General features: G+C 40.2%; 4 protein-coding genes and 1 long non-coding RNA gene across 9 annotated transcripts; 4 read left to right on the plus strand and 1 right to left on the minus strand.

Annotated features, from left to right (window-relative positions):
* Window positions 1-1208: 1208 nt before the first annotated feature.
* On the minus strand, window positions 1209-6462 carry LOC116224750 (ubiquitin carboxyl-terminal hydrolase 37-like). Of its 5 annotated transcripts, XM_042710418.1 has the most exons (12): window positions 6388-6462; window positions 6225-6280; window positions 5813-5996; window positions 5224-5348; window positions 4995-5129; window positions 4675-4806; window positions 3907-4380; window positions 3694-3793; window positions 3202-3306; window positions 3057-3094; window positions 2510-2573; window positions 2284-2407 (listed from the first exon to the last, which is right to left on the minus strand). In XM_042710418.1, the coding sequence occupies exons 1-7, from the start codon at window positions 6418-6420 to the stop codon at window positions 4245-4247; spliced, it is 801 nt and encodes a 266-aa protein (XP_042566352.1). In that variant the 5' UTR covers window positions 6421-6462; the 3' UTR covers window positions 2284-2407; window positions 2510-2573; window positions 3057-3094; window positions 3202-3306; window positions 3694-3793; window positions 3907-4244. The 5 variants fall into 5 exon arrangements, with proteins under 5 accessions (XP_042566353.1, XP_042566356.1, XP_042566354.1 ...); XM_042710419.1 differs by lacking the exons at window positions 4675-4806; window positions 4995-5129; window positions 5224-5348; ... (1 more) ...; window positions 6225-6280; window positions 6388-6462 and adding exons at window positions 1209-1324; window positions 1589-1726; window positions 2766-2803; window positions 3533-3612 and having other exon boundaries at window positions 1829-2407; window positions 3907-4221; XM_042710422.1 differs by lacking the exons at window positions 4675-4806; window positions 4995-5129; window positions 5224-5348; ... (1 more) ...; window positions 6225-6280; window positions 6388-6462 and adding exons at window positions 1332-1726; window positions 1829-1892; window positions 2766-2803; window positions 3533-3612 and having other exon boundaries at window positions 2141-2407; window positions 3907-4221.
* Window positions 6463-33959: 27497 nt separating this feature from the next.
* Window positions 33960-48794, plus strand: LOC105904538 (NACHT, LRR and PYD domains-containing protein 12-like). The gene is made up of 13 exons (XM_031584837.2): window positions 33960-34238; window positions 34973-35223; window positions 35966-36182; window positions 40501-40585; window positions 41971-42166; window positions 42276-44028; window positions 44230-44403; window positions 45088-45261; window positions 45814-45987; window positions 46499-46672; window positions 46915-47088; window positions 47924-47974; window positions 48740-48794. The coding sequence occupies exons 4-13, from the start codon at window positions 40508-40510 to the stop codon at window positions 48792-48794; spliced, it is 3003 nt and encodes a 1000-aa protein (XP_031440697.2). The 5' UTR covers window positions 33960-34238; window positions 34973-35223; window positions 35966-36182; window positions 40501-40507.
* Window positions 48795-49143: 349 nt separating this feature from the next.
* On the plus strand, window positions 49144-50173 carry LOC122133712. Its single transcript, XR_006152941.1, has 3 exons — window positions 49144-49193; window positions 49463-49636; window positions 49876-50173. It is a non-coding gene; the product is annotated as an uncharacterized LOC122133712 (long non-coding RNA).
* A 14670-nt stretch (window positions 50174-64843) lies between these two features.
* Window positions 64844-107598, plus strand: LOC116224596 (ribonuclease inhibitor-like). Its single transcript, XM_042710380.1, has 6 exons — window positions 64844-64878; window positions 65460-65633; window positions 66195-66368; window positions 104662-104835; window positions 107013-107186; window positions 107421-107598. The coding sequence occupies exons 2-6, from the start codon at window positions 65533-65535 to the stop codon at window positions 107596-107598; spliced, it is 801 nt and encodes a 266-aa protein (XP_042566314.1). The 5' UTR covers window positions 64844-64878; window positions 65460-65532.
* On the plus strand, window positions 86278-92659 carry LOC122133711 (ribonuclease inhibitor-like). Its single transcript, XM_042710381.1, has 4 exons — window positions 86278-86894; window positions 87861-88034; window positions 90877-91050; window positions 91760-92659. The coding sequence occupies exons 2-4, from the start codon at window positions 87934-87936 to the stop codon at window positions 91935-91937; spliced, it is 453 nt and encodes a 150-aa protein (XP_042566315.1). The 5' UTR covers window positions 86278-86894; window positions 87861-87933; the 3' UTR covers window positions 91938-92659.
* Window positions 107599-144179: the final 36581 nt, after the last annotated feature.

Consider the following 144179-nt stretch of genomic DNA (forward strand, 5'->3'; position numbering starts at 1 on the left):
CTAGACTACTATCTCTTATCAGTATGTCACTAATTGCTCTCCATTCTTTTTCAGAGGCAGTTAACAAGAGTGGAGCAGGCTGTTGAGGTAAAAAGAACACATAGCCAAAATGGCAAAAAAACTGTGTAGTTAATCTGAGAAAAAAAAGTGTTTCTCTTTTTACTATTGTACTTGGATCCACCATTGAATGTTTCATCAAACTAGCAAATTACATTTTCATCAAATTAAGCTTAGTCATGAATCACTACAAAGTTGCTATAGTTGATATAACTTTTACCTCAACAATTTGGCAGCGAAATTAATGCTACTCAGATTTCACGGAGTTGGACATAGGGAACGCCCCTCCGAACACAGGGAACGCCTCTCCGACATTAACCGCTCTCTCCGAACCCTCTCCGAGCACCTCGGAGAGGCTGTCGTGCACCTACTAACTTCCCGTACCAGATTCCTGTACGAGTTTTGTTGGAGAGGGCTCGGAGAAGCATAAATTAAGTGTTGCTGCTAAGTTGTCCTTGTGCGTAATGTAATGTCATGTCCGGTGAGTATATTTAAGCAACTAAAGCTGGTCTTTAACCCCTCTTGGTGGCAGGCTGTAGTACAACATCTCTATGTATGACATCATGGGCCACTAATCTTCTCAAACGAAATTTAAACAATTGTTAGGGTTTTTGTTAAATCAATTTATCAATTACCCTTCCTAGATAAACCGTGATGTGACCGTCTCTCACATTCCTATGTGCTCAGGAATGTCATTTTGTTTTCACGTGAAGAGCACTCATGCTGATCCTGCTGCAATGCCCTTCAGCACCTTCTATTTATTACATTTACATTTAGTCATTTAGCAGACGCTTTTATCCAAAGCGACTTACAAGGATGTATACACATTTTTACATTTACACTGATGGCACACTGCACATCAGGAGCAATTAGGGGTTCAGTGCCTTGCTCAAGGACGCTTCGACAGGGAATTGAATTAACAACCTTCTGATTACTAAACGTCTTCTCTACCTCCTGTACCACTGTCGCCCCCATATTTATCTGAGAATATAAGAAACCTCAGGCTATAGGTGGGGATGTTTTGGTAAAACTTTCCATGTTGCGTTTAAATCTAGCCTTATAAATCTGTCGCTTAAGATGCCAATGATGTGCTCAATACAGTGAAGGCATTCTCCAGTAGACATTGATGTTGGTTTAATACAATTTTATTTGCCCTTTATGAATAGGTCACCCATTGCTTGCTGGAGTGGTGCTGACAGCTTTTACCCGTGATGATGATGGGGAGGGCAGAAGGCAGACGGGGTGGGGAGGGGGGTAATCCGCATCACTAAAAATAAAAAAACACAACAGTGAAAAACGACAGAAACAGTTTTCTTCACACTCTTTTCACTAAGTTACCAAGTGTCTCTTCTGTAGGAACCATTATACAGGAAGACAGGTGTTAGGTAGAGGCTTAATATACATTAAAGTGTGTGAGGGACTACTGAAAACCGACATGGGAGGGCAATGTTTGAAATATTATTCATTAATAAGATATTGGAGAAGTTGTGTGTACAGATGTAAGTGTTAAGCTGTGGCTGGTGTAAATTACCTTTTTGATGTAAAAAAAGAATGTAGGCCATCCTCTCCCTGTCTTTGAGGATGGCCTCCTCAGCTCTCACTGAGACACAGTGGTCACTGTATGTGACCCACTGGCCTGGCTGTTCCTCAAAGTCGGCCATGTAGTGGCCTGCCATCGTCCAATCATAAGGAACAGGGAGGTCAGACATTCCTGCCTTTCTTTAACATTTACATACTCAATATTCTCTCTCTGCATGTGTGTGTGTCTTACCGCTGGTGGTATCTGAGCCAATGTGGCTGAGAACATTATTCCTTAATTAATGTCCCTTTCCTTCCTGAAAGGACAATTTGCAGTTTCTTATTAATACACGATGCAAACACGCCCCACTATTACACCAACTCCTACATAAGTTACTTGTACATTTAGAAAAGGCACACATTCACATAGCATTCATTCCCACAAGATCAAACAGCTTTTATGTTCTTATGCATGTCAATCATTTTCCACATTAAACAAACTGTCCACTGAGTGCCTGAGTCTCCCTCCCCATCTCTCACCAGGGTCTCTGTCCCGGTCTCTCACCAGGGTCTCTGTCCCGGTCTCTCCACCTATGCTGGACACTACTGAGCAAAGAGTCGAAGGATGAGCTTCATCTACACAGCAGCCAGCGCTCAAACTACTCAGTGTGACACTGTACTCCAGCATGTGTCACCTTTTTGATGTAAAAAAGTATGTAGGCCATCCTCTCCCTGTCTTTGAGGACGGCCTCCTCAGCTTTCACTGAGACACAGTGGTCACTGTATGTGACCCACTGGCCTGGCTGTTCCTCACAGTCGGCCATGTAGTGGCCTGCCATCGTCCAATCACAAGGAACAGGGAGGTCAGACATGCCTGCCTTTCTTAACATTTACATACTCTCTCTCTCTGCACGTGTGTGGGTGTGTGTCTTACCGCTGGTGGTATCTGAGCCAATGTGGCTAAGGACATTTATTAAGGTATAATGTCCCTCTCCTTCCTGAAAGGACAATTTGAAGTTTCTAATTAATACATGATGCAAACACACACACTATTACACCTAAGTTACTTGTACATTTAGAAAACACACACATTCACATAGCATTCATTTCCACAAGATCAAACAGCCTTTATGCAGGTCAATAATTTGCCATGTCAATTCAGTGCCTGTGTCTCCCTCCCTGTCTCTCACCAGGGTCTCTGTCCCTGTCTCTCCACCTATGCTGGACACTGCTGAGCAAAAAGTTGAAGGATGAGCTTCATCTACACAGCAGCCAGCGCTCAAACTACTCAATGTGGCACTGTACTCAACTAGCATGTGTCACAGAATAATCAGAGACATGAAATGCTTGTCAAAAGGTATGAAAACTGCTAATACTTTGTCTATTCAGTGCTGCAAGTGTCAACTACTGAGGTTATAATGTGTCTACTGAGACCATGAAAGCTTTGATGAGCAGGATGGGACTGAAGTGAAATGACGTACCTCTGGTTGGAGGAGGCGTCCTAAGGACATCTTCAATCCTGTTAAAACACAATAATTAGTGTCTTGGTGTTTCTGTGTGTGTGTGTGTTTGTGTGTACTCCTGTCTGTGTTTGCATGCGTGCGTCTACATTATATGTTTTTTCACCTTTCCCCTAGTGTCCTCAGGTCCAGAATGGGGTCCAGTGTGACCGCCTGGTGTTGTTTGGTGAGGGTCAGGGGACAGAACCTCTTGAGGTGGAGGATCAACACCCTACAGATAGACACATAGGAAAGGGAACAGAAGGGGAGAAAACATGACATGAAAAAATTAATAAAGTTGGTGTGAAATCGTATTGGTTAATGAATGTGTAAAACCGCCTTAAGAGGTCTGGGTTAAACAGTGAAGGTTCTGATGAAGACCTAAGAAGGTCGGAACTGTCCTGTATCAAAAAATAAACATTCATAAGGGAGTGACACAGTGAAGGTCTCAGACTCACTGAGGCAGAGTGTGGAAATGACACCTCAAGGTTGACACCCGACCCTCACAGCACTCACACCGGAACTCCACATTTGATTCCTGTGGATACAAAAAACAAGTGTGAGGTGTGTGTGTGTGTGTGTGTGAGTTTGTTTGTAAGACGTGTGTGGTAATACATACAGTGAAAAAGAGCTGGAGGCTGTCTCTTATCGATCCCTGTACAACCAGGTCGAGGGAGAGCATGGTGTTAACCTCATCCCTCATGCTCTCAACTCCACAGCTGCTCAACATACACACACATTGCAGATAAGATGAGCAAAGTATCACTGAGGAACACAATTCTCTGGGAACTTGTATTTATGCGTCAGCTCTTTCTTTATAAACAGCACTGACCTCTGGCAAGTTCTTATATACCGGAGCTGGAAGGAGAGCAGAGTGTCCACTGGGCACTGGTAGGCCATGTCGCCCATGGCCAGTGCCTGGCCGATGACCCTCAGCCGCAGTAGACACTCTGAGAGGAACTCATGGGCGTCCTACTCATAAATGCAGATATAAAACACACAAACAGATGAATATCCATACATGTCACACAAGCCTAATAATAAAAGAGGCAGCATTGCTCCTCAACCACAGCTGGCATAACCACACCATGATCCCGGGTTTGATAAACGAATAACTGTAGCGTGCACATATGTATGGTATGTGCATGTGTGTACATTGCTAAGTCATCGCTAGGTTCTCCCGTTCTGCGAGTTCCCCTCAAACTCCTGGTTGTGCAGGGAGATTTGGTCCTTGAGCTCCAGTAGTACAGCTGCCTTCATGTCCATTTCAAAGGACCCTCTGAGGAGTACCAGTCCTACAAACGAACTACAAGAGGAAGATAAAGACACAGAGGTGAGGAGAGGGAGAGGGATAAATGGGGATAGAAAAGGTGGAAAAAGAGGAGAGTGAAGAAAAGAGGTAGGTGAGGTAAGTAAAGGACAGAGAGGAAGTGAGTCGTTTTTCATCCTACTCACCATCATGTTTAGGGCTATTTCACAAAGTGAGTTTTGAGCAGGACGTGGAGCAGTCTGAATGTTGAATGTGTGATTGTGTGTGTGCAAGAGAGAGAAAGAAATGGAGAAAGAAAGAAAGAAAATAGAGAGAGAGAGCTGTTCCTACCCGAGCAGCAGTGCCTTTGGCTCCATCCTCCACACCTCCTCCTGCACCAGCAGCTGAGTGCAGAGAGGCTGCAGGTGGAGCAGACACTGCAGTGTGGCGTTCAGGTAGCAGGTATGCCCCAGGTTGGGCAGCCTGCAGGGAGAAGGAGATGAAGTCAGGTCACCCATGTTCAACTCGGCATGATAGAATGATAAAATCTCATGACTTATACTGTACATGTACTCAGTCAGTATGTCAAACAAACATGGCCAAAGATAGATGTGCATGTGTATGTAATGCATGGGCAAAGCTGTGGTGATGTGGTGGTCCAGGTGACGTACCCTCTGCACTTCAGCTGCTGAGGTTGGAGGAGGGCAACACTATTGTCTGGGGCAGTTAATGCAGCAGAGGGGCTTCTGCCCCTTGATGATCTTTCCCTCTTGGCAACGTCTTGCCCCATCAGCTGGGTCACACAGCTGTGAAAAGACAGTTCAGCCAACTAAAATGTTGACATATTGTATCCTTGTGTGCAGTATCCTTAAGTGTGCAGTACTCTTAACCAGCACCAACCGTTCCAAGGAGCTGGAGGAGGGCCCAAGCACTGCAGGCACAAGGGACGAGTTGGTCTCCTCCTCTCCCTCGAGGTCCTCCATTTTAACAGGGTCCTCATGAAGGATGGCCTTGATCACCTTAGTCTTCAATGAGTGAGTGTGTGCAAGTAGAGAGTAGAGATGTATTTTGTTTTAGCAATAAGTCATTATTTCAAGACCAGTTACCAGCTGACTCCTGTCACCATAACAATTGTAAAGAAATAATGCAATGGAATTCCGCAATATAACAAATAATAATAATTATAATAATGTGATGTATAATGTGAAAAATGTGATGTACTATATTATTATAACTGCAACTAGATGAGTCTTAACTAGAGCCAGAACATGCCGTTTTTGCAGACATAAGCTCAGTAAGCTCAATAAGCATCACATCAGTAGAATCAAACTAAAAGCACCATCATCCCAGAGACAGGCAACAGCATGCCTGAAATACAAGTCTTATTAAAAATGTTCTGATGACTTCACGCTCAGGACTAGTAACTGGGAACAGGGGCTTAGCTAGAGTGAGGTTTTGCAGTGGAAAAGACAACAGAACAACAGTCTACCTCCTCCTTCTCGGTCTCTTGAAGGGCATTTGGACTAGGTGTGATCGGAATGGCCGAGACCTCTGAGGGGATGTGAGGGGTGACCTCTGACCCTGTTGTCTGGGGCTCCCGTACAGAGCCCTCTGCCACAAGGGCTTGTTCCTTTTTCAGGAACTTCCTCAGCCTCCTGAGGATCGGGCGGACCCTGTGTGAGATATCAGAGAGGGGATTGGATGGGATAGGAGGCAGCAGTTAACAAGCGTGTACTCAGGTAGACAGCACTAGCTAGAATAAACAGAACCGTAATTTGTCCTGTTAACCTCACTTATTTTAGAAATATGGTCATACTAGATTGTATGGCCATATTATTAACTTTACGCTAAGCCTTACACTGGTTACTGTCCCTTGTGTAGCCTTATATACATGACAGTACCTCTGAGGTCTGGGAATCGCCACCTCTGGCACTGGCTCTAGACGGACTTTCTTGCGCTGGAATACATCAATACATCAATCAATGTAATTCATTTTAGCTCACCTACATATTTTTATGCTCATATTTATAGTAATATTCCTATGCATATTGTTCATATTATTACCTTCCTAAAGGGGAAACAAGGGCAACACAACATTTCGCTCGCTCGTAGCTCCAGTAACAATTAACTCGACTGATCCTTGGCTACTAATGAAAACAATTCCAATTATGGTCCCCTTTTATACTCACCATTGCGTCACATATGACATAACAATGGCCGCAGTGTGCCCAGATAGACCGTTGCATCAACGTCATAAAGTAGGGTTTACTGGTGCGTATCAGAGTTGCTTCATCAACATTTTATTTTATATTTAATAGCTAACTTCCCAGCAGTTCCTAATAATTAAGTCAACCATCTCCATCTATCAACCTTAGCACAAAACCTAAACTGAAATTGAGAAACTGTGTGAACGTTACCTGTGGATACAACTTGCTAGAATGTAAATGGTTCTTCTCGTGTTCATGTCGCAGAAAAAGATTTTATAACCTACTTTTAAAATGCAAGTACATAAAGTGCATGTTCATGTCATATGACTCATATGATATGAGAATGAAAATCGTGAAAAAGATCATAAACCAACTTGTGTTTAATTAAGCAACATAGGCGCCACCAGGTTCTCCCGCACACCAGACGTGGGAAAATTAGTTTGCACAATGCACAACGATCACCAAAAACAGACATTATCGAGGCCACAGGCTGAACGGTTTAGTCAAATGTCGTCACAATTTAACAACAGATACCTTTCAGGTCCATTTGGCACTGTATAGTCTGTATGGTGCAATGTCCTGTGTACAAAACGCTCGACATTTTCACACAACTAATATCCCAATTATGTTGAATACGGTAAAGAGATACTCAGGGTTAACACAAATTAGCTTTGCTTTTCTTCTGAATGCTGGGAAGGCTGCAGGGATGGAAATTATATTTCCTTCCACCAGCCACTCATTATTCATCACCCACTATTTTGTAATTGCACTTTTGTGTAACCAACTTTTGTATAACGTTTGTCTCGCTTAAAAAACAACACACACTTAAAATGCACAGAAACAGAACTTTAACAGTCTTCTTGAACAAACGCGGAATTTAACAATTACACCCAACCTTCACTTGAAAATCCCTCCTCATGTCAAATTATGTTTTTTCGCCGATTTACCTTGTATGCTGCAGATCACCTCATGGCATCTGGAGGGTTCATGGTCCTTGATAGTCTCCATCAGTGGGCCCAAAACACTAGCTGATAAGCCTCTCCTCATCGAAAACTAGCCAGTCGCACAATTGTCCAAGGTCGGCTCTTCTTCACTTGTCATTTTGGGGGGGGTCACCTTTTAACCTTTGATTCGTGAACTCGAGTGGTCTCCTGAGCACGCCGGAACGATTCCACTGCCTAAATTATGTTTAAGAAACAAGGACAGTCTGTGAAGTCGCAGGAAACCCGTTTTGTGGATGCAGAGAAGGGGTATCCTAAAAAGACACGACTTGCTCCTGCAAAAGATCCATACGGCTAATGGCTGTGTCTAAAAGTGATGGATACAAATGGTAAAAACCACAATGTACGGTCAGTGGGGGCTCGTTAAGCTGGGTTTGCTCCCCTCCTCTCTCTGGTATTTACCGTACTCCTCTGCATACAATAATGCCACTTCAAGTTATATTCCTTCAACACGGCAAACTTCTCTTTGCAGATGAAGCCATTGCGCCTGAACTCAACAAAACAATAATCCATCTCCCACTTCTCCTGGAATTGTCTGTGCTGATCATCTACCTTTCTTTTGGCTTTCGACAAGGACATTTTGACCTCTCAACAAAAGATGACGCTAGCTTGTCACATGTCAATCAGTCTGTGATTAGCCACATTGACACCTGTGAATTGGCCACTTAGCTTTCCAATACAGTGACAACATCGCGACCAAGTGACCGGGAGGGTGAACTGCGACTCGCTTGCATGAATAGAAAGCACTGCACACCAGCAGCTCCGCCTCAGCCGTGCGCAGTGTGTTTTTACAAGAAAGCGAGGTTGCAAGTCAGGGTTCACTAAGTTAATATCAAGTGGCGGACTGCGTAGTACATCAGTGCATCGGTTAGCAAGCTGGCTAGTTTATCAGAATCAATTGTGGTTTTGTTGATGTTTAAAGATTTGTTCCTGAGTTAAAGACACTACTCCTCACTTTGATTTTCTATCCCCAGAAGCCAAATGGAGGAATGTAAACAAGATGCTATAAGTGACCTGTCCACCCAGAGTCAACATAAGGGATCTGAAGCACATATTCCAGGTTTGATGCAGACATTTAATGCAGTGATGTGGCTATAGTCATATTAGGTAATATACACTACTATCCAAAACAATGGAATTACTCTGAAAAGTACTTGCTTTTTAAATAAATAAAATAAATCAGTTAAAATAACCTCAGATTGACCATGATTATTTTTATAGTTATATAGTTTGATAATTAGGCCTGCTATGGCATGTTTATGACATTGGTATGACAGCTTGACATTAACCAAGACAACATAACCTGACATACCAAACATTCAAATAAAATTACCAAGTGAAAAATGACCAAATTAGTCTTAATAACAACAGTCATGTTCATGACAGGTGTCATGGTATGGTTATGAAGTGTTACTGATTGTTCTGTGAAATTAAAGTTATTACATGCAATAAATTGGCAGGTGACCTCATCCCAAGGTGTGCACCACACCCTTCACAGAACAGTGCAAACTGGTGGTAACAGGAGATAAAGAGAGGCAGGAGGCACAAATCTGCAGATGGATAAAAACATCAGAATCGTTCTGATTGAGGCAGAACATTGCTGCCTCAATCAGAAATCATTATTTCTAACCTCATCACTGTCTTCACAATATTTTCTTTTCATTTTGCACATTATTTGATGGATACAAATAAATACATTCCTGGGAAATGTGTAATTTTCTGGGTGATCGCAAACTTTTGAATGGTAGTGTATAATTCATTTTTTTTATAATATTGACCTCTTTTTTAATCCACTGTAAAAAATTGCAATCTATTAGGGAGGGAGTGGAAGATTAGGTACATAGTTTTTAGTTAACATGAAAGGAGAAAACTGCACACAAGAGAACAGCCAGCGATGGCTTGCTCTTGGGAGGTTAGCCTATAATCAGTTAGAGAAGGGCAGGCTGATCTTTTTTGAAGAAGACCTGACTGGCATTGATGTCAGAGAAGCTTTACACGTTGGCATTTTCGCCCAGGTATTTAGAGGAGGATCAGTACTTCACCAGGAAAAGAGGATACAGTTCATGTACAACAAATATATGTAAGGGATAAAGTAGGCTGCTGTGAGTTAATAATTAATATTTTGGATTGACAAGCGTTCAGATAATGTATGAATTGTAAACCAGCGAAAATGGCAATCCACCCGTCCATACATATACACATACATCTGACAAGGGGGTAGACAGGACAGGAAGACAAGGTTGAGGGAAGAATTGCAGCATAACATGAGGAAAGGGAGGAGAGAAAAAAAGGCGACCCCCAGACTATGCTCCTAGAGGAGTACAGTGTGGGAACAGGAAAAAAACACCTCAGCACATAAGCACATACATTTCACAACATGACAGAACTCAAGAATCTTGGTGAGCTCCCGCCTTGACTACTGCAATGCCCTCCTAACGGGCCTGCCGGCTTGCGTGGTGAAACCACTACAGATGATCCAGAACGCGGCCAAAGCCACTACTTCCTCTAAACTCAGAAACACAGGGCAAGCTGGTGTGGAATTTAGATGATAGGGGGCTTTAGTCAGCATACACCTAGTTGAAAGTTCCTCTGTCAGCCTTCAATGTGTGTGTGTGTGTGTGTGTGTGTGTGTGTGTGTGTGCATAACATGATGTGCCTTAAAGGCACAGACCCCCAGGTAGCAGGAGCATACAGTGGCTGATATTTTACATTCACAAAAGTATTTTGACAGCACTTCACAGTAAATTGCCATGATCTTTAGAGCCAGTAAGCTCTGAGAAGGGCGTTCACCTGATATACAGTGCCCTCCACAATTATTGGCACCCTTAGTGAATATGAGCAAAACAGGCTATGAAAAAATATGTCTTTGCTGTTTATCTTCTTGGTCTTTCACTCAAAATATTCACAAAAATCTTACTTTTTCATTGAAGTAAAATTATTGAAAGAAAAAAAAATGTTGACATTAAATAAATATTTTTCTCCAAAACATGTGTGCCACAATTATTGGCACCCCTAGAAAATCTTCTAATTAAAATCTAACTGAAATATATTTCCAATCATGTTTTACATTTATAAGATCACCTGTTTGATTAGGAACTCTTAAGTGGTCAACCATGACTTCCTGTTTCACTGGGGTATAAATATGAGTGTCACACAGGCCAAATTCCCTTAGTCACTCATCACTATGGGAAAGACCCAAGGACACAGTGACAATGTGCGACGAAAAGTTGTTGTGCTGCACAAATCAGGAAATGGATATAAGAAAACCTCTAAACAGTTGATAATACCTATTTCCACTATCATGGCAATAATTAAGAAGTTTAAAGATACAGAGACATGTAAGGAATCAGCCTGGAAGAGGACCTGTCTGTAAATTGACCCCACACACCGTGAGGAGGATGGTTCGACTGGCAAAAGAATCTCTAAGGATCACAGCTGGAGAATTGCAGAGGTTAGTTGAGTCTTGGGGTCAGAAAGTCTCCAAAACTACTATCAGACGCCACCTACATCACCACAAGTTGTTTTTGAGGGTTGCCAGAAAAAAAGCCTCTGCTGTCAATCAACAACAAATTAAAGCGCCTACAGTTTGCCAAATGTAAGTCAGACTTTCAATGGGAACGAGTTATATGGTCAGATGAGACCAAATAAAGCTTTTTGGCAACAAACATCAAAGGTGGGTTTGGCGTAGACAGAAAGATAATCATACAGAAAAGCACCTCATACCCACTGTAAAGTATGGTGGCGGATCTTTGATGTTATGGGGCTGTTTTTCTTCCAAAGGCCCTGGACATCTTGTTTGGATACATGGTATCTTGTACTCCATCAAATGCCAGCAGATATTAAATGAAAACCTAACAGCCCCCTCCAGTAAGCTTAAAATGGGCCGTGGTTGGACCTTCCAGCAGGACAATGATCTGAAGCACACCTCAAAATCAACACAAAAATGGTTCACCGACCGCAGAATAAAGGTTTTGCCATGGCCATCACAGTCCCCCGACCTAAACCCCATAGAAAATCTGTGGGATGAGCCGAAGCCGAGTCTACAAACGTTGACCTCAGAATCTGAAGGATCTGGAGAGATACTGTATGTAGGAATGGTCTCAGATCCCGTACCATGTGTTCACCAACCTCATCGCGCATTATAGGAGAAGACTCAGAGCTGTTATCTTGGCAAAGGGAGGCTGCACAAAACATTAACTTAAGGGGTGCCAATAATTGTGGCACACATGTTTTGGGGAAAAATATTTATTTAATGTCAACTGTTTTTTTCTCTTTCAATAATTTTACTTCAATGAGAAGGCAAGATTTTTGTGAATATTTTGAGTGAAAGACCAAGAGGATAAACAGCAAAGACATATTTTTTCATAGCCTGTTTTTCTCATATTCACTAAGGGTGCCAATAATTGTGGAGGGCACTGTAAATGTTAATGAGGTGTTCCTGTATGGCTACATTTTGTATGTTATATGTCATTAAACTGCCTAAACTGCCAGTTGATAAACCAGCTTCTCATGACAGAGACTTTGCTCTTTGCATCGATCGGGTGCTGTTCACAGGAGGCGGAGAAGAAGCTAACTAATGTGAGTAACACAGAATATATACAGGAGTCTCTGTTGGGGGTGATGGTGGAGTAATGATGTCTGCAAGAGTCTCATTTTCTGTTGGTGTTCCCGGTGATTCTGAGCAGGAGGTAGTTAATAGGTACTCTTTATTGCATGTGGAGAGAGAATTAACCTATGCTAGGTGTAATAGTGTGCCCCATTTGCTGAATTATTTTAGAGTCAAATGTGTAGCTAAGTAACAGCCAGATAACACAAGTAAATAACTGAAGAGGGGCTTCAATATATTGAGAGTAAAGCTTATAAAAAGAAAGGGATTCTATATAATCTAAAATGTGACCTGGGTTCTCTTGTGGTAGAGGAGCATTTAAGCTAATTTGATGACGCAAATGTATCAACTGTATTTATTTCAAGAATTTTTAAGTTCCTATAACTCTGTAGAGGTGATCAAACCTGTTAAGCAAGTTATCCTGTGGAAAATTCACTGTTTGTACTGGAACAATGCCAACCTCAAACCCACATCTAGTTTCATCCTGAGTAGTCTTCTTAGAAGGGTCCATGTTTATCTCCTCTCCACTCTCCCACCTAAGCCATGTTTTCAGCCTTTTACATTTGACTGGTCACATAACCATGCTGCTCTTGGCTGGGATAAGGTGTGTCGAGTGTGAGGCAAATTAAACCTCATGACCTAACTAAAAAACAGAAAGTGCAGAAAAAGTGGGGGTTCACTAAACAGATTTAGTCTCATAGAAATAGAGGCAGGAAACTTGAACTAATAGATGTAAAACCATGAGTGAGACTGATTGATGGAGATGTTAATTGTTTATAGACACTGAAGAGCACTATTGTATGAGGTACTGTGAACATGCTTCACTGATGATTCTACAATTGTGTTTAATGATGTCAGGTATTGCATATGGCCAGGGGTCTCCGAAGTCAGGGAATGGAGTTGCATCAATGTTGATTGAAAAATAATGTTGTAAAGGATTAAAGAGGACAGCAGAGAATATATGGAATGGCATGGGGTCATCTATAATTATGGCAGAGAAAGACATGGAGTTTGTCAGAAAGCTAGGAAGGAAAAGCAGGGCTGAACCAAGTCAAGAAGACAGGTGGAAATAGAAAGGCTAATTGAAGAGAGGACGCAGCTAAAGAAGCAATGGAAATTAGCTGATGATGAACAAAGAGAAGGTATTAGTGTTCTGCAGGCTGCAGTAAGAGGTTGTGCATTGTGCAAGGGCTGTATCGTCTCCCAGCCCTAGTGGGGTACCTTATCATGTCTATAAAGGTGTTTTGAAGTATCTATGGAAGCTCATGGTGAGTGTATGGAAAAATGGAACAGTTCCCGAGGATGTGGGTAAGTGTACTGAGCAGGCCTTAACGGGGCCAGTGTGGTTAGTAACAACCTTAGTGACTGAGGAGGCCCGTACGGTTTAAAGATGTTGTGAGCTGTGGTGAATGGGCCTTGTTGTTGAGTATTGTCCATAGTGAGAGGTTTGGCTTCTGTGGGAAGTCCCCAACCAGTGGCACAAGGAATTTAACATCCTTTCCTGTGTACAACTGGAATTCAAATGGGATGAGATATGATCAATAGCTGTGTAATAATCTGCTGGGTGTCTCTTGGGCTAATCAGGAGCCACACCCACTCTTGCTCATTAAAAGCACTAGAGTTGGGGTTGCACAGGTGGTGAGATGAGAGCAATGTGCAGTATTTTTACTGTCCTAAACCTCTTTACTTTTCCAAATTCAATTTTAAAAAGTCTTATTTAACCGGGTCCTGATATGGGAGTCTTTTAACAAATATGAAGATTTGGCCACTTTTCCCCATAAACATAGTACATGAATACATGTGGAAGTTATAAGAATGCTTATGTATTAAAACATGCTGCTGGATAGAGAAAGATCAAAATCTCACCAAACGTCTTACTCTGACACCTTCTACTTTACTTACGCTTAATCTGAGATTTGATGATCAATGGCACTGCACTCTGTTGATTACACCTGTTACTTCACACACGCTTACAGGCTCCAGGGAATATGCAAGCAAATCAACTTTGTTTGATTATTAATCCATCACTTGGAGGAGTACGTAGAGTTTGGACTCTAGCTGCCTGTGTTGTAGTTGATTGGCATACTTCTGCTCAGCACTTACTTTCTTGTTTCAGAGTACGACAGACATGTTCATTAGTTCTAATGTGTTGGATCTTTATAGCTTTAACATGAACCACAGTGCTGTTCCTTTAGCACACTCACCTTAGGCATTATACCCACCACGGTTACCACACTTTCTCCTGCCGCGACAAACTGCAGCAACATGACCAATTTTCTGACAATTGTAGCAGCAAAGTGGAGTCCTAACCTACTGTTTCACCTGAAAGGTCAGGTAGCCCGAACCAGCTCTCTGAGGGATTGTGTCTGCATTGAATGTAAATAAAACACTATGGCTATCACCTTTCTTACCCATTTCTCCATTACATTTTTATAGTTTGTATATTACCTTATATTCTCCATTGCCAATTATTTTTCTTTTATGTGCTTATACTCTTGGGGCTGTTTCACTCTCACAGAAGGCAGAGATAAAGCAAACTAATGTCTTTAGGAAAAACATGGTGAGCAATTTGACGATGTAAATGTATTAACTGCATTCATTTCAAGAAACAGTTGAATTCTGAACAAATACAATCAATGCCAAGTTCCTCTAACTCTGTCAAGGTGATCAAACCTGTTATCATGTCAAGTTATCTTGTGGAGAATTAATTGTTTGTACTGGAACAATGCCAACCTCAAACCCACACCTAGTTTCATCTTGAGTAGTCTACTTAGTATAAGTATTAAAGGGTCACCTGAATAAAACCCTTTGGCTTTGGCTATATTACATTTGTTCAGTTTATATATTACCTTATGTTCTCCATTGCCAATTATTTTTCATTTATATGCTTAGACTCTTCTTCACTGCCTGTGCTTTGTTCCTCTCCTTCTTTAGATTTAACTGGCTAAAATCCTTCTCCTCTACTCTCCTCCACTACTGTCAGCATACCCTCATCATCCCAACTAAAAATCATCCGACATGTGCTACGATAAATCTTTAGTGGCACCAGCACTTGCGACCAGATTGGTGTGACCTCTCAGTAGACTACTCGCTCCAACCCCTCAGCCCCGTAAACTGACCCAGTCCTATAATCTGACCCAGGGTCTCCTCTTACCCTGGAGGTAATGAGGGCAGATGGACTGCAGGTGACTCAGCATATGAGCTTCAGCTACTGCCTCATTATCCTGGCCATGCCCCCAAATCAGGTTGGTGTTAGCTGCCCGACCCTTTATCAGTGTGGCACTGGTTATAATATAACATCACCTGGCCCTGCCTTAGATCCATGGGGCATCATCACCACAGGATGGAACACTTCAGCTGCTCTCTGAGGTCCCCTGCAGAGCACAAGCACAGCACTGACATGGTTGGTGCACGCATGGCATCACTCAGGCAGTATTTTAAATTAAATTTCATTTTGATGAAATCTTAAAATTCAGCTACAGTCAGTATCTTATGACAATTGTTGACTGAGATTGATACGGATGAAAGGCTTGCAGTGTGAGAAATTGGATTATTTAAAATCATTGCTGCACAATGACACTTTTGGTAAACACTCCCCAGGGTAGGACACTGCCTCACATGTTGTTGCTTCTCAGAGAGAGAGAAGGTGAGAGAGAGAGTGTGTGAAAGAGAAAGAGAGAGACAGAACCCTGTGACTGAAACCCCAAGTGGTTGATTTAATTACATGATGTGCCTTAAAGGCACAGATTCCCAGGTAGCAGGTGCAAACAGTGACTGATATTTTGTATACAAGTTAACTAAATTCCCCAAAGCATTTTGACAGCATTTCAAAGTAATCTGCCATGATCTTAACTTCCAGTTTTTGCCAGTAAGCGCTGAGTAAGGAATACACCTGATATAAATGTATGTACGGTGTGTACGTCTGTATGGCTACATTCTACATGTTGTACGTCATGAAACTAAATAGAGAGTGAATGAACCTATGCTTGGTGAAATAGTGTGCCCCATTTGCTGAATTTTCTTAGAGTTAAATTTGTAGCTAAGTAACAGCCAATTAACACAAGTAAACTAGAATCTGCATTTCCTGAAGGAAATACCAGTGCATGAAATGCAAAAGTTTAGAAAGGAGGAAGAAGGGAAAGAAGAGTGAACAAGAGTGAAAAAAGAAAGGAAATAAGAGTGAACAAGTGTGGCTATGGATAAAGTCAGTAAAGGAGAGAAAATGGACTGAAGAGAGGTATAAAGAGAGAATGGAGAGAAAAAAGTACAGTATGGAAGGTGTCTCCTAATATTCCTAGTCATACAGTTGAATTGAGAGGGACAGAGAGAAGAGTCGCCTTGGAATTGGCGCAGTTTTCACTGAAGCAGAGGTGCAAGCCAGTTTAATGACCCAATTATGATGTCACAATGGCCCAATGTAAGTCAATGGGAGAAATTTGATTCGTTTTTCTTTAATATCTTAAAAAGTATAAAGTTTAGAAAAATGAATTGGTGAAGTGTCCTTTACAAGACCTACGCAACAAAGTTTGAACAAAGTTTCTACGTTCAGCGGTTCGAGCTGAATTAATTGCAGAAATGGGTACAAAGAATAAGAAGCCTAGGAATAACACAACAGGGCATTTCATGCACTGTAACAAGAGTGGCTATGGATTATGAGATAAAGAGAGAGTGAAGAGGGAAAATATTGAAAGGAGAGAAAATGGAGTGAAGCAGTGAGATGGAGTGTGAGAGAAAGTATAATGAGAGGGATAGAGAGAAGGATGGAGAGATGGAGAGAAAAAAAAGGAAGGTGTGTCTTAATATTCCTAGTTATACAGTTGAATTGAGAGGGACAGAGAGAAGAGTCACCTTGGAATTGGCGCAGGTGTCAGTAAAGTACAGGTGCAAGCCAGTTTAATGACCCTATTATGATGTCACAATGGCCCAATGTAAATCAATGGGAGAAATTTGATTAGTTTTTCTTACTAGTATATCTTAAAAAGTGTATCTTAAAAAGTATAAAGTTTAGAAAAATAAATGAAATTCATAGCTGAAGTGACCTTTACAAGACCTACGCAACAATTAAGCGCAGAAGTTGGTAAAAAGAATAATACGAATAAGAAGCCTAGGAATAACAATACAGGGCATTTCATGCACTGTAATAAGAAGCCACTGAATAACAATACAGGGCATGTCATGCACTGTAATTAACCATTATTTTCTTGGGGTTGCTACGGGGGTGCTATGACTAATCCAGGAGGAGCTCTAGCGCCTCCCTGGCGCCCCCTGACGCCCCCCAGGCGCCGCCCCTGGGTAGAGGAAGCTAGGCAACGAGGTTGGCAAGTACACACAAGACCAGTTAGATAGAGATAGATGTAAGAGGCTTTGTAGCTAAATCAACTACAACACTTCGGTTGCATTTTGGTTTTCGAGGACGGTGACTCAAAGGAGCTTTATAAAGGAGCTGTAAGGGGTAATCATTATCATCTCTTTGGCTGCCGTTTCCAGGGACGCATAGCTCTTACACAGATGAGTGGTTTACGCTTATGTTCAATGAAGTGCTAAATTTAAGTTTCTTTTTCTGGGAACTTGAGCGGGAGGCGTTGCTGGTTGATCTGGTTCAAGATCTCAAGTTTGGAATATTTGGAATATAGAATGTTATTTACATCTAAGCTAATACCCGATGCCATAGCCTGAGTACTTAATTTCGTCGTCACATGAACAAGGTGAACTTTAATGCGTTTGGATATTCCAAAGCAAACTTTCTATCAGACAAATTAGATATTTTTCTTCCAAGGGGTGGATGGTCGACCGTACTCCGCTCTGAACAAAACGTGTGTAGGTAATATTAAAGAGGTACTAACCCCCTGTCGGGGTCAAAGGTTGTCTGTAGGAACTTACCTGCAAGCATAATCAAAATCCTCTACGAATTACACTCTCAAAATCATCTAGTAGGGACTTGAGTCTAGGATACCCTAGATTAGTAGTCTAGTAGTCGGAATTAGTAGCATGCACTCCGCTGTGGATCAGACATTACAATAATTGATTTATTACAGTGCATGAAATGCCCTGTATTGTTATTCACATCTCACCTGTACTTGCCTCTCTGCATTGGCTCCCTGTCAAAAGTAGAATTGATTTCAAAGTACTCCTGCTAACATACAAAGCCCTAAATGACCTGGCTCCAAACTACCTTAAGGAACTAGTTGTCCCCTACTGCCCTCTAAGACCGCTCCGTTCCCAGAGTGCAGGCCTTCTCGTAGTTCCAAGAATATCAAAAACCACAGTAGGAGGCAGAGCCTTTAGCTACCGAGCCCCCTTTCTCTGGAACAATCTCCCTGCCTCCATTCGAGATGCAGACACCCTACCGAAATTCAAATCGAGACTAAAGACATTCCTCTTCAGTACATCCTATAGCCATAAGTAATTGCGTCAACTAAGCCTAACCTTAACTAAAAATACGTAGCACATACACACGTAGGGTACACACCCGCTCTGCCCCTGATCGTCTTGGGTGGGCCTAGGGGCTGAGCAGGGGGGAGAGACAACAAGGCCAATCCCGGCATGGAGGTTGCCCTGCCCATTCTGGTGGCGCGCCTCTCATCTCTCACTCCTGTGATGCTTTTCCATAGGGCCACTTGGTGGATCCCCCACCAAGTCAACGGGAAGGTAAATACAAGGTAAATTACAAGGTAAAACAGTTCACCAAACTGTTAGGAAAGGCAAATTAGCCACAGATTAGCCAACCGAAAATTGAATTTCGCCCGAAATAGCAACCGCTAGCAGACTCAAAAAACATATGCAACTAAATATTTTACCCTATTACATAAACCAAACAAATCTAAACAGATGTAATACCCCCCCAATCAACTAAACTGGACTAAAAAAAAAAAAAAAAATATATACTAAATAATATTCCCTTACACCTAGCCAGGCAGCCTCTCTCCCTCTCTCTCTTGCTCGCTCCCTCTCTCTCTCTCCCTCTCCCTCTCCTCTCATATCACATTGCTAATGCTTATAATAATACTGATAAAATGGCCATATTGCCTACTGTAAATCTACTACCCAAAGGTATCTCCTTATCTGTCTCTGAAATAAATGTCTACTAACAAAAATGTTCTCTCTCCCTTGTAGCATGTTCCAATTGCTGATGGAAGTGGAAACATTGCTCCTCACCCCCACTACTCCTCAACTACGCATATGGACAGCCAAACTCTACCCACTCACTCTGTTCTTTTTCTTTCTCTCCTAATCCAGACTATCTTCGCTATGGGACGCTGCTGTAGTCTCTCCACCCGGTCTACCCGTAGAAACCCTCGGCCAATTGCACCCACCGCCACCGCACTACCGTACACTTACCCTACCTCATACCCTATGCTAGCATTTATATACAATATATATTATTGCCACCATCAACCTGTTTCTCTGCTCCTACTCCCCTTACCCCTGTAACAGTAAACCTTTGAGCACAGTGTATACCCACTAAACTGGTCTTGTTTGTATCATGTATTTACCACTGGATGTCTGTATATATTTTATGTACATCTATCAAATGCAGGCTATGTACAACACCTGTTGTTTCCCTTCCCCTTCTGCCACACAACCCTCCCCCTTCCCCCCTTCCTATCTCCACCCGGCCGACCTCAAGCAGATGGGTTCCCCCTTATGTGCCGTGGTTCTGCTTAAGGTTCCTTCCTGACTAACAGGGAGTTTTTTCTTGCCCGTGTTGCCATTGTGCTTGCACTAAGGGGGTTTCAGGCTCTGGGCTCTGTAAAGCGCCTAGAGACAATTGTATTGTTATGGCGCTATATAAATAAAATTGAATTGAGTTGAATTGAATTACTAGGCTTCTTATTACAGTGCATGAAATGCCCATTACTGTTATCCGATGGCTTCTTATACTTATTACAGTGCATGAAATGCCCCTGTATTATTATTCCTTGGCTTGTTATTCTTCTTCATCTTATTACAGTGCATGAAATGCCCTGTATTGTTATTCGAACTTTTCTTACTCCTCCCACTTCTTCTTATTAGAGTGCATGAAATGCCCTGTATTGTTATTCCTAGGCTTCTTATTACAGTGCATGAAATGCCCTGTATTGTTATTCCTAGGCTTCTTATTACAGTGCATGAAATGCCCTGTATTGTTATTCCTAAGCTTCTTATAATTATTCTTCTTATTATTATTACAGTGATTGAAATGCCCTGTATTGTTATTCCTAGGCTTCTTATACTTCTTATTATTCTTTGTACCAAACTTCTGCGCTTAATTCAGCTTGAACCCCTTAATGTAGAAACTTCGTTTGGCACGTAGGTCTTGTAAAGGACATTTATGCTATGTATTTTTGTTTTTCTGAACTTTATACTTTTTAAGATATTAAAGAAAAAACTAGAATATGCATTTCCTGAAGAAAATACCAGTGCATGAAATGCAAAAGTTAAGAAAGGAAGAAGAATGGAAAGAAGAGTGAACAAGAGTGAAAGAAGAAAGGAAAGAAGAGCGAACAAGAGTGGCTATGGATACAGACAGTAAAGAGAGTAAAGAGTGAGGAGGGAAAATATTGAAAGAAGGATAGAAAATGGAGTGAAACAGACAGATGGAGTGTAAGGGAGGATAGAGGACTGTAGAATCAAAGAAGGCTGACAAAAAAGTTGAAAAGTAGGAATTGATGGACAGAGTAACTGAAAGAAGAAAGGAAAGAAGATAGAACATGAGTGGCTATTGTTTTATTACAAGAAGCAGACCACTGAAGCATGTTAAAATGTCTTTATTTTAGAAATTGTTGCGAAGAAAAGAGCAATCTTCCTCACAATTTCCATTCATCTTGGTTACAACCTGCCTGTCCACTTTCCAGCAGTCAGCCTGTTTTTCAGAGGAATGGAAAACCTTGGTTTATGAGTACAGAAAGAAACATGTTTCATGAGCAGACAAGGGGTGTTATTTTCCCAGGATGATGAAATGTCGGTCTCACATCGCTACAGAAGTAACAGCAGTGTTCTCAGAACATGTCCTTGAAATAAGAACGGTATGTATGACTATCAGTACAAAAACAGGTGATATGCCTCAGCAAGACAGTAGGCCTCAGCAAACAGGATAGGCATTCAGATAGGCAAATAGAATAACAATGTCCTCATTAAATTTCTCTATCAATGTCTTTGAAACAAATCTACTTGATTCGTGACAATCTTGACAGTGACACATAACTTTTCTGAAATTGAAGTTATGTACTGAGTATTTACACATTACAGCCATCAGTAGAGATATAAATAAAAACCTTTCACATTGATTTACAGGTGTTGATTGCTTTTAAATGGAGAGAGAACCACAATGCCCACTTTATAACAAGCAATGTTAATATAGCACAGTAGCTGAGCCAATGAATGCAACATTGCAGTACAGATCCAAACCTAGTGCAGTAATTATACTAGGGTCCAGATGTACATGTAAACACATTATAAGCAATATCTGAACGAATTTTACTAAAATTCAATAGACAACATTGCAGAACTATGCCAGTGTACAGGATTTATTTTATTTATTTCGATGTAAGACAATTACTGTCGGGTGATTGCAGGAAGATAGGTGTCAGTCTTCAGGTGGAGGGTCTCTGTATGCTGTGGTCAGTCAAAATGAATTGAGTCTTGATGTGTTAAATTATGTACACCTGTGGAAATATACAAAACAAACTGCAAATACTTAAAAAAAAAACGTAAAACCTGCCAACTTACACCTGTGAAAGCAAGACCTGTTTAGTTGAAAGCCCGCTCTCGAACTTCTTTTATTTAGCGGCTGATATTTTAAATAGACTATGCCAACTAACATGCTTATGTGATTATCTCGCCCAGTTCAACTAAATATGATGGTAGTCCGAGAGCAGTCCGAGTACTGCGTGAAAAGAGATGTATCCAGGAGTTTTGGGACAAAGCAAATCCCCATCAAACCCTGCTGTTTGGCGGACGTATTTCGTTTTCAGGAACCCGCCCAACTACAGTCGTTAGGGGGGCTTGGTAATGAAGCCTGCCTCTCTCCCCTGTCATAGTAGGTAGTAATAGCTGAACATTACTTCAAGAGGAATTGATGTTGTGCCTTATTGGAAAGCCATGCTCTCAAACTTTGTAACACGTAATGTGGCTTTGGGAGGAGAGCTCATCTGCACAGACTTCACACTGGGTCTGCCTCAGCAACGCGTATGATTCTTATAAGACATCTGCTTATAAGACAGTCTGCTTGTGACGCTGCAATTATCTGTAAACACAGAGGTGGACATAAAAGTGCCACTTTTGAATCTAACAGGATGTGGCCCACGCTACAGAGGGAGTTAATGACGTCGGCATCTAAATGAAAAACTCAGGAATATCCTACTTTTTTCTGCTTCACCAAGTTGCAGGTAGGCTTTGTTTCGCATTCTTCTTCTGTTTAGCGGCTGATATTTTAAATAGACTATGCCAACAATGTAGAAATTCCATTTTATATTATTTTCTCAATATCAACGCACAGTTCAACTAAATATGATGGTAGTCAGGGAGCGGACTAAGCACTGCATGAAAAAACGTGTATCCAGGAGTTTTAGGAAAAAGTAAATACCCGTCAAAACTTGCTTGGCCTTTTAAATGCGAATAACAGTAAATGGTCTGAGAGGTGCTTTACACTTAGCTTAATATTACCTCAAGAGTAATTTGTGTTGGGACTTGTAAAGCAATGCTCTCAAACTTTGTTTCATGTGCATTAATGCGGTTTTAGGGAAGAGAGCTCATCTTAGCATTGGGTCTGTCTCAGCAACGCTTATGAATCTTTTGCTGAGCAGTCGGGAGCAGTCAGGAGCGAAAATGTCAGTCAAGAATGTCCGTCGCCACACTGACATTCTAAAGTGTGTTCAGGAAGCGTCTCAACCATTGTCTGCACTTCGGAGCGCTAACTACTTACTTAGTCTATGCACGATGTGATAGGCTAGTGCGAAGTGAACAGAGCTGTGTGAGTTGATGTAATTTATAATTGCAATAATTCAATTCAATTCAATTTTATTTATATAGCGTAAACCATATAATGATTGTATCGTTTCACTGTAGCATTTTTTTCTGTTGCTTAGATTAGGTGGATTTAAGTTATTTTCTGCGCAATTGAGAAGCATGGCGGTGAACCAATGATTGGTCCACATGATGAATGAAATAATCAATACCCTTTCGTGTTTAAACTGTGTTAAGATACGAGATGATTGCCAAGATGTGGTGGCTTCCTTTTCGGCACGTTTTGTGAGCTGGGGCATGATAAACGAACATGAATTAAGCTGACGTTTAGGTAGTGTGTTTAATGCAACTTCATTATTTGTTCATGTGAATGCCAAAGCACTGTCAATACAAACTGTATCCAACTGTATCCAAATTCTGATCGCCGTCATTTTTATTCAGATAGCCTAAATGTAAGTCAAAGTATTCATAGCCTAGGCCTATGTGTTGATACAAGCATGTTAGGTGATTCCGGCTTGTATAATAGCCTATAGTAGTGTATAGCATAATAGACCTAGCCTAATATATGTAATGTATTAGCCTTTATTTCAATGCACTGCCCTAAAACGAAACTAAGATGGACTCTTTGAACCGAGCATACAAAAATGCATAGCCTTATAAACCATTTTTAAATCACAGGCGCCTGCCTTATAAGACATTTTTAAATCACAGGCTCCTTAAACAAAATCACGGGTCAACTAGACTACATATTCTGATGGACATGACATGTAATTGTCCCAGCCTGGGTACCAGACGAATTTAGCCCCGCCCACAACATTTGAGGTATTCTTTGCCTTTTCCACCCATTGTTCAAGAACACCGAGTACAGTGCTCGCCTTCTGCGTAGGAGTAAATTGTATCTATTCAGGAAAAGTACTTGTACCTGAAGTACACTAACTAAACTAAGTAAATTGTAGAGACACACTCAAAAAAGTGAACTCTGTGAGTTGCTGAATCAAATAAATGTACTTATATTCAATTTAATTAACATTTCTGTGTTTGGTTTTAAAATCTAGTCCACTTTAGTGAGTCTAACTTAAAATGAAAACTTGTTAAAGCAAAAGAAGCCAGCTAAGTTAATTCAACATAACACTGTTGAGTGAATGGCACAATCACTTCTAAAATGTAGTCCACTTTAGTAAGTCTAACTTAAAATGAACAATCACCTCTAAAATCTAGTCCACTTTAGTAAGTTTAACTTAAAATGATCAATCACCTCTAAAATCTAGTCCACTTTAGTAAGTCTAACTTAAAATGAAAACTTGTTAAAGCAAAAGAAGCCAGTTAAGTTAATTCAACATAACACTGTTGAGTCAATGGCACAATCTGTATATATATATATTCTGTGATGTTGAAACATTAGTGCATGGTTTAAGAGTGATATTACTGGTCCTACTGTATTTGTCTTGCGAAAATCAAGCATATATGAGTACATGTTAGCTAGCACACACTCACACACACTCAACACACCTCACACACACACAGCACACCTCACACACACACAACACACCTCAGACACACTCAACACACCTCACACACACACAACACACCTCACACACACACAACACACCTCACACACACAAATAACAAAATGCTAATAATAATAATAATTTTATATGAAACTAATAATGCTTTCTTTACCACACCCAGAGTTTGGTATGTGTTAAATGATATCACATGATGGTTGTCGTTTTCCATTGCTAATAAATAATATTACAGAACCAAGGTATGGCATGGTGGCTCAGGTCCTTGCACTGCCGCCTGACAGCAAGAAGGTCATGGGTTCGATTCCCGCATGGGCCACTGTTGGTTAGGGGGGCAGGTCCTCCCCAGACCTTCAGTGTTCGGGTGGGCTAGGTATCTCTGTGTGGAGTTTGCATGTTCTCCCAGTGTCCACAAGAACCCCAACAGCACACTCTCCTATCAATCCCTGACCAAAATGGATGGTTCACTTCACTTGGTCCCCGGGCGCTTAAAAGCTGCCCTGGGGTCCTGGAGGAAGAACAATCTGGGATGGGGAAATGCAGAAGTCAAATTCACGGCGATTGTTGACATAATTAGGCTTTATACCAATGAAAACCATTTAGGTACTGCTTATTCAAGTCAGTTAAGTTGGAAATACAAGGAGTTGTTCAGTTGGTGTTAGTAAATCCAGTTGAGTTAGAATTACATAAGTGAGTTAGGTCAGTGTAATGAAGGTCTGTTTAGTTAGATGAACACTGCCTGATCAATTAAGGCTAACTTGACCAAATAATATTGTAATTACTTAATACAGTCTTGTTGGTTTTACATAAGTTAGTTATTTCCTCTGTAATAATAGCATTAAATTAGTTTGAACACAACTCAGTTATGTGGAAATCATTGACATAACAATATTAAGTAATTAGAACAACTTATTTTTTTGAGTGCAGAGCAGTATATTCATTTCACCTTCCATGTTTTTTTTTACGTTATAGCCTCTTGAGCGCAAGCTACCCCCAGTGCCATGGCAACCAAACATCCCTGTCCACAATAAACGCATGTTCACACAAAGAGTGTCCCCTTCCTAACATTAGATGGAATGTTGGAGAAGTAACGCTGGCATCACGGTGTAAAAAGGATGAAATAACAATCACAGAATTAAAGGCACCCGCACTGAACAGAAGGGAAAGGCACCTATACGGTCCTGTTCAACCCTTAAAAGCAACGATTTTTTGAAAAGCATCGTTTTGGAATACGTCGTTTTAGTGTGGACAGAAGGGCTAAACAGACAAATATTTATGCGTTTCTATATGTAGTGTGGACGGAGCCTAAGTTTGCTGTAACCTCGTGAACCAAAAGCTCTAAATCTAATTATAATTCTAATTATAACTGATTATGCTGATTACGCGACGAGGTTCTTGTTTGATAAATACTAGGCAAAATGTGGAAACACACTGTGCGCTATATGCGGTTTGGCAAAGGCGCTGATTACGCTGCCCTCGCAAATTTGTAAATAAAATAAGGCCCTCAGTACTTTGTACATATCAATTGTTTGGAACTGGTAATGCCATGTATAATTCATTCTTCTTTTCAACTTCACTTTCAAAAGCTGAGACTGGCTACTGGGTCTGGGCAATGCATTGACTGTTGATTCCACCTCTGAAGGGACACACAGCCCCACCATGTATTAACTTCTGCTGGCCTTTGGGGAGACTGATTAATTTAGCAAATGATATGTATCGTGCTATAATGTGCCTATATTCAGATCACTGAGCTCTGGAGGAATTGGTGATAGTTGTAGCATATTCATAACAGCAATGGACGGTATTTTCCCAATCTTCAAATTATCATGACAGCTATGACAAATCCACTCTCTCTTCTCTTCAGGGGCACAACATGATTCAATTGTATTGCAGTCATCCCTGCATGTGTGTTCAAACCTCCCTGTTAGACATCTATCAACCATGTCTAGATTCCTTTTATAACTGTCATGATTGCATTTCTTTACCTGATTATGAAACAAAGCTCTTTGACAAACTGTGCAAACATAAGTAGGTCCATTCTTTATTTCCATTTGAAAGGATGCAATTGCTTCCTGCAAAAGGGTGCTTTCTGTTGGTGTTGACTTTTGCTCAATCTCTCGCTCTAATTGTTGTCCAGATAGGCGTTTAAGATTGTAGTAATGATACTTGCGCTGTATATGTAAAGCACATCGCATTTTGTGAAGGATTCTCTGGAAATTTGTATTGACATGTGCGCATTTCTTTTTCTGTAGAGAACGATAATGCCTGAAATATGGGTACTTTCTGTACCTGTTAGTGTAGTTTTCTCTCTTTGTCTGTCTGTACATGGTATTCCATGCATAATGGAATCTAATGGACGACTTCTGCCTTGAACGAAAATGTACATCTTGCAAGTAACGCTGATGTATGTAAGCCTTTTTCCTCAATCTGAAATTCACATCATGATAGTAACGCTGCTGTATGTAAGCCTTTTTCTATAATCGGAAATTCATATCTTGTGAGTAATGGTGCTGCAAGTATGCTTTCTGTGTCGATCTATAATTCAGCTCATGGGAATAATGGCTGCTGACATATCATTTTGGTCTCAATTTAAATGTGGGTTCTTGAGTGTACCGTTCTGTTATATATGTTTTCTTTTAACTTTTGTATTGTAAACAGTTTGCATACCTGTTTCTTTCATACTCCAACCTCTTTGCCCTGTTCCTTTCATAATACTTTTGGGGCTTTGAAACTGTGTTTCTCTCTCTGCTCAACATTTTGTTTTGTACTTTCACAAATATTCTACGTCTTCGGCCTTTGCTACGTTTGCTAAATAAATTCAGTGAAGCAGCTGACACTAGATACTCTCCAGAGGCTGTACATTTTCATCAAGGGAGTTTGGCTCTTGTCTATTGTTTTCAGTTGTGAACAGTAATAGAATGAGCTCATACACGCATTCATCAGCAGCTGATTCCACCAGGCTCCAGAACACAAGCAGTCGACCAATCATATCACTTAAATTGGCAAAGGACAACATCACAGCAGTGCCATACTCAGCAGGGAATCCATCAGCTGTTCTAGAATGGGGATCAAATAAGCCATATCTACCAGTCTCATCCCTAAATACAATTTAGCAATTGTAAGGCTGCCTATGGTTAGATGACAGACAAAGCAGTCTTTCGGAGAGCTTTAGGAAGTCTGCGCCATCAGGTCCAACTTGTCTCAGATATCCATATCGCGAAGGCACTTAACAACATGATAGGTCTGTACATGGATTTCCACATTATCTGGAAGCTCATCAAAAGCTAAGTGAGCTGGTGCCATGCGGTCCCCACTGCTCAACCTTTCCTGTACATTACTATACATTAAGTTACCTTTTCGCAAGATGTAGTCAAGATCAGTGGTGTTCAGCACAGTTCGGTCATGAAGAGCAGCAAGAAATGTCAGGGATTTGCAAGTGCACTGCTTGTTCCTGTTACACCCATACCTTGCATCACCTTGGCTATGAGATGCTTGAACACAGCTGATGCTGTTCTCGCTACGCTCTATCTCCATGCGGGCTGCACAAGGTACCTCATCTACAGTGTTGTATAGTAACGAAGTAGAAATACGTCGTTACTGTACTTAAGTCGTTTTTTTGGATATCTGTACTTTACTTTACTACTTATGTTTCTGTTTACTTTTACTTTTACTTCGCTACATTTTGCAAAGAAAACTGATACTTTTACTCCGATACATTTCCCCTGAAACCTTCGTTACTCGTTACAAAATCAAATCATCTTTAGAAAAAAAAGAAAAACATGAGAGTGACGAGACCAACGTCGGGGACTGTGGTAGAACACAGACTGCAAGCAGGTTTGGCGAATCAGTGGTCCTAGCGCACGTTAATGTGCTATTGACCGTTCGCAAAAGCCCCGTCCTCTTAGTTACTGTTGCTACGTCTTTTGAACTCGTTCATGCACTATACTGTCTGTCAGTGTCATTGATTCTTTTTGGAGTAATATACCTGCGATATCCTTCAGATCAAGGCAAAATGGACTGCAATATGCAGTGGAAGGATATATCCAAAACATTAAGATCAACAACGGAGGGGACACAACAATAATCGAAGCAAAAGCAGACAGGTCAATCAAAAAATGAGAAACCCCACAACCTCTTCATTAAATGCCACCAGCATAACCTTAGACTAGTCATGTTCTTTCACCGCTGGGTAAGATCTGTATATAATATTTCAAGCTAGCTAATAACCTACAAAGATTATTTATTCTTATTCTTAATTCCATCTCTGGCAAGGTATCTAGCTAGCTAGCTAGGATGGTGTCAATCTACAGTACAGTAACGTAGCAGTGTGGAGCAAAATAGCTGCTAGTAACGTTATTGTTCAAGGGATGTGTGTGCATGTTGCTGAAAGTATTTCACAGTCACTGTACCGATAACTTGCTTGCTGATGTAATGCTATGGCTTTGTATCAGATTGCCAGGTTATTGCTCTCAGGTTGTGCCTTATGCATACCTTGGGATACTCAGGAGCCCATTCACAAAATGTTACAAAGATTAAAATTTAAAAAATTCATAATGGCTTTTTGGGACGTTTTGTCTGAAGATGAACAAAAAAAATTTCAGTTTCAAGTAATGACTGGGTTGTTACTTTCGGTGCTGCTTTAGTATTGCCTATTGTGTTAAAATTGTGTTCAAATAAGGCCCAGTTTATAAGTATGCTCATTCTAGTCGGAATAAACTTCATAATTCTCAAAATTCTGACCCTTTGCTTTTTTATTAACAGCATTTACTTGTACTTTTACTTTCAATACTTAAGTACATTTAATATCAGAAAATGACTTTTGATACTTAAGTACAGTAAAGATCAGATACTTTAAGACTTTTACTCAAGTAGTATTCTAAAAGGTTATTTTTACTTTTACTTGAGTCATTTTCCAGTAAGGTATCTTTACTTTTACTCAAGTATGGCTTTTGGGTACTTTATACACCACTGCTCATCTACCTGCATTTGTGTCTCACTCAACTCATCCTGGGTAAATGAATGCTGACTTGGTGTTTCAACTTCAGAGAGGTCCAACTTCCGCCAGCGTCGTTTCTGTGCTTCAGAACGCTTGCCCTTTCGACCCATTCTTTCAAACTTTTGTATGACAACTTCTGCAACTAAATGTATTTGATAACAACTGAATGTATTATATGTAATTTATTGCTTGCAGTACAATTATTTACAGTATGATTATTTACAGTATTCTTGAACAATATCACCTTCCTCGTCATCAATTAAACAACTTCAACTTCAATTCTATATAAAAATAGGCTACTGTTCAGTCAAATATAACTTCAGGTTTTATGGCTTCCACAATATTCTTTTATGGTCACAATGAATACCTGGACTTTGGGTAAATAATGTATTGTGATCTGGACACAATTCTGAAAAAATATAATCAAAATACACTCAACAGTAGCTAGGTCAATGTACATGTCAAGTTATCTGGGGATTTTTTAACTTCTGCCCAAACTTGAAAAAGGCCTTGGCCATCAACAGGGTTAAAATGGTAACGACTCAGACGGTTTCTTCATTCTTCTTTGTTTTATTTGAATTCAAATACTTCTTTTTAATGCAACACGTCTTTTCAGGTTGAAAACCTTTACAAGAAACAAAACATAAAATACAGCACTCACAAACTGCCCTCCATCAAATACACAAACAACAACAGTGCATGTAAACTACCACAAAACTCAAACACTAAAGCACACTTTTGCAATAGATTACCAGATAACATCAAACATTGTCTTACCAGTAGCATCCCTGGTAGTGGCCAGCAAGTTAAGTCCCCCATTAGCAGTCACCATATGCTTTACAAACACTCACACTACCTGTGCTTAAGTGACTTGACTTCCTGTATTTCCTGTCATGAGGACCACTTCCTGCTTCACAATTAAAGTTGTATTTTCAAAACAAAAGTCCCTTCCTGGTTACAATCTGACAGCACAGTACACTTCAGTAATTGATCACCAATGATAAACAAAATGTTGACAATGTCTACTTCCAAATGTAGTGAACTTCTGAACTTCAGAATAGATGTATCACCGGAAAATGAATGTCACACTGTCACACACAGACAATATCAATAGCAATGAGAAATGTTCTGTTGCAACTTTATATCAATGAGAACTGATTGATATCAATGGTAATGCAGAATTAGAGGTTGCCAAGAACATGAGGTCGCCAAGCTACAATTGAGGTCGCCAAGAACATAAGAGGTTGCCAAGAATATGAGGTCGCCAAGCTACAATTGAGGTCGCCAAGAACATAAGAGGTCGCCAAGTCACAATAGAGGTCGCCAAGCAACAATACAGGTTGTATAGAGGTCTTGAAGTAGGAAGTCTTGAAGTACGAAGTCTTGAAAAAGGAAGTCTTGCAAAAGGAAGTCTTCTCTTCTCTTTTCTGTGAATAAGGGACAATAATACATATTTATGTGGCAAGTTACTTGAAATGCAAATCTACTCAACCTCATACATTTTTTTTGCTGCATATCCTTAGTTAGACTAAAATCTCTCAATTAACAAGCAACATGTTCACGACAAAGCATTACCCAAACAAATAGATATACTCTTATCTGTACACTATTACAAGATCCTAATGAAAAACATCAACCATGTTATACACCCAGTCAGGGATGGAAATTAGCACCTGCTACTCGTCAAATGTAGGTGAATTTGCGAATTTGATCACCCTCCAAAAGTGCGGGTAAACAAAGGAGGAAATTAACAAACATAATTGACGCTATTCAATCGTTCCATAAGTATTTTGCAAGTAATCGTATAATAAGCAGGATAATGTATAGTCCGGCAGAATTGCTTAGAGTTGGTTCATCGGTTTTTTTTTAAATCGAAGGTTAACTTTAGGTCTGTTTTGCAGGTATTATGACGTGATTTGCAATGTAAAACTTCTGGCGCGAACAACATCAGGGATTCAGATGATCTTATTTGCTGGTGGCGGTTGATCCTGAATGAGTTTGGGTGTGGTGTGGCAACAGCGTGCTGCCTCACCTCACAGCCCTACAGCTTACACTGTGAGGTTGGCAGCTTGAGAGGGAACCTTAGATGGGATCAGGGCCCTGCCTGTGTCTGTCTGCCTGGGTTTTGTCTGGGTCTTATCTCAGTGATCTTCAGTGAAATCAGACAATCTTTCAGCTGTGTCCTGTATCCATATGCAAACAGGCCAGAGGAAAGCAGACATCTTTATGTGGAGATTTGAAAGAGGGAGTTACAAACACGCCATTGACTTCAGAATTTTTTAGAGTTGGTTCATCTCTTTATTCAAAAATCAAAGGTTAACTTTAGGTCAGTTTCGCAGGTATCATGACCTGATTTGCATCGCAAAACCTCTGACGCAAATATCAGGGAGGCTTATTCTGGTTCCTGCAGAGGCTGAGGGCCATGACCCTGACACCTGTCAAATCAGCCTCTGATGCTCAGACTACAGCCTGATAGAATATGTCTGTAATATTTAGTAAACAGTGAATAAACCAAGAGGTGCAGTATGGCCATGATAAGGCACTATCAAATATGCTGAGTCATGCCATGTAAACGAGTGCGTTGGTACGTGTGTAACTCTTCAGTGTGATCAAACATGATGAGTCATGCCATGTGAAGGAATCAGAATTTAAGGTTCAGAGTTAGTAATGATATACCATAGTCAATAATTCATTGCATCTTATACAGTATATAGTTGTAATTGCTGTTTAATTTGGACTTAGGGTAGAATGTAAGCATTTCTGGTGTATTCTGTTGAGATGACTCTGACCTGAGGGAGGTGTGCAATAGCTCTCACCCCTTCCCCGGCCAGGTCAGAGTGTCTGATGGCCCGGGGCCTCATGAATACGGGGTGACACCCCTAATACTCAGAGGGCATATAAACTGAAATGTTACAATGGCTGATTAGAAGATTCTTAGGTTAAGCTCTGTGGACTGAACTTCTTCAGTCTGTCTCCCTTGGTGCGCACCATTGTACAAGATTAAACCTGTTTCCTGGACTGATCTCTCAGACTGAGTTTCCTACCCTAGGCTTGAGTTCAGGATGCTTCCTCAAACAACAAAGAGGCACAGTACAGTGGAGGAAGTCATGCAAATGCAACTGCTGATGACCTCTCTGCTTTCATACCACACATACACACATATACACATACACATACACATACACATACACATACACATACACACACACACACACACACACACACACACACACACACACACACACACTCACACTCACACTCACACAAAAACAATCCCTCACACACGCATAAGCAGACCCAAACCTAGGATGAATGTGTTTTGGGTGAAATGTCCAAATACACATCTAAAACTCTGTTTTAAATACACAGACATAACTTTATATTTCCTTGCCCATCTCGCTAGAGGATTTCTAAAGAGCCCAATCTCATTTATGTCACAACAGGCTCTTTGTACAGAACGCTTTTCAAACGCCTTTGGCCATTAAGGAGGGAGGATTTTTTGCATAAGGAAGAACACCTGCACCAGTCACAGAGGCATCCTTCTGTCAGATACATCCACCTGCACCAGTCACAGGAGGTGTCCTTTTCTGAGAGACATCCACCTGCACCAGTCACAGAGGCATCCTTCTGTCAGAGACATCCACCTGCACCAGAAGGGGTGACAACAGAGGAGCAACTCCAGAGCTGTCTGACAGGTAAGACCCAGTTAATTAATGTTCATCCTAATGCAATCGCACCTGTGAAGAAAGTGATGTTAAATAACTACAACTCATAAGGAAACGCTTAACCATGCTTAACCTTGTCGGTCCAAGCACACAAACACACACACGCCAAATCTTCCAATGTCCGTGGTTGCAGTTTTTTTAATTGTATATAGTAATTTACATAGTATAACATTGCCAATCCTAACCAAGTTGGCTTACACAATACAGTTTATATATTTACATATTACACAGTATGAACATTAATAAAAACACAAAATGTAATGTACACACAGACATACCCACACACAAGGGAAGATAAAAGATAAACAGAAAACAAATCATGTGTTACAAAAGTATTTTTAAAGTATTTTTATCAAGATATTTATGGGTGTTTAATGGGATAGTGACATCAAGTTCTGCTGAAAAGAGTCATGGGCTTTTCCAAAGTTTGACGCTTTCTGTTCACCCTCTCGCTTCATTAAGAGTGAACACACACACACACACTCACACAGACACACACACACTCACACATAAACAAAGCCTCACACATGCATACACAGACCCAAACCTAGGATGAATGTGTTTTGGGTGAAATGTCCACATACACATCTTTAACAACTATTGGCTAAAACTCTGTTTTAAATACACAGACATAACTTTATATTTTCTTTGCCCTTCTCGCTAGAGGATTTCTAAAGAGCCCAATCTCATTTATGTCACAACAGGCTCTTTGTACAGAACGCTTTTCAAACGCCTTTGGCCATTAAGGAGGGAGGATTTTTTGCATAAGGAAGAACACCTGCACCAGTCACAGAGGCATCCTTCTGTCAGATACATCCACCTGCTCCAGTCACAGAGGCATCCTTCTGTCAGAGACATCCACCTGCACCAGAAGGGGTGACAACAGAGGAGCAACTCCAGAGCTGTCCTACAGGTAAGACCCAGTTAATTAATGTTCATCCTAATGCAATCGCACCTGTGAAGAAAGTGATGTTAAATAACTACAACTCATAAGGAAACGCTTAACCATGCTTAACCTTGTCGGTCCAAGCACACAAACACACACACGCCAAATCTTCCAATGTCCGTGGTTGCAGTTTTTTTAATTGTATATAGTAATTTACATAGTATAACATTGCCAATCCTAACCAAGTTGGCTTACACAATACAGTTTATATATTTACATATTACACAGTATGAACATTAATAAAAACACAAAATGTAATGTACACACAGACATACCCACACACAAGGGAAGATAAAAGATAAACAGAAAACAAATCATGTGTTACAAAAGTATTTTTAAAGTATTTTTATCAAGATATTTATGGGTGTTTAATGGGATAGTGACATCAAGTTCTGCTGAAAAGAGTCATGGGCTTTTCCAAAGTTTGACGCTTTCTGTTCACCCTCTCGCTTCATTAAGAGTGAACACACACACACACACTCACACAGACACACACACACTCACACATAAACAAAGCCTCACACATGCATACACAGACCCAAACCTAGGATGAATGTGTTTTGGGTGAAATGTCCACATACACATCTTTAACAACTATTGGCTAAAACTCTGTTTTAAATACACAGACATAACTTTATATTTTCTTTGCCCTTCTCGCTAGAGGATTTCTAAAGAGCCCAATCTCATTTATGTCACAACAGGCTCTTTGTACAGAACGCTTTTCAAACGCCTTTGGCCATTAAGGAGGGAGGATTTTTTGCATAAGGAAGAACACCTGCACCAGTCACAGAGGCATCCTTCTGTCAGATACATCCACCTGCTCCAGTCACAGAAGCGTCCTTCTGTCAGAGACATCCACCTGCACCAGTCAAAGAGGCATCCTTCTCTCAGAGACATCCACCTGCACCAGAAGGGGTGACAACAGAGGAGCAACTCCAGAGCTGTCTGACAGGTAAGACCCAGTTAATTAATGTTCATCCTAATGCAATCGCACCTGTGAAGAAAGTGATGTTAAATAACTACAACTCATAAGGAAACGCTTAACCATGCTTAACCTTGTCGGTCCAAACACACAAACACACACACGCCAAATCTTCCAATATCCGTGGTTGCAGTTTGTTTTATTGTATATAGTAATTTACATAGTATAACATTGACCATCCTAACCAAGTTGGCATACACAATACAGTTTATATATTTATATATTACACAGTATGGACATTAATAAAAACACAAAATGTAATGTACACACAGACATGCCCACACACAAGGGAAGATACAAGATAAACAGGAAACAAATCATGTCTCACAAAAGTATTTTTAAAGTATTTTTATCAAGACATTTATGGGTGTTTAATGGGATAGTGACATCAAGTTCTGCTGAAAAGAGTCATGGGCTTTTCCAAAGTTTGACGCTATCTGTTCACCCTATTGCTTCATTAAGAGTGAACACACACACACACACACTCACACAGACACACACACTCACACATAAACAATCCCTCACACATGCATACACAGACCCAAACCTAGGATTAATGTGTTTTGGGTGAAATGTCCACATACACATCTTTGACAACTATTGGCTAAAACTAGTTTTAAATACACAGACATATTTTCTCATATCTTTGTGTTTCCTGGCCAGTCTCGCTAGAGGATATCTAAAGGGCCCTATCTCATTTCTGTCACAACAGGCCCTTTGTACAGAACACTTTTGAAACGCCTTTGGTCATTAGAGAGGGGGGATTTTTTGCATAAAGAAAAACACCTTCACCAGTCACAGAGGAGTCCTTCTCTCAGAGACATCCACCTGCACCAGTCACAGAGGCGTCCTTCTCTCAGAGACATCCAGCTGCACCAGTCACAGAGGCGTCCTTCTCTCAGAGACATCCACCTGCTCCAGTCACAGAGGTATCCTAACACATTATGGACATTAATAAAAACACAAAATGTAATGTACACACAGACATACCCACACACAATGGAAGGTAAAAGATAAACAGGAAACAAATCGTATCTTACAAAAGTGTTACAAAAGAAAAATCACGGTACAGACGCTGTGGTTCGGTGCATGCAGTCGTACAGAGAATATGCGGTGGACTGTGTGAAGATTGATAACTGTATTTCGGAACCACAGGGAAACCTTTTAACTATAAACCGTTAGCAACCATATAACACTAGGTGGAACAAACTAACCAGAGTATATAAAGACGTAGCTGTACCTTTCATTACTACCTGTGGAAATAAGTGACATGAAACCTCAGTCTTATACATTTGGGTTTTGTTGCTTTTAACCCCCTTTATACCGAACAGTGATGTCCATGACTTTTGTGTAACGACGACTCAAATAATTACAATAACTCACAGATGTCTACAGAAAACCTATAATATTCCAGTAATGTCCAACCAATTTTTGCAAAAAAGTACTTGATATTTACATAATCGTACGTAAAGTTACGAGTTCCTGAACGTTATCATTACCTCAGATAACTTATTGGATGACTAACCTTACATCTCCCGAGAAAATTATTGTTAGCTGACTAGCTTGCAAACGTCCTCTCACCTACTAGCAACTAACGTTGCCTTTTTCAAAAAACTAAATCTAAGCCTGATAACAGGCCAAAATTAGCCAACAAGTACAATGTAACTTCACTTTGACATTATTTAAGGATCCATCAGACAGCCACACTCGTCGACTCGCTATCAATCAAAATTATTTTAAAACACGTAATTAACGTTGCATTCAACTTCAGACGTTACCTAAATGACAACTTACCTTGGCTGTGATACACCAATGAGATAAGATAATAATATCTGCAATTAATTCTGATTTTAATGACAACAATACGATATTAATCTCTTAATATCATATACATACATGTATGAAGTGATTGTCTAGCAGCGATTATCATAGACATTTCCTGTGCTCCCACAGCTCATTCACTTTGAAAAACTAAAAAGAAATCTATTGACCATCATTGAGAAAAATTTAACAAAATCTGCAAATATCCTACAAATCAAATAGTGAGGCACTGGCAGTCAGTCTGCTTTCTATATTTAGTTTCAAATACGTTTATTGAGAAACATATCCTTTAACAGTGACATTGACAATTATATGTTTCCTTTTAAAAAAAAACCTCTAATTTCAGAAACAAAAACTACTGATAGAGAAGACAAATGTAAACAAACAAACACCTGCTTTCTATATTTTTATAACAGTCAAATAAACACATTCAAATATATAATATCTAAGAGAGAGAAAAATGGACTGAAGCAAAGAGATGGATTGTGAGAAAGAGGAGTTGGAGAGGGATATAAAAACAAGTAGATGGAGGTTCTACAGAGGGAGAGAATGTGTGAAAGTAGGAAAGAGAATGGACATAGTGGAGGACCTGGGTTCCTGCACATTTAAGCTAATTTGATGTTGTAAATGTATTAACTGCATTTATTTCAAGAAGCAGTTGAACAGATACAATCATTGTCTCGTCAAGTTCCTATAACTCTGTCAGGGTGATCAAACCTGTTAAGCAAGTTATCATGTGGAGAATTCATTGTCTGTACTGGAACAATGCCAACCTCAAACCCACACCTAGTTTCATCTTGAGTAGTCTACTTAATTAAAGGGTCCATGTTTATCTCCTCAATAAAACACTTGGGCAATCGACTTTTTTGCCCATTTATGCATTACATTTGTTCAGTTTGTATACTACCTTATATTCTCCATTGCCAATTATTTTTCTTTTATTTGCTTAGAATCTTCTTCCCTGCATGTGCTTTGCTCCTCTCCTTCTGCTTTCTAATGGATTTAGATTTAACTGACTAAAATCCTTCTCCTCTACTCCACCCCATACTGTCAGCATACCCCCCATCATCCCAACTAAAAATCATCCGACGGCATACTACGAGAAATCTTTAGTCGCACCAGCACTTGCGACCAGATTGGTGTCTCTCAGTAGACTACTCTCTCCAACCCCTCTACTCCGTAATCTGACCCAGTCCTATAATCTGTCCTATAAAGTGTCTCCTCTTACCCTGGAGGTAATGAGGGCAGATCCACTGCAGGTGAGTCTGCATGTGAGCTTCAGCTACTGCCTCATTATTCTGGCCACGCCCCCAAATCAGGTTGGTGTTAGCTGGCCCGACCCTTGATCAGTGTGGCACTGGTTATATTATAACATTAGCTGGCCCTGTTCTTGATCAGCGTGGCACATGTTATATTATAACATTAGCTGGCCCGACCCTTGATCAGTGTGGCACTGGTTTTATTATAACATCAGCTGGCCCTGTCCTTGACCCATGTGACATTAGTGATATTTACATTTTAGTTTAAATCTAATAACTGTATTCATTTCAGGAAGCAGTTGAATTCTGAACAGATACAATCATTGCCTTGTTAAGTTCCTATAACTCAAACCTGTTAAGCAAGTTATCCTGAGGATAATTCATTGTCTGCCATGGAACTATCATGTCAGCGCTGATCCCTGCTCCTACCACGCCCCCTCTGGATTCAACTCACCCACCTCCGTCACATTCCCAGTCACCTGATTTCTAATCACAGACTCTCCACTACCTAAACTCCTCACTCCACTCACATCTCTGTCTGGCCTCGTTTCTGATGGACATAATTCCCGACAACTCAAGCTCAGGACTATTCGCTCCCCACGTTTCCTCCTGTTCCTCCAACGATTACGTATTTACTCTGTGTTCGATCACAGGTATGAATATTTTTGAGTTCTTGTGTTAATTTCCTAAGTTCGCGTTTTTTCCTGGACTGTTTCTGTTTGAAAGTTTATCTTATGAGCGTCTTTTCTTTACCCCTTGTTCAAAGCCTTTCTCTGTTTTCAAGTTACCTCTGTTCTTTTCCCCGGTTATATTTTCTCTGGCTGCTTCTAAATAAACCCCGCCATTGAAAAGTCTGTGTGTCGCCCTGAAAATCGGTTCATTACTTGAAGCTTCAGTAACAGTGACCTCTCCTGGTGATGTGCCAAGGCTGCAACTAAATTAGCCCAGCTAGACAGTGGCACGAAGCTTTAAAACAATGACAATCTAGTGTGAACGCACCAAATCCCCCCCCCCCCCACACACACACACACACTCACACACACACATGCACCCGTATACAAAGATTGTGATATAATTTTTTTTTTTACAAATAAAGATTAATTCTTTTTTGTATATTGTGTTATTGAAGAGAGAGTGCTTGGGGAAAGGATGTGCTGGACAAATATGGCACAAGTTGGGTGTGCTTGTGTAACCATGTTGGATAGGGAACAGTCAAAGATTTTGATTTAAAAACATTATTTGTTCTACACTTTTTGGACTGAGTGTGTTGATATAGTCTACTTTTCCTATAGCCTAAATATTTAACAGCCAGCGCACCTTATCATGAGCGATCAGAATAAAGTGTTCCCACATGTCAGAACGACCTCTCTTCCTAGATGCTTTCATAATGATGATAAATCAATACGAACGTAATGACTGTCACAGAATGAGATAGGCTACTACGAACCAAACGCAATGTTGTGCGCGGAAGTTTTTATGCTTTGAAGGCGCTACAATTCAGACTCAAAACGAGGCAACTGACTGTTTCGTGCGTGGCGCTGTGAACCACTCAGCTGGTTCATTCGGAGAAAGAAGCAGTTGCTGTTTCGCACGTAATATGTCACGTGATTTTTCCGTACCAAAGCAACCTTCGAAGCAGTGGTTTTATGGTTGGTGTAGTTTAAGGTATGAAGCACGTTCCGGCGCTTCAGTGTCAGGCTGCCATCACTACTATTTACTGCCTGGACTGAATTCCTTTGCCTGGAATGTATCCTGAGTTTTTTTGCCCTGTCTGACTTAAGTAAAGAGCTTTTTGACATGAACCAAGCTCTACTGAACTTCTCGTTGTATCTGCGACTAAGTCTCTAACACCTCCACGTAGCATAGTGGTAGGCACCCCGTCTGCAACACAGGAGACCCAAGTTTGAATACCGGGTGATCCTTACAGTTTTGGAATAAGCACATTCTTAGTTTTCATAAGCCACTCAGTCTATATTAAGATCTAGGCTCGACACCCTGTGCAAATGTCAGACCAGCTTTTACAGGCAAGTGTTGCCAAATATATTGCCAAAGTACATCAGTTGGCAAGCTGGGTAATTTTTATCAGGGTCAACTATGCTTTTGTTGATGTTGAAGGTTTGCTCCTGAGTTAAAGACAGTACTCCTCACTTTGATTTTCCATCCCCAGAACCAAAATGGAGGAATGTAAACCAGAAGCTGTCAGTGACCAGTTCACCCAGAGTCAACATGGGGATCTGAAGCACATATTCCAGGTTTGATGCAGACATTTGATGCACTGCTGCTATGGCCATGTTCATATTTAGTCATATACACCACCATTCAAAAGTATGGAATTACTCACAAATGTACTTGTTTTTGAAAGAAAATATATATTTTTCAATAAAAAAAAGAGTTACAAGGGGGCGTGACAGGAGCAGGGTCAGCGCTTGCATGACAACGAAAAGGTTGCTTCAATCAGAAATCATCATTTCTAACTCACTGTCTTCACGATATTCTCTCTTATTTGATGGATAAGCAAAATGTGAAAAAAATAAATGTGTAATTTTCTGGGTGATTCCAAACTTTTGAATGGTATAGTTTATATTTCCATATTGATGAATGTTGACCTATTTTATATCCACTGTAAACATTTGCAATCTATTAGGGAGGCTGTTTCAGGCAGCAGTGGAAGTTTAGGTGCGTAATTTTAGGTTCACAGGAATTGAGAAAACTGCACCCAGGAGAACAGCCAGCAATGGTTACAGTACCTTGTAAATCCACTGCAGTCTCCTTGCTCTTGGGAAGTTAGCCTATGACCAGCTAGAGAAGGACAGTCTGATCTTTCATGAAGAAGACCTGACTGGTATTGATGTCAGAGAAGTAGTACACATTGGCATTTGCACCCAGATATTTAGAGAAGGATCAGTACTTTACCAGGAACAGATGATACAGTATACATATAAGAGATAAAGAGATACAGAGATACATATAAGAGATACACTGCTGTGAGTTAATAAGTAATATTTTTGATAGACAAGTATTAGATAATGTTGTATGAATTACCCAATGGATTCACTGAGCAGTTATTTTTAAAATACGGTCCTAGGCTTCACCCTTCATCCCATGGAAGAAGGGCTCAGTCCTTTTTTACATTAATTTGTTCATTCTTAATGTTCTGCAACATTGTTAACATATGGTCATGGGTTACATCAGGCTCTACTGTCTGTCTAAATGTTCTGCACTGGTCATGCAGTAGTTTTTAATCTCATTACTCTCTCCCAGGGTCCAGCGAACATGTTGTACTTTATGTTATAAACTGTAGTTTACATCTCTACCCTATGTACAGTTCATTCTGCAGCATGTTTCTACAATGTTCTTAAAACAAATGTACACCACGACAAATCCAAAACCAGCCAGGATGATAATCATATTTACACGTATACCATAATAATGCGTGTGGAGGGTTATCTACCTGGCATTCTGTTATTATATGCTGTCTCGCTGCAATGCAATATAATAGAATATGTCATACTGGGAATTATTGATAATTAATTTGTAATTACATATACCAGGTTTAGGGTTAAGGTAAATGTAAGTAGTCTATTAGTGCTCTGTAATGCAATGCACTGCAGAGCGTGACCAGATATTTGTACTTTAGGTGTTAGAGGAGAAGATCATCACCTTTAAGAAGAATGAGCTGAAGAGATTCAAGAGGATGCTGAGTCCAGATTACCAAGAAAACTTTAAGAGTAAAGAGGAGGATGAGAGTGATGCCAGAGAAGGGGCTCTGAAGATGGGACTGCACTTCCTTAGGAATATGAAACTGACAGATCTCGCTGACAAACTGCAAGAAAGTAAGAATTGTTTCTTTATTTACATTTGCATTTTTTTTGCAACAGTTAGCTAGAATAGGAAAAAAGAAACAGTGTTTGTCGTTTGCAAAACATTATGTTTTTTTAATAGATGAGCTGGATGTAGATTGTCAGACTGAGCTGAAAAGAAATCTCAAGAACATGTACCAGAGTGTTTTTGAAGGAATACCCACGCAAGGAAGCTCTGCTCTTCTAGAAAAGATCTACACAGAGGTCTACATCACAGAGAGAGGACCAGCTGGACCGGAGACATCAATCAAATGCAGTGACATCTTTAAACTCTTACCTGGCCAAGTCAAACCAATCAGAAGTGTTGTCACAAAAGGAGTTGCTGGCATTGGTAAAACTGTCTCAGTTCAGAAGTTCATCCTGGACTGGGCAGAGGGAAAAGAAAACCAGGATATCCACTTCATATTTCCACTACCTTTAAGGGAGCTCAACCTCATGAGCGAAAAACAGCTCTCTTTGATGGATCTCCTCCACCACTTTTTCACAGAAATAAAGCAGTTAACTTTTCTCAGCCAAGGGAAGTACAAAGTGTTGTTCATCTTTGATGGCCTGGATGAATGTCGACTCCGACTAGACTTTCAGCAACATGAAAGTTTGACTGATGTGACAGAGGTCACTTCATTGGACATACTCCTGACAAATATCATCAAGGGTAATCTGCTTCCCTCTGCTTTACTTTGGATTACCTCTCGACCAGCAGCAGCCAATCAAATCCTGCCTGAGTGTGTTGACCGGGTCACAGAGGTACAAGGGTTCAAGGACCCACAGAAGGAGGAGTACTTCAGGAAGAGGATCAGTGATCAGAATCTTGCCAGCAGAGTCATCTCTCACATCAAATTATCAAGGAGCCTCCACAGTATGTGCCACATACCAGTGTTCTGCTGGATTGCTGCTACTCTTCTTGGGGTAATTCTTGGCTTTTCAGGAGATGGACAGATTCCGAAGACTTTGACAGAGATGTACACCTATTTCCTTATTTTTCAAACCAAACAGAGGAGCCTGAAGTTTGAAAATGACCTTGATCCACAGTGGAACCACAAAGTTATCCTTGATCTTGGAAAGTTGGCCTATGAACAGTTGGAGAAGGGTAATCTGATTTTTCATGAAGAAGACCTGAGAAAGTGTGGCATTGATGCCAGAGAGGCAGCAGTATGTTCTGGCATCTGCTACCAGATCTTTCGAGAAGAATCAGAGCTTTATCAAGGAAAGGAGTTCTGCTTCACACATTTAAGTATCCAGGAGTATCTTGCAGCTTTATATGCGTTTCTGATGATGGCAAATGGAAGGAAAGACATAATATCCAGACACCACGTTCCTGAAATAATCATTTACCTTTGGAAATGGATATGGAGTTGGTCTCCTTCAACGAAGAAATCCATGATCATCTCCTACAAGAGTGCTGTGGACAAAGCTTTGAAGCATGAAGATGGACGATTTGACCTTTTCCTCCGTTTCCTTCTTGGCCTCTCTCTGGAGTCTAACCAGACTCTCCTGCATGGCCTTCTACAGAGAGGACAAAATAAGATGTGCAATGAAGAAACAATCAGTTACATTAAGGAAAAGATCAGGGAGGTTCCTTCATCAGAAAGGCTGATCAACCTCTTCCACTGCCTAAATGAACTCAATGATCACACCTTAGTGGAAGAGGTCCAGAGCTTCCTGAGTGCTGGGACACTTTCTGAAGCTGAACTCTCACCTGCCCAGTGGTCAGCTCTAGTGTCTGTGCTGCTGACATCAGAACAGAGCCTGGATGTGTTTGACTTAAAGAAGTACATCAGATCTGATGAAGGTCTCCTAAGACTGCAGCCAGTAGTGGAGGAATCTCAAAAAGCTCGGTAAGTATGATGGCAATGTGTATTCTTAGAAAGAGAGGGTTTAATGATGCTGGGTTTCCATCCAACTGGTTAATGCAAATTTTGACCAATCAAATAATAAGTCCTGACTGTAAACACTTGAAATTCATATGAAATATTCTAATGCGATTAAACATTTGATTCAATAGAGGGGGTGGATTAACTCAATGTTTCCCCCTTTAGGCTCAATAGCTGTAGGCTCACTGAAAGGAGCTGTACAGCACTGGCATGTATCCTCAGCAAAGCATCTTCAAAGATGAAAAATCTTGATCTAAGTGACAACAGTATTGGAGATATTGGGGTTCAAGAATTCTGTAAAGGACTGGAAAACCCAAACTGTGTACTTGAAACACTCAGGTAAGACATTTTGAGTCTTTACCTAGTGATGGATTATGTGGGATCATTTGTACTTTTTTCAGTACACGATGAAATATACTTTAGTGAAAGGTATCCCCATTATTACAGACAGAAAAACTGTATTTCTTCTTGTCATGTTTCAGAAATATATAGACTTAAAGATTCTTCCTTTCCATGCTAACAGCTCACTGAAAGAACTGCAAAAGGGCATACGAAACATATATCAAGTATAGTTTGGGACAAACGCTCAGATGAAAATAAAATGTTTAGAGTATCAGAAAAACACAAGACCACAAACTGTTTCATGGAAAAACTCAGACATGTTTATTTCTGAATATATGTTTCAAAATAATTGTACTCAGTTAACCTGGACCTTGACCATAGCACCATGCATTTAGAACTGTGATCTGCATTTTGGGCAGTATTACCACCTCAGTTTGCATTATTTTCAACCTTTCAAATGCTCTGTCATCCAATATACCTCAAAAAGTAAACTGTGGATCCCTTCAATTTGGCTACAAAAGTTAATTTAAATACACTGATATGTCTTGTTGTGTTTACCTTTGCCTTGCCTCAGTGGAATTGATGGCCTGAATTTGGCTACCAAATGGTCTTAGTTTAAATGCACTGTAAATGTCTTGTTGTGTTTGCCTTGACTAAATGATGACTATATTATCACTTTAGACTCTCAGACTGCAGTATCACAGAGGTGGGCTATGCTAGTCTGGCTTCAGCCTTGAGGTTAAATCCCAATCATCTCAGAGAGCTAGATCTCAGAGGAAATGATCCAGGGAAATCAGGAGTCAAACTGCTTTTAGACCTAAAGGAGGACCCGCAGTGTAAACTGAACAAGCTCAGGTAAATGTGTATCAAAACTATGAATATTACACAGCTGTGTTGATATTTTTCAAAGAGTTTTTCAAAGGCCTCACACTGACATACGAGGTGTGGCTATTAAATAATGACAGTTATTACGAGTATATATGAGTTCTATGAGTAAAATGAGTCTTCTTCATTACAATTGACTTAAAGCATTAGTATCATTATTTAATAGCCACACCTCATATTTTATCAAGCTGTTGATCTCTGCGGCATCACTAATGACCATAGATGAACATTATGTTGAAAGTGACAGGATGAGCTCAGCTGTTGCAGTGAAAACTGAACCTGCAGGATTTAAAGCTGCTGCACCAGGCCAAGCAGACGTATTGAACCAATAGACAATACAAGCGGGTAGCAGTGTTTTCTTCCCCATGAGTAAAATACATGAGTGACTGCTCAGTTTTCTTTCTGTAAAAGGCTGCCTTGGCAGAGGTTGTACTGTTTTTTTGTGTTTTTTTATTTTTATTTAAGCACCAGTGATGACCCATTGTGTCAGACAACAGATGTTTATTGTCTCTATTGGCACAGGTTCCTGAAAGGGAGTGCTGCTGAGGAAGCCTGTGATGCTGTAGCTTCAGCTGTGGGTTCAAACCCCTTACTCATGACTGAGCTGGATCTGAGTAAGCTCATACCAGAAGCCTTGAGAGTGACTCAGCTTTGTTCCTTACTGGAGGATTCACACTGCACACTGCATAAACTGAGGTTAGTGGATGCTGTTACATTCTCTTCAGTTAGCATGTATCAGCTGCATTCTTCTGTTTCGGAGGATTTCAAATGTAAACTGGCTGAATTTGGTAGTATCTTCTTCTGTTTCCTATCCTTTGTATTTCTCTATGTAAGCCTACTTGTTTTTAATGACTTAAAGGTGCTTTCTATGTGCAATGAAACCAGAGTTTTTCCTAAGTGACAGATTCATCCCCTAACCCTTTCTAAAGCTGCTTTAAGGTTTACATTATATTTGAATTTCAGTTTTCATTTTCAAAACTGTCATTTTTGCTTCTGAAGGGGATGGGTCACATGTTGTTAAGTACAGTGGTTTGTACCTTACATGCAGATCAGAGTGGGGACATGTCTGTCAATTATGTCCTTGCATTGGCACAACATAACAAAGTCCTAAAATTGTAACTTAAGTCACTGTCTGCTATATTAGGTGCTATTGGAAGTGCCAACAGTAAACTGAGATGAAAGATGTTCTTTCTCATTCTTTCTACAGCCTGTCAGATTGCAATATTACAGAGGAAGGCTTCAGAGCTCTTGCATCAGCACTGAGATCAATCCCCTCACATATGACAGAGCTGCAGCTGAGTTGGAATAAAGCAGGAGACTCAGGAGTGAAGCATCTTTCTAAACTTCTGAAGGATCCCAACTGTAAACTGGAGAAACTAAAGTGAGTATCACAAGACCAAATACCGAGTTGCTATGAATGAATTTATCAGTGATAGTGAACTGTCATGCTCTTCATATGTAAAGGGTTACTATTAATTCAGCAGTAAACACTTCTTATCAATCTTCTTTTCCATCTTCATTACACACACACACACACAAACAAACAAATACAACTTACAAACACACATATACAAACACACGGATACACTTGCCTTGACTAAATTATGACTATTATCACTTTAGACTCTCAGACTGCAGTATCACAGAAGAGGGCTATGCTAGTCTAGCTTCAGCCTTGAGGTTTCATCCCAATCACCTCAGAGAGCTGGATCTCAGAGGCAATAATCCAGGGGAATCAGGAGTCAAACTGCTTTTAGCTCTAAAGGAGGACCCTCAGTGTACACTGAAAAATCTCAGGTAAATGTATATCAAGACCAAGAATTTTACATAGCTGTTTTGCTGTTTTTCAAAAAGGTCTCACATGGACATACAAGCTGTGGTTTATACATAATGAGAGTGATAATATTAGTATATATAAGTTATATGAGTGTAATGAGTCTTCTTCATTGCAATTGACTTAAAGCATGAGTCTCATTATTTAACAGCCACACATCATATTTGAGGAAGTTGTTGACTTACGGGCATCACTAATGAACATAGATGAATATTGTATTCAAACAAAAAAATCTCAGGTAAATGTGTATCAGGACTAAGAATATTACACAGCTGTGTTGCTGTTTTTCAAAGAGTTTCAAAGGCCTACATGGACATACGAGATGTGGCTATTAATTAATGACACTTTTAATCTGGGTATATACACAAGTTCTATGAGTATAATGAGTCTTCATCATTGCAATTGACTTTAAGCATCAGTCTCATTATGTAATAGCCACACCTCATATTCTATCCAGCTGTTGACTTAAGGGCATCACCAATGACTATAGATGAGCATTTTATTAAAAGTGACAGGATGAGTTCAGCTGTGCAGTGAAAACTGAGCCTGCAAGACTTAAAGCTGCTGCACCAGGCCAAGCAGATGTATTGAACCAATAGACTATACAAGTGGGTAGCAGTGCTTCCTTTTCCATGAGGAAAACACATACTGTATGTGACTGCTCAGTTTGCTTTTTTAATTTCTGTAAAGAGCTGCCTTGTCAGAAGTTGTAATGTTTTTGTGTTTTTTTTTATTTAAGCACCAGTGATGACCTTTTGTGTCAGACAACATATATGTTTATTGTCTCTATTTGTACAGGTTCCTGAAAGAGAGTGCTGCTGAGGAATCCTGTGCTGCTGTGGCTTCAGCTGTGGGTTCAAACCCCTTACTCATGACCGAGCTGGATCTGAGTAAGCTCATACCAGAAGCCTTGGGAGTGACTCAGCTCTGTGCTTTACTGGAGGATTCCCACTGCACACTGCAGAAACTGAGGTTAGTGGATGTGGTTACGCTCTCTTCAATTGACATACATTCGCTGCATTTGTCTATTTTGAAGGATCCCAAAGGATAGGTTCTGTTTCCTATCCTTTGTTATTCTCTATGGAAGTCTAGTTTAGGCTTTTGAATGACTTAAAGGTGCTTTCTATGTGCAATGAAACCAGAGTTTTACCTAAGTCACAGATTCATCCCCTAACCCCTTCTAAAGCTGCTTTAAGCTTCACATTAGATTTAAATTTCAGTTTTCATTTTCAAAACTGTCATTGTTGGATCTGAACGGGACACATGTTGAGTACAGTGGTGTGTCCGTTACATGCAGATCAGACTGGGTACTAAATTAAAGAACTAAACTAAAGATATAAATATACCATAAAGTCCTCAAACTGTGACTAATAAGTCACTGTCGGCTATATTAAGTGCTATAATAAGTGCTAATGGAATTGCCAACAGTAAACTGAGATGAAAAAAAAAAATTCTCCTTCTCTCTGCAGCCTGGGAGACTGCAGTATTACAGAGGAAGGCCTCAGAGCTCTTGCATCAGTACTGAGATCAAACCCCTCACACATAAGAGAGCTGCGGCTGAGTTTGAATAAAGCAGGAGACTCAGGTGTGAAGCATCTTTCTTCTCTTCTGAAGGATCCCAACTGTAAACTCGAGAAACTACAGTGAGTATCACAAGACCAAATACTGAGTTGCTGTCAGTGAATTGGACAGTGACAGTGAACTGTCATGCCCTTCACCTATAAAGGGTCCCTATTAATTCAGCTGTAAACACCACTCTCTTTTTACATCTTCATAATAGACACACTCACACACACACAAATATATTACTGTTGTCCAAAACGTATTACGAATTTGAAAGTCAAATGTTTTTGTCTAAAACTAAATTATGAATATGTTTTTTTTCTCCCTACAGCCTGGGAAACTGCAGTATTACAGAGGAAGGCTTCAGAGCTCTTGCATCAGCACTGATATCAAACCCCTCACACATGAGAGAGATGCAGCTGAGTGGGAATGAAGCAGGAGACTCAGGAGTGAAGCATATCTCTTCTTTTCTGGAGGATCCCAACTGTAAACTGGAGAAGCTAGAGTGAGTATCACAAGACCAGATACTGAGTTGCTGTCAGTGAATTGGACAGTAACAGTGAACTGTCATGCCCTTCACTTATAAAGGGTCACTATTAAATCAGCAGTAAACACTTCTTATCACTCTCCTATCCCATCTTTATCACAGACACACACACACACACACATACACACATAAATATAAAATGATTGTACCAAAAATATTATGAATTTGAAAGTTAAATGTTTTTGTCTGAAAAGAAACGATGAAAATGTTTCTTTTTCTCTCTACAGCCTGGGATACTGCAGTATTACAGAGGAAGGCTTCAGAGCTCTTGCATCAGCACTGATATCAAACCCCTCACACATGAGAGAGATGCAGCTGAGTGGGAATGAAGCAGGAGACTCTGGAGTGAAGCATCTTTCTTCTCTTCTGGAAGATCCCAACTGTAAACTGGAGACACTAGAGTGAGTATCACAAGACAAAATACTGAGTTGCTATCAGTGAATTAGACAGTGAGAGTGAACTGTCAGGCTCTTCACATGTAAAGAGTCCGTATTAATTCAGCAGTAAACTATTTGTATCAATCTCATTTCTATCTTCAACACACACCAATATAATATTATAGCAAAAAAAATATGAATTTCACAGTAACATTTTAGTGTCTAAAAAGAAACAAGGAATATGTTTCCCTTTCTCTCTACAGCCTGGGAGCCTGCAGTATTACAGATAAAGGCTTCAGAGCTCTTGCATCAGTACTGAGATCAAACCCTTCACACATGAGAGAGCTGCAGTTGAGTAGGAATATGGCAGGAGACTCAGGAGTGAAGCATCTTTCCTCTCTTCTGGAGGATCCCAGCTGTAAACTGGAGAAACTAAAGTGAGTATCACAAGACCAAATACTGGCTTGCTATCAATTCATTTGATATTGACAGTGAACTGTCCTGCTTTTCACATATAAAGGGTCAATATTAATTGAGCAGTAAACACTTCTTATCATTCTCCTTTTCCATCTTTATCACACATACACACACACACACACACACACACACACACACACACAAATACATTTACAAACACATACAAACATACATTTTTTGATTAAATATTCTTTAATGAAAAGTATTCCCATTATTACAGACAGACAAACAGTATTTATTAAACAACTTTTCAAATCAAGTTTCAGACATACATAGACTTAAATATTCATCCTTTCCATGCTAACAGCTCACTTAAAGAACTGCACAAGGTCATGTGAAACTCATATCAAATATATTGTAAGACAAATGCTCAGATGAAAATAGAATATTGAGGGCCTCATTTACTAACAGGATTGCGCCCTTTTCAGGCGTAAAATAGCGGGTAAAGACATAAAACCGTATTTCCAAAGGAGGCGCACCTGAGTAAAAGCGCAGATTACCGCTGCTGGGAAGTGGGTGTGGGAAAGTGGGTGTTCGTCGCAGAGAGATGGGAGGAGATGCGTAAAGTCCGCCTAATTGTGTATTAGTAACGAAAAAAGAGGTGTTTTAGCATGACATATCAGCTGCTAAATAAAAACTATTTGTCTGCGAGAAATTTGAAAAATACGAACATCAGAAATGTTATGGTTTTTTTTAATGTTTATATTTGATATATCATTTAATAGGCATACAAACAAATAGAATTACAAACTGTCCAACCAGCTAGCTGTTCGGGAAAAGTTTGGCCACGTCTTACCCAGAATCGCCGCTCATTGTATGGTTTAAACGGTATTTGCACTCATAGTTCAAGCACACCGAGTACAGTGCACACCTTCTGCATAGGAGTAACGCGTATCTATTCAGGAAAAGTACTTGTACTCGAAGTACACTAACTAAACTACCGGTAAGTAAATTGTAGAGACAGAGCAGCATATTCATTTCACCTTCCATGTTTATTTTGACATTATAGCCTCTCAAGCGTAAGCTACCCCCAGTGCCATGGCAACCTACAACTACAGTTTTCAAATGTATCTGCCTAGGGCAGCATTTTTGAAAAGCATGGTTTTCAGTGTTGGAATACGCCGTTTTAAAGTAAGGGGTGTCGTGTATTCCTACCAGACTATTTAACGGGATGCTATGGAGCAGTTAACCTGGATATTAACTATCCTAGCTATCTCTAGCTTAGGGAACCATCTTAACAGTTTGCAGTTGCCTGTGTGTGATTAACTCATGTTAATATGTGTGAACATGAATTTGTGAACATAAACTTGTTAATATGAAGCTGCACAGGCACCCTGAGGGGTAACCATAGTAACCCAGAAACTCAATGTTCGCTGAAAAGTTTAATTTCCCAAAATCAGCTCACCAATAAAATGAATTCAAAGTGATCACAACTTTTAGTGTGGACGGAGGGGCTAAATGGAGAAATATTTATGAGTTTCTATATTTATTTACCCGGGTTTGTTTGCTGTAACCTCATGAACCAAAAGCTCTAATTCTAATTTTAACTCATCATCCATGGGTGGAAGGAACACACAGGCTCTTCCTTCCCTATTTTAGTGCGCGCTAAATAACACTAATGGGCGGGGTTAGGCGCTGATTACGCTGGTAAGGCGTCGACACATTCAGATGAGGTTCTTGTTTAGAAAATACCGTGCGCTATATGCGGGCTGGCAAAGGCGCTGATTGCGCTGCGGTCGCAATGTTAGTAAATGAGGCCCTGAGAGTATAAAAAAAAAACACAAAATCACAAACTGCTTCATGGGAAATCTGGAAGACTCAGACATGTTTATATGTGGGTATATGTTTTTAAAATCATTCTATTCAGTTAATTAATAATGGAATCTTGACCATTATTGCACCATGCATTTAGAACTGTAAACTACATTTTGGCTGTAATACCACCTCAGTGTGCATTATTTTCAACCTTTCAAATGCCCTCTCATCCAATATACCTCACGTAGTTAACTGCTGATCCCTTCAATTTGGCTACAAAATGGTCTTGCTTTAAATACACTGATGTGTCTTGTTGTGTTTGCCTTGACTAAATGATGACTATATTATCACTTTAGACTCTCAGACTGCAGTATCACAGAGGAGAGCTATGCTAGTCTGGCTTCAGCCTTGAGGTTAAATCCTAATCATCTCAGAGAGCTGGATCTCAGAGGAAATGATCCAGGGGAATCAGGAGTCCAACTGCTTTTAGCCCTAAAGGATGACCTGCAATGTAAACTGGAAAATCTCAGGTAAATGTATATCAAGACCAAGAATATTGCACAGCTGTATTGCTGTTTTTCAAAGAGTTTCAAAAGCCTCACATGGACATACAAGGTGTGATGGAGATAATTTGCAAACACTGTTAATTACTTAAGAATGTATGAATCATGTGCTTATGAAATGGCTTTTCTGTGTGTGTGTGTGTAACTTAGAATATAAGGTGCTATTAAATAATGAGACTTGTTATTACGAGTATATACGTGATATATGAGTATAACAAGTCTTCTTCATTGCAATTGACTTAAAGCATTAGTCTGATTATTTAATAGCCACACCTCATATTTTATCAAGATGTTGACTTAGGGGCATCACTAATGACCATAGATGAACATTATATTGAAAGTGACAGGATGAGCTCAGCTGTTTTAATGAAAACAGAGCCTGCAAAACTTAAAGCTGCTGCACCAAACCAAGCAGACTTATTGAACCAATAGACTATACAAGGGGGTAGCAGTGCTTCCTTTCCCATGAGAAAAAAAACATATGTGACTACTCAGTTAGCTGTTTTTTTATGTCAGACAACAGGTATTTTTATTGTCTGTATTTGTACAGGTTCCTGAAAAGGAGTGATGCTGAGGAAGCCTGTGCTGCTGTGGCTTCAGCTGTGGGTTCTAACCCCTTACTCATGACTGAGCTGGATCTGAGTAAGCTCATACCAGAAGCCTTGGGAGTGACTCAGCTGTGTGCTTTACTGAAGGATTCCCACTGCAGACTGCAGAAACTGAGGTTAGTGGATGTCTCTTTTTAATTAACTAGCACTAGTTGCATTCTTTTCTTTTTGGAGGATGGAAATCTAGTTAAGTCTTTTAACGACTTAAAGGTGCTTCCTATGTGCAATGAATACACAGGTTTTCCTAAGTGACAGTTGGCCAATATCTAGTTCTGAGCTATGTCCCAGAAGAAGCCTGTGAGCTCAGACATCATCACAAGGTTAGAGATCTCTGCTCAAGATGAGAATAACGTTATTGCATTACCAGAGGTATACACCCAGGAAAGCATGCCAGTAGCATTCTCACCAATGATGATCTCTCTAGATTTTCTCACCTTAGGGAGAACATTCTTACAATCAAAGCCAATCTGCAATGTTTCAAAGGCTTTAGAACCGTGGGAATTGGTCAACAGCCAAGGAGATGGGTCATACGCAGTTAAACCCAAATTGGGCTGGGTTGTCAATGGTCCTCTAAATGGATGTAGCATGGATAGCTGTCCTAGAGTCACGGCAAACATAATTTCTATTGCAAACCTGGAGGAGCTGTTGTTGCAGCAGTATGACCATGACTTTAGTGAAAGCTCAGAAGACAAAATTGAAATGTCCTTTGAAGACAACGGATTCATGAATAGAGCAGAAAACCCTGAGAGATGGTGCCACAGTAAGATCTGATACATCCCACTTCATGGTTTACACGGCCTCAATAAAGGTACCATAAGGGTTGTTTTCTATTGGGGTGCAGCTACGGTCTGCTCAGCCTCAGCCTCAGCCTGTCTAAACTACGGCCTGCTCAGCCTTAGCCTTCTCAACTGGAGCCTTGGCCTATTCCTAGTGCTGACTGTGAATGCATCTGCAAAACTAAAGATAAAACGGACTCTAAAATTTCTGCATTTATTTTTAATAAAAATATCTTCCTTTTTTCCAACACACTAAAACAACCACTTACACACACACTCTCTCTCACACACACACACACACACACATACACATACACTTACAAATACACACACACACACACACACACACACACACCAGTGTTAATTTTGGCAGCTATTTTAGATTTAGTCTTAGTCTTAGTCTTAGTCTTTAGACGAAAATGCATATTAGTTTTAGTCACTTTTAGTCATTTTTATCCTCCTTAGTTTTAGTCTAGTTTTCGTCGACGAAAACTCAGAACATTTTAGTCTAGTTTTAGTCGACGAAGTCTCATTACATTTTAGTCTAGTTTTAGTCACATTTAAAAGTCCATCTTATAGCCACATTAAACTCCTTTACTTCCCTTCTCAGGCCCGGGGACCCCTTGTGTTGTGTCTAAAACTGCATAATAGTCAAGCTTGCAGTACTTAAACTGTGGATGCAATTAGTCTCTAAAATACAGATCTCCTAGTATATGCCTACAGCTGAATTCCAATGAATTCAACGTGAATAATAATTTTAAGGCAATACTTAATTAACAGTATTATCATTAAAATATAAGAGAATATCAAGTCTAGATTTTGAAGATTCAAATGATGTGATAACACAATACAACTACTATGCCTACCTGGCCTTAGTTAAATCAACCACATATCCTCCATATGAATTGCTGTGCAATCTGATAACCAACATATTTACCTAGACAGATAGTTTGAGAGTTGAAAGTAATGCCAATGATAATAACAATTGCATAAATAGACAAGGATATGTAAACCAATCACGTATTCATTTATTTTTTCTTGATTAATGTCATGCGTGGCCTGTCCTATAGTCCATTCTGCAATGCGTTTACTAGCTAGTTATCGATAGCTAGTATAACTTAGCTAGCAATCGATAGCTAGTATAACTTAGCTATGCTACCTCATAGTTAGCTAACGTTAGCTAGCTAAACGTTTTGGAACTCATTTGCCAAGCCAAACGGGAGGTTTCAATCGAAAATGACTAGCTAGTTGTACAAGCTGACACAACATATACACTCGACTGCCCTTTTGAAGTTAACTGAACGTTGGCTAATATATTCTAATAACTAGTTAACATTAGCTAATTATCATTGACAGTTACTAGCTCATTTACCTTGGCATTAATGGCAGGGTTGTCTTGTGCACTTTCAGGTGCCTTTTGTTGTGTTCTTCCCACCTATTTTGAAGCCACAAGGTTTCTCTCCGGTTATTGCGGTGCATTGTGTTTTATTTTCTGTCAAGTTATAATTAAAGACTGTCCAGATATCTATTCTTATTTTTCTTCCAGTACCGAGTGCTTGAACTTCAGCCATCATAACGTCTGTTAGGGCGTCACTTGCATGTCGGGGCATCTCAGGGAGTGGAGGAGGGATAGATACAGGACCGGGCAACATCCAACCAATGATGTGCATAGAAGTTTAGAAAAAAAAAACAATTGTGACTTAGTCAACCACCAACATTTTCGTCTCGTCTCGTCTCGTCAACGAAAGTTAAAATAGATTTAGTCATAGTTTTTATTTATAAAAATCCGTTTTCGTCACGTCTTAGTCTCGTCTTAGTCCCGGGAAAAAGGTTGTTAACGAATATTTTTCGTCATGGTTTTCATCAACGAAATGAACACTGACACACACACACACACACACACACACACACACACACTCATACATACAAACATTAAAAAACACGCGCACACAGTATACACATTGTTTTTGTTTAAAAGGAAAAAAAAATATCCTGTTCTCTCTACAGCCTACCAAACTGTAGTATTACAGAAGAGGGCTTCAGTTATCTTGCATCAGCACTGAGATCAAACCCCTCACACATGAGAGAGCTGGGGTTGAGTGGGAATAAAGGAGGAGACGCAGGATTGAAACATCTTTCATGTTTTCTGGAGGATCCCAACTGTAAACTTGAGAAACTACAGTGAGTATCACAAGACTAAATACTGAGTTGTTATCAGTGAATTTGACAGTGACAGTGAACTGTCATGCTCTTCACATTTAAAGAGTCACTATTAATTCAGCCGTAAACACTTCTCATCACTCTCCTTTTCAATCTTTACCACACACACAGACATACAAATAAATATACTTACAAACATACACATAAAAACACACAGATACAAACACAAATACACACACACACACACACACACACACACACACACACACACACGCACACACACACACACACACACAAACACAAACACATACATAAATATATACATACATGCAAACATATTATTTTTTGAGAAATATACTTTAGTGACAATTATCCCCATTATTACAATTATTACAGACAGACAAAAAGTATTTCATATATAAAGGGTCACTAATAATTCAGCAGTAAACACTTTTTATCACTGTCCTTTTACATCTTTATCACAGTCACACATACAAGCAAATAAACTTACAAACACACACACCAACACACAAACATATGTTTAAACAAACATATAATTTTTTTATTAAATATACTTTAAGAAAAGTATCCCCATTATTACAGACAGACAAAAAAGTATTTCTTAAACACTTTTTCAGATCATGTAAAGTTTCAGAGATGCATATCCATGCTTACAGCTCTCTGAAAGAAGTACACAAGGTCATACGAAATTCATATCTAATATTTTTGGACAAACCCTTGGATGAAAATACAATGTTTAGAGTATCAGAAAACACAAGATCACAAACTGTTGCATGGAAAATCTGGATGACTAAGGCATGTTTGTATCTGAGAATATATTTCAAAATAATTGTACTTAGTTCATTAACAATGGGACATCGCACTATGCATTCAGAACTGTGATCTGCATTTTGTGTGGTAATACCACCTCAGTGTGCATTATTTTCAACCTTTAAAATGGCTGTCATTCAATATACTTTACGCAGTAAACTGCTGATCCCTTCAATTTGGCTACAATAATGGTCTCACTTTAAATGCACTGTAAATGTCTTGTTGTGTTTGCTTTGACTAAATTATGACTGTATTATCAATTTAGACTCTCAGACTGCAGTATCACAGAGGAGGGCTATGCTAGTCTGGCTTCAGCCTTGCGGTTAAATCCCAATCATCTCAGAGAGCTGGATCTCAGAGGAAATGTTCCAGGGGAATCAGGAGTCAAAATGCTTTTAGACCTAAAGGAGAACCCGCAGTGTAAACTGACACATGTCTGGTAAGTATATTCCAAGATTCAGAAATCACAGGTAAATGTATATCAAAAACAAGAATATTAAACATCTGTGTTGCTGTTTTTCAAAGAGTTTCAAAGCTCTCACATGGACATATGAGGTGTAATGGAGATAATTTGCAAACACTGTTAATTACTTAAGAATGTATGAATCATGTGCTTATGAAATGGCTTTTCTGTGTGTGTGTAACTTAGAATATTAGGTGCCACTTAGTCTGCATATGTACAAGAGCATGTTTAGACCAGAAGTGATAAGAAGGGTCGAACTGTGCTTCTTCCGACCTTGCAAAACTTCCATCCTTGCCTCGGACCTCAGAAATCCACCACGTGCTTATCTCTGCTGAACGCTAAACTTCTCTCTATATAAACCTTGTGCAATGTGTTTATGATTGCTTCACTTTCAGCCTTGTGCTGGGAGTGAGCCCAATTGCAATTGTTGTTTGTCTAATAAATATTCTTATATAAAGCTCCGGAGTCCTGAGGTAACTAGGGTGAATTTTTACCTATCAAGGTGTAAAAGCTCTACTGGCTGCCGGTAGCTGCTCGCGTTAAGTTCAAGTCACTTATGCTTGCCTACAGAGTGCTTGCTGGTTCTGCTCCCACCTACCTAAATGCTCTTGTAAGGGCAAATGTTACACCCACGACGCTGCACTCGTCTAGTGAGCATCGTTTGGCACTGCCGTCTGTGCAAGCACGGCAATCTAGACTATTCTCATTTGTAGTTCCACGTTGGTGGAACGAACTGCCTAGTACTACCACTCTTCAGAGAGCACCTCCCTTCCTAACTGGCACCTTGACTAGTGCTTAACTTGCACTTCAGCAGTTACATTCCTGCACTTCTTTTTCCTTTCTAGGTCGTTTTTCTATTTCTTATGTAAAGTAGTATTTATTGTTACACCAGGTTTTTTATTGCTCTTAGCGTGACTGTTCTCTCCCTTGTGCGTCGCTTTGGACAAAAGCGTCTGCTAAATGACTAAATGTAAATGTAAATGTAAAAGGCTGCCTTGGCAGAAGTTGTAATGTTTTTTGTGTTTTATTTTTTTATTTAAGTACCAGTGATGACCTTTTGTGTCAGAAATGTTTATTGTCTCTATTTGTACAGGTTCCTGAAAGGGAGTGCTGCTGAGGAAGCCTGTGCTGCTGTGGCTTCAGCTGTGGGTTCAAACCCCTTACTAATGACTAAACTAGATCTGAGTAAGCTCATACCAGAAGCCTTGGGAGTGACTCAGCTGTGTGCTTTACTGGAGGATTCCCACTGCACACTGCAGAAACTGAGGTTAGAGAATGCACTTACACTCCCTGTTATTAACAGAGTAATCCTAAATGTAAATAGCTTATTCTGTTATCCTTTCATTGCTGTCCTGTGTCAAAAAAATAGATAAGTATTTTTTTAAGATATTTGTCTGTGAATTAAAAAGGGTCGCTGCACGATATTAGCAAATGTTTTTAATAAATGACAAATTCATCACTGTCCTTTTCTGAAGGTGCTATGATGTTCATCACTTAATGCAATTAAGATGATTTAAAATGAGATATCATGTAAGAATCAGGGCCTCATTTACTAACATTGCGACCAGGGGCGGACTGGCCATCGGGGATACCGGGGGAATCCCCGGTGGGCCGACGGGGTTGGGATTGTCCAAAATACCGGCCCACTGTTTTCTCCCACCGGCCCACCCTCTCAGATCGCCGGTCGAATTTACAGATTCTCTTTTACACAGAACACGTATAGTTTGCACTAAGAACTTTACTGAATAGACTGCACTGACTGACTTTTATACTCCTCCTTGCGATCTGTATTCACACTCATGGTGCCTATTTTTCGAAAAAATTCTGAAGTGTCTTCTGAAATGTGTTCTTACGGACTTCGGAAGTTTAACGTAAGAAAAGATCTCCACCTTATTAATGAACGCCTAAAAATGGGTTCTTACACAGCCAAAGTGTTCTCAGCTGTGCGGATTGAGAAATTTGGATTTGCATACATACGCGCCCCGCCAGGGCACGCAACCGTAGTGAAGTGTGCAGTCAGCCCTAGCCTGATTGAAAACTCTGGGCCATTTATGGCTGTTATTTCGCGTTCTGAAATTCTGGTCTAAATTCAAAACGAATCCCACATGAGAAAACTTTCATGAATGCCCTAAAACATCATTAGTGGAGTTCAAAAGAAAGCTTTACTCATCTAATCTCTTCTGTCAGTCTAACTTTGTTTTGTGTTATTAAATGTCAATCACTCTAGCCTACATTTTATTTAATTTATTTTAATTATTTGTGGCCTTTCCTGTTATTGTATATGTAAAGCACATTGACTTCCATAAATAAATAAATAAATAAATAAAAGTTGCCTTGCCTACTCAACACTTGCGTCACTCGCTAGCAGACAAAGTTGTTTTTGAGAGTGAGAGCATGTCATCGGCACCAAAACGCAAAGGTGGCAGGGAAAAAAAAGAAGATGTCTGGAGGAAGGTGCATCAAAATATGCAAAAATCTCTGATTTATTTGGGAAACCACCGACTGTAGACAGTGATAAGAAGATAAGTTGTTGACTTGGTCAATGTTAGCTTGCTTTTCACAGATGAGGTAACGTTCCCTACAAGCTAGCCTAGCTAACGTTAGGAAGATAAATGTCCAAAATTGAGACCGTTACGATCTGGTAAAATAAGCAAGCTGGGGCTGTTGTCATCATCGAGATTATCTATTTACATTTTAGCCGTAGTTACTTGCTTACAATAGATGAGCAAGCTATCCATGGTGGTAGTTGTAAAGAGGGACATCTTATCATTTCTAATAACTTAAATTAACCAGTTATGCTAAAATCACCGTGTTACACACAACACTTACATTATAAACAATGTCAATATGTTATCTAGATTGATGATTCTGCTGCTAGAAGCAGCAGCCAGGGGCCCCAGAGCCAAGATAAGACCCAGGGTACAATGTACACCTAAGTTACACTTTAATATACAAAAATAGCGTATTTCAATTCAGCACATGTATTTAAAGTATATTTATCTAATACACTTTGAGTGTACTAACCAATAGTGGAAAGTTAAGTACAAAAAAGTATACTTAGTACACTTAAATGTAATGTACTTTTTTCACCTGGGGCACTAGTACTAAATACTACCATAGTTTGCTGATAGTGTTGTGTCAATGGTTTAACATACTTACATAATAATCCCTATTTACCACTCATGTAGGCTGAAGATGACAGTGACTTAAGGCTTTGTAGTTATACCGTACGTACAGTATAACCATCTGATACTAGCCCAGAGTTAAGCATATTCATCTAGCAAACTATACCTACCTTGGAGTGTTACAATAGCCAATATCATTTTATTCCATGTGTCCATCCAGGCAAATTGGCTGATCCAAATGTTATTAAAAAAACAAACATATATGATGTAATTGCTGACTGGGCAGCGCGCCGTGTACTGACTGGGCCGCACGCCGTGTATTGAGTGGGCCGGTCTGACAGTAACTCCCGGGCCACTTTTTTCCCCCAGTCCGCCCCTGATTGCGACCGCAGCGCAATCAGCGCCCTTGCCAAACCGCATATAGCGCACGGTATTTTGCATCCTATTTATCAAACAAGAACCCTCGTCGCGTCATCTGAGCCTAACACCGCCCATTTGTGTTATTTAGCGCGCAGCTAAAATAGGGAAGAAAGAGCCTGCGTGTTCCACCATGGATGATGAGCTAAAATTAGAATTCGAGCTTTTGGTTCACGAGGTTACAGCAAACTAACCCAGGTAAATATAGAAACTCATAAATATTTCTCCGTTTAGCCCTTCCGTCCACATTAAAAGTTGTGATCACTTTGAATTCAAGACTGTCTTTTATTGGTGAGCTGATTTTGGGAAATTAAACTTTTCAGCGAACATTGAGTTTCTGGGTTGCTATGGTTATCCCTCAGGGTGCCTGTGCAGCTTCATATTAACAAGTTTATGTTCACAAGTTCATATTCACACATATTAACATGAGTTAATCACACACAGGCAACTGCAAATTATTAATATGGTTCCCTAAGCTAGAGATAGCTAGGATAGGTAATAGCCAGGTTAACTGCTCCATAGCATCCCGTTAAATAGTCTGGTAGGAATACACACACCCCTTACTTTAAAACGGCGCATTCCAACACTGAAAACCATGCTTTTCAAAAACGCTGCCCTAGGCAGATACATTTGAAAACTGGAGTTGTAGCGTGGACAGGGCAGGGACAACTGAAATTTTCAGACGTTCTGTTTGCTTGAACTATGGGTGAAAATACGGTTTAAAGTAAACTATACAATGAGCGGCGATTCTGGGTAAAGCGTGGCCGAACACCTAGCTGGTGGGACAATTTTGTATATGCCTATATTAAATGATATATCAAATATAAAAAAAAATAAAAAATTACATTTCTGATGTTCGTATTTTTCAAATTTCTCGCAGGCACATAGTTTTCATTTAGCAGCTGATATGTCATACTGAAACACCTCTTGTTTCGTTACTAATACATAATTAGGCGCACTTTACGCATCTCCTCCCGAACACCCACTTTCCCTTTCACCCTCCCAGCAGCGGTAATCTAAAGTGCGCCACCTTTGTAAATATGGTTTTAGGTTTGTACCCGCTATTTTACGCCTGAAACGGGCGCAATCCTGTTAGTAAATGAGGCCCTCAGTGTCAAAACTGTCATTGTGTGGTACAATGGTGTGTTTGCACCTCACGGTCAGATTAGAGTGAGTTAATTACAAGTGTGTTAATTAAGTGTCATTGCAGTGTTGCAGTCTTAAAAAAAACTAAAAAGGTCCCTTTACATCAGGTCAGAAATTGTGACTCTCCTGTCACAAACTGCTGCATACAATTCCATCATGAATGGAAGTGTTGATATAGTATTCTTAACAGTTACCTGAGATGAAATGTTATTCCTCCTCCACTCTACAGCCTGTCAAAGTGCAATATTACAGAGGAAGGCTTCAGAGCTCTTGCATCAGCACTGAGATCAAACCCCTCACACTTGAGAGAGCTGCAGCTGAGTGGGAATGAAGCAGGTGAATCAGGACTGAAGCATATTTCTTCTCTTCTGGAGGATCCTAACTGCAAACTAGAGAAACTAAAGTGAGTATCAAAATATCATTAGAAGCTATGGCAGCGTTGAGAAACCTCTGAAGTCCTACCAGTAAAGAGGAGTGTGCTAAGGACCAGTCATGTGAGAAGGCGATTCTTTATTTGAATAATTACCAACATTTATTTGAATAATCATCAAGAAAGGTGTGTTTACACCTTAAAATGTTTAAGATCCTAGCAAAAGAGAAGTCACCATATTTCACTTTAGTTAACTACAATTTTATTACTAGAATCTTAAACTTTAAATCTAAACACACATTATTTGGGGATTTAAACACACCAAGCAAAGTTTCTTTTTGACTATAATTATTCCAATAAATAATTGTTTCATTTCTGGGCCTTAAGCCACAAATGTTTTCAACTCCTTGCTGGTAGTGAGAGTGACAGAGGGAGCATCCTGAATGGTCTCTCTTGGTGCTCATTTTTCTCTCAGGGCGGGCTTAACAGTTGACCTCTCTCTTTCTTTCATTACATTATTCTTTATAAAAGCACACCCTAAAATTATGAACATAACTGTAAATGTCTTGTTGTGTTTTCTTTTGTCTTGAATAAATTATGACTATATTATCACTTTAGACTCTCAGAATGCAGTATCACAGAAGAGGGCTATGCTAGTCTGGCCTCAGCCTTGAAGTTAAATCCCAATCATCTCAGAGAGCTGGATCTCAGAGGAAATGATCCTGGAGAATCAGGAGTGAAAAGACTTTTAGACCTAAAGGAGGACCCACAATATACACTGGAAAATGTCAGGTAAATGTATATCAAGACTGTGAATATTACACAGGTGTGTTTCTGTTTTTCAAAGATTTTCAAAGGCCTCACATGGACATACGAGGTCTGGCTATTAAATAATTAGACTGTTTTTACGAGCAGATTCGAGTTCTATGAGTATAAGGAGTCTTTTTCATTGCAATTGACTCAAAGCATTAGTCTCATTATTTAATAGCCACACCTCTTATTGTCAGGGACATCAGGACTAAGATATGGCAGTTCACAGATTTTATTTATTATCAGTCAGGGAACGGGGAAATGGGGAAACAAACATGGAATAAGCAAACGAAAACAGGGATAACGCTCAGAAGATAGAATGTTCACAGAAAATATAAAGCACAGGAGATCTTCATTCAACTAACAAAACATGTGTTGAGGAATTCTCTTAAATCAAAAACACAACGCACAGAAGTTAAACTCGTGAAAACGGGTAAATATTTCAAAACACTGAAAAAACTGGAGCGCTGCATTCTTGCAAATAAACAGGAGAATAGCACAAGACATGGAAGTTACCAGGCAGAGCTGGAAGATCGCAGGAGTCGCAGTCGGGAACTAGTTGCTATGGATTTTCTTCCTAATACCAACGAGGCCAGACAGGGAAGCGAGGGGAATGAGGGGTTTATATAGTGAGCGTGACAGGTGCAGGCAATCAGAATTCAGTTGATCGGGAAAGTGATGCAGCTGGGTATGTTTTATTTTGAGGGGGTGTGGCAGGAGCAGGGTTCACCGCTGGCATGACAGTTATACATGTATGCAATGTTAAGTTTACCTTTAATCCTCTAAGCTAATGCACAGTTTTGATTTACCTTACATTAGCGGAGTTTATGACGCCATTTTGAGTTTACTGGGTTTTCTTGGTGTGCTAGTGAAGCAGTAGAATTTGGGATGTATGAATTATTTTTATATGTTTCAGTTTATCATACAAATGTGTGTTAAGGTGACAACAATTTAGGGGGAACTTCTTATTTCATATTGCTGATTTACATATTTACATTTTCCACACACCCAATTTCTTTATTTATTTTTTACATTAAAGGGAAAAATAAATGTCGCTTATTTAAAAAAATTCCATCAGTGTGCCCATCAATCACTATTGTTTGACTAAAAGCACTGGTATTAGGAGCTACTCTTTTCCATTACTGCTCCCATTGTAATTATATCTGAGGATTTGCATATTTCCTGCCAGGTACACTGGTATAGCATTTCCTTAGTGGAGGCACCAGGCTATTTGATTTGATTTATGCCCATTTTACTTATTAGTTTGGTATTATTTAGTTGATATATAGAACAATTACCATATACAATTATATTACTAAACATCCAAGATGTATTGGTAGACAGGAAGTCCAGCCCACTCACCAACAATAGCTGGGAACGCAGGATTCTGTTCTGTTTGATGTGATGGGTAGCAGTGCTTTCTTTCCCATGAGAAAAACAGATATGTGACTGCTCAGTTTGCTTTTTTAAATTTCCGTAAAAGGCTGCCTTGTCAGGAGTTGTAATGTTTTTGCATTTTTTTTATATTTAAGCACCAGTGATGAACTTTTGTGTCAGACAACAGATATGTATATTGTCTCTCTTTGTACAGGTTCCTGAAAGGGGGTGCTGCTGAGGAAGCCTGTGCTGCTGTGGCTTCAGCTGTGGGTTCAAACCCCTTACTCATGACTGAGCTGGATCTGAGTAAGCTCATACCAGAAGCCTTGGGAGTGACTCAGCTGTGTGCTTTACTGGAGGATTCCCACTGCAGACTACAGAAACTGAGGTTAGTGGATGTTGTTACACTCTCTGTAATTAACAGAGCTAGGGTTAAGGTGGTATTATGGTGACACAATGAAATAATCAAGTGTGGTTCTTCTCTGTAAGACAATCCTAGGTATGAACTACCAAATTTGGCAAAAGCTTATTCTGATATTCTGTCATTGCTATCCTGTGTGAATCACTAGATAAATATTTTTTTCTTGAAGGAATAAGATGTTTGTATGTGAATTACAAGGCTGTTCTCCTTGTGGGATAATATCAGAATTTGTTCTGCAAATTTATACCTGTACCCTGTACCCCAGGAACAAACGCGGGTAACGAATAGTCCGGAATTTGACTATTCGGGAATGTAGTCCTTTTGAAACGAGGCCAGACAAGGAAATAAGGGATATGAGGAGTTTATATAGTGGAGGGACAGATGTCCGTGATTAGTATTCTGGTAGTTGGGATCGAGACAAGAGCTGGGTGAGTTGTAGTTGGAGCGGGCGTGACAGGAGCTGGGAGCAGGAGAGGGTTCAGCGCTGGCGTGACAACTATTCTTAACAGTTAACTGAGATGAGATGTTATTCCTCCTCCACGCTACAGCCTGACAGCCTGCAGTATTACAGAAGAGGACTTCAGAGCTCTTGCATCAGCACTGAGATCAAACCCCTCGCACATGAGAGAGCTGTGGCTGAGTGGGAATAAAACAGGACACTTAGGAGTGAAGCATATTTCATCTCTTCTGGAGGATCCTAACTGCAAACTGGAGAAACTACAGTGAGTATTGCAAGACCAAATACTGAGTTGCTATCTGTGAATTAGACAGTCACAGTGAATTGTCACGTTTTTCACATGTAAAGGGTTGCTACTCTTGTATATAGCAGAAATGAAATTTCATTTCTGGGCTTAAGTCACAAATGTTTTAAACCACTTGCTCCCCCCCCTGGTAGTGAGAGTGACAGAGGGAGCATTCTGGTTGGTCTCTCTTGGTGCTCCTTTTACTCTCAGGGCGGGCTTTACAGTCAACCTCTCTCTTTCTTTCATTACACTGTTCTTTATAAAAGCATACCTTAAAATGGTGACATCACTGTAAATGTCTTGCTGTGTTTTCTTTTGCCTTGACTAAATTATATTATTACTGTGAACTGCATTTTGGGCGGTTATACCACCTCAGTGTTTATTATTTTCAACCTTTCAAAGTGTCTGTCATTCAGTGTACGTTACGCAGTAAACTGCTGATCCCTTCAATTTGGCTACAATAATGGTCTCACTTTAAATGTACTGTAAATGCCTTGTTGTGTTTGCTTTGACTAAATTATGACTATTTTATCACTGTAGACTCTCAGACTGCCGTATTAAAGAGGAGGGCTATGCTAGTCTGGCTTCAGCCTTGAGGTTAAATCCCAATCACCTCAGAGAGCTGGATCTCAGAGGAAATGATCCAGGGGAATCAGGAGTCAAACTGCTTTTAGACCTAAAGGAGGACCCACAATGTAAACTGAGAAAAGTCTGGTAAGTATATTCCAAGAACAATGGAGAGCTCTGCTTTGTTTCAAATATTTTCAAAGGCTTCACATGGACATATTTTATCAAGCTGCTGAAGTTTTAAACTGGTTTAGGGGCATTGCCACAACTGTAGACGAATATTATATTTAAAGGGACCAGACGAGCTAAGCTCCTGTAGGGAAAACTGAACCTGTTAGATTTAGAGTTACTGCACCAGGCCAAGCAGGACTATAGGTCAAATAGCCGTGACAAAAAAGTTGGCAGTGTTTCCTTATTCCTGAAGAAGAATATGTGGCTGTTCATTCCTAATTACTGTAATTTGCTGACTTGACAGAAGTCCTGAGAGGTTTCCTGCAAACATCAGTGATGTCTCTTTGTGTCAGACAAGAGATCATGGGCCCTTATTTCATTGATGGGCAACATGGCTGGCAACATGTAAAGTCAGACTTGTATGACCTAAACCTGATTTAACAACTTGGCAAGATGTTTTGGCTAATTTCATAACATGAGTAGGATTCTAAGTGCAAACATGGGTGCGTCAGCACTATTCTGGGATGTGTCCGCGCACAAACATGGGAGTTTGATGTATAAATGAGTTCCTTCAAGGCAGCACCTTTCCCGTGAAACTTCTAAATTATTTCATGTTAGGCAGTCAACCTGCACAAGAACCTCCATCTCCTCGATTGTAAATTTGATATTTTCTGCATTGTAGAACAGTTACTGAGCTCTCTGTGAACCTTAATAAAATATGGTCGAATCATTCTGTTTGGCTGATAAAGAATTACTTTATTGCCACATTCACTAATTACTCAACCCATTTATGCTTGACTGTGCCCTGCCTTGTGTCAATGAAATTTGTAAATATAGGTATCCTTCCCGACCTATTCTCACTGCACGGTTGCTGATGCATAAAGGCTATTCGCAGTGCTTGTTGATTTTCAAATTAAGGCCCAATATGTATATTGTCTCTATTTGTGCAGGTTCCTGAAAGGGAGTGCTGCTGAGGAAGCCTGTGCTGCTGTGGCTTCAGCTGTGGGTTCAAACCCCTTACTCATGACTGAGCTGGATCTGAGTAAGCTCATACCAGAAGCCTTGGGAGTGACTCAGCTGTGTGCTTTACTGGAGGATTCCCACTGCAGACTACAGAGACTGAGGTTAGTGGATGTTATATTTATTTACATCAGGTCACAAATTGACCTGACCAAATTGAGTCTACTACATCAAATTCTATTATGAATGGAATTGTCATGTGATTCTTAACAGTAAACTGAGATGATGTGTTATTCCTCCTCCTTGCTACAGCCTGTCAGACTGCAGTGTTATACTTCTTAGCACTCTTCCTTTCCATCTGTATCAAACACACACACACACACACGCACAAACACAGCCGTAAAGTTTCCTTTCACACACACAAATGCAACATATAATTTATAGACAGACATATTTTTGAAACACAAATAGCATTAACCTTTTCACACTCAGGTACTGAACTTTGTACATTTATATTCTCCCCTTTCAGAAATATAGATGAGGTTTATTTTTACGTCTTACATGTCCGACATGCACAGAACCCATGAGGTGATAACTGCTTCTCTCGTTGTCCTAATGTGTGTCGCTCAGCTGATCTAATAGAGTCTGTACTTCTTTCGCTCTACAGCCTGGGAGCCTGCAGTATTACAGATAAAGGCTTCAGAGCTCTTGCATCAGTACTGAGATCAAACCCCTCACAAATCAAAGAGCTGCGGCTGAGTGTGAATAAAGCAGGAAACTCAGGTGTGAAGCATCTTTCTTCTCTTCTGGAGGATCCCATCTGTAAACTGGAGAAACTACAGTGAGTATCACCAGAACAAATACTGAGTTGCTATCAGTGAATTAGACAGTAACGGTGAACTGTCACGCTCTTCACAGGTAAAGAGTCACTATTAATTCAGCAGTAAACAATTCTTATCACTCTCATTTCTATGTTCAACACACACACACAACAATATAATATTATTGCAAAAAGCATGAATTTCACAGTAACATTTTATCGTCTGAAAACAAACAAAGAATATGTTTCCCTTTCTCTCTGCAGCCTGGGAGCCTGCAGTATTACAGATGAAGGTTTCAGAGCTCTTGCATCAGCTCTGAGGTCAAACCCCTCACACATGAGAGAGCTGCAGCTGAGTGGGAATAATGCAGGAAACTCAGGAGTGAAGCATCTTTCTTCTCTTCTGGAGGATCCCAACTGTAAACTGGAGAAACTAGAGTGAGTATCACAAGACCAGATACCGAGTTGCTATCAATGAATTTGATAGAGACAGTGAACTGTCATGCTTTTCACATATAAAGGGTCGCTATATATTCAGCAGTAAACACTTCTTGTCACTCTCCTTTTACATCTTTATCACACACGCACACGCACACACACACACACATAAACAAATCCACTTACAAACACACACACCAACACACACACATATGTATATACAAACATATCATTTTTGGATGAAATACACTTTAATGAAAAGTATCCCCATTATTACAGACAGACAAAAAGTATTTCTTAAACACTCTTTCAAATCATGTAAAGTTTCAGACATACATAGACTTTCCATACTAACAGCTTACTGAAAGAACTGCACGGTCATATGAAACTTATATCAAGTATATTTTGGGACAATCGCTTAGATGAAAATGAAATGTTTAGACTATCATAAAACCACAAGATCACAAACTGTTTCATGGAAAATCTGAATTACTCAGACATGTTTATATCTGAGTACCGGTATATGTTTTTAAATCATTCTATTCAGTTAATTCATAATGGAACCTTGACCATTATTGCACCATGCATTCAGAACTGTGAACTGCATTTTGGGCAGTAATACCACCTCAGTGTGCATTATTTTCAACCTTTCAAATGCTCTCATCCATTGCACCTTACGTAGTGAACTGCTGATCAATTTGGCTACTATAACGGTCTTGCTTTAAATGCACTGCAAATGTCTTGTTGTGTTTGCTTTGAGTAAATTATGACTATATTATCACTTTAGACTCTCAGACTGCAGTATCACAGAGGAGGGCTATGCGAGACTGGCTTCAGCCTTGAGATTAAATCCCAATCATCTCAGAGAGCTGGATCTCAGAGGAAATGATCCAGGGGAATCAGGAGTCCAACTGCTTTTAGAACTTAAGGAGGACCCGCAATGTAAACTGACAAATGTCTGGTAAGTATATTCCAAGAAGAACAGTGGAGAGTACTGCTGTGTTTCAAAGATTTTCAAAAGCTTCAAATGGATATATTTGATCAAGCTGCTGACATTTTAAACTGGTTTAGGGGCATAGTTAGCCTGGATACCAGACCGAACTTAGCCCCGCCCACACATTTTTTGGTTGGGAAGTTCGGTCTGGCATTACTCCATTGAGGAGAAATTATCTGCGGCTCGATATCGGCCGTACCAATCAAATTGTTAAGGAGGGCTTTATACGATGATGGACAGATGATCAACAGTAACGTAACCAACCACGTCACCAACACACGAGTTGAATTTGTTTTCAACAAACATGGCTGCCGCTGGAGAGCTGAAATGTATAGATTCGAGTCCATTTAGACATTGACAGTGCATTCATTTTGAAAGAGGAACAGAGAAACGCGATTAAGGCATTTGTCAATCGAAAAGATGTTTTTGCCTTCCTTCCTACGGGATCCGGTAAAAGTGTAATGTATCAGCTGCCCCTGGTCACATACTACGTTGTTCTGATTGGTTGTAGGTAACCAATTGAGCGAAGAGGCATTTTTTCTCCTGGTTCGGTTGAAACACGCCCCATAATCACAGCCCAATGGAGCGATATCAGACTCATATTCTGACTAGAATTATGAGTATGACATCGTCAGGCTAGGGCATAGTAACAACTGTAGATGAATATTATATTTAAAGGGACCAGATGAGATAAGCTCCTGCAGAGAAAACTGAACCTGTGAGATTTAGAGCTGCTATAGGTCAAATAGTCGTGACTAAAAAGTTGGCAGTAATTTGCTGACTTGACAGAAGGTTTTGAGAGGTTTCTCTGCAACATCAGTGATATCGCTTTGTGTCAGACAAGAGATCATGGGCCCTTATTTCATTGATGGGCAACATGGCTGGCAACATGTAAAGTCAGACTTGTATGACCTAAACGTCTCGGTTACTTACGTAACCTCGGTTCCTTAAGCAGGAACCAGATATAACATAATGGTACATGACATCAAGTCATGGCTACAAATCGAAGCATTTATCTATTCACGCCTGAGATCTGTCAGCGCGCGCTCCTGGCCCCGCCTTCCAGGAGCTCTATAATATCATAACGCGCCCTCAGATCTTCCTCGGAAAGAAACTGAGCAAGACAATCAATCCAAGGTAACACTGTACACGCCAACCTTGTTATATCTGGTTCCTGCTTAAGGAACCGAGGTTACGTAAGTAACCGAGACGTTCCTTATCGCAGTTCACTGCGATATAACACAATGGGACCCTATACATTCCCGCGTGATAATACAGTGGCAGCCAATTACACACACCAGCTCTACTGAAGCCTTTGCCCTCATAGAGGTTCATACGGCCGCTGGCGGTGAACATATTAACAGGGCAACCTTTGTCATAGGCGGCAAGGATCGCGATCCTGCGCCTGTAGGAAACCACCCTGGAGTGTTTCATGTGCAACAAACATGTAGACACCGATGAACACACTTATCATATACATCGTTCTCAGGTCAGGGGATTCAGAGATCGCTTGCCTGCAGAACACCATGAATTTAACAGGGCCACCTTTATCATAGGCGACAGGGATCCGTGATCCTGCGCCCGTAACAAAACCCTGGGATGTTTCATGTGCAACATAACATGTAGACACTAATGAACACACTTATCATATCTATCGTTCTCAGGCCAAGGGATTCAGAGATCGCTTGCCCACAGAACGCTATGAAGAAAACTAGGTTCAGCCACATCTAACATATAGAATCTAATGAAAGTGTGGCGAGAACTCCCGCTTGCAGCTTTGCAAATATCTTCCACTGAGACGCCCTTTAGTAAGGCCCAGGAAGACGAGACCCCCCGCGTAGAGTGCGCATGCAACTTCTCCGGGGGATCTAAAGACAAGCTCTTATAAGACAACACGATAGCCTCTACTATCCAACGGGAGAGGCTCGGTTTTGATAGAGGTCTGCCTTTTGCGCGTGCACCGAAGCACACGAATAGCTGATCTGACTGTCTGAAAGCTCTAGTGCGCTCTGCGTAACAGCGGAGAGCGCGCACTGGACAGAGCTTATTCAAACGTTCCTCCTCTGCTGACGCAAAAGGAGGAGGCGAGAAAACTGCTAATTCAATCACCTGATTGCGGAATGGGGTTACCACCACTTTAGGTGTGTAAGCAGCATTAGGTCGCATAACCACTCTGTCACCAGCGATCGAGAACTGAAGGCACGATGGACTGACTGACAGGGCTTGCATGTCACCAACGCGTTTTGCTGACGTTAACGCCAGCAGCAGCGCAGTCTTTAAAGAGACAAACTTTATGTCCACTGTCTCCAGGGGCTCGAACGGAGGCCCTGTGAGAGCACGTAACACCACTAGCAGATCCCAAGAGGGTATGAGGTGTCTCTCTGGCACCCTGAGCCGTCTCACCCCCGCCATAAAGCGTGACGCTAGCGGGTGACTGCCAGGAGAACTGCCATTAGTGCCTGCGTGGCAGGCTGAAATGGCAGCCATGTACACTTTGAGAGTAGAAGCCGCCTTCCCCTCATCAAACAACTGCTGTAGGAGTTCGAGAATAACGCCCAGCGCGCATTTAACGGGGTCGTGCTGACGCGCAGCACACCAGCGCTCAAAACTGCGCCACTTCAGCGTGTACAGAGCCCGTGTTGATACAGCTCGGGCACTCTGTATTGTAGCCACCACCGCGTCCGACAAGCCTGACGCTATGAGCCTGCACCTTTCAGGTGCCAGGCTCTGAGACGCCACCACTCCGGATGGGGGTGCCACACTGTCCTGTGCGCCTGCGTTAGGAGGTCTCTCCGTAGAGGCAGCTCCCAAGGCTGCTGCACTGACATATTGACCAGATCTGCCACCCACGGCTGGTTGGGCCAGTGGGGGGCTATCAATATCAATTCCCTGCCCTCGCCCGCAATCCTGCACAGCACCTGCTGGAGGAGCGGGATCGGGGGAAAAGCATATAGGGGTAGGGCTGGCCACTGGTGGCCCAGCGCGTCTATGCCTAGTGGGGGATCGTCGCCCCCTAGCGAGAACCAGAGCGGGCAGCAGGTGTTCTGCCTGTTCGCGAACAGGTCCACCTGCGCCTTGAAAAAACGCACCCAGATCTGACCTATCACTTGTGGGTGAAGGCACCAGTCTGCTGCTCGAGGATCGCCCCTCGATAACAGGTCCGCACCGTAGTTGAGGTGGCCTGGTATATGAACTGCCCTGAGGGACAGGACGTGCCTCGCTGCCCACAGGAGCAGGCGAGTCGCCCAATGGTGTAATGACGGGGAGCGCACTCCGCCCTGGCGATTTATATACGCCAAGGTCGCAGTGTTGTCCGTCCTCACTAGTACATGCTGACCACTCAGCCTGGGCAGAAAGTGTTGTAGAGCTAGGACTACTGTTCGCAGCTCTAACACATTTATGTGAGACGCGGCTTCTGTCACAGACCAGAGACCGTTCACGCCTCTCCCTTCGCAGACCGCTACCCAGCCTTTGGTGGAAGCGTCTGTGGTCACCACCACGCGACGCGACACTATGCCCATAGTGCCTGACGCGGCTTGAAACCAGGGGGTTCTCCAGATCGCCAGGGCTTTCCTGCATCTGGAGGACACCACTACTCTGCGATGCCTGTCTGTGACTGCGTTGAGCTTCATAGACAGGTACCATATTTGGAATTGCCGCATACGCAACATCCCTAACGGGAGCGCTATAGCGGCCGACGCCATCATTCCTAACAGGCGTTGGCAGCGCAGCGACGAGACTGACTGTCCCCGTCGGAACTGGCGCACGCATGCTTTGATGGCACTTATCCGTTCTTGAGACAGCCTGACCTCCATGGAGGTGGAGTCTAAGATCATACCCAGAAAATGCGTAACTTGCCTGGGGCAGAGAACGCTTTTTTCTCTGTTTACAACAAAACCCAGTCGATACAGGTGTGCCACCACTAGATGGCCATCCTGCACTAATGCAGCTTTTGAATGGGAAGCAATTAACCAGTCGTCCAAATAATTGTAAACGCGTAAGCCGCGTAGACGTAATGGGGCGATGGCTGCCTCTACGCACTTTGTAAATACCCTCGGCGCTAGGGACAGGCCGAATGGGAGTGCGTTGAATTGGTACGATATTCCTCCGAACGCAAACCTCAGATATTTCCGATGTCTGTGGTGGATCGGAATGTGGAAATAAGCGTCTTTTAAGTCTATCGTGATAAACCAATCGTTTGGCCTTATAAACTGCACAAGCCTGCGTGGGGTCAACATTCTGAACCGTAGCGGCATGAGTGCTTTGTTTAACACACGTAGATCTAATATAGGCCGATAATTCCCATCTCTTTTGGGTACGAGGAAGTAACGGCTGTAGAAGCCTGCATTCCTTTCCTTGCTTATGGCCTTTTTTCTGAGCAGGGAGATCATTTCTTCCCGTAGGAAGTGAGACTGTTCTCGCTGTATCACAGACTGTATTACTCTGCTGAAAGGCGGAGGGGAACGGGCGAATTGCAGCGCGTAACCCTTTGAGACCGTCTTTAGCACCCATGGTGACACTGCGCATGCGCGCCAACTTTCTGCACAACCAGGGAGGTTGTGCTCTGAGTTGAATTTGTCGGGGACTAACCCGCTCATGGTCAATGAGTCTAAGCCTAGATCTACACCCACTCCGCCTAGGGAGGGAGACGAGATCTGGGGCTGCCCCCTCATGTTTTTGAAAAAAATGTGGGGGTGCGATTGCACTGTGTGCATCGCGGGGGGAGTTACACAAGCATGTCTGGGCACTGCGCCATCTGGGACAGGAGTTAGGACATATGATTGTGGTGCTTGTGAAAACCTGCTTACCGTGCTGGACATGATTTCCACATGTGAGCGACGGGCTGATTTCTGTGGAGGCGGTGTGGGCTCCACCGCTCCCCCCTGTGTGACGAGTGGCTGACTGTCACGGTCAGGAAGCCTGAGGTCTCCCTCTGCCTCGCCCGCGGCGAGCGGAATGCTGCCGCGGAGCCTGGGCTGCGCCCTGGGCAGGGCGCGCAGCTGGTTGTTGTGCTGCAGGCTGCGCTGGAGGGCGGAAGGGATGTCTCTGCCAGCCTCGCCCGGTGGATACCTTTGCTGGAGGCGCTGGCGAGCGGAACCCGCTTCTCTTCCGGCCCGGTGCGGGTGTGGTGTGTCCTGAGGAGGACGTCTCACCCGTGCCACTAGAGCGAGGCATCCAAGCCTGGAATACCTCTCTGCTCTTCTGCTGTTCTTCGAACTTGGCAGCCATTGTGACCACTGCCTCCCCGAAGGCGCCCTGGACAGAGACCGGGGCGTCGAGGAGTGGTGCTTTTTCTCTGTCTGACAGCTTAGCCAGTGATAGCCACAGAGACCTCTGGGTAGCCACCGCGGCACCCATCACCCTCCCCAGTGCCTGTGCCGTGCACCGAGTTAGTCTGAGCGACAGATCCGTCGCGCGACGGAGTTCTGCCACAGACGGGTGATCTTCCCCCAGCGACAAGGCAAGCTCAGTCAGGAGCTTTGCCTGGTAGCGCTGTAGCAATGCAGCCGTATTGGTCGTGCAGGCAGCCTGCCCTGCAGCCAAGTAGGACTTCTCCGCCAGCTGAGCCTGGTGTCTGCCCACCCGCGTGGGCAGGAGAGGCTTCTGGCCGAGACGCATCGTGGGGGATGCGGGCGAGAGGTAGCCCGCTACTGCATCCTCCACCTGAGGAAAGGAGAGGTAGCCCCTCTCCTTAGCCATGTGGAGCTGCATGTAGGGCGCGAACCCCGGCACCGGGGCTCGGCCCGAGTAGGGTATCGCCCATGTCGCCTGCAGTTCCTCGTGCACCTCCTCAAAGAAGGGGATGCTGGAGGGAACTGACGTGGCGGGGCCAGCATAGAACTCCCCGTCCAGCAGCGAGGACCGCACACTGGGAGGGGGAGGGAGAGGGAGCCTGAGGCAGCTGGCTGCTCTCAGCGCAACCTCGTGGAGCTGCTGGCCCAGGAGCCGAGACGAGGTAGGAGGTGTCTCCACCCGCAACCTGACGTCATGGCTCGTCTGCATTGTTTCCGCGATTGAGCCGTGCTCATCGGAGAAGTCTAGCAGACTATCATCATCCAGGCTGATGTCCAGCTCGAGCGCATCGTGGGGGATTGCCTGGACACCGCTTGGTTGAAGCTCCTCCGCCTCGCTGCCCGCAGCCCCAGGGCTGACAGGCGGCGGAGACGGGGAGAGACCCGGGAGCGGAGCTGCCGCCGCAAAGCGACTGCTCACGCTCACCAAGTCCAAGGCTGAAGACGCACTCATTCCCACGGGGGCGTCAGCCCCGGATGGAACTAGTGCAGTCTCCTCGGCGTCCTTGCCCTTCCAGAACGCAAGGCGCCTGGTAGCCTTAGCTAGCGGGAGGCTAGCACAGATGGGACAGACAGGGGCTTCGCCTGAGAAGGCGCCCTCCGCGTGGTCCCTGCCTAGGCAGGTCACGCACCGACGGTGGCGGTCGCCCTTGGGACGGACGTGACCGCAGTCGGGGCAGTGTCTGGCCATCTTTTATCAATCTGAAAGTAGAGAAGAATGTTAAAACACAAGCACACTATCTGCAACGAACACGTTGTTAGCAAGCTAGCAGGCTAGTCAGAGACTTAGCCAGCCAGGCAGCAAGGATAGCAGCAACTACTTTCAAAATGAAATTAAGCCAATGAATTTCGTAGCGCCCTGAGCTAGTGAGGGTTAAGGAACCCGATAACTCACCAACCCGTAGAGAGCGAAAGCACACAAAACTCTTTTGACTGTGGTAAAGCGTTTCTAATATACTCAGAGATGTTCACTCCGTCTTGCGAAGTTTCAAAAGAGGAAGATCTGAGGGCGCGTTATGATATTATAGAGCTCCTGGAAGGCGGGGCCAGGAGCGCGTGCTGACAGATCTCGCGGCCTTTCAGGCGTGAATAGATAAATGCTTCGATTTGTAGCCATGACTTGATGTCATGTACCATTGTGTTATATCGCAGTGAACTGCGATAAGGAACCTGATTTAATAACTTGGCAAGATCTTTTTGCTAATTTCATAACATGAGTAAGATTATTGTGCAAACATGGGTGGGTCAGGACAATTCTGGGATGTATTAGCGCACAAACATGGGAGTTCGATGTTTACATTAGTTAATTCAAGGCAACAACTTTCCCGTGAAACTTCTAAATTATTTCATGTTGGGCAGTCCTCCCGCACAAGAGACTCAGTCTCCTCGGTCATAAACCGTTCCATTCACAACCGGGAATTTGATATTTTCTGCATTGTAGAACAGTTACTGAGCTCTCTATGAACCTTAATAAAATATGGTCGAATCATTCTGTTTGGCTGATAAAGAATGACTTCATTGCCACATTCACTAATTACTCAACCCATTTATGCTTTATTGCACCCTGCTTTGTGTCGATGAAATTAGCAAATATAAGTATCCCTGTTCACAGTGCTTGTTATCCTTTCAGTTTAGAGCCCAATATGTTTATTGTCTCTATTTGTACAGGTTCCTGAAAGGGAGTGCTGCTGAGGAAGCCTGTGCTGCCGTGGCTTCAGCTGTGGGTTCAAACCCCTTACTCATGACTGAGCTGCATCTGACTAAGCTCATACCAGAAGCCTTGGGAGTGACTCAACTGTGTGCTTTACTGGAGGATTCCCACTGTACAATGCAGAAACTGAGGTTAGTGGATGTTGTTACACTCTCTGTAAATAACAGAGCTGGGGTTAAGGTGGTATTATGGTGACACTATTAAATAATCAAGCATTGTTCTTCTCTGTATGACAATCCAAAGTGTAAAATACCAAATTTGGCAAAAGCTTATTCTGTTATCCTGTCATTGCTATCCTGTGTGAAAAACTAGTTAAGTCTTTTTTCTTGAAGTCATAAGATGTTTGTTTGTGAATTAAAAAAGTCGCTCTCCTTGTGGGATAATATCAGAATTTTTCCTGAGTAACAAATTCATCACTGTCTTCTTCTGAAGGTGTTATGATACTTATCACTGAATGCAATTAAAATGATTTAAAATGAGTTAACATGTAAGACTCAGTATCAAAGCTGTCATTGTAGCTATAGAAGTGGATAGGAGATGGGTTGTGCTATGCAATGGTGTGTCTGGCCTCATAGGCAGATAAGAGTGGGGGGGGGGAAACCGGTCAATTGCACTGGTGCAGTCTTTAAAAAAGAAAAACATTTCCAACTAAAGAATTACATTTACATCAGGTCAAAAATTTGACTGTCAGAGTCACAAAATTCTATTATGAATGGAAGTGTCATGTGATTCTTAACAGTAAACTGAGATGATGTGTTATTCCTCCTCCTTGCTACAGTCTGTCAGACCACAGTATTACACTTCTTAGCACTCTTCCTTTCCATCACACACACACACACGCACAAACACACGCACAAACACAGCCGTTAGGTTTTCTCTCACACACACAAATGCAACATATAATTCAGAGACAGACACATACTTGACATATTGTTTTAAAACAAAAAGCATTGACCTTTTCACACTCAGGTAGTGAACTTTGTACATTTATATTCTCCCCTTTCAGAAATATAGATGAGGTTTATTTGCATGTCTTACATGTCCGACATGCACAGGGGTTAAAACTCCTTCTCTCTTTGTCCTCATGTGTGTCCCTCATCTTATCTAATAGAGTCTTTCCTTCTTTCTCTCTACAGCCTGGGAGACTGCAGTATGACAGATGAAGGCTTCAGAGCTCTTGCATCAGCACTGAGATCAAACCCCTCACACATGAGAGAGCTGAGACTGAGTGGGAATAAAGCAGGAGACTCAGGAGTGAAGCATCTTTCATCTCTTCTGGAGGATCCCAACTGTAAACTGGAGAAACTAGAGTGAGTATCACAAGACCTGTTACCGAATTGCTATCAATTAATGTGATAGAGACAGTGAAATGTCATGCTTTTCACACATAAAGGGTCACTATTAATTCAGCAGTAAACACTTCTTATCACTCTCCTTTTCCATCTTTATTACACACACACATGCACACATACAAAGAAATACACTTATAAAACATACACACCAACACACAAACATACGTACATACAAATATATCATTTTTTTAATTAAATACACTTAAGTGAAAAGTATCCCCATTATTACAGACAGAGAAGCAGTATTTATTGCACATTTTTTCAAATCATGTAAAGTTTCAGACAAACATACACTTAAAGATTCTTCCTTTCCATGCTAACAGCTCACTGAAAGAAGCACACAAGGTCATACAAAACTTATATCAAGTGTATTATGGGACAAACTCTCAGATGAAAATATTTAGAGTATCAGAAAACCACAAGATCACAAACGGTTTCATGGAAAATCTGGATGTATATGTTTCAAAATATTTGGATGTATATGTTTCAAAATATTTGTATTCAGTTAATTAATAATGGAACCTTGGCCATTATTGCACCATGCATTCAGAACTGTGAACTGCATTTTGGGAGGTTAAACCACGTCAGTGTTTATTATTTTCAACCTTTAAAATGCTGTCATCCAATATACCTTACATAGAAAACTGCTGATCCCTTCAAATTGGCTACAATAATGGTCTCACTTTAAATGCACTGCAAATGCCTGGTTGTGTTGGCTTTGACTAAATTATGACTATATTATCACTGTAGACTCTCAGACTGCAGTATCAAAGAGGAGGGCTATGCTAGTCTGGCTTCAGCCTTGAGGTTAAGTCCCAATCATCTCAGAGAGCTGGATCTCAGAGGAAATGATCCAGGGGAATCAGGAGTCAAACTGCTTTTAGACCTAAAGGAGGACCCGCAGTGTGAACTGAAAAATCTCAGGTAAATGTTTATCAAGACTAAGAATATTACACAGCTGTTCTTTTTTTTTTTAAAGAGTTTTAGAGGCCTCACATGGACATACAAGGTGTAAAAAGCTGCCTTGGCAGAAGTTGTAATGTTTTTTGTTAATGTATGCACTAGTGACGATATTTTGTGTCAGGCAGCAGATATGTGTATTGTCTCTATTTGTACAGGTTCCTGAAAGGGAGTGCTGCTGAGGAAGCCTGTGCTGCTGTGGCTTCAGCTGTGGGTTCAAACCCCTTACTCATGACTGAGCTGGATCTGAGTAAGCTCATACCAGAAGCATTGGGAGTGACTCAGCTGTGTGCTTTACTGGAGGATTCCCACTGCACACTGCAGAAACTGAGGTTAGTGGATGCTGATACACTCCCTGTAATGAACAGAATAATCCTAAGTGTAAACTGCCAAATTTTGCAATAGCTTATTCTGTTTTCCTGTCATTGCTCTCCTGTGTGAAAAAACTAGTTAAGTCTTTTTTTATTCTTGAAGGCATAAGATGTTTGTATGTGAATTAAAACGTTTCTGTCATTGTGCAATCATAGCAGAATTTATTCCTAAATGACAAATTCATCACTGTCTTCTGAAGGTTATATGATCATCACTGAATGCGATTAAGATGATTTAAAATGAGATGACATGTAAGACTCAGTGTTAAAACTGTTATTGAAGCTATCAAAGGGCATAGGAGATGGGTTGGAGGGTACAATGGTGTGTTTGCACCTCACAGTCAGATCAGAGGGGGAACAAGTGTGTTTATTCTGTCATTGCACTGGTGCAGTCTTTAAAAAAAAAAAAAAACATTTCAAACAAAAAAGGAGCCTTTACATCGGGTCAGAAATTGTGACTGTCCTGTCACAAACTGCTGCATAAAGTGTTGATATAATATTCTTAACAGTTAACTGAGATGAGATGTTATTCCTCCTCTAAAATGAGTATCAAAATATCATCAGATACTATGATAGCGTTGAAAACCTCTGAAGTCCTACCAGTAAAGAGGAGAGTGCTAAGGACCAGTCATGTAGGAAGGCCATTCGTATTTGAATAATTACCAACATTTATTTAAATAATCATCAAGAAAGGGGTATTTACACCTTAAAATGTTAAAGATCCTAGCAATAGAGTATTCACCATCAATCACTTCAGTTAACTACAAATGTATTACTAGGATCTTAAGTGTAGCGCCCCCAGCCCATATATGTGGTACTGTCAGTGACGCCCTGAGTTCTTACTATCTTATATGAATTCAATAACGTAATGTGAATTATGCTGTGAATATTATACCTTTACTGACTGCAATTCACCTTCTTGTAACCTAGACTAAATTCACTGTAATAAACCACTTAGTACAAAATAATGCATAGAAACATGAATCTCCACCCTTAAGGTATAGTTTAGGTACTTGTATTGAAAATGAATTCAACAGGTATACAATAAAATAAAATAAAATAGATACCACTGAATATAAAAATAAAAGTAGAATGCACTGTCATGAATTTAAATCAGATACCTTATCAAATGATAGCAGTTATCCTGCTTGTTTAACCAAATTGAACTGGTTACCTATAACCTCATACAAATCATACACAAGCACAGATTACATCAAACATTTAACTTATGGGCCCATAAAGTGATAAACTAAGCCGGCATATATCTATTTGAAAAAACCCCAAACATGAATTGTTCCTGTTTCAGACCTGATGTTGTTGCTTGTGGGCGTTGTGGCCTTTAAAACGTAAATTGGCCTTTTCACGCAATGCGCAGCAAAACAAAACCAGCTGGTAACTCACGAACGTGATTAACTCCGGGCACAGAGGAAATCCGTGCACCGCCGTCAGTAGCCGCCGTCAGACTCACGCGCTGTCCGCTTGTGTGACTTCTCTCCTGCTTGGCGATCCCGTGTCTCCTCGCGCTGGCCGATAACAGTCCTCTCGTTCTGTTCACTCGTTCTGCATGTACACTATGAAACTGGTTATCAGGCCGACAACCATACGCATAATATACTAATGAGTAATGTATATTAGTTGCAGTCGACTACGTGACCTTCTCTGTCGCTTGTCCGAAGCTCAAGAGAACGTGTATCTCTCTTCCACCGGATTTTCCTACATCCGTGAACTCTCACCTTCGCCACTGATTGGCCAATATGTTATAACAGAAATGAAATATTTTACCCACTTCATTATATTTAAACATAAGAATAGTATAAATTACGATCCTTTGTTAAATGAACATTTTACCTTATCAGAAAATAAAGCAAAAAACAAATACATTGTCTGTCTGGTAAACAGACAGAAAAACCCAAAGGAAACTTAACCATGTATTTTCTACAGGGTTACATAAGCATTAAACATAAACCCACCTTATTTGGTGATTAAACACACTAAGCACAGTTTCATGTTGATTGCAATTATTCCAATAAAGAATTGTTTTATTTCTGGCCCTTAAGCCATAAATGTTTTCAACTCTTTGCTCCGCCCCTGGTAGTGAGAGTGACAGAGGGAGCATCCTGATTGGTCTCTCTTGGTGCTCATTTTTCTCTCAGGGCGGGCTTAACAGTCGACCTCTCTCTTTCTTTCATTACATTATTCTTTACAAAAGCATACTCTAAAATGATGAACATAACTGTAAATGTCTTGTTGATGTTTTCTTTTGCCTTGACTAAATGATATTATCACTTTAGACTGACAGACTGCAGTATCACAGAGGAGGGCTATGCTAGTCTGGCTTCAGCCCTGAGGTTAAATCCCAATCACCTCAGAGAGCTGGATCTCAGAGGAAATGATCCAGGGGAATCAGGAGTCAAACGACTTTTAGACCTAAAGGAGGATCCACAATGTAAACTGACAAATGTCTGGTAAGTATATTTTAAGAAGATTGGAAAGTTCTGTTTCAAAGATTTTCAAAGGTTTCACGTGGACATATTTTTATCAAGCTGTTGAAGTTTAAAACTGTGTTGGGGGCATTGCAACAACCATAGATGAATATTATATTTAAAGGGACCAGATGAGCTTACGTCCTGCAGAGAAAACTGAACCTGTAAGATTTAGAGCTTCTGCACTAGGTCAAGCTTAAATAGTCGTAACAAAAAGTGGGCAGCAATGCATGTTTTCATCTGAAATAAAAAGATGTGGCTGCTTATCTAGGTTTTTCTTAATTGCTGTAATTGGCTGACTTGTCAATCATTGTCATTAGCTGATAAAGAATGACTTCATTGCCACATTCACTATTTACTCAACCCATTTATGCTTGACTGCGCCCTGTTTTGTGTCTATTACATTTGTAAATATACAAATATACCACCTATTCTCACAGCACGGTTGCTGATGCATTAAGGCTAATCGCACTGCTTGTTGCCCTTTCAAATTAAGGCCCAATACGTTTATTGTCTCTATTTGTACAGGTTCCTGAAAGGGAGTACTGCTGAGGAAGCCTGTGCTGCTGTGGCTTCAGCTGTGGGTTCAAACCCCTTACTCATGACTGAGCTGGATCTGAGTAGGCTCATACCAGTAGTCTTGGGAGTGACTCAGCTGTGTGCTTTACTGGAGGATTCCCACTGCAGACTACAGAGACTGAGGTTAGTGGATGTTGTTACACTCTCTGTAATTAACAGAGCTCGGGTTAAGGTGGTATTATGGTGACAATTAAATGTATTTCTTTAGCACAGCAGCTATCTCATTCATCAAGCACACACACTCAAGCTCACTCATGGCATCTCTGGCAACAGAACTCGTGAAACTGACGGGTCACCCCGAGGTACAAACAACATCACAGAAAACAAATTATCATTTACAGAACACGGCTGCAGCGCTGCCTAGCGGCGTGGCACATACACTACCTTACACTATATTAAATGATATATCAGATATAAACATTTAAACAAATAACATTTCTAATGTTCGTATTTTTCAAATTTCTTGCACGCACATAGTTGTCATTTAGCAACTGATACGTCATGCTAAAACACCTCTTGTTTTATTACTAATACATTATTAGATAATTAGGCGCACTTTACGCATCTCCTCCCATCTCTTTGTGACGAACACCCACTTTTCCTTATTCCCTCCCAGCAGCGGTAATCTGCGCTTTTACTCAAGTGCGTCGCATTTGTCCATGTCTTTACCCGCTATTTGCGCAGAAATTACGCCTGAAATGGGCGCCATCCTGTTAGTAAATGAGGCCCTCAGTGTCAAAGCTGTCATTGTAGCTATAGAAGGAGATAGGAGATGAGTTTGAGGGTACAATGGTGTGTTTGCACCTCAGCACCAGATCAGAGTGGGGACAAGTGTGTCAATTCTGTCATTGAACTGGTGCAGTCTTAAAAAAAAAAAAAAAGAAACCTACAAAAAATGTTTCAAACATAAAAGGAGCCTTTACATCGGCTAAAAAACTGTGACTGTTCTGTTACGAACTGCTGCATGACATTCTATCATGAATGGAAGTTTTTATATACTTTTGTCAGGGATTTCAGACGACACAAAGACTTAAGTTGGCAGAGTTTATTTGAAGCAGCCAGAACAGGGGCATAGGGGAATAAACAGGGGTACAGGGGCAGAGGGGAATAAACGGGGACAACACAAAAGTTGATCATAGGCAGAGGACCAGAATGACCACAAGGGAATGGGAAACAACGCTGAGAAGTTGTAATTAACAAAACACAACGTTCAGAAGTTTTTAAGTCCAAAAATACAACACTCAGAAGATAATGATTAAACAAAAGACAGTCCTGGAGTACACGCGAACTTGGGGACCAATCACTGTAACTGGGAAACACGGAAACTAGGGAACAAACGTGGAGAGTATACGTGACTTGGGAGTCGGAATCCGAAACAGGAAGAAACGCTGGGAGGAAGAATCTTCGGGAATTTAGTCCTTTTGAAATGTGGCCAGACAAGGAAATGAGGAGTTTATATAATGGGGTGACAGATGTCCGTGATTAGCATTCTGGTGATTGGGAATGATACGGATCTGGGTAAGTTGTAGTTGGAGCGGGCGTGCCACTGTGAGCAGGAGAGGGTTCAGTGCTAGCGCGATAACTATTCTTTACAGTAAACTGAGATGCAATGTTATTCCTCCTTCATGCTACAGCCTGACAGCCTGCAGCATTACAGAAGAGGGCTTCAGTTCTCTTGCATCAGCACTGAGATCAAACCCCTCACACATGATAGAGCTGTGGCTGAGTGGGAATAAAGCAGGAGACTCAGGAGTGAAGCATTTTTCTTCTCTTCTGGAGGATCCCAACTGTAAACTGGAAAAGCTACAGTGAGTATTACAAGACTAAATACTGAGTTGCTATCAGTTCATTAGACAATGACAGTGAACTGTCATGCTCTTCACATGTAAAGGGTCACTAAAGGGTCATGTTCCTCACATGTAAAGGGTTGCTACTCATATATGGCACTAAACATTTCTCATCACTCTCCTTTCCATCTTTATCATACATATTTACGTCAGGTCACTAATTCTGACTGTTCTGTCACAGACTGCTGCTGCTTTTAGTTTCATAATACACTACTACACCCGAGAAAATCCATACACAAAAGAAAGAACAAAATCTGTCGTCACAATTTTGAGAAATCTTGTTTGAAAAGTCTGGTCCATAGACCAAGACCATAAATACTAATATTTTGCAGCATATCTCGATTTTAAACCCTAATAAATGAACAATTTTTCATTGTACGTTTATAATACACTACCATACCTGAAAGATCAATACACAAAATCTATCAATGCATTTAAGAGAAATATTCCTTTAAAAATCCAGCCCGATATCATAGACTGATATTTTGCGCCCTCCCCTTGAAAGGAAAGCATAATGCACAGGCCTGTATTCCTATAAATTGTATTACTTAGCCTGTCAACAACATGGTGCTTTATTAAAAATAATAGTTTGATACTCTTGTCCAGGACCAGTCTTGTGTGGAGGCGATCCTTTATTTGAATAATTACCGACCTTTATTTGAATAATCATTAAGTAAGGTGTGTTTAAACTAGGGCTGTCAGCGTTAACGCGTTAATCTATGCGATTAATGCGGCCGCGATTAACGCGATAACATATTTTAACGCAATTAACGCAACTTAAAGAAAAAAAAAATTATTATTTATTTATTCATTTTTTTTTTTTTAAATGCCTTTATTTGGATAGGACATGAAGTTATGACAGGAAGCGAGGCGGAGAAGAGGTGGGGAGAGGATTGGGAATTACATCAGGCCAGACTTGGCCTACCATTTTATGGGAGCGATGAGGGACAGGTGGGGCTTGAATAGCCCCCCTTGTTCAAAGTGGGGAAAGACAGAAAAAGTTTGAGAACCACTGTGGTAGTTGAAGATGGAGAGAGCTGAGGGATTGTTGGGCGGAAAGTCTCTGTTTAAGAGCCAAAATGACGGAACAATCGACAAAACTAAAGTTGTATGTAGCATTTGTCAAGCTGAATTTAGCCATCACAGAAGCAGCTCGTCTTGAAGTTATCACCTTAATGCAAAGCACCTGACAGAAAGCAGTCCCAGGTTAGATGATCGCCAACCCACACTCCATGACTTCTCTAGGAAAATAACTAGACGAGTCCGTGAAAAGGTTGCCATTTGGGTTGCCGGTGACTGTCGGCCCATCAACATAGTTGAGGACAGTGGGCTGATTGAGGTGATTCGAATTGCTTCAGGGGAAATTCTTACGATTTACCGTCAAGGGGCACCATTGTGTTTTTAAAAAAAAACTACAATTAAACAACAGTGTCTAAAATACACGCTGTATGAAGTGATTACTCGTTAATTTATAAGATTTAGTCTTAAGAAGAAAAAAACTTTTAATCGCGATTAATCGCGATTAATTAATTTAATTTCAAAATGTGCGATTAATTCGTTAATTTTTTTAATCTATTGACAGCCCTAGTTTAAACCTTAAAATGTTTAAGATCCTAGCAATACAGTAGTCACCATAATTCACTTCAGTTAAATACAATTTTATTACTAGGATCCTAAACATTAAACGTAAACACACCTTATTTGGTGATTAAACACACCAAGCACAGCTTCATATTGACGGTAATTATTCCAATAAAGAATTATTTCATTTCTGGGCTTAAGCCATAAATGTTTTCAAGTCCTTGCTCCGTCCTTGGTATTGAGAGTGACAGAGGGAGCATCCTGATTGGTCTCTCTTGGTGCTCCTTTTTCTCTCAGGGCGGGCTTTACAGTCGACCTCTCTCTTTCTTTCATTACATTATTCTTTATAAAAGCATACCCTAAAAGTATGAACATAACTGTAAATGTCTTGTCGTGTTTTCTTTTGCCTTGGCTAAACTATGACTATATTATCACTTTAGACTCTCAGACTGCAGTATCACAGAAGAGGGCTATGTTAGTCTGGCTTCAGCCTTGAAGTTAAATCCCAATCATCTCAGAGAGCTGGATCTCAGAGGAAATGATCCAGGAGAATCAGGAGTCCAACTGCTTTTAGACCTAAAGGAAAATCCACAATGTAAACTGAGAAATATCTGGTAAGTACATTCCAAGATTTCAAAGATTTTCAAAGGCTTCACATGGACATATTTTATCAAGCTGCTGAAGTTTTAAACTGGTTTAGGGGCATTGCAACGTCCATAGATGAATATTATATTTAAAGGGACCAGATGAGCTAATTTCCTGCAGAGAAAACTGAACCTGTAAGATTTTGAGCTGCTGCACCAGGATAAGCAGACCTATAGGTCAAATAGTCGTGACAAAAAAGTTGGCAGTGCTTCCTTTCCCCTGAAAAAGAAATGTGTGGCTTCTCAGCTACGTTTTTCCTATTTGCTGGAATTTTCTGACTTGACGGAAGGTTTTGAGAGTTTGCTTTGTGTCAGACAAGAGATAATGGGCCCTAATTTAATTGATGGGCAACATGGCTGGCAACATGTAAAGTCTGCCATGCATGAACTTAACCTGATTTTATAACTTGGCAAGATGTTTTGGCTAATTTTATTTCATGAGTCAGATTCTAAGTGCAAACATGGGTGGATCAGCACAATTCTGGGATGTGTCCGCGCACAAACATGGGAGTTTGATGTATAAATTAGTTAATTCAAGGCAACACCTTTCCCGTGAAACTTCTACATTTTTTGATGTTGGGCAGTCCTCCTGCACAAGAACCTCTGTCTCCTCGGTCAGAAACAAGTTCCGTTCACAACCAGGAATTTGATATTTTCTGCATTGTAGAACATTTACTGAGCTCTCTGTGAACCTTAATAAAATATGGTCGAACCATTCTAATTAGCTGATAAAGAATGACTTCATTGCCACACTCACTATTTACTCAACCCATTTATGCTTGACTGCACCCTGCTTTGTGTCGATGAAATTAGCAAATATAAGTATCCCTCCCCACCTATTCTCACTGTGTGGTTGCTGATGCATAAAGGCTGTTCACAGTGCTTGTTGTCCTATCAGTTTAGGGCCCAATATGTTTATTGTCTGTATTTGTGCAGGTTCCTGAAAGGGAGTGCTGCTGAGGAAGCCTGTGCTGCTGTGGCTTCAGCTGTGGGTTCAAACCCCTTACTCATGACTGAGCTGGATCTGAGTGAGTTCATACCAGAAACCTTGGGAGTGACTCAACTGTGTGCTTTACTGGAGGATTCCCACTGCACACTGCAGAAACTGAGGTTAGTGGATGTTGTTAAACTCTCTGTAATTAACAGAACTGGGGTTAAGGTGGTATTATGGTGACACTATTAAATAATCAAGCATAGTTCTTCTCTGTAGGACAATCCCAAGTGTAAACTGTCAAATTTGGCAACAGTTTATTCTTTTATCCTGCAATGCTATCTTGTGTGAAAAACTAGTTACGTCTATTTTTTTACTGGAGGCATGAGATGCATATGTGAATTAAAAAGCGGCTGTCGTTGCGCAATAATAGCAGAATTTGTTCCTAAATGACAAATGCATCACTGTCCTCTTCTGAAGCTGTTATGATATTCATCACTGAACACAGTTAAGATGATTTAAAATGAGATGACATGTAAGACTCAGTGTTAAAACTGTCATTGTAGCTATAGAAGGGGATAGGAGATGGGTTGTACGGTGCAATAGGGTTTTTGGCCTCACAGGCAGATAAATTACATTTATATCAGGTCACAAATTGTGACTGTTTAGTCACAGTCCACTACATCATATTTTATTATGAATGGAAGTGTCATATGATTCTTAACAGTAAACCAGGGCTCTCAAGTTGTGAAGACAGGCAAGAGTGACATATTCCCCACCAAGGCCACGCCCCCGGCCCGCCCCCATCCCTGAGCAGTATTCTGTCCATGTCATGGATGAATGTCTTATATATGCCATAGTCATAGAATTGGATGTATTAATTAGGAAAAATGGTATTCATGAACATTGTAGTCAACCTTATGCATTTAAATGTCCCTTGACCTCTTGCACACTCATCTCTGCAGTCACTGGCAAGTCAACGTTTTTGGCCTGATGCCCCTTACTGCCTATGTGCCTTGTCACATCCCGCACACCTGGATGGGCACAGGAGTTCTCTTGGCGGCAGATAGAGCACCAGTAATATGAGCTGGTGCTTCCTACAGTAATAAATGGCCATTTAGAGGTCCATTCACTATTAAAAGAGGTCTTGTAGGTGGCTGCTCCTGGGACTTTTCTCCCTTTTGTTCTAGCCATCTCCCCCACCGTCTCTTCCTCTTCCACCTGCACCGTCTCCTCCTCCTCCACCTACACTGTCTCTTCCTCCTCCACCTGTACTGTCTCTTCCTCTTCCACCTGCACCATCTCCTCCTCCTCCACCTGTACTGTCTCTTCCTCTTCCACCTGCACCATCTCCTCCTCCTCCACCTGCACTGTCTCTTCCTCTTCCACCTGCACCATCTCCTCCTCTTCCACCTGCACCGTCTCCTCCTCTTCCACCTGTACTGTCTCTTCCTCCTCCACCTGTACTGTCTCTTCCTCTTCCACCTGTACTGTCTCTTCCTCTTCCACCTGTACTGTCTCTTCCTCCTCCACCTGTACTGTCTCTTCCTCTTCCACCTGTACTGTCTCTTCCTCCTCCACCTGTACTGTCTCTTCCTCTTCCACCTGCACTGTCTCTTCCTCTTCCACCTGTACTGTCTCTTCCTCTTCCACCTGTACTGTCTCTTCCTCTTCCACCATCTCCTCCTCTAATGTGTTTACGACCTTCTCTGGGCTTAATCTGGCCTTTTTAGGGGGCTTTCCTCTTTGGGCGAAGGACAGGATCCTCATTTGTTTTTTACCTAACATCTTTGAAAGACAGATGCAATTATGCATCCATGGCCAGGATATTTATAACATGCTAGTATGCCTAATGAGCTTGCGATTCACAACTTCACCAGGCGTGAAGAAGCCTCGTAATCTGAATAGAATGTTCAAGCAAACACATTTACAAAAAATAATGCCCATAACATCATTGAATATTAAGGGCTGCCTAATATTCGTTCGAATTACAGGCTATATATATTTTTAATAGGCCTACTCGAATTTATTATAGCCTATTAACGAAGTTCGGGGTCAAAGCTATAGTGAAAAGGCAGGCTGTATCCTAAAACTGTGTTGGCCACAAACACTCATTAAAAACTAATGCTAATTATCTGGGATATATTCTCTAACTGCAGTCAAGTTGTCATTGCTTGTGTCAAACCATTGTGAATTTGTTGCAACATTAAAACAGGAGACGACTTACTCTTTGTAGAAGACTGATGCTCAGAGCTCCAGTGGTTTCCTCAGGTGAAAGTTTCTTTCGGAAGATCGATCGCGCGCAATTCCAGGATGCTTTATTTTCATTGGTTGCTGGATGAAATCTTACCCAGATACAAAATATAGGTTTTTTTCTGATTGGCTATTCTGTAGGCCATTTCTTTTTTTTGATTAGCTGATAAGTGGCAACTCACGGCAGAACTCCTGGGGAGTCGGGGAGACGTGTTTGATTCCTCCATGGTGAGGGCAGCGCGGCCAGGTCATGTTTGCACGCTGCGGCACATTAAATAGCCTAGAGTTTTTTTTCAGCGTGAGAAATACGATGTGTGGCGGGAGTGCGTGACTAAAGACCGAAATGAGTGACTGTCACGCTCAATGCGTGACACTTGAGAGCCCTGGTAAACTGAGATGATATGATATTCCTCCTCCTTGCTACAGCCTGTCAGACTGCAGTATTACACTTCTTAGCACTCTTCCCTTCCATCTGTATCACACACACTTGTAAATGTTCCTCTCAAAGACACAAATTTAACATATAATTTAAACACAGACATATACTTCACATATTTTTGAAACACAAAAAGCATTAAACTTTTCACACTCAGGTACTGAACTTTGTATATTTATATTCTCCCCTTTCAGAAATATAGATGAGCATTATCGTTATGTCTTACATGTCTGACATGAACAGAAAGCATTGGGTAATAACTGCTTCTCTATTTGTCCTCATGTGTGTCCCTCAGCTGATCTAACATAGTCTTTCCTTCTTTCTCTCTACAGCCTGGGAGACTGCAGAATGACAGTTGAAGGCTTCAGAGCTCTTGCATCAGCATTGAGATCAAACCCCGCACACATGAGAGAGCTGAAACTGGGTGGGAGTAAAGCAGGAGACTCAGGAGCGAAGCATCTTTCTTCTTTTCTGGAGGATCCCAACTGTAAACTGGAGAAACTAGAGTGAGTATCACAAGACCAAATAGTTGTTGATAGAGACAGTGAACTGTCATATTTTTCACATATAAAGGGTCACTATTAATTCAGCAGTTAACACTTCTTATCACTCTCCTTTTCCATCTTTATCACACACACACACGCAGACATACAAACAAATACACTTACAAACAATCACACCAACACACAAACATACGTATATACAAATATATATTTTTTTGATGAAATACACTTAAGTGAAAAGTATCCCCATTATTACAGACAGAGAAACAGTATTTATTACACACTTTATCAAATGATGTAAAGTTGCAGACCTACATAGACTTCAAGATTCTTCCTTTCCATGCTAACAGCTCACTGAAAGAAGTACACAAGGTCATACGAAACGTATATCTGTATTATCTGTGTATTTTGGGACAAACACTCAGATGAAAATGTATGTATATGTTTCCAAATAACTGTATTCAGTTAATTAATAATGGAACCTTGACCATTATTGCACCATGCATTCAGAACTGTGATCTGCATTTTGGGCAGTAATACCACCTCAATGTTTATTATTTTCAACCTTTCAAATGCTCTGTCATCCAATATACCTTACGTAGTAAACTGTTGATCCCTTCAATTTGGCTGCAATAATGGTCTCACTTTAAATGCACTGTAAATGCCTAGTTTTGTTTGCTTTGACTAAATTATGATTATTTTATCACTGTAGACTCTCAGACTGCAGTATCAAAGAGGAAGGCTATGCTAGTCTGGCTTCAGCCTTGAGGTTAAATCCCAATCATCTCAGAGAGCTGGATCTCAGAGGAAATTATCCAGGGGAATCAGGAGTCAAACTGCTTTTGGACCTAAAGGAGGACCCACAGTGTGAACTGAAAAATCTCAGGTAAATGTATATCAAGACCAAGAATATTACACAGCTGTTCTGTTTTTTCAAAGGCCTCACATGGACATATGAGGTGTAAAAGGCTGCCTTGGCAGAAGTTGTAATGTTTTTTTTATTTTAATTTTTTTTATTTAAGTACCAGTGATGACCTTTTGTGTCAGACATGTGTTCATTGTCTCTATTTGTACAGGTTCCTGAAAGGGACTGCCGCTGAGGAAGCCTGTGCTGCTGTGGCTTCAGCTCTGGGTTCAAACCCCTTACTCATGACTGAGCTGGATCTGAGTAGGTTCATACCAGAAGCCTTGGGAGTGACTCAGCTGTGTGCTTTACTGGAGGATTCCCACTGCACACTGCAGAAACTGAGGTTAGTGGATGTTGATACACTCCCTGTAATGAACAGAGTAATCCTAAGTGTAAACTGCCAAATTTGGCAATAGCTTATTCTGTTTTCCTGTCATTGCTATCCTGTGTGAAAAATTAGTTTAGTCTTTTTTTTTTCTTGAAGGCATAAGATGTTTTTATGTGAATTAAAAAGTCGTTGTCGTTGTGCAATAATAGCAGAATTTATTCCTGAATGACAAATAAATTCATCACTGTCCTCTTCTGAAGGTGCTATGAAATTAATTACTAAATGCAATCAAGATGATTTAAAATGAGTTGATATGTAAGACTCTGGGCCTCATTTACTAATATTTGCGAGCGCAGAGTAATCAGCACCTTTGCCAAACCGCATACAGCACACAATGGGCCTCATTCTCGAACGCAGTTAAGAAGAATTTAAGAGGAATTTAAGAGGAATTTAAGAGGAATTGGATTTAGGACAACATTTGGCATTCATGAAAGTTTTCTCATCTGGGATTTGCTCTGAACTTCAGAAAACTTTCCGAACTCGAAATAGCAGTCGTAACTCGGCCAGAGTTTTCTCAAATGCGATTCCTTAAAAAACCACAAGATGGCCCCGTGGGCCATCTTGTGGTTTTTTGAGGAATTGCATTTAAGAAAACTCTCCGTGTTAATGAATTTGTGAGAAATCGTTGGTGATTGCGTTCACATCAACTCTACAGATCCTCGGATTAAAGTATCATTAACAATTACGTTTCACATGTAGGCCTATAGTCATGATTCTACGAGGCACCGTGATGTCATAAAATAAATAAAAGGACTACACCGGAATGCTGCGCTCGTCTAGTGAGCGTCGTTTGGCACTGCCGTCTGTGCAAGTACGGCAATCCAGAATTTTCAAGTAGTTCCACGTTGGTGGAACGAACTGCCTAGCACTACCAGAGCAGGCGCGTCCCTCTCTACCTTTAAGAAGCTTTTGAAGACCCAACTCTTCAGAGAGCACCTCCCTTCCTAACTGGCACTTCGACTAGTGCTTAACTTGCACTTATAGCAGTTACATTCCTGCACTTCGTTTTTATTTCCTATTTCGTTTTTCTATTACTTATGTAAAGTAGTATTTATTGTTACACTAGGTCTCTATTGCTCGTAGCTTGACTGTTCTATCCCTTGTACGTCGCTTTGGACAAAAGTGTCTGCTAAATGACTAAATGTAATGTACACGAACACTGCAAATGTAAGTGAATAAATAAATAAGCACTTAAGTCGATTCCGACTGCACACGTCACTACGGTTGCGTGCCCTTATAAGGAGCTGGCAGGGCGTGTATGTATGCAAATTCAGGAGCACGAGAACGCGCTTTCAATTTAAGAAAACTCTTCCGGGGGAGCACAGCCCAGAAAACTTCTGCTGCGTAGGACCACATTTTCAAGCGTGCATGAATTTGGCGGATATCTTTTGCTTACGTTGTTTTTCCGAAGCCCGTAAGAAACATTTCAGAAGAAACTTCAGAAAATGTTCGAGAATGAGGGCCAATGTGTTTCCGCATTTTGCTTAGTATTTATCAAACAAGAACCTCGTTGCATAATCAGCGCCTTACTCCGCTCTCTAGTGTTATTGGCACGCCGCTAAAATAGGGAAGAAAGGGCCTGCGTGTTCCTGCCACCATGGATGATGAGTTTAAATTAGAATTCAAATTAGAATTAGAATTAGAGCTTTTGGTTCACGATGTTACAGCAAACTTAGACCCCGTCCAAACTAACCCTAACTAAGAGGGAAAACGGTTGTTTCAAGGTTCGGTTGCCATGGCACTAAGGTTAGCTTGCGGTTCGTGTCTGTGTGTGTGTTTTGTTGTATGTGTGTGTGTGTGTCTGAGTTTCTGTGAGATTCTGTGAGGCTCCAGATATGTTTTGTGGATCTGAATGTACAATGTGCATGCAGTTTGCAGTGCAATAAGCACGTTTTAGAAATTCAATTAAAATGTAATTTCGTTACACTACGTTGTCAGGGGTAAAGGAGGTTTTCAGATACGCTGACGTTGCATGGCACTGGGGGTAGCTTGCGCTCAAGAGGCTATATCGTCAAAATAAACATGGAAGGTGAAATGAATATGCTGCTCTGTCTCTACAATTTACTTAGTTAGTTAGTGTACTTCAGGTACAAGTTCTTTTCCTGAATAGATACGCGTTAGTCCTACGCAGAAGCCGAGCACTGTACTCGGTGTGCTTGAACGATGGGTGGAAAAGGCAAAGAATATGGTTTAAACCCTACATGGAGCGGCGAGTCTGGGTAAGACCTGGCCGAACAGCCAGCTGGTGGGACAATTTTTTAAATGCCTATATTAAATGATTCAATTCAATTTCAATTCAATTTTATTTATATAGCGCCATAACAATACAATTATCTCTAGGCGCTTTACAGAGCCCAGAGCCTGAAACCCCCTTAGTGCAAGCACAATGGCAACACGGGCAAGAAAAAACTCCCTGTTAGTCAGGAAGGAACCTTAAGCAGAACCACGGCACATAAGGGGGAACCCATCTGCTTGAGGTCGGCCGGGTGGAGATAGGAAGGGGGGAAGGGAGGAGGGTTGTGTGGCAGAAGGGGAAGGGAAACAACAGGTGTTGTACATAGCCTGCATTTGGTAGATGTACATAATATATATACAGACATCCAGTGGTAAATACATGATACAGACAAGACCAGTTTAGTGGATATACACTGTGCTGATAGGGTTACTATTACAGGGGTAAGGGGAGTAGGAACAGAGAAACATGTCAATGGTGGCAATAATATATATTGTATATAAATGCTAGCATAGGGTATGAGGTAGAGTAAGTGTACGGCAGTGCAGTGGCGGTGGGTGCAATTGGTCGAGGGTTTCTGCAGGTAGACCGGGTAGAGAGACTACAGCAGCGTCCCATGGCGAAGATAGTCTAGATTAGGAGAGAAAGAAAAAGAACAGAGTGAGTGGGTTATTATAGGCATTAGCAATGTGATAAGAAAGGAGAGGGAGAGAGAGAGAGAGAGAGAGAGAGAGGCTGCCTGGCTGGGTGTATGGGGATTTTATTTAGTATTTAGTTGGCTGGTGACAGTCGCAATACGCGCCGTGTGCTGTACCCGGGATCTTCCGCACTCCTTCACGGTACAACATACGCTGTCTGTAGCCCAGTTATGTTGATTAGGGGGGTATTGCATGTGTTTTAGATGTGTTTAGCTATTTTGGCATTTAGCATTTAGTTTGGTTTGGCATTTAGTTTGGTTTAGCATTAGTTATGTTTAGTTATGCTGCCATTTAGCAATTAGTTTGGTTTGGTACATGTGGAGATTTTAGTCGTAAGCTTTGTTAGGGTTGCAGGGTACAACATACGCTGTCTGTAGCCCAGTGATATACATTTTTTATTTATTTATTTATTTTTCTTATGTGTTCAGTTATGTCTAGTTATGCTTGCTGACTGGCTGGCCCAGCAGGTGATGGGTTTGTTGACGCAATTACTTATGGCTATAGGATGCACTAAAGAGGAATGTCTTTAGTCTTGATTTGAATATAGGTAGGGTGTCTGCATCTCGGATGGAGGCAGGGAGATTGTTCCAGAGGAGGGGGGCTCGGTAGCTAAAGGCTCTGCCTCCTACTGTAGTTTTTGATATTCTTGGAATTACAAGGAGGCCTGCACTCTGGGAACGGAGCGGTCTTAGGGGGCAGTAGGGGACAACTAGTTCCTTAAGGTAGTTTGGAGCCAGGTCATTTAGGGCTTTGTATGTTAGCAGGAGTACTTTGAAATCAATTCTACTTTTGACAGGGAGCCAATGCAGAGAGGCAAGTACAGGTGAGATGTGCTCATATTTTTTTTTAGTTCTGGTGAGTGTACGGGCAGCAGCGTTCTGTATAAGTTGGAGGCTCTTTATTGAGTTGATGCTGCATCCGGACAGGAGAGCATTGCAGTAATCTAGTCGGGAAGTAATAAATGCGTGGATTAGTTTTTCTGCATCTTGGAGGGATAGGACTTTTCTAATTTTGGCAATATTGCGTAAATGAAAAAATGATGTCTTTGAGATCTGTTTTATGTGTGAGTCAAATAGGAGGTCTTGGTTGATAGTTACACCAAGGTTTTTGATGCTAGTATTGGGTGTTGGGATGCCATCGAGTGTGGATAGATGGCTAGATAGTGTCATTCTCAATTGATCGGGGCCTACAAGCATAACCTCAGTTTTATCAGAGTTGAGGAGCAGGAAGTTGTTAGCCATCCAAGATTTTACATCTTGCAGGCAAGTTTCTATCTTGGGTAAATGTACAATTTCATCAGGTTTCATGGATAGGTAGAGTTGGGTGTCATCAGCATAGCAGTGGAGGTTAATGCCATGGTTCCTTATGACAGCACCTAAGGGTAGCATGTAAAGGGAAAAGAGCAGTGGTCCGAGGACAGAGCCTTGGGGAACACCGTAGCTTACTCTAGTGTGATTGGATGACTTCTCATGGACGTGAACGAATTGATGGCGATCAGAGAGGTAAGATCTAAACCAGGATAAGGCACAGCCTTTGATGCCAACATGGTGTTCAAGTCTCTGTAATAGGATATGGTGATCTATAGTGTCGAAGGCGGCACTAAGGTCTAGGAGAACTAGTATTGAGGTGCACCCATGATCGGATGCGATTAGTAGGTCATTCAGGACTTTGACTAAGGCCGTTTCAGTGCTGTGGTGGGCTCTAAAGCCAGATTGGAGGGTTTCTTCGATTTTGTTTTGGTGTAGAAAGGAAGTAAGTTGCTTAGCTACTATTTTTTCAAGTATTTTTGACAAGAAGGGGAGGTTAGATATGGGTCTATAGTTAGCTAGATTATCAGGATCAAGGTTAGGTTTTTTGAGAGATGGTTTGATCACTGCTATTTTAAATGATTTGGGGACGTATCCGGAAATTAGTGAATTATTCATTACATTAAGTAATGTCTCACTTAATAACGATAGTGCATGTTTAAGAAGTTTTGTGGGGATAGGGTCTAGTAGGCACGTCGATGATTTAGATGAGAGGATCAGGGAGTTTAGTTCAGGGAGGTCAATGGGTGCGAAGGATTCAAGGAGAGCACCAGGTTTAGGGGGTGTTGCCATAGCCATAGGGCATTTTGGAAGAGGTGTAAGGAGGAGACTATGAATTTGTTCTCTTATTGTTAGAATTTTGTTATTGAAAAAGGTCATGAAATCATTACCACTAAAGCTTATGGGAACAGAATGTTCGATTGTATTGTGGTTTTTTGTTAGCCTAGAAATGGTGTTAAATAGGAACTTTGGGTTGTTTTTATTATTGTCAATCAATGAAGAATAGTAAGCCGATTTTGCCTCAGAAAGTACTCGTTTATAGCTTAGAAGACTATCCTTCCATGCCAGGTGGAATACCTCAAGTTTGGTGGAGTACCATTTTTTTTCTAGTTTTCGTGTGGTTTGTTTAAGTGCACGAGTCTGATCAGTGTACCATGGGGCCAGTCTTTTCAGTTTTCTTATTCTCTTTTTAAGTGGCGCAACAGCGTCAAGGGTTGAGTGGAGCGCATGTATGACGCCATCCGTTAGTAGGTCGATATGGGGTGGGGGTGTGCATACGTCATTTACTTTGCCAGTGGTAGGAGCTGTGGCAAGAGCGACTGGTAGTTTTGATATGAATTCTGCTGTAGTCCTGTCGGATAGACAGCGGCTGTAGAAGTAGGTTAATTCCGTTGTTGGACGGAGATCTAATTTCATGTTGAATGTAATTAGGTGGTGATCTGAAAGGGCAGTATTTTGAGGTAGAACTAGAGGGCGGTCAATTTCTAGGCCATGTGTTAATACAAGGTCAATGGTGTGATTATGGTGGTGAGTTGGTGTGTTTACATGTTGGGAGAACCCGATAGAGTCTATTAGTGATTGGAATGCAATTGTAAGGCTATTATTTTCATTATCCATGTGGATATTAAAATCTCCCACTATGAGGATTTTATCAGAGTTTACAACCAGGGCGGATAGGAAGTCGGAAAATTCAGATAAAAATTCAGTGTAGGGGCCTGGTGGTCTATATAGTGTCACGAGATATAACATTTCTGATGTTCGTTTTTTTTTTTTAATGAATTGCGTCAAACTTCTTGCACGCACATAGTTTTCATTTAGCAGCTGATATGTCATGCTAAAACACCTCTTGCCTCGTTACAAATGGAACAGACCTGGTTTAGACCTGCTTTTATGAGGCGGAAAATTCTCAGGCAAATTAGAGACGCGCACTCATCAGGCAATTTTAGTAAATACCACGGAATACATAATTAGGCGCACTTTACGCATCTCCTCCCATCTCATTGCGACGAACACCCACTTTCCCTTATATGGAAAGTGAAGTGGGCACAATTCTGTTAGTAAATGAGGCCCTCAGTGTCAAAACTGTTATTGTAGAAAGGGATAGGAGATGGGTTGTAGGGTACAATGGTGTGTTTGCACCTCACAGTCAGATCAGAGTGGGGACAAATGTGTTAATTATGTCGTTGCACTGGTGCAGTCTTTAAAAAAAAAAAAACATTTCAAACAAAAAAGGTCCCTTTGCATCAGGTCAGAAATTGTGACTCTCCTGTCACAATCTGCTGCATAAAATTCCATCATGAATGGAAGTGTTGATATCATATTTTTAACAGTTAACTGAGATGAAATGTTTTTCCTCCACTAAAATGAGTATCAAAATATCATCAGATACTATGGCAGCATTAGAAACCTCTGAAGTCCTACCAGTAAAGAGGAGTGTGCTAAGGGAAGGCGATTTTTTATTTGAATAATTACCAACATTTATTTAAATAATCATCAAGAAAGGTGTGTTTACACCTTAAAATGTCTAACATCCTAGCAATAGAGTATTCACCATAAATAACTTCAGTTAACCACAAATGTATTACTAGGATCTTAAACATTGAACTTAAAAACACCTTATTTGCGATTAAACACACTAAGCACAGTTTCATATTAATTGCAATTATTCCAATAAAGAATTGCTTCATTTCTGGGCCTTAAACCACATGTGTTCAACTCCTTGCTCCGCCCCTGGTAGTGAGAGTGACAGAGGGAGCATCCTGATTGGTCTCTTTTGGTGATCCTTTTTCTCTCAGGGTGGGCTTTACAGTCGACCTCTCTCTTTCTTTCATTACATTATTCTTTACAAAGGCATACCCTAAAATGGAGAACATCACTGTCAATGTCTTGTTGTGTTTTCTTTTGCCTTGACTAAATTATATTATCACTTTAGACTGACAGACTGCAGTATCACAGAGGAGGGCTATGCTAGTCTGGCTTCAGCCCTGAGGTTAAATCCCAATCACCTCAGAGAGCTGGATCTCAGAGGAAATGATCCAGGGGAATCAGGAGTCAAACGACTTTTAGACCTAAAGGAGGATCCACAATGTAAACTGACAAATGTCTGGTAAGTATATTTTAAGAAGATTGGAAAGTTCTGTTTCAAAGATTTTCAAAGGTTTCACGTGGACATATTTTATCAAGCTGTTAAAGGGATCAGATGAGCTTACCTCCTGCAGAGAAAACTGAACCTGTAAGATTTAGAGCTTTCGCACCAGGTCAAGCTTAAATAGTCGTAACACAAAAGTGGGCAACAATGCATGTTTTTGTCTGAAATACAAAGATGTGGCTCCTCATCTTTGTTTTTTTCTTAATTGCTGTAATTGGCTGACTTAAATCATTGGCTGATAAATAATGACTTCATTGCCACATTCACTAATTACCCAACCCATTTATGCTTGACTGCGCCCTGTTTTGTGTTAATGAAATTTGTAAACTCATGCACGGTTGCTAATGCATAAAGGCTATTCACAGTGCTTGTTGCCCTTTCAAATTAAGGCCCAATGTGTATTGTCTCTATTTGTACAGGTTCCTGAAAGGGAGTGCTGCTGAGGAAGCCTGTGCTGCCGTGGCTTCAGCTGTGGGTTCAAACCCCTTACTCATGACTGAGCTGGATCTGAGTAGGCGCATACCAGTAGTCTTGGGAGTGACTGAGCTGTGTGCTTTACTGGAGGATTCCCACTGCAGACTACAGAAACTGAGGTTAGTGGATGTTGTTACACTCTCTGTAATTAACAGAGCTGGGGTTAAGGTGGCATTATGGTGACACAATGAAATAATCAAGCAAGGTTCTTCTGTGTAAGACAATCCTAAGCGTGAACTACCCAATTTGGCTGTTATCCTGTCATTGCTATCCTATGTGAAAAACTAGTTCAGTCTTTTTTATTGAAGGCATGAGATGATTGTTTATGAATTAAAAAGTTGCTTTCCTTGTTGGATAATATCAGAATTTTTCCTGAAGTGGCAAATGTATGCCTGTCTCCTTCTTAAGGTGCTATGATATTTATCACTGAACGCAATTAAGATGATTTAAAATGAGATGACATGTAAGTCTCAGTGTCAAAACTGTCATTGTAGCTATAGAAGGGGATAGGAGATGGGTTGTAGAGTACAAGGGTGTGTTTGCACCTCACAGTCAGATCAGAGTGGGGACAAGTTTGTCAATTTTGTCGTTGCACTGATGCAGTCTTAAAAAAAAAAAAAAACATTTCAAACAAAAAAGGAGCCTTTAACGATGAAGAAATTGTGAATGTTCTGGCACAAACTGCTGCATAAAATTCTATCATGAATGGAAGTGTTTATATACTATTGTCAGGGACTTCAGACGACACAAAGACTTAAGTTGGCAGAGTTTATTTGAAGCAGCATGAACAGGGTCACAGGGGAATAAACGGGGACAACACAAAAGTTGATCACAGGCAGAGGACCAGAATGAACACAAGGGAATGGGAATAAACGCTTAGATGTAATTAACAAATCACAACACTCAGAAGATAACGATTAAACAAAAGACAGTCCAGGAGTACACGCGAACTAGAGAACGATCACTGGAACTGGGAAACACGGAAACTAGGGAACAAATGTGGAGAGTAGGGATGCACCGATACCACTTTTTTACAAACCGATACGAGTACGAGTATTTTTATTTGTGTACTTGCCGATACCGAGTACCAATACCGATACTTCTTAGATTTGGTCTCCATGAAAGTGCAATAATTTGGAGGCAGATTTTATTTTATCCTCTGCATATTATGTCAAGCCTATAGTACAAAATTAACAGAAGGCTATCCCAAGCCAAAAATAAACAGAGCTTTCTGGTTTTAACACACAAAAAAAGCCTTCAAACAGACAATATCATCACATTAGACAAAATGCAAATATAACCAGATAAAGGCAATTCAATTGGCTGCATAGTTAACAACACAGTCTGCTTAACAAAAAGTGAACAGAACTATTACTGGATTAGCACAAGAGCACATTTCAGTTACAAAAGGATCAGAAGAATCTCCTGCTCAAGTACACAAACAATCACTTAACCTATGTGGCACAGTCTTTCTCTCTACCTCTCTCTCTCTCTGTGTGCGTGCGCGTTTTTTTCTTTTGCAAGACGTCAGTTAAGATTGGTTGCTTCGGTCTTGCGCCACTAGCATCAGTGAACTCTGTGTACTTAGTACTATGGTGTGTCTTCAGATGTTTAATCAAATTGCTTGTGTTAAACAAAGTACTTTCCTTTCCGCCCCTCGACACCGTAGCAGTGCAGATCTTACACAGTGCCTTAGTCCTGTCGTCGTCATTTATCTTAAAATGAGCCCATATCGCCGTTAAGGCAGCACATCGGAATTGCTAATCGCTAACGAGATGCTAGCAGCTAAATTTAGCGAAACCTCTATTCTGAAATACTTTGACACTATGACAAACTTTCCTAACACAGTCAAACATCAAGCAAATGCAACACAAGACGGCAAATAAGCTACTTACTAGTCTGGTAGAGAGTGGTAGGACAGGTAGGACAATAAATCACATTTGTGTCAGCATAGCCCGGCCAGTTTGATGCAGTGAAATACTGATGAGTGTTATCGGTGCTTGGTATCGGCAATTCAAAAACGAATACGAGTACGAGTATTTTAACGAAGTATCGGCACCGATACCGATACTGGTATCGGTATCGGTGCATCCCTAGTGGAGAGTATACGTGACCTGGGAGTCGGAATCCGAAACAGGAAGAAACGCGGGAGCGAATAGTCCGGAGCTTGAATCTTCGGGAATGTAGTCCTTTTGAAACGTGGCCAGACAAGGAAGTGAGGAGTTTAAATAGTGGAGTGACAGGTGTCCGTGATTAGCATTCTGGTGAATGGGAATGAGACGGAGCTGGGTGAGTTGCAGTTGTAGTTGGAGCAGGCGTGCCAGGAGCTGTGAGCAGGAGAGGGTTCAGTGCTAGCGTGACAACTGTTCTTAACAGTAAACTGAGATGAGATGTTATTCCTCCTCCATGCTACAGCCTGACAGCCTGCAGTATTACAGAAGAGGGCTTCAGTTCTCTTGCATCAGCACTGAGATCAAACCCCTCACACATGAGAGAGCTGTGGCTGAGTGGGAATAAAGCAGGAGACTTAGGAGTGAAGCATCTTTCTTCTCTTCTGGAGGATGTCCACTGTAAACTGGAGAAACTACAGTGAGTATCACAAGACCAAATACTGAGTTGCTATCATTGAATTAGACAGTGGTAGTGAAATGTCATGTTCCTCACATGTAAAGGGTTGCTATTCATATATGGCAGTAAACATTTCTTATCACTCTCCTTTCCATCTTTACCATACATATTTACATCAGGTCACTAATTCTGACTGTTCTGTCACAGACTGCTGCTGCTAGTTTTATAATACACTACTACACCCGAGAAAATCTATACACAAAAGAATGAGCAAAATCTGTCGTCACAATTTTAAGAAATCTTGTTTGAAAAGTCTGGTCCATCGACCAAGACCATAAACACAAATATTTTGTGGCCTATTTCGATTTTAAACCCTAATAAATAAACAAATTTTCATTGTACGTTTATAATACACTACCACACCTGAAAGATCAATACACAAAGAATGAAAAAAATCTATAAATAAATTTGAGAGAAATATTCCTTTAAAAATATGATTATATTTTGCACCCTCCCCATGAAAGGAAAACATAATGCACAAGCCTATATTCCTATAAATTGTATTACTTTGCCTGTCAATGACATGGTGCTTTATTAAAAATAATAGTTCGATACTCTTGCCCAGGACCAGTCGTGTGTGGAGGCGATTCTTTTTTTTTAATAATTACTGACCTTTATTTGAATTACAACCAAATAAGGTGTGTTTACACCTTAAAATGTTTAAGATCCTAGCAATAGAGTAGTCACCATAGTTCACTTCAGTAAACTACATTTTTTTTTAAATCTTAAGCAGTAAATGTAAACACAACTTATTTGGAGATTAAACACCAAGCACAGCTTCATATTGACGGTAATTATTCCAATAAAGAATGATTTCATTTCTGGGCTTAAGCCATAAATGTTTTCGACTCCTTGCTCCGCGCCTGGTTGTGAGAGTGACAGAGGGAGCATCCTGATTGGTCTCTCTTGGTGCTCCTTTTATTCTCAGGGCTGGCTTTACAGTCGACCTCTCTCTTTCTTTCATTACATTTTTCTTTACAAAAGCATACCCTAAAATGATGAACATAACTGTAAATGTCTTGTCGTGTTTTCTTTTGCCTGAACTAAATTATGACTATATTATCACTATAGACTCTCAGACTGCAGTATCGCAGAAGAGGGCTATGTGAGTCTGGCTTCAGCCTTGAAGTTAAATCCCAATCATCTCACAGAGCTGGATCTCAGAGGAAATGATCCAGGGGTATCAGGAGTGAAATTACTTTTAGAACTAAAGGATGACCCACAGTGTAAACTGAAAAATGTCTGGTAAGTATATTCCAAGAACAGTGGAGAGTTCTGCTGTGTTTCAAGGATTTTAAAAGGCTTCACATGGACATATTTTATCAAGCTGCTGAAGTTTTAAACTGGGTTAGGGGCATTGCAACAACTGTAGACAAATATTATATTTAAAGGGACCAGATGAGCTAATTTCCTGCAGAGAAAACTGAACCTGTAAGATTGACAGATGCTGCACCAGGACAAGCAGACATATGGGTAAAATAGTCATTACAAAAAGTTGGCAGTGCTTCCTTCCTTCGCTCATAAACCATTCCGTTCACAACCGGGAATTTGATATTTTCTGCATTGTAGAACAGCTACTGAGCTCTCTGTGAACCCTAATAAAATATGGTTGAATCATTTGGCTGATAAAGAATGACTTCATTGCCACATTCACTATTTACTCAACCCATTTATGCTTGACTGCCTCCTGCTTTGAGTCAATGAAATTTGTAAATATAGGTATCCCTCCCCACCTATTTTCACTGCGCGGTTGCTGATGCATAAAGTCTGTTCATGGTGCTTGTTGCCCTTTCAGTTAAGGGCCCAATGTTTATTGTCTCTATTTGTGCAGGTTCCTGAAAGGGAGTGCTGCTGAGGAAGCCTGTGCTGCTGTGGCTTCAGCTGTGGGTTCAAACCCCTTACTCATGACTGAGCTGGATCTGAGTGAGCTCATACCAGAAGCCTTTGGAGTGAATCAGCTGTGTGCTTTACTGGAGGATTCCCACTGCAGACTGCAGAAACTGAGGTTAGAGGATGCTGTTACACTCTCTGTAATTAACAGAGCTTCAGTTAAATCGGTATTATGGGGACACTTAAATAATCATCAAAAATAATAATAGTGTAAACTGCCAAATTTGGAAATAGCTTTTTTTGTTATCCTGCATTGCTATCCTGTGCAAAAAAGTCTTTTTTTTCTTGAAGGCATAAGATGTTTGTATGTGAACTAAAAACAGGCTGTCGTTTCACAATAATAGCAGAATTTATGACAAATTCATCACTGTCTTCTTCTGAAGGTGCTATGATATTCATCACTGAATGCAATTAAAATGATTTAAAATGAGATGACATGTAAGTCTCTGGGCCTCATTTACTAACATTGCGACCGCAGCTTAATCTGCGCCTTTGCCAAACCGCAAATAACGCACGGTATTTTGCATCCTATTTATCAAACAAGAACATCGTCGCGTCTTCTGCGCCTAACACCGCCCATTAGTGTTATTTAGCGCTCCACTAAAATAGGGAAGAAAGAGCCTACGTATTCCACCATGGATGATGAGCTCAAATTAAAATTAGAGCTTTTGGTTCACGAGGTTACAGCAAACTAACCCAGGTAAATATAGAAACTCATAAAGATTTCTCCGTTTAGCCCTTCCGTCCACATTAAAAGTTGTGATCACTTTGAATTCAAGACTGTCTTTTATTGGTGAGCTGATTTTGGGAAATTCAACTTTTCAGCGAACATTGAGTTTCTGGGTTGCTATGGTTAGCCCTCAGGGTGCCTGTGCAGCTTCATATTAACGAGTTTATGTTCACAAGTTCATATTCACACATATTAACATGAGTTAATCACACACAGGCAACTGTAAACTGTTAATATGGTTCCCTAAGCTAGAGATAGCTAGGATAGTTAATAGCCAAGTTAAGTGCTCCATAGCATCCCGTTAAATAGTCTGGTAGGAATACACGACACCCCTTACTTTAAAACGGCGCATTCCAACACTGAAAACCGGGGTTTTCAAAAATGCTGCCATAGGCAGATACATTTGAAAACTGGAGTTGTAGCGTGGGCAGGGCAGGGACAACTGAAATTTCCAGACGTTCGGTTTGCTTCAACTATGGGTGAAAATACGGTTTAAGGTAAACCACACAATGACCGGCAATTCTGGGTAAAGCGTGGCCAAACAGCTAGCTGGTGGGACAATTTTGTATATGCCTATAATAAATGATCAAATATAAACATTTAAAAAAAATAAAATTTCTGATGTTCGTATTTTTCAAATTTCTCGCAGGCACATAGTTTTAATTTAGCAGCTGATATGTCATGCTGAAACACCTCTTGTTTCTTTACTAATAGGGTACATAATTAGGGGCACTTTACGCATCTCCTCCTATCTCTTTGCGACAAACACCCACTTTCCCTTATACACTCCCAGCAGCGGTAATCTAAAGTGCGACACTTTTGATAAATACGGTTTTAGGTTTTTACCCGCTATTTTACACCTGAAACAGGCGCAATCCTGTTAGTAAATGAGGCCCTCAGTGTCAAAACTGTCATTGTAGCTATAGAAGGGGATAGGAGATGGGTTGATGGGGTGCAATAGGGTGTTTGCGCCTCACAGGCAGATCAGAGTGGTGACGGGTTTGTCAATTGCACTCGTGCAGTCTTTAAAAAAAGAAATGTCCAACTGAAAAATTACATTTACATTTAAAAAATTGTGACTGTTTAGTCACAGTTCACTATATCACATTTTATTATGAATGGAAGTGTCATATGATTCTTAACAGTAAACTGACATGATGTGTTATTCCTCCTCCTTGCTACAGTCTGTCAGACTGCAGTGTTATACTTCTTAGCACTCTTCCTTTCCATCTGTATCACACACACACACACACACACACACACACACACACGCACAAACACCCCTGTAAAGTTTCCTCTCACTCACACAAATGCAACATATAATTTAGAGACAGACATATACTCGACAATTTTGAAACACAAAAAGCATTAACTCTTTCACAGTCAGGTACTGAACTTTGTACGTTTATGTTCTCCCCTTTCAAAAATGTAAATGAGGTTTAATTTTATATCTTACATGTCCGACATGCACAGCACACATGGGGTAATAACTGCTTCTATCTTTGTCCTCATGTGTGTCCCTCAGCTGATCTAATAGAGTCTTTCCTTCTTTCTCTCTGCAGCCTGGGCGCCTGCAGTATTACAGGTAAAGGCTTCAGAGCTCTTGCATCAGCACTGATATCAAACCCCTCACACATGAGAGAGCTGCGGCTGAGTGGGAATAAAGCAGGAGACTCGGGAGTGAAGCATCTTTCTTCTCTTCTGGAGGATCCCAACTGTAAACTGGAGAAACTACAGTGAGTATCAGAAGACCAAATACTGAGTTTGCTATCAGTGACAGTGATACTCTTCACATGTAAAGAGTCACTATTAATTCAGCTGTAAACACTTCTTATCACTCTCATTTATATCTTCAACACATACACACACACACACCAAAATAATATTATTGCAAAAAAACATTTGAATTTCATAGTAACATTTTATTGTCTAAAAAGAAACAAAGAATATATTTATTTTTCTCTCTGCAGCCTGGGAGCCTGCAGTATTACAGAGGAAGGCTTCAGAGCTCTTGCATCTGTACTGAGTTCAAACCCCTCACACATGATAGAGTTACAGCTGAGTGGGAATAAAGCAGGAGACTCAGGAGTGAAGCATCTTTCTTCTCTTCTGGAGGATCCCAGCTGTAAACTGGAGAAACTAGAGTGAGTATCACAAGACAAAATACTGAGGGCCTCATTTACTAACAGGATTGTGCCCATTTCAGGCGTAAAATAGCGGGTAAAGACATAAAACCATATTTCCAAAGGAGGCGCACCTGAGTAAAAGCGCAGATTACCGCTGCTGGGAAGTGGGTTTGGGAAAGTGGGTTTGGGAAAGTGGGTGTTCGTCGCAAAGAGATGGGAGGAGATGCGTAAAGTGCGCCTAATTATGTATTAGTAACGAAACAAGAGGTGTTTTAGCATGACATATCAGCTGCTAAATGAAAACTATGTGCCTGCGAGAAATTTGAAAAATACGAACATCAGAAATGTTATTTTTTTTTTAAATGTTTATATTTGATATATCATTTAATAGGCATACAAACAAATAGAATTACAAACTGTCCCACCAGCTAGCTGTTCGGGAAAAGTTCGGCCACGTCTTACCCAGAATCGCCGCGCATTGTATGGTTTAAAGCTAAACGGTATTTTCACTCATAGTTCAAGCACACCGAGTACAGTGCACACCTTCTGCGTAGGAGTAACGCGAATCTATTCAGGAAAAGTACTTGTACTCGAAGTACACTAACTGTACTCAGTCTACCCTAAATTGTAGAGACAGAGCAGCATATTCATTTCACCTTCCATTTTTATTTTGACGTTATAGCCTCTCAAGCGCAAGCTACCCCCAGTGCCATGGCAACCTACAACTACAGTTTTCAAATGTATCTGCCTAGGGCAGCGTTTTTGAAAAGCATGGTTTTCAGTGTTGGAATACGCCGTTTTAAAGTAAGGGGTGACGTGTATTCCTACAAGACTATTTAACGGGATGCTATGGAGCATCTAACCTGGATATTAACTATCCTAGCTATCTCTAGCTTAGGGAACCATCTTAACAGTTTGCAGTTGCCTGTGTGTGATTAACTCATGTTAATGTGTGAATATGAACTCGTGAACATAAACTCGTTAATATGAAGCTGCACAGGCACCCTGAGGGGTAACCATAGTAACCCAGAAACTCAATGTTCGCTGAAAAGTTTAATTTCCCAAAATCAGCTCACCAATAAAATGAATTCAAAGTGATCACAACTTTTAGGAAGGGCTAAATGGAGAAATATTTATGAGTTTCTATATTTACCTGGGTTAGTTTGCTGTATCCTCGTGAACCAAAAGCTCGAATTCTAATTTTAACTCATCATCCATGGTGGAAGGAACACGCAGGCTCTTTCTCCCCTATTTTAGTTACGCGCTAAATAATACTAATGGGCGGGGTTAGGCGCTGATTACGCTGGTAAGGCGTCGACACATTCAGATGAGGTTCTTGTTTGATAAATACGATGCAAAATACCATGCGCTATATGCGGATTGGCAAAGGCGCAGATTGCGCTGCGGTCGCAATGTTAGTAAATGAGGCCCTGAGTTGCTATCAATGAATTTGATAGAGACAATGAATTGTCATGCTTTTCACATGAAAAGGGTCACTATTAATTCAGCAGTAAACGTCCATCTTTATCACACACACACACACACACACACACACACACACACACACACACACACATACAAACAAATACACTTACAAGCACACACACCAACACACATGCATATATACAAGAATATAATATTTTGGTAAAATATACTTTAGTGAAAAGAATCTCCATTATTACAGACAGTATTTCTTACATACATTTTCATATCATGTAAAGTTTCAGACATATATAGACTCAAAGATATTTCCTTTCCATGTTAACAGCTCACTGAAGGAACTGCACAAGTTCATACGAAACTTATATTAAGTATATTTTGAGACAAACACTCAGATGAACATAAAATGTTTAGAGCATCAGAAAACCACAAGATCACAAACTGTTTCATGGAAAATCTGGAGGACTCAGTCGTGTTTATAACTATTTGTTTTAAAATAATTTTATTCAGTTAATTTATAATGGAAACTTGACCATAGCAGCATTCTTTTAGAACTGTGATCTGCATTTTGGGCAGTAATACCACCTCAGTGTTCATTATTTTCAACCTTTCAAATGCTCTGTTATCCAATATACCTCACGTAGTAAACAGCTGATCCCTTCAATTTGGCTACAAAAATGGTCTCACTTTTAATACATTGATATGTCTTGTTGTGTTTTCCTTTGCCTTGCCTCAGTGGAATTTATGCCTGGAATTTGGCTCCAAAAATGTTCTCACTTAAAATGCACATGTCTTCTGTTTGCCTTGACTAAATTATGACTCTATTATTACTTTAGACTATCAGACTGCAGTATCACAGAGGATGGCTATGCTAGTCTGGCTTCAGCCTTGAGGTTAAATCCCAATCATCTCAGAGAGCTGGATCTCAGAGGAAATGATCCAGGGGAATCAGGAGTCAAACTGCTTTTAGACCTAAAGGAGAACTTGCAGTGTAAACTGAACAAGCTCAGGTAAATGTATATCAAGACCAAGAGTATTACACAAGTGTATTGCTGATTTTCAAAGTGTTTCAAATCCTTCACTTGGACAAACAAGGTGTGGCTATTAAATAATGAGACTGTTATTACGAGTATATACGTGTTCTATGAGTATAATGAGTCTTCTTCATCGCAATTGACTTAAAGCATTAGTCTCGTTATTTATTAGCCACACCTCATACTTTATCAAGCTGTTGACTTGGGGGCATCACTAAAGACCATAGATGAACAATATCTAAGGCCCTTTAAGAAAACAATTTATTTTGTTAATGCTTTTATTTTATTGATAATGCTATGTGGTTGGAGTTCAAACTGTGTGTTGTGTGTGCTTGAAATTAGGTTGTACCCAATCCTGTGTGAGGAGAAGTCGTTTTTTTTATTCGGGCAAGTTGGATTTGTAGGTGGCAAGGATGGGTAGTCTCCTGTCTGTTAAGGAGAGGTTTAGCAAAGTTATATATACAAAATAGACACTAGCAACAACAAGACCTGGGGACTCAGCTGATTTTCATAGCAGGCGTTAGTTTAGCTGTGTAACTTGTCCACGATGCCTGATGAAGTGAAGCTCAGAGGAAGTTTGGGCTGGGTTCAACGTCACAGAGCTGTGAGCTGAAGCTAATAAGTTAGACTCCATGAATTTCATCCTGTCCTTCAAGCGTCACGGACTACTGAATTCGTGAGTAGCTGCTACCGGGTTTATTGGTGACAGAAAACTGTTCACACCCCCCGTGAGTACAACTGTGACAGCGAGAGTGAACTTTCATTTCATTTTTATTGAATTTTATTCAACAATGGGAGTTCAACAAACTCTGGATTTCCTCATGTGCACCAACTTAGTCTTGCAAGCTTGCTTACATGAACAGAGATGTGCCGAACTGTTGTTTTGACTCGTGTGTTAAATGTGATATACATGTATGCTATGTTAAGTTTAGCTTTAATCCTCTAAGCTAATGTACTTTTTTTACCTTCCCTTAGCAAAGATTATGACGCCATTTTGCGTTTATTGGGTTTTCTTGGTGTGCTAGTGGAGAGCATTGGCTTGTAAGAATTATTTGTAATAAGTTTAGGTTTATCATACAAATGTGTGCTAAGGTGACAACAATTTAGGGGGAACTTCTAATTTCATTCTGCTGATTGACATATTTAGAAAATGTAATTACATGTCATTTATATACATTTTGCACACACCCAATTTATTTATTTAATTTGTACAGTAAAGGTAAAAATAAATGTCACCTATCTGTTAAAAAAGCTCTGGTAATAGGAGCTACTCTTTTCCATTACTGCTCCCATTGTAATTATATCTGAGGATTTGCATATTTCCTGCCAGGTACACTGATATAGCATTTCCTTAGTGGAGGCACCGGGCTATTTAGTTTGATTTTTGCCCATTGTACTTATTAGTTTATTTATTACTTAGTCAATTTATAGGATACTTACCATATATAATTCTATTATTAAAAATCCTAGATGTATTGGTAGACAGGAAGTCCAGGCCACTCACCAACAATAGGATTCTGTTATGTTGGATGTGAGTGTGACTCCTGTGTATTTTACAGCACTAGGGGAAAAGGGGTTTTATAAGTATGAGGAACTCAATAGGCTCATATGTTTCCTATCTGAATAGTTCAGTATGAACTAAGTTGGCTGCTGCAGGTTCCTACAAGATGGTGATCTAGTAATGATAACTGTAGCAAACACTCCTGCCTCATGGTCTGGATCTGTAAACTCAGAGTCAGTAGAAATATCTAAGTAGTCAGGGAACTAAAAAGACTTGAGTCTGACATCCATTAGAAAAAGGGGTTACAATTATATTGAAAATGGCAGGATGAGCTCAGCTGTTGCTGTGAAAACTGAGCCTGTAAGATTTAAGGCTGCTGCACCAGGCAAAGCAGACTTATTAAACCAATAGACTGTACAAGTTGGTAGCAGTGCTTCCTTTCCAATGCACATATGTGACTGCTCAGTTTGATTTTTTGAGTTTCTGTAAAAAGCTGCAGAAGTTGTATTGATTTTGTGTCTTTTTTATTTTGTATTCAAGTACCAGTGATGACCTTTTTGTGTCAGACAACAGATATGTTTATTGTCTCTCTATTTGTGCAGGTTCCTGAAAGGGAGTGCTGCTGAGGAAGCCTGTGCTGCTGTGGCTTCAGCTGTGGGTTCAAACCCCTTACTCATGACTGAGCTGGATCTGAGTAGGCTCATCCCACAAGCCTTGGGAGTGACTCAGCTGTGTGCTTTACTGGAGGATTCCCACTGCAGACTGCAGAAACTGAGGTTAGTGGATGCTGTTACGTTCTCTTCGATTAACATACATTAACTGCATTCTTCTCTTTTGGAGGATCCCAAATGTAAACTGGCCTAATTTGGCATTAGCTTGTCCTGTGTTCTGTCCTTTGTTATTCCCTACGGAAGTTGGTATCAGTGAATTGGACAGTGACAGTGAATTGTCATGCCCTTCACATGTAAAGGGTCACTATTAATTCAGCAGTAAACACTTCTTATCGCTCTCCTGTTCCATCTTCATCACACACACATACAAACAAATACATTTACAAACACACTCACAAACACACAGATACAAACACAAATACACACCCACACCCACTAACACACAAACATTCATATATACAAGAATATAACGTTTTGATAAAAAATTACTTTAGTGAAAAGTATCTCCATTATTGCAGACAGACAAACAGTATTTCTTACACACTTTTTCATATCATGTCAAGTTTCAGACATATATAGACTTCTTCCTTTACATGCTAACAGCTCACTGAAAGAACTGCACAAGGTCATACGAAACTTATATTAAGTATATGTTGGGACAAACGCTCAGATGAACATAAAATGTTTAGAGCATCAGAAAACCACAAGATCACAAACTGTTTCATGAAAGATCTGGATTACTCAGTCGTGTTTATAACTATACGAGTATATGTTTCAAAATCATTTTATTCAGTTAATTAATAATGGAACCTTGACCATAGCACCATGCATTTAGAACTGTGATCCGCATTTTGGGCAGTAATACAACATTATTTTCAACCTTTCAAATGCTCTGTTAACCAATATACCTCACGTTGTAAACTGCTGATCTCTTCAATTTGGCTACAGAAATGATCTTACTTTAAATACACTGATATGTCTTGTTGGGTTTTCCTTTGTTTTGACTCAGTTGAATTGATGCCCTGAATTTGGCTGCGAAAATTATCTCACTTTAAATGCACTGTAAATGTCTTGTTGTGTTTGCCTTGACTAAATTATGACTATATTATCACTTTAGACTCTCAGACTGCAGTATCACAGAGGATGGCTATGCTAGTCTGGCTTCAGCCCTGAGGTTAAATCCCAATCATCTCAGAGAGCTGGATCTCAGAGGAAATGATCCAGGGGAATCAGGAGTCAAACTGCTTTTAGACCTAAAGGAGAACCCGCAGTGTAAACTGAAAAATCTCAGGTAAATGTATATCAAGACCAAGAATATTACACAGCTGTCTTGCGTTTTTTCAAATAGTTTCAAAGTCCTCACATGGACATACTGTACGTGGTGCGGTTATTAAATAATGAGATTTGTGTTATAACGAGTATATACGAGTTCTATGAGTATACTAAATCTTCTTCATTGCAATTTAGTTAAAGCATTAGTCTCATTATGTAATAGCAACACCTCATATTTTATCAATCTGTTGACTCAGGGGCATCACTAATGACCATAGATGAACATTATATTGAAAGTTACAGGATGAGCTAGGCTCAGGCCAACCAGACTTATTAGAATTTAGTCTACAGACTTTACAAGTGGGTAAGCAATGCTTCATTTCCCATGAGAAAAACACATATGTCACTGCTTAGTTTTCCTTTTTTTAAAACATTTTTGTAAAAGACTGCCTTGACACACGTTTTTGTGTGTTTTTTTATTTAAGCGCCAGTGATAATTTTTTTGTGTCAGACAACAGATTATGTGTATTCTCTCTATTTGTTCAGGTTCCTGAAAAGTAGTGCTGCTGAGGAAGCCAGTGCTGCTGTGGCTTCAGCTGTGGGTTCAAACCCCTTACTCATGACTGAGCTGGATCTAAGTAAGCTCATACCCGAAGCCTTGAGAGTGACTCAGCTGTGTGCTTTACTGGAGGATTCCCACTGCAGACTGCAGAAACTGAGGTTAGTGGATGCTGTCACATTCTCTTTAATTAAGCTGCATTCTTCTCTTTTGGAGGATCCCAAATGTAAACTGGCATAATTGGGCTGTAGCTTGTTCTGTTTCCTATCCTTTGTTATTCTCTTTGGAAGTCTACTTAAGTCTTTTGAACGACTTCTAGGGGATTTCTATGTGCAATGAATCCAGAGTTTTTCCTAAGTGACAGTTGGCCAATATATTGCTCCGAACTATGTCCGAGAAGAAGCCTGTGAGCTCAGACGTCATCACAGGGTTAGAGATCTCTGCTGTAGATGAGAACAACTTTATTGCATTACCAGATGTATACACTCAGGAAAGCATGCCAGTAGACACAAGTAGCATTCCCACCAATGATGATCTGTCTAGATTTCCTTACATTAGGGAGGTGAACATTCTTACAATCAAAGCCAATCTGGAGTTGTTGATTGACAGCAATGTTCCACAGACTTACAAACATGCCCACACACTTACAAACACACACTTACACAAATACACACACAAACCCCCACACACACCCACTTGCAAACACACACACATACACACACTTACGCACACATACACACAAACACACTCTTACAAACACTTGAACATTCACACACACACACATAAACATACACTTACACAAACACACAATAGAACACCCACTTAGACACATACACACACACATACATACATACAAACAAACAAACATACACAGTTACAAACACACAGATGTAAACACAAATTCACACACTCATTTTTACATATAATTTTCCTTTTTTCTCTACAGCCTGTCTAACTGCAGTATTACAGAAGAGGGCTTCAGTTATCTTACATCAGCACTGAGGTCAAACCCCTCACACATGAGAGAGCTGTGGCTGAGAGGGAATAAAGCAGGAAACTCAGGAGTTAAGCATCTTTCTTCTCTTCTGGAGGATCCCATCTGTAAACTGGAGAAACTAGAGTGAGGATCACAAGACCAAATACTGAGTTGCTATCATTGCATTTGACAGTAATAGTAAACTGTAATGCTCTTCATATATAAAGGGACACTAATAATTCAGCAGTAAACACTTGTTACCACTCTCATTTTTCTATCTTTAACACACACACACACACACACACACACACACACAAACACACTCACACATTTACAAACACACACTCACATTTACAAACACACACTCACACATTTACAAACACACACTCACACATTTTATTAATTTGGCAGTAAACACTTCTCATCACTCTCATTTTCCATCTTCAACACAAACACACACACACTCACTTACAAACACAAAGACACACACACACACACACACACATAAACATTTACACACCCACACACACTAACAAACACACAAACATTTACACACACAAACACACAAATAGACTTACACACACTTGACACACACTTACAAACACACACACACACACACACTAACTTGCAAACACACACATTTAAACACACACACACTCTTATAAACACACACACACACACAAACACACACACAATTACAAACACACACTTACAGACACACACACTTACACACACTAAATCACACAGACACACATTTAACCATACATACAAACAAACATACACACTTACAAACACACAGATGAAAACAAATACACTCATATATACAAACTTAAAAACACACATACAATATATACATATACATAGTTTTTGTCTAAAAAGAAGTTTCCTTTTTTTCTCTACAGCCTGTCAAACTGCAGTATTACAGAAAAGGGCTTCAGTTTTCTTGCATCAGCACTGAGATCAAACCCCTCACATATGAGAGAGCTGTGGCTGAGAGAGAATAAAGCAGGAGACTCAGGAATGAAGCATCTTTCTTCACTTCTGGAGGATCCCAACTGTAAACTGGAGAAACTAGAGTGAGTATCACAAGACCAAATACTGAGTTGCTATCATTGATTTAGACAGTGACAGTAAACTGGCATGCTCTTCACATATAAAAGGTCACTATTAATTCAGCAGTAAACACTTGTTACCACTCTCATTTTTCTATCTTCAACACACACACACACACACACACACACACACACACACTCACACATTTACAAACACACACTCACATTTACAAACACACACTCACACATTTAAAAACACACACTCACACATTTAAAAACACACACACACACTTACACACACTAAAACACCCAGTTGGACACACACACACATACTGTACATACAAACAAACATACACACTTACAAAAACACAGATGAAAACAAGTACACACACTCATATATACAAACTTAAAAACACACATATATATATCTTTTCTTTTAACATTGCTTTTCACATTTTTTGTCTAAAAAGAAAGAAATAATATGTTTTCTTTCTCTCTAAAGCCTGGGAGATTGCAGGATTACAGAGGAAGGCTTCAGAGCTCTTGCATCAACACTGAGATCAAACCCCTCACACATGAGAGTGCTGTGGCTGACTGGGAATAAAGAAGGAGAGTCAGGAGTGAAGCATCTTTCTTCTCTTCTGGAGGATCCAAACTGTAAACTGGAGACACTAGAGTGAGTATCACAAGACCAAATACTGAGTTGCTATCAGTTAATTTGACAGTGACAGTGAACTGTCATGCTCTTCACATATAAAGGGTCACTATTAATTCAGCAGTAAACACTTCTTATCACTCTCATTTTCTATCTTCAACATAGACACACACACACACACAAACACACACACTTACAAACACACTTACACACACATACAAACACATATATGCTCACAAACAAACATACATACATACATTCATATATACATAACCCTTTCACAATTTTTTTCTCTACAGTCTGACAGACTGCAGTATTACAGAAGATGGCTTCAGTTCTCTTGCATCAGCACTGAGATCAAACCCCTCACACATGAGAGAGCTGTGGCTGGGTTGGAATAAAGCAGGAGACTCAGGAGTGCAGCATCTTTCTTCTCTTCTGGAGGATCCCAACTGTAAACTGGAAAAACTAGTGTGAGTATCACAAGACCAAATACTGAGTTGCTATCAGTGAATTAGACAGTAAATTGTCATGCTCTTCACATCATCATTAAACTTCTCCCTTTCCATCTTTACACACACACACACACACACACACACACACACTCTCACCTGGGTGTGTGTATGTGCGTAAATGACGTAGTGCGCACGTGTCTGTGTTAGGCACCAACTAGATCAGGGATGGTCACTGGATGCAAGTGCGGGTCCATGACAAAGAATGCCTGTGTTAGGCGGCAATTAGCAATTAAGTTGGGTGTGAACACAGAATGTAAGAATATGGATGTGAGACAAAGGATCTCGGACTCGAGGGCTTTTCCCTGCTAGGCCTTCAAAAATCAAAGATTTCTTATTTTGCCGCTGCTTTTTATGATTGTGATCTACGGTGGGACTGCACCTACGACACTCTCATTTTCCATCTTCATCACACACACTCACTTACAAACACAGACAAGCACACACTTTCAAACTCACACAGACACTTACAACACACTCTCCTTTTCCATCTTTATCACACACACTATACATATATTCCAATCCTTTTCACATTTTCATGTTTCCTCTCAAACACACAACCAACTCGAGGATGGGATGAACTAGAACAGAGATTGCGATCCAGGCCTTCTCATCCAACATCAGTGCCTGACCTCATAAATGCTCTACAGAATGATTGGGCACCAATTCCCACAGAAACACTCCAAAATCTTGTGGAAAAGCCTTCCAAGAAGAATAGAAGCTATTATAGCTGCAAAAGAGGGACCAACTCCATATTAAAGTATATGTATTTCAATTTAATGTCATTACAGTCCCTGTCGGTGTAATGGTCCGAATACGTTCGAATTACGTCCGAATTACATTCATTTACACATTTTCATGTTCCCTCTCGAACACACACACATGCAACACACAATATAGAGACACACATACATTTCACATTTTGAAACACAAAAAGCTTTAACTGTTTCACACTCACACACTGTACTTTGTACGTTTATAATCTTCCCTTTCAGAAATATGCTTGAGGTTTATTTTTATATCTTACAGAACACATGAGGTAATAACTGCTTGTCTCTTCTTCCTCATGTGTGTCCCTCAGCTGATCTAATAGAGTATTTCCTTCTTACTCTCTACAGCCTGTCAGAGAGCAGAATTACCGATAAAGGCTTCAGATCTTTAGCATCAACACTGAGATCAAACCCATCAGCCCTCAGAGTGCTTCGGCTGGATGGGAATCAGCCTGGACCCTCACCACTGCAGCTGTTCTCTAAACTTCAGAATGATCCAAACTGTAAACATATCAGAATATCTGGACTCTCATGAATCCATTCACACATTATTCCACATTAATTATTCCTCTACACTGTGTATAAAACAAATAATGAAATCTGATGTAAAAATGATTTTTCTATAGTTACTGGAATGATTAGTGTCATGTTGAAGTCACTGCATATATGGTATATGGTAGTATATGATTCTTGTCCAACAGCTCATTTCCACTGTAGCTGTCTTCGTATCAGCCATTGCTTACACACACACACAGAAGGTGCACACATACAGAAACAGAAACATCAGCACTTAAGAATCAAACATATACAGAAACAAAAAAGCCATGTTTCAGTACACAAAGGCATATAATGAATACACACATACTTGATTATAGTCAGAGTTTCACAATTAATTCTATCAAACACCCTGACTCCCTTCTCTGCACACACAAACACCCATGAACCAACAAACACAATTACAGACGTGGGCAAAATTGTTGGTACCCTTCCGTTAAAGGAAGAAAAAGCCACAATGGTCACTGAAATAACTTGAAACTGACTAAATTATTAATAAATATAAATGTACTGACAATTAACTATTGAAAAACAAACATTGCTTTTGAATTGTGGTTCAACAGAATAATTAAAAAAAATAAACGAATTCAACTGGCCTGGACAAAAATGATGGTACCCCTAGAAAAGATTTAAAATAATTTGACCATAGGGACATGTTAAACTAAGGTGTGTCCTCTAATTAGCATTACAGGCTTCTTCAAACTTGTAATCAGTCAGTCTGCCTATTTAAAGGGTGAAAAGTAGTCACTGTGATGTTTGTTATCATGGTGTGTACCACACTGAACATGGACCACAGAAAGCTAAGGACAGAGTTGTCTCAGGAGATTAGAAAGAACATTATAGACAAGCATGTTAAAGGTAAAGGCTATAAGACCATCTCCAAGCAGCTTGATATTCCTGTGACTACAGTTGCACATATTATTTAGAAGTTTAAGGTCCAGGGGACTGTAGCCAACCTCCCTGGACGTGGCTGCAAAAGAAAAATTGATCACAAATTGAAGAGACGGATAATACGAATGGTAACCAAAGAGCCCAGAACAACTTCCAAAGAGATTAGAGGTGAACTCCAAGGTCTAGGTACATCAGTGCCAGATCGCACCATCAGTCGCTGTTTGAGCCAAAGTCGACAGAGGAGGACACCACTGTTGAAAGCAAATCATATAAATGCGAAAACTGGAATTTGCCCAAATGCATATTGACAAGCCACAGGGCTTCTGGGAGAATGTCCTTTGGACAGATGAGACAAAACTGGAGCTTGTCAGTTTCAAGTTATTTCAGTGACAATTGTGGGTTTTTCCTTCTTTAAATGAAGGGTACCAACTATTTTGTCCACGTCTGTATACATTCTATTCATTCATACACACATTCACTCACACACACATGCATACACAGGTACACTGAGGGTGGGGTTCTTGAAGAATGTGGAGCTTTGGAGGCTTTGTGTTTGGCCAACCTCAGACTATTGTCAGTCTCACAGCAAGTCATGAGTACAGTTAGGTGTTAGGACCTTTATATTCTTTATATTAGAGTTTCATATCCTTTTTTCTGTCTTGGATGAGGGATGGCAGATTGTAGAATTTAGGCAGCTGAACAGGTCTCCACAGGTGAACTTGTGAGACAGTATTCTTTGGATTGCAAAGGATCAAAAGTGTCTGTGTTTAACCTGTTGTAGCCCCTTAGACATTCAGCCCTCATGATCAAACACAGACATGTCTCTACATATTCATTCATGAAGATGGGAAAGTGCTTCAGGAAAATTCTTTATATTGGTTTTATCTGCAGGACACAGCAAAGAAAGAAAAGAAGAAACTTAACTATTACATATTACAACATTCCGTAGCCTACTTATTAATCATTGATGAAGTTGATTTTCAAGTTTTTAAAGTTTAAAATATTTGTACTGGTAAATGCTGATTCATATCATGCAATGTGATTTCATATGTTACTCACATGATTTCAGATGTCAATTATAATTCATTATTTAACATAACCAAAACAACACTTGTGGTTTGTTAATAATGAAGTTTGTGGTTAGCTTGGGTTAATAAATGCAAAATATAGACATATTTATCATCAATACTGGTCAGCTTGGTCTACTTTTCTCAGTGTAGCCTTGCCTTCTCTGGCTGCCAGACGTGAGTGGTTTGCTCCAGTGTTACATGATTTACATCACACCAAAGGAGCCTTTGTTTCATGCTGTGTCACACTGTTGAGGTATAAAACAAGAGAGCTCAAAAGCTCTTAAATTGTGCAAACAGTAATTGTATATTTTAACATACGTCTTATGTTCGAATCAAAATTAATGTTACTTTCAAACTAGTCATCTGGGCATCACACTGCCATACCAAGAATGGCCATGAGAGGGGGCAGAGAAATTAAGTGGGGACTAATTATACTGTTCATATTACCCTCACCTGTATGCAGATTAATGCAGGTTCAGACACAGCCAGCAAGACTGTATGACCTCAGCATATGCACAAACATACAGAATGAATTGTCAAAATGACAGAAAGTTAACTTGCCACTCAGAAATGTCCTGTTCAAACTTGTTCAGGACCCGCTTCTTGTTCATGGTCTGACTCTGGTTCAAAGTGGTATGAGTGCTCACTGCTGTGTCTCCAGCAGCCATGTTACTCCCAAGGTACGCGCTCAAAAGCTGCCATGAAAGTGTGAGAGCCCGTCTCTGGCATCACAAAGCCTTACCTGGGTGAGCAGGGAAGGGGTTGGGGTGAGCTGGCTCATTAGTATTTAAACTAAACAGGGCTGTGAAGGGTGCTATTTTGCTTGATCTTTGTGGTATTTTGACCAAAGTATTTTACGGACATTTCATTAAGATCCCAAGGAACCATGTCAACTTGTGAAAAACATGTGCATACGATGACTCCTTTAAATGCGACTTTCATGTTTTGATAGTATAGGTATAACATGTAGCCTACAGTATAGCCTACATAGATAATCATCCTAATCTCCTCATAGTCTTCCTACTACGGCCGATGCATACACAAGTCAACTAGAAGGGCACTCGTCTGGGCAAGAGTGAAACTAAATTCATAGATTCACCCTTGACTCCTATCTGCTCCAAAATGTTATAAGTTTTTCTTTGGCCCATGCTCTACCTTTCCACCAAGTTTTTTGAACAAACAGACATGAGAAACAAATGGGATTACACCACTCATGAGGATCCATTTTGGAAAGATATTCAGTAGGGCTATATGCTGTAGACTAACCTAAAGAAGAACCTATGCCAATAAAATGGAAATTTGTGTGACACTTAATGATGATTATCACATCTCACAGTACTTTGTAAACATATAGTACATTTTGATTATAAAGATAGAACATGGTGGAGAAATGCAAAAAATCAACACGTAGAATATGCCAGCTCCCAAGGGAATAATGGATGCCTTTTACACCACAGCCCAATCCATCATGAGAGACCTCCATCACCTGTGCCCACTTGTGTATCTATGAAGAGTGACTCATCAGTGTTTCGTGACATCGATTTTCAACATGAAGATGTCACTGATGGATCAATGACTGGAGGGGCGAAAAGGTACATAATCTCAGTTTACAGCATGATGTAATGAAATAGTGAATTTAGAGGATCAAGAGAAAACAGCAAAAAGAACAATTCAGCAAATAGATTTAGAAAAGTTTTCATATTTTAAAAGGGTATCAGAAAGTGACAAGTCAGAATTGCATCATCAACTTCCAACATGGTGATGCCATAGACGTATTTAAGCAAATTCCTAAAACAACCACATAGGATGGTCGCTATTAAGTGGCAGCATGGATAAAAGGTAAACAAACTTTGGACTTAGAGCATCAACATACGATATTGCAGGAAGATAAAGATCAGTTTTTGCGTAATTCTGTTTAAAGACAAACAGACAGACAAATAAACTGCACCTCCTTGGCGGAGGAGATTACGCTACTCATCAGGTTCCATTTTGGAGAAAGAGCGCGTGGGACATTCAGTAGGCCTATATGCTGTAGACCATCGATTCCCAAACTGGGGTACGCGTACCCCCAGGGGTACGCGAAGTGGTTCAGGGGGTACGCGGGGAGAAAATGTCCGCGATAACAGAAAACGGACGGAATTCGCAGAATGTACCGTTTGAAACAGAATTGTAACTTTCAGACGGAAACATCATTTTGTGCATCAAAATCGCCCAAATTCCCCTGTATTTTTTCCTGCAAGGCTGTATTTCTTTCTTATAAACACAACAACGATCGCAACGATGAACAAGCATTAATTAGAAAACAAGAGAAAATGTCACGTCTGTGCTGAACTCCGCTCCGGCCACGCCCCCCTATTCAACACAGACCTCCGTAGCCTGTCAAATGAATTCGCTCATCTTGCCAATCGCCTGCAAATAATGTTTTTTTAGTCTTCTGTTCTGTTGATGGCTGGCAAACAACAACCTTAGAAGGTTTGGGTCACTTGTGGCACATATTATTCACTCATTTTAAGCCATCAATCTACCTCTGGGTGAACAAAATGAGCCGAAACGGATTAAAGCGGAATAAAAGTAAAAGGTGAAAAGGAAAAAGGTTTTTTTTTCAACGGGGGGGGGGGGGTACGCAGCTGGAGATTAAATGTCTGAAGGGGTACGGGACTGTGAAAAGTTTGGGAACCACTGGTCTAGACCATCGGTTCCCAAACTGGGGTACGCAAAGTGGTTCAGGGTGTACGCAGGGAGAAAATTTCCGCGATAACGGAAAACGGACGGAATTACCCTTTGAAACAGAATTGCAACTTTCAGACGGAAACATCATTTTGTGCATCAAAATCGCCCAAATTCCCCTGTATTTTGCCCTACAAGTCTGTATTTTTTGTTAAAAAACAAAGAAAATGTCACGTCTGTGCTGAACTCCGCTCTGGCCACGCCCCCCTGTCCAACGACCTGTACAATTAATTTGCTCATCTTCCCAATCGCCTGCAAATAATGTTTTTTTTAGTCTTCTGTTCTGTTGATGGCTGGCAAACAACAACCTTAGAAGGTTTGGGTCACTTGTGGCACATATTATTCACCTGTGCCCACTTGTGTGTCCATGAAGAGTGACTTGTCAGAGTTTCGTGACATCGACTTCCAACATGAAGATGTCACCGATGGATCAATGACTGGAGGGACGAAAAGGTAACATATCTCTCTTTACAGTATGATGTAATGAAATAGTGAATTTAGCGGATCAAGAGAAAACAGGAAAAGGAATGTGACAAGTCGGAATTGCATCATCAGCTTCCAACATGGTGATGCCATAGGGATATTTAAGCAATATTATATTATATTTATTATATTGAAGCAAGTCCCCATTACAACCACATATGATGGTTGTTATTAAGTGGCAGCATGGATAAAAGGTTAACAAACTGAGGACTTAGAGCATCAACATAGGATATTGCATGAAGATAAAGATCAACTCGGAGAATTTTGAGACACTCATTAGTGTTTGTATGTAAATGTGTTCAATACACAAATGTATTTGTATTAGTGAATGTACACTATTGCTCAAATGTTTAGGGTCACTTCCTTGTTCTCCATGAAAACATACATGAAATTAGTTACATAAGGATTTTGTAATGACTTCAAACTTTGCTTTCGTCAAAGAATCCTCCACTTTGAATGTGTCAGGCCGGAGTCAGGGATTAATCCAGTGTGTAGAGCTCTGAGCAATGTAGTAGTGTGAAAAAGCTTTGTCTTTTCATTTTCAAAGTCAAGAAGAGATCTAAACGTTCAGAAGATCAAAACAAAAACAGAAGGTATCTCAGGAGAAAAAACTAGATAGATAATTCCGGGGAATTCTAAACACAAAACCGGTCAAGAAAAAGGGCTCAAGCAGCTGACAGATAACAAGCAAAAGAGAAAACCACGAATGTCCAAATCCACAGTCAAGACCAAAAGGTAACTCCAGTGTGACTAGTCCATAAAATTCAGAAAAGATTCTGTGTCCATAAAAGACTCAGTGATGAGATTCCCAAGAGGCCTGGTACAAAGGCAGTAAGTAAACATAAAAGATGAGAGGTGGGGTCTGAAGCATATGGACAACAAAAACAAACACAGAGCAAAGCCAAAGACAGTAGCCTAAGGAGGCCCTCTAGAGTCCAAAAATGTCCCATTGGTACAGAATGTCACTAACAAAAATGTCCTGTTTTCCATGCAAACATACATGAAATGAATTTGAACTGGAAATATAGCTAAATTAATAAGAAATATAGTCATTGAACATTTGTTTTTAAATTAGTTTTAAACAGAAATGTTTTTGTTCTAGTGAGTGTCCACTGCTACTCAAATGTTTGGGGTCACTTAGAAAGGTCCCTGTTTTCCATGCAAACATCCATGAAATAAGTTTGAACTGGAAATATAGCTAAATGAATAGGAAATATAGTCACATGTTAAAAATAAGGATTTTTCTTTGAAACAATCATTGTATCCTTCAAACTTTGCTTTTGTCAAAGAATCCTCCATTTGCAGCTATTTCAAAAACAAGGACATTTTGATGTGACCCCAAACTTTAGGATATTTGTAGTTCAGCAGTGGGCTTTGAGAAAGGACATGATTCATGAAGATGAATCTAGTTAAAAGTGAAGTTCATGACTCTTATCCAATACACCGTTTGTCAAATTCAGCAAATTGCTCCTTTAAGGTCTTGTAGTTGTCCGTTCGGTGTTTACATTCAAAAATGCTCCAGTATAAGTACACACTGGCTTTGTGAAAGGCAATCAAACATAGGGGTTTGTACAGAGCCATGAACAATTCCAGAGTCTTTTTTTTAGACTTTTTGACTACAGAAAGAAATGATGAATCAATTCGTCTAAAATATCCAACATGGCGGTCTCACTACAAAAAAACGTGTCTGTTTTTACTAAAATAAATACTGGAGCATGTGAAATTCATATAAACAATCAAGGTTGGAATGCTCGGTAAATAAGCAAACATTTCAATAATGCCTATCCATACCATACCAAAAGCTCAATGTCACTGAAACTGATGAAGCATATGGTTTACACATAATGACAACTGGTTTAAACCATTTGCATTTCATGACTAGGTGTTTTGTAGACTAAACAGCATAAAGAAAAAGTATTTAAAAAATGTGCCAAGCAATGAAACATTTATGTTATGATCTGAGAAATGGCTTAGAATAACTGTAAAACAAGTATGACCTTTACGTTTGAATATAAAAAATGCAAATTTAATTGCCCTATGCAAAATGCATTTTAATTAAGGTCAAACAACCATGATGAAATACGGTGTTACAGAACATTATTACATTTCTAAAGACTTCATTCTGTCGTCACATTGACTGCCCACCTTAGGTTAAAAATTATAACATTGGGCTTCATTCTCGAACGCAGTTGAGAAGAATTTAAGAAGGAATTTCTTCTGAACTGGATTTAGGAAAACATTTGGCATTCATGAAAGTTTTCTCATCTGGGATTTGTTCTGAACTTCAGAAGACTTTCCGAATGTGAAATAGCAGTAGCCCTGTGGGCCATCTTGTGGTTTTTTGAGGAATCGCATTTAAGAAAACTCTCCGTGTTAGAAGTGTTAATGAATTTGTGAGAAATCGTTGGTGATTGCGTTCACATCATCTCTACAGACATCCTCGGATTAAAATAATTATAATAATAATAAATACGAGAATATTTGTATCATTAACAATTACGTTTCACATGTATAGTCATGATTCTACGAGTCACCGTGATGTCATAAAATAAATAAAAGGACTACACCAGAATGCTGCGCTCGTCTAGTGAGCGTCGTTTGGCACTGCCGTCTGTGCAAGTACGGCAATCCAGACTATTTTCATTTGTAGTTCAACGTTGGTGGAACGAACTTCCTAGCACTACCAGAGCAGGGGCGTCCCTCTCTACCTTTAAGAAGCTTTTGAAAACTCTTCAGAGGGCACCTCCCCTCCTAACTGGCACTTCGACTAGTGCTTAACTTGCACTTACAGCAGTTACATTCCTGCACTTCTTTTTTATTTTCTATTTTGTTTTTCTATTTCTTATGTAAAGTAGTATTTATTGTTACACTAGGTCTCTATTGCTCGTAACTTGACTGTTCTCTCCCTTGTACGTTGCTTTGGACAAAAGCGCCTGCTAAATGTAAATGTGAATGTACACGAACGCTGCAAATGTAAGTGAATAAATAAATAAGCACTAAACTCAATCGCGTTAAAATAGCCATAGTGGAATAGAATGGACACATCTACATCCTGCAACGGTTAAGTTAGATTTGCTTTTACTTGTGCTTGTTTTCCCCTTCGACATGACTCGCTTACGAGTTGCTTTCGTGTGGACTCGGTAGATTCCGACAGCACACGCCACTACGGTTGCGTGCCCTTATAAGGAGCTGACGGGGCGTGTATGTATGCAAATTCAGGAGCACGAGAACGCGCTTTCAACTTAAGAAAACTCTTCCGGTGGAGCACAGCTCAGAACACTTCTGCTGCGTAGGAACACATTTCCAAGCGTTCATGAATTTGGCGGATGTCTTTTTCTTACTTTGTTTTTTCCGAAGCCAACAACAAAGTAACAAACATTTCAGAAGAAACTTCAGAAAATGTTCGAGAATGAGGCCCAATGTTCTCATATTATCTTTCTCAGGATCGATTATTTGGATAATTGGCTAATGAGCTGTCTTACGAAATTTGTCGATGGAAGCTAATGAGCTGTCTTTAATATTCAAGCTGTATGGACATTCAAGCTGAACAATGGTAGCATGTGTAGAACAATAAAATAATAGAAAAACTAGTTTGAAACATCAGCCAACCACAAAATCTGACTCGAAATCTTTAAGCACTTTAGGCACTATACATTTGTTAAGAAGTTAATATAGCCTGTGTCAAATCAGCCATCTCATGTTAAATAGCAAACAAGCTACCACGTACCTTTTTTTCCCCGTTATTCTCCAAAAATGCTGTAGAATTCATATAATGTTAGTTCATGAAAATAACTTTTAATTGCAAAAAATGCTCAAGATCGCCAACAGCAGTGAAAGGTGTCATCCGAGGGACAGTGAGACTGTTGATGTTAACTAATTTCGCTGCCTCAGAACAGCCAACCAATCAATACGTTTCAAATTCACAAACTAACTGTTTCCACTGTTGCCAGGGTGAAAGGGTCCTCTTAAAAAAAAAAAAAAGTTTGCCTCAGCCAACAGCAGCTACACCCGTGAACCCTGCAAGCTGTGGTCAGCTCTTAAAAAATGAGGATGTGATACGTTAAAAATGACGTACCACAATGACGGACAATCTATGAGCCTAGATAACCTATACACCTCACTAGGGGCCTCATTTACTAACAGAATTGCGCCCATTTCAGGCGTAATTTCTACGCAAATAGCAGGTAAAGAAATACACTTGAGAAATACACTTGAGTAAAAACACAGATTGCCCGCTGCTGGGAGGGTATAAGGGAAAGTGGGTGTTCGTCGCAAAGAGATGGGAGGAGATGCGTAAAGTGCGCTTAATTATGTATTAGTAACGAAACAAGAGGTGTTTTAGCATGACATATCAGCTGCTAAATGAAAACTATGTGCGTGCGAGAAATTTGACACAATTAATTAAAAAAAAAAATACGAACATCAGAAATGTAATTTGTTTAAATGTTTATTTTTCATATACATTTGATCTTACATCGCTGCTCAATGTTTTGTTTAAACTGTATTCTTTGCCATTCCCACCCATTGTTCAAGCACACCGTGCTCGCCTTCTGCGTAGGAGTAACGCGTATCTATTTAGGAAAATAACTTGTATCTGAAGTACACTAACTAAACTAAGTAAATTGTACAGAGCAGCATATTCATTTCACATTCCATGTTTATTTTGACGTTACAGCCTCTCGAGCGCAAGCTACCCCCAGTACCATGGCAACGAAACGTCCCTGTCCACAATAAACGCATGTTCACAAAGAGTGTCCCCTTCCTTACATTAGATGGAATGTTGGAGAAGTAATGCTGGCATCATGGTGTAAAAAGAATTAAATAACAATCACAGTATTGAAGGCACCTGCACTGAACAGAAGGGAAAGGCACCTATACGGTCCTGTTCAACCTGTAAAAAGTAAAGATTTTTTTTAAAGCATCGTTTCAATACGCCGCTTTAATGTGGACAGAAGGGCTAAACAGATAAATATTAATGCGTTTCTATATTAAGTGTGGACGGGGTCTAAGTTTGCTGTAACCTTGTGAACCAAAAGCTCTAATTCTAATTCTAACTCATCATCCATGGTGGCAGGAACACGCAGGCTCCCCTATTTTAGCGAAGCACTAATGGGCGGAGTAAGGTGCTGATTGCCCAACGAGGATCTGTTTGATATATACCATGCAAAATGCAGAAAAACCCTATGCGCTATATGCGGTTTGGCAAAGGCACTGATTGCGCTGCGGTCACAATGTTAGTAATCGATAGTGTTATCGATTTTTGCAAATAATTGATCTGCAAGATTAAACCTGTTTATAATCTGTCCTAGTGGCAGCAAATACAAAGAGAGACGCCACATGTTTAGAGAGGAATTAGACACAAGGTCGCCAATAGAGACAGTGAAATGTCAATCAGTGAGATGCAAACCAATCTAAGGCTATGCATGATATTCCCACCCAGTCTCATAACTTCTTAATAGGGGTGTGATGATCAGGTAAAGCATTGGCTAATCTCCCTTGGAAAGTGAACACCTGGTGATGTGCATACCTTTCTCTTTCTAACTGAGCATAGGGACACACTTTTTATATAAACTGTGTGAATTCATAACGTTCTATACAGGAGCCTCATCCATCTGGAGAGTCCTGTATAAAAAATATATAAGCATTTGCTTGTCAAACACCCCTTGCCATTTGCTAGGAAAAAAACTCACACACATTTGCGTGTGTAGATACAGTACATGCCTGTAAATGTGTTGTGTAGAACGTGCAAACTCTATAGAACATTATGGATCCTAGGGTTAAATAAATCAGCACAGAGAATGCTGAGAGACTCATACAATTACATTTTTAAACACGGCACCATACACAGCAGCACTGAATTAACATGAAGCTTGTTGTGCACCAAAGTATCACACTTTCAGGCTTTAATGCTTTTATCCACTCATTGCTTAATACACAGAGGCAAAATGCAGGAATGTAAACCAGATGCTGTCGGTGACCCGTATACCAAGTGTCAACAGGAGGACCTGAAACACATATTCCAGGTTTGGACGCAGTACTGCTATACTGAATATGCCCAGAGTTGACAATACTGATAATAACTAAAGTGGATTGGGGAATTTCAGACTAGAGGTGGAAGTTTAGGACTGTAGCTGTTAGTTCACAGGAAGGAAGACAAGTACACACAAGAGGCCCTCTTAAAGACTACACATCCTTTTTCTTTTTTTCTTTTCTTAGTTCTAAAACACATTGTTCAGTGTTTATGAATGAGTTCTAAAACACATTAATCAGTGCTAAATGAGTTCTAAAATGCTTTTGATGGCATAATGACCATTTAACAAGGTTCGTGCAATGCAAAGTGTGACCAGATAATTGTACTTCAGGTGTTGAAGCGGAAAGATCTTGCTGACAAACTGCAAGAAAGTAAAACACCTACATATTCATATTCATCTTTAAGCTATATAACAAAATAGAAAATAAATGAATTATTAGTCCTCAGTATAAGTGGCTTACACAAAACATAATTATGTTTTGTTTTTCATACATAGATGAGCTGGTTGTTGTTTGTCAGACTGAGCTGAAAAGAAATCTCACGAACAAGTACCAGAGTGTTTTTGAAGGCATACCCAAGCAAGGAAGCTCTGCTCTGCTAGAAGAGATCTACACAGAGGTCTACATCACAGAGGGAGGAAGTGGAAAAGTGAATGAAGAGCATGAAGTCAGACAGATTGAGTCAAGATCCAAGAGACCAGCTGGAAAAGAGACATCAATCAAATGCAGTGACATCTTTAAACCCTTACCTGACCAAGACAATCCAATCAGAAGTGTTGTCACAAAAGGAGTTGCTGGCATTGGGAAAACCGTCTCAGTTCAGAAGTTCATCCTGGACTGGGCAGAGGGAAAGGAAAACCAGGATATCCACTTCATTTTTCCACTGCCTTTTTGGGAGCTCAACCTCATGAGAGAAAAACAGCTCTCTTTGATGGATCTCCTTCGCCACTTTTTCACAGAAATAAATCAGTCAACTTTTCTCAGCCAGGGGAGGTACAAAGCGTTGTTCATCTTTGATGGTTTGGATGAATGTCGACTCCAACTAGACTTTCAGAAGAATGAAAGTTTGACTGATGTGACAGATGTCACCTCATTGGACATACTCCTGACAAATGTCATCAAGGGTAATCTGCTCTCCTCTGCTTTACTTTGGATTAGCTCTCAACCAGCAGCCGCCAATCAAATCCCGCCTGAGTGTGTTGACCGTGTCACAGAGGTGCAAGGGTTCAATGACCCACAGAAGGAGGAGTACTTCAGGAAGAGGATTAGTGATCAGAATCTTGCCAGAAAAGTCATCTCTCACATAAAATTATCAAGGAGCCTCCACATTATGTGCCACATACCAGTGTTCTGCTGGATTGCTGCTACTGTTCTTGGGGTAATTCTTGGCTCTTCAGGAGTTCAAGGAGTCCCGAAGACTTTGACAGAGATGTACACATATTTCCTTATTTTCCAAACCAAGCAGAGGAACCTGAAGTATGAAGTGGTTTATGACACGGATCCACAGTGGAACCAGGCTCATCTCCTTGCTCTTGGAAAGTTGGCCTATGAACAGCTGCAGAAGGGCAATCTGATATTTTATGACAAAGACCTAAGAGAGTGTGGTATTGATGTCAGAGAGGCAGCAGTACAATGTGGCATCTGCACCCAGATCTTTCGGGAGGAATCAGGGCTTCATCAGGAAAAGGTGTACTGCTTTCTGCATCTCAGCATCCAGGAGTATCTTGCAGCTCTATATGTGCTTCTGACATTAATAACTAAAAGGAAAGATCTAATTTCCCCAAAGCAAGTCTTCAGAAAAGTCTTTCAGCGTCGGGAAATGAGATCATTGCACAAATCCATGACCATCTTACACAGGAGTGCTGTGGACAGAGCTTTGGACCATGACGATGGACGCTTTGACCTATTCCTCCGTTTCCTTCTCGGCCTCTCTCTGGAGTCTAATCAGACTCTCCTGTATGGCCTACTAGAGAGAGGACAAAATCAGAAGGGCAATGAAGAAACAATCAGTTACATCAAGAAAAAGATTAGGGAGGTTCCTTCATCAGAAAGGGTGATCAACCTCTTCCACTGTTTGAATGAACTCAATGATCACTCCTTAGTGGAAGAGGTGGCGACTGGAAAAACTGGCAACACTTGAAATTATTATTAAACCTCCTAATGCGAATAAACATTAATTTTGCTAGAGGAGGGTGGATTAACTTGCTATTCCCATAGGATATAATGTGACTAAATTTGAATTAAATGGGTTTATTTGCATTTGTTGGAATTTATTCACGTTTTCCTGTTAAACCTTAAGTTTTGATCCCACAGCTGTTCACAACTCTTCCCTTGATTAGGAGTGTTCATTTTGAATTTGCATAATACAGCTGATGAAAGTGCACTGTTTGGCATTTTGTTTAGCAGAATTTTCATGAATGTGCATAAAAGATGAGAAAAGAAGCTTCTGATGTGCAGCAACTTTTCGTCTGATTTTTTAATTGATTTAGAAGCACAACACTAATATACAGACAACAGCAGTGTCATTTTCATTGAGCTTATTGTCACTGGTAGTTGTTTCCCCCTTAAGGCTCAATGGCTGTGGGCTCACTGAAAGAAGCTGTACAGTACTGGCATGTATCCTCAGAAAAGCATCTTCACAACTGAAAAATCTGGATCTAAGTGACAACAGTATTGGAGATATTGGGGTCCAAGAAATCTGTAGCGGCCTGGAGACCCCAAACTGTGCACTGGAGACACTCAGGTAAGACATTTTGATTCTTCAGTATTCCCTAGTAATGAGTTCTGTGGGATCATTTGTACATTTTTATTTCTTGATCAAATATCATCATTGCTACAGACATACAGACACTATTTCAAATTTTCATGTAAAGCTTTAGACACACATAGACGTGAAGATCTTTCCTTTCAATGATAAAAGCTCACTGAACGAACGGCAGAAGTTGTCTCAGTTAACAAAACTAATATCATGTACTATTTTGGGACAAACGCTCAGATGGAAATAAAATGTCAAGAGTATCATATATATATATATATATATTTACACCAAAAATCAATGAAATTATGACTTAAGTAATTGACTGCTGTTGTAAGTGCTATTATAAATGGATGTGCTAACAGTAAATTGATATACAATATGGTTTACTCCTTCTTGCAAATAACATTTGTCCTTTTCTCTCTACAGCCTGTCACACTGTAGTATTACAGAGGAAGGCTTCAGTTCTCTTGCATCAGCACTGAGATCAAACCCCTCACACATGAGAGAGCTGAAACTCAGAGAGAATGAAGCAGGAGACTCCGGAGTGAAGCATCTTTCTTCTCTTCTGGAGGATCCCAACTGTAAACTGGAGAAACTAGAGTGAGTATAACAAGACCAAAGACGAGTTGCTATCAGTGAATTTCACAGTGACAGTGAATTGTCATGCTCTTCACATGTAAAGGGTCACTATTTATTCAGCAGTCTATTCTTCTTATAACTCTCCCTTTCCATCTTTATCACACACACACACACACACACACACACACACATACACACACATACACATGCACGCGCACATAGATATATTTGTTCTGCAGTAAACATTTGTTTTATTATTTGTGTTTGTGCGTGTGTGAGTATCACAGTATCGGCAACTAATGAGTTACAGTCAATACAATTAAGGAAGTGTAGTCATGGCAGTATTGAGGAGGATTTTCTAATATTTAGCACAATAAGTCACTTATTTAAAATGTAGTCTCCAGCCATGTATTAGAAAGTTTATGTGAAGAGCTGAATTTTCAGTTCTTTTCACCTTTCACCAGCCCTCTAACAGTGACAGACACTTTCTACACACATGAAAATGCACTCCGAATAATAACAACAGTAATGTACACCCAAGCTTGCCAATGGCTTGTAGATAATATTATAAGATATTATAAAATAAGATTATGGAAAATATACACATGTGATTTAAGTAGAGGAGATACTATGCAAGATTGAGTATTGAGGCATATTTGTCATATTGAGAACAATTCTACTGTAGAATATTAGCTCTAGCCCTGTGTTATAAAGTTCAAGTGAATCACCTGTTTCCTCTTAAAACAGCTTTAAGATGTTAGCTGGCCTCATAGATTCTACGTTGCAACACAATATTCAGTTTCTGTTTTCACATTTTTACAGCACTCTGACAATGCCCGTTTACATTTACCTTTACAGCCTTGAAAATGCACTGCAAGCAGTACTCACACGAATGGAAACTTAAGCGAGGCTTTGGCATGTAGATAATATCAAATTATGTTAAATATTCATGTGTGATTGAGGGAGCCTACAGGACAGGATAACATGTGAAGGTCAGAATTTACTAGGGGGAGGTTCCACATAACATGAATATGTATCTGAGAATATTATTAAAAACTAGCTACCTACAGTAATTTTTTTATTAAGTCTTAGTCCTTGTAGTCCAAATGTCCTTGTTAGTTATTATATTCAACCATATCCTGTTATTTTTTTTTTTCAGTCAAGTTTTAGTTGACTAAAAGCCTGGCATTTCAGTCTTATCTTAAGCAAAGAAAAACCATAGGTATCTTAGTCTAGTTTTAGTCAATGAAAGCTGTTGACATTTTAGTCTTTGTTTAGTTACTGTTGCTTTGAATATACTTGCTATTTCACTGAAACCACATGCTTGCCTTGCAAACACCAAACGCACTGTTAGCACTGATAAAAGTTAGCTAGCTTGTTAATTAATTAATTCATTTAGAGTGATATATTTGCAGACTACATGCTGTAAAAGCTGTTTCAGGGCTCTGAGAATGACTCACAAACTAGCTATCTACAAAAACAACCCTGAAAACAGTCTGCATCATAACCGGCCTCAAGCTACCCCTCATTTTTATCTTTGGACTCAGCTATTGTTAGGTTTACGGTGTCCATTGACTTCAGTTCACTCCATTTGAAGTTATAAAGGCCAATGTCCTTATTAATGTCATTAGCATATTAAATACACTCTTTCAGTTGTATAATACACTACCATACCTGAAGAATAGATACACAAAGAATGAACAAAATCTATTCATGCATTTTAGGGAAATATTAGTTTAAAACTCACATTGACATTTTGCACTCTCTCTCAAAACGAAAGCATAATGCATAGGTCTGTATTTCTATAAAATGTGTTACTTTACAAAACATAGTTGAATACTCTTGCCCAGGACCAGCCGTGACTGAAAGGCCATTCTTTAGTTCAATAATTACAGACCTTTATCTGAATAATCACCAAGTAAGGTGTGTTTACACCTTAAAATGTTTAAGATCCTAGCAATAGTGTAGTCGCCATAATTCACTTCAGTTAACTACTAAATACTACTAACTTTTATTACTAGGATCTTAAACATTAAACTTAAACACACCTTATTTGGTGATTAAACACACCAAGTACAGTTTAATATTGATGGCAATTATTCCAATAAAGAATTATTTCATTTCTGGGCTTAAACCACAAATGTTTTCAACTCCTGATTGGTCTCTCTTCATGCTCTTTTTTTCTGTCAGGGTGGGCTTTACAGTCGACCTCTCTCTCTCTTTCATTGTCCATTCAGTTCAGTTAAGTGTCCTGCAGCATGGCCGAGTGTTCCAAAAAAGAAAATATAGAACACACTTCACCCTAGACTACACTACAGTGACGTCATCTCGTCAGCATCCCTCTTAGTCATTTCATCATAGTTTTCGTTAACTAAATTAACACTACTACCTACAAAAACATACCCTAAAATGGTGAACATAGTATTACTTTAAATCTTCTTGGTGCTCCTTTTTCTCTCAGGACGGGCTTTACAGTAGACCTCTCTCTTTCTTTCATTACATTGGGCCTCATTCTCGAACATTTTCTGAAGTTTCTTCTGAAATGTTTCTTACGGACTTCGGAAAAACAACGTAAGAAAAAGACCTCCGCCAAATTCATGAACGCTTGAAAATGTGTTCCTACACAGCAGAAGTGTTCTGAGCTGAGCTCCCCCGGAAGAGTTTTCTTAAATTGAAAGCGCGTTCTCGTGCACCTGGAATTGCATATATATACGCCCCGCCAGCTCCTTATAAGGGCACGCAACCGTAGTGACGTGTGCAGTCGGAATCGACCGAATCTACACGAAAGCAACTCGTAAGCGATTCATGTCAAAGCGGAAAGCAAGCACTGGTCGAGTAAACGCAGATCTAACTTCACCGGTGCAGAGGTGAGGTACTGTTGCAGGATGTAGATGTGTCCATTCTATTCCACAATGGCTATATCAACGCGATTTGAGTTAAGTGCTTATTTATTTATTCACTTACATTTGCAGTGTTCGTGTAGTCCTTTTATTTATTTTAGAACATCACGATGCCTCGTAGAATCATGACTATGAATGTGAAACGTAATTGTTAATGATACAAATATTATCATATTTATTATTATTATAATTATTTAAATCCGAGGATGTCTGTAGAGTTGACGTGAACGCAATCACCAACGATTTCTCACAAATTCAGCCCTTAACACTTCTAACACGGAGCGGCCAAGTGCGGCATCTTGTGGTTTTTTGAGGAATCGCATTTATGAAAACTCTGGCTGATTTACGACTGCTATTTCGCGTTCTGAAAGTCTTCTGAAGTTCAGAACAAATCCCAGATGAGAAAACTTTCATGAATGCCAAATGTTTTCCTAAATCCACCGGAAGTGGAGTTCAGATGACATTCCTTCTTAAATTCTTCTTAACTGCGTTCGAGAATGAGGCCCATTGTCCTTCACAAAAGCATACCCTAAAATGCTCAACATCACTGTAAATGTCTTGTTGTGTTTTCTTTTACCTTGTCCTAATGATCTTATCACTTTAGACGGTCAGACTGCAGTATCACAGAGGACGGCTATGCTAGTCTGGCTTCAACCTTGAGGTTAAATCCCAATCACCTCAGAGAGCTGGATCTCAGAGGAAATGATCCAGGGGAATCAGGAGTGAAACTTCTTTTAGACCTAAAGGAGCACCCACAATGTAAACTGAGAAATGTATTGTAAGTATATTTCAAGAAGAAAAGTTCTGTTTTGTTTTAAAGATTTTTAAAGGCCTCACCTGGACATATTTTATCAAGATGAAGAAGTTTTAAACTGGGTAAGGGGTATTGTAACAACTGTAGACGAATATTATATTGAAAGGGACCAGATGAGCTAAGCTCCTGCAGGGAAAGCTGAGGCTGTAAGATACATGGGTGATCCATGTATAAATGAGTTTTACCTTTCCAGTGAAATGATTTTCTATCAGGCAGTCCTCCCACACAAGAACCTCTGTGTCCTCTGGTCTAAACCATTTCATTCGCGACCAAAAACTGTGATATTTCCTGAATTGTAGAACAGTTACTGAGCTCTGTGTGAACGTTAATAAAATATGGTCGAATCAATGTGATTAGCTGATAAATAATTACTTCATTGCCACATTCACTATTTACTCAACCCATTTATGCTTGACTGCACCCTGCTTTGTGTCAATGAAATTAGCAGATATAAGTATCCCTCCCCACCTATTCTCACTGCATGGTTGGTGTTCACGGTGCTTCTTGTTGTTTTTGGTCCTTTCAAATTAAGGCCCAATGTGTTTATTATCTATCTATTTGTACAGGTTCCTGAAAGGGAGTGCTGCTGTGGCTTCAGCTGTGGGTTCAAACCCCTTACTTATGACTGAGCTGGATCTGAGTGAGCTCATACCAGATGCCTTGGGAGTGACTCAGCTGTGTGCTTTACTGGAGGATTCCCACTGCAGACTGCAGAAACTGAGGTTAGTGGATGCTGTTACGTTCTCTTCGATTAACCTACATTAGCTGCATTCAACTCTTTTGAAGGATCCCAAATGTCAACTGTCCTTATTTGGCAGTAGCCTGTTCTGTTTCCTATCCTTTGTTATTCTCTATGGAAGTCTAGTTTAGTTTTTAGAATTACTTAAATGTGCTTCCTACACTGCAAAACATTACTTTTAAAAAATGAGAAAAAAATAACCAATAATGAGCAAAATGTTCTTTTTACAAGCAAAATTATCTGCCAGTGCAGCAAGATAATCACACTTGTTAAGATTTCTTGAAACAAGAAAAAGAAATCCAGAAAATAAGACTGCTCAAAATCTCAATATAGGCCTGGACTACTTGTTTTGAGCATTCTTGTTAAGATTTTTGGACTAATTTTAAGATATTTATTTAATTTTTCAGTAAATAAGGACTTAGATACAAACCAGGTTAAGGCAAATTTGCTCAAAATAAGTCGAGAGAGGATGAAAACCAGATGAAGATTCTTGTTTTAAGTACATTGAGAATCTCATAAAAAGTAGATAATTCTTATATATGGGCCATTCTACCGAATTGGTGCAAAGTCAGTTTGGAAATATTTTGAAAATTTGTATGTTTTATTCCCAAACCTTTGTCTGTATATATATTGTACCATATCTAAAGTATACATATCTAGTAAATGAACCGTCAATTTTTATATTGTATTTTCAGAATTTTCAGTATTTTCAGAAAAATTGTCACTACCGAAACATAGTAATAAACTATAGGAAAAATGTATTATTATTAACCTGTTCAGATTGTGTTTCCTTCCCTTCTCTGAAGAGTATTTTTACAAATATTTCTTGAAGGTTTTCACAATGAAATCAATAAAAATGAATTTTTTACCAAATTTCAAAGTTCAATTTATACAATTCATCAAAATCTAAGTGCAATATTTCTTTGTAAAATGCAAAATACTGATCATATTGATTCCAGAGTTGATGATTGATGAAATTGAACGTACATTAAACCAATCAGTATCATAACATTTTAGTTGATAACTCAATATACTTTATTTTTTACAAAACATCCAGTGTTTCGGTAGTGACTGCACTGTTTTGGTAGTGACAGCACTGTTTCGGTAGTGACCACAGTATTTTGTTTGCAAGGTTGTAATCATATTTCCTCAACCTTATTGCTTAATCTTAACTCATACCATGCTTTAGGTTGGGAATATTAAAAAACAAATGTTTTGTGCTTTTGCTATCTTTTCCTCCATGATTTTCTGACCTTCTTTTGCTCCCTGTTGGATAAATCACTGATACATTTCAACTTTCCTTCTTCCTTTCGTTTCTTATTTCTTTCTCTTTCCTTCCTTAAATATTCTTGGTGTTTCACTGGGTCATCCCTCACTCTTTGTCGGTATTCTCTCAGCCTCTCTGCTCCACTTTTTCCTTTTGGCATTTTGGCGTCTTATGATTCTTTCTCTCCTGAACAATTTCAGAAAGAAATCAGCATTATCTACATCTTTACCATTTAGTCCACATAACACATTAATTTCAAAATGATGGGATTGAACTACTTACCATTCCATTTTGTCACTACCGAGACGATCATGAAACTTTACCATATGTTTAAGTAGTGACTGTTTCGGTAGTGACAATTCTAGCTAACTTTGAGCATAAATAAATAATTCTTTCTGATTTGTAGCACATGGCTAACAAACAAATCGTTGAAGAGGTGTACACACAAACAAACATAATACTTTGCAAAAAAAAACAAAAAGTTTACTTAATTGAAGAAAATATGTGTTCGGTAGAGACAATTCTTAAGGTTACACACTGATTTTCAGACTTTGGAACACATTTATATCAAAAGTATGGGATCTAGCTACTTACCATTCAGCCATGAGGGATAGGGATGCAGTATCACTGCCTGGTTATAAATGCAGGGGTGTGGCTAAAAAACAGGCTCAGCCACTGGACTAAAACTCCTGTGTTTTGGTAGTGACATGAAAACTATGGACATGATTTTTTGAGTATGGTTTATTTTTTTTTTAAATTAAACCCACAATAAATCTAAATCTTCCAAGTTCTGTTTAACCTTAATCATAAAGATCTTTGAAATTAGATCATTGAAAAAAATTAAAAAAATGTAAAAAGTGTTATTTACAGACATTGAAATTTAGATACCAGGGTTGGGGACAGCTACTTCCCAGTAGAAAGTACCCTATAAATGATAATTTTGTATATATTTAGCTTATCCCTATCTCATTTAATGTCTTGGGTTTAAATAGACCATAACATATTCTTAGTAAATATCTATGTCTGAATACTTAATTGTTTTGTAAATAGTTTTTCTTGTTGTGGGACCACACTTTGCACCAATTCGGTAGAATGGCCCATATATTTGGAGTTCACACTGAAAATAGTCTGTGAGATTCCCCATCATACCGTGATCAGAATGCTTTGTGCTCAATCCTTAGTCAGAGATGAAACTATTGTTGCTGCACTTTGACGCTTTAGGTAAAAATAGGCACCAAGTCTAAGATTTTAAGCCACATGTAGCACATAGTGGTAAAGTTCACATAAAACAGTGAGTTTCATTTAGCAGTTTATAGCATTTCTCTGACTACCAGTGGAAACACCATGACGTTATGATAAAAGTCTGATTGGTCTCCTACTTATTTACGGGGAATATCAAGAGAGCTTATTGTATTTATGGCATAGAAGGGTTTACAACCTCATCCTTGTTTATGTCTGGGAAGAGATTACTGTATTTGTGGAAACACAAATTCTCAACTGCAACGGGTTTGTGCTGGAATGACTGGGAAAGCTTTAACACAAAGGTACTAAAGAAACCACTGACCTAGACTGGCCAACCAACTCAGCACACTCTGACCTGTATTGCTTGTTTAAAACATGCTTCAAACCTGTGCTTCCCTTAAGGAATCATATGTAGAGATCAAAAATGGGACAGATGTCATTTTTACTTGTGGCGTCTGTCTGATCGTGGTGTGAATGGGGCCATGAGTGTTCAGCTATGACGGGCAGAGTGAAAGCCACAGGATAGGAAGAGTGGTTGTGGTGGTGGGTGTTGGCTAGTCCTTCCCAGACAAAGTAGTGTGCTGTTATCCTGTCTCCTTATTACCTGGGTATAAACATCATTCTGGGCTTACTACCATTAGTGTTAATGTGATGTACAGCACACAGTGACAAACAATCATCAAGATATGAGCAGTACTATGACAAGGTGCCAGAGTACTTCACAAGACACTGTCTCAGATCCATTGTGCTCTGCATGTAAGACTTGGAGTGCCATTTTTGCCATGATCATTTTATACAAATTCCATCATCATGATTCACAGAGAGGGGTTTTCTCTGCCCGTCAAAGCTGTCACATGTAGAAGCTCTGCATTATGTTGAGGAAGGTATGCACAATTACAGTGGATGGAAAAACCCGTAAACACACATAAATGAATGCTTGCCGTATCTGATTTATGAACTTTGGTTTTATCGAATGGCTGAGAGGTGTGAACTCAGTAAAGGAGAGTGAAAGCAAAAAGCAAAGTTTTATAAAGAATGAGTCTCAGACCCTGTCCCCACGACAACAGTGTTTCGAAAGCAGCATTATGTACCCTCCCTCCATTCTATTAATTCACACACATATTCATTCACACACAGACAGACACAGACAGACACACACACACACACACACACACGTCTCACCACTCTGTGGTTCCACACTGTTCTTGAAGATGACATCAGTGTGGAGAACACCCCGGAACCGCTGACATAGACATCAAGCGTGCAGCGCTGTCCACTGTGGTTCTTTAGCTCCAAAGTCAGCTCAAAGTCGTCCCCAACTCTCACCTCCAGGACGGGTAAAATCAGCTCAATGTCTGCTGGTGGAGGCTCCACACGTTGCCGCTGGCAACCGTACTGCTCTGCCTTCTTAAGCACTCTGCACTCTTCAGCGCTGCCTACAGGGGACCAGAGGTAAGTGCACTTACAGAGGGCAAAGCAGCAGTGCAAAACCCGCAATGTACACCAGAGGGCATAAAAGAGTAAATGAGGCATTGAGGAGTAAATGTGCCAACTTTGCCTGCAACATCACGTGTTCAATATGATGAGAAAAATGTGTAATAAACAAACAAAAACATAGGGTGGAGATGCAATTAGAGCCATGCAACAAGCAACACCAAGTCATACTGCAAGCAAACTTCTGGATGTAATACTAGTATTGTACACTAAAGGGCACTCTTCACGTTACAATACATACCGAACAAAAGTGTCTTGTAACCTCTTTGCACACAATATAGATATAGGCATCAGTTTTTATCAGTGGCCGTGGTGGTCTTACCCTCAGGTAACTTGTAGGCATCAGTGATGTCACAGCGCCAGTTACTGCCGAGAGCCTTAACAGAACCATACGGCCTACGTGCTTCAAGCTGTTTCACGCCGGCACTAAGGATCTATCAAGGCTCCGCTGGTAGAACACCACATCACTGTTCACCTGAGGGACATAGCTTATTCTGAGTACAATCAGTAGTAGTGATTTAGCACCTCAGCCGCCGCGCCTGTGGAACAGCCTCCCTGACCACTTAAGGGCAGCACAGACACTGGACTGTTTTAAGACTGGCCTAAAAACCTTTTTATTCAGAAAGGAGTTTCTTACTTTTTCAAACGTATTATTATTAATTTATTATAGGTTGTTTTTAACTATTTTCTTAACTATGTTATTACCTATGTTTTAAACTAGGTTTTTAGCTATGTTTTTAACTATGTTTTTTTAACTATGTTTTTAAATTCTGTTTGTAAACTATGTTTGTAAACTATGTTTTTAAACTATGTTATTAAACTATGTTTTAACTATGTTTTTAACTATGTTTCTAACCATGTTTTTAACTATGTTTTTTACTTTGTTTTTAAACTATGTTTTTAACCATGTTTGTAAATTATGTTTTTAAACTATGTTTTTAAACTTCTTTTTTTTTTTAACTATGTTTTTAACTATGTTCTTAACTATGCTTTTAAACTATGTTTTATTATAGGTTGTTTTAACTATGTTTTAACTATGTTTTTACTGTAGCACTCTGAGATTCAGATGAATACAGTGTGCGCTATAAATTAAATGAATTATTATTATTATTATTATTATTATTATGTATCTTGAAAAAGACTTGTGAAATGTGGGCTAATGTTTAAGAATGTTTTAATCTGATGTGATATAGATGTGTTCTTACTGACGGAATCAGAATTTAAGGTTTAGAGTTAATAGTTATGTACCATAGTCAGTAATCCAATGCATCTTATATCTAGTTGTAATTGTTGCTTTTATTTGGATTTAGGGAAAAATGTAAAACTTCTGGTGTGTATTCTGTTAAGAGGACCTGACCTGAGGGAGGTGTGAAAGAGTTCTCACCTCTTCCCTGGCCATACCAGAGTGTCTGATGGCCCTGGGCCTCATGAATACAGGCCTTTGAGATATTTGATCACGGCTGGAGCTCTTAACTCATTTGCCCTGTGTAAGCAGATGGTTCGTAGCCATCCCAGCTCCAAGATAATAATTTGATACATATTCATGAAAGGATGGAGCTAAGGGGTGACACTGACACCCCTTGTTCTAGGAAAGGATAAAACCTGTAATGTTACAATGGCTGACAGAAGAGATTTAGGTGAGGCCCTTGAGTGATACCTCTGTCTCTCTCTCCCTTGAATGCGCATCATTGTACAAGATTAAACCTGTTTCCTTGACTGATCATATCTCAGACTGAGTCTCCAACAAATATATAGTATAAAAATGACTATCATTAACTCGGCAAACATGAATGTGGATTCAAGTGGGTAGAAGATCATGCTGTTTTTTATTGCTGACACAGTTAGTATTAGTGCTCTTTTTTTCTGTTCACCGGTGTTGCAATTCTTGAGGACCAAGAATGTACTAGATAATCAACATTTAAGGGTTAATAAAGCACAAAGCCACCTAGACATGTATATAAGCATTACAGACAATGGAAGTGTAAATTAACAGAACAAGAGATATATTGAAACCTTTTTGACTGAGGGCACGCTGAGCTGTCACATTGTAAAGATGGCCTACAACTGCTTTCTTGCAGAAAATAACACCCTCTATATCATCACGCTTAAATTACACCAGTATGGTTTATGTACATTTTATCAGAGGAAGTCCCAGTTTGTTAATTCCTGTATGATTAAAAAGTCTGATGTGTGTTTCAGGATCATTAGAGACACCTGAATAAGGCACAAAAGACTGAAAGTGCTGTTTTGAAGCACTACCTGGTGGTAGCACCTCGAGTTTGCCTTGGTTCTGTTGAAAAATTATAAATATCCATTAAGCTAAATTAAGCTTTAGCCCGTAACACTTTTAGAGCCCCAGGATTGTTTTAGGAAAGGTTGAAAGAATGAAAAATGTGTTTTTGCCCATGTTAGGCGTATGTCTACATTTAAAAAAGGTTTGAATAAAACTAAAACGGTCATGTATCAGCCTCTATGGTAAACTGTCTGAATCTTACAGAAAGTGGCTCTTAAATAGCTAGCTAACTCACCTCTGAATAATTTTCACCTGCAGTCCAATTCAGAAAGTCTATTTAGAAGTTCCTCTGTGGTCAAGGCAGGAAGGGACATCTCAG

Source organism: Clupea harengus, chromosome 18 (genome assembly GCF_900700415.2).
Source record: "Clupea harengus chromosome 18, Ch_v2.0.2, whole genome shotgun sequence".
Classification (NCBI taxonomy): Eukaryota; Metazoa; Chordata; class Actinopteri; order Clupeiformes; family Clupeidae; genus Clupea; species Clupea harengus.

Coding starts and splice junctions, on each gene's coding strand:
- LOC116224596 (XM_042710380.1), top strand. CDS start 65,533: ATGAGAGAGCTGTGGCTGAGTGGGAATAAAACAGGACACTTAGGAGTG. Junction 65,634..66,194: donor TGCAAACTGGAGAAACTACA/GTGAGTATTGCA, acceptor TTATCACTGTAG/ACTCTCAGACTGCCGTATTA. Junction 66,369..104,661: donor TGTAAACTGAGAAAAGTCTG/GTAAGTATATTC, acceptor CTATTTGTGCAG/GTTCCTGAAAGGGAGTGCTG.
- LOC116224750 (XM_042710418.1), bottom strand. CDS start 6,420: ATGTTGTGTTGCCCTTGTTTCCCCTTTAGGAAG. Junction 5,997..6,224: donor GCGATTCCCAGACCTCAGAG/GTACTGTCATGT, acceptor TATCTCACACAG/GGTCCGCCCGATCCTCAGGA. Junction 4,381..4,674: donor CCAAAGGCACTGCTGCTCGG/GTAGGAACAGCT, acceptor TTCCTCTTGTAG/TTCGTTTGTAGGACTGGTAC.
- LOC105904538 (XM_031584837.2), top strand. CDS start 40,508: ATGGAGGAATGTAAACCAGAAGCTGTCAGTGACCAGTTCACCCAGAGT. Junction 40,586..41,970: donor ATCTGAAGCACATATTCCAG/GTTTGATGCAGA, acceptor TTTGTACTTTAG/GTGTTAGAGGAGAAGATCAT. Junction 44,404..45,087: donor TGTGTACTTGAAACACTCAG/GTAAGACATTTT, acceptor TTATCACTTTAG/ACTCTCAGACTGCAGTATCA.
- LOC122133711 (XM_042710381.1), top strand. CDS start 87,934: ATGACTGAGCTGGATCTGAGTGAGTTCATACCAGAAACCTTGGGAGTG. Junction 88,035..90,876: donor TGCACACTGCAGAAACTGAG/GTTAGTGGATGT, acceptor TTCTCTCTACAG/CCTGGGAGACTGCAGAATGA. Junction 91,051..91,759: donor TGTAAACTGGAGAAACTAGA/GTGAGTATCACA, acceptor TTATCACTGTAG/ACTCTCAGACTGCAGTATCA.